The sequence below is a fragment of the Rhododendron vialii genome, chromosome 9a (genome assembly GCF_030253575.1).
Source record: "Rhododendron vialii isolate Sample 1 chromosome 9a, ASM3025357v1".
In the NCBI taxonomy this organism is placed as follows: Eukaryota; Viridiplantae; Streptophyta; class Magnoliopsida; order Ericales; family Ericaceae; genus Rhododendron; species Rhododendron vialii.
The window spans coordinates 23,858,363-24,002,541 of NC_080565.1; the positions used below are offsets into that span (position 1 = coordinate 23,858,363).

Below are 144,179 nucleotides of genomic sequence, written 5' to 3' on the forward strand. Positions count from 1 at the left end.
AAGTTTTTACGCACAAGTCTCGTGCATCGTGCAGGTGAAACACTAGTCAGCTTCTATGCCTTTGGAATGACCTCAAATTTTTTTCCCCGGTAAATAAAATGACGTCAAGTTCTTATAAATTCAGAATACCCAGTGCACGGGACACGCTAAGCAGGTCAGTAGTTGATGAGCATTCAGGGGCAGAGTTCAAAAGAGAGGTGCTTTCCCCACCCCGCGACACAGACCCCTCCCGACCCCACCCCCCTCTTCCAAATACACCCCCAGCCTATCCAACCCCATTTTCTCCTTCATTTACTTAATAATATTTATATCTTTTTTCTCTTTTATCTATTAAATATTATTTAAATGTTTCGATTTTCAATCCGGTTGAATCGGTGCAAAGATCTAGTTTTTTTTATCATTTTATCCTCAATGGTAATAATAAATTTTTTGTTTTAACGCCTTTCAACGAGTATCTTAAGAGAGTCCTAAAATTAAATAAAAAGTCTTAGAGTGCTCGTTAAAAGACCTTAGAGTTTCATTACGAACATTTAGAATGAAAATGAATTGAATACAATATTACAATGTTCAACAAACTCATGTCAGATAAAAAGAAGATTTGCAAACCCAATATCTATTCAAAAAAATCATATTAACATAAACATTCATCTAATACTTCAAACAAAAAATTGGGTTTCCATCTTCTAATCCTATCATGTTCATTAAATAAGATTAATTAAACCCACTTTTGTGAAAGTAGTTAATAAAAATTTCCTTTTTTCCCTCCACTACATTTCGTTTGGCTCCCTTCATATTAGAAGTGTTCGCTTAAATGAAAAAATATTATTAGTTCGTCTTGCTAAGAGGAATTGAAAATTTTAAAATTATGATTGGAACTCAAAATTTTTTGAAAAAACACAAAATAAAGCAAAGAAGACAATTTTTGGCCCTTTTTTTTATATCTTTATTCAAAAAAAATTTGAATATCGATCATAATTTTTTACTTTTCCTAATACTCTCGTCGAGACAAACTAATAATTCTTAAAAATTTTGACATAATTTTTGGGCTTATTTTTGTTTCTATTCAAAAAAAATTTAGTTCCGATCATCATTTTTTACTGTTTCTAAATTTTCGTCGAGACAAACCAAATACTACGTATCTATAAAAATTTGATGCGAAGAATAACAAACGCGAAAGAAATTAAATAAAGACAAAAAAGTCAACTGACTTATTTAAGCCAATCGAGGTCAAAAACTGTGTTTGTTGGTGGGAGAAGAAAGTGGAAGAAGGGCGGAGGGGGAGAGCTTATCCCCTCCAAGGGTGTTAGCTAACACCACCTTCCACCCAAGGATTAACTTATCCGGGTGGGAAAAAAGACCAAATTACCCCTAGAATCATTTTGTATTCGCAATGAAATGATTAAATGAAAGCCAAGTAATTTATCACATTATCCACTCTTATCTACTTATATCAACTACTGCCCAAATCAAATATTAGGTAATTCCCCTCCTTAAATAATCCTGACGTTACATATCCACCCTTCTTCTTTATTTACCCAAAATCAATCTGTCCGACAAACAGGTCGTATGTTTCCATATGTTATGCATTGTTCCCACTAATCTATGAAGTACAAACAATCCTCTCACACATAAATCTGCATGAGCCGAGTTGCTCGCGAGCAATTCGTGGCTCGGCTCAACTCGTTTAGTAATTGAGCTCGAGTTTTGAGCATGTTAACTAAATGAATCGAGCTCGACACTCAAAAGCACGGCTCAGCTCGTTTGTATTGACTAATCTCGTTTAAAAAGGCTTGTTAAGTACAATAAATTAGCTAGCTAGGCTCGGCTCCTTTACAAACGAGCCGAGCTCAACCAATACGAAGCTAAGCTTATTTACACCCTTATTCACACACACATATAAAGAATTAGTTAATTTATACTGTATACTGAAATAAAAATTTGTTTTTTCTTAAACAAAAAGAACATTCCACGTGGTTTCTCTCTCCTACGTGGCTTTTTCTTACTTTTCCCCCCCTCATTTTTATGTCATTTCTCTATCTTTTACGAAATAACAAAACTTGTAAATTTTTAAAAAGGAAACTAGCTATACAAACAGTTCATAAAAAAATTGTAAATTTTTTACCCACAAGTCACGTGCATCGTACAGGTGAAACACTCGTACCTTTGGAATGAGCTCAAATTTTTTTTCCCGGTAAATAAAATGACGTCAAGTTCTTATAAATTCCCGGTAAATAAAATGACTTCAAGTTCTTAAAAAAAAAGGGCAAAGTACGGATTACCTCCCTATGGTTTGGTCGTTTTGCAGATGACCTCCCTGTGATTTATTAATATCCAATTCACCTCCTCATCGTTTGGGACTAAAGTGCTTCCGTTACTTTTTCGTCCAAATTGACAGTTTTTGTGTTGCACGCGCTTGTAGCTCGTTTTTGCCAGAGAAAACAAACTTTTTCTTCAAAATTTGTGTGATAAAAGACAATATTGCCCTCATTGCTCATCTTTCTTTCCAAAACCCCCAAATTCCGGGAAAATGTCAAGCTTGAAACAACACCAAAGGAAATCCATACGGACTAAATTTTATCGATCAATCCCCTCATGCTGCACCTCACCGTCAATTCCGACAACCCCTCCTTTCCTTTTTTCCGATTTCCAGCGGCCCCATCCTCTCTCTCTCTCTCTTTCTCAATCAAACCTCCTAGCTAGAGATCTCATCTCAGAACCGACGAACCTACGATGGTAAAGGTATCCGACGGAAAAGGTCCAACGACAGAGGCATCCGACGGCGGTGATGATGGCAGCGGCGTAGCTCAGTCAGAGGGATTGATGAAACTTTTTTGGCACAACCATTGTTTAACTTCGAAATCCCAATCTTTAATTATGTCTATAATGCAACTAAATCTTAAACTTTTTATTTTAATAGAAGTCAATCTCAAATTGGGATTCTCGGGTTCGTGGAATAATTGGAGTAAAGTTAAGGGCTGTATTAGGTTTCAATTGTGTTAGGTTGATAGTTTTTAAAGATGAGCAAAAAATTGAGTTTTGCTTTGAAATAAATACTTTTTCCCACAAAAGTTTGAAGAAACATTGAAATACAAATATAGAAAACATTAAGCAAAAAATTGTATATGTATGTCTGAAAATTTTTACTAAATTCTTTTCAATAGTGCAATAAAAATATTTAAATCTATTAAATAATGAATATAGAAAATTTTCGGTCAAAATTGAACTAACATCTTAATTCACTTGGATCAAAGAAAAATTGGACTGAAGCTTAGAAATGAATTATTAACTAGTTATATACATACCCTTGTATGTAGATTCACGTGGTCTATGGAGAGAGAGATAAGAGAAGGTAGATTGAATTTTGAAGCAAACGGAGGGAGGAAAAAGGCATACAAGGGCATTAAAGTAATTTGATATTTTCCGTTAACTGAGTTAGAGTTGCAAAAAAACTCCAAAATCATGAGGGGGCAAATTGACCATTAGTAAATTTTAAGGAGGTTATTTGCCAAATAACTAAATAACAGGGAGGTAATCCGTATTTTGCCCTAAAAAAAAAAACTATTTTTTTCTTGACCCTTGGCGCGGCTATCTCGTCCCGCCGACTCGTTGACGGGCCTTCCTCGTCAAACCATCAGTTTTTTTTTTTTTGATTCTTCGGTCCTCTTCCCCTGTTTCAATTACTACTACTAATTCGTGACCCCAACTTTATCTAAATCCATCCGGCGGTGTGATTTTTTATCATTTTCAAACTTCTCCCATCTGGCCTGGGGGTCAATATTCAAATCCCCTTTCTGTTCACTCACACGTACACACGTTGAACGTTTCTCCTTATTTCATTTGAATCCTCTAAAAAAAACCTCGTCTGCAGACTATTGTCCTAAGTTTTGAATGTTTCAACCGCGTAACCCAAACGGCCCTCCCCCCATCCTATATAAACAACCTAACTCCACAATCCTCTTGGCCAAAGCAACTTCACATACCCAAAGCGTTAAAGAAGACAAACAAAACTCATACTTCTTCCTCTCTCTCTCTCTCTCTCTACAACTATGATTCTGTCCTGGCGGAGGCGAAGAGCGGCCCGTGGCGCGGGAAAGACCCGCGACATGGCCGACCGAAACGGCGTCGCGGAGCTGGCCATACCCATCAATTTCAGGTGTCCAATATCGCTGGACTTGATGAAAGATCCGGTGACTCTGTCGACGGGCATAACGTACGACCGGGAGAACATCGAGAGGTGGATCGAGTCCGGCAACAACACGTGTCCGATCACCAACCGGCTGATAACGAACCAAGACCCGACTCCGAACCACGCCATTCGGAAAGTGATTCAGAGTTGGTGCGTGGAGAATAAGTCTTACGGCGTTGACAGAATTCCGACGCCTCGGATTCCCGTGAGCTCGGTTGAGGTGGCGGGGATTCTCGGAGGAGTCGAGGCGGCAGTGCGGCGGGGGGACGGTGGCGGGTGTCTGGAGTTGGTGGGGAAGGTGAAGGCTATGGCGGCGGAGAGTGAGCGGAACAGGCGGCGCGTGGTTGCCAGTGGGGCCGGTCGAGCTCTATCGGAAACATTTGAGGCCTTCTCGGATACGAGCACGGGATCTTCTGCACCAATGCACTGCCAGCAACTCGACGAATTTGTGTTTTTCGAGGAACAGAGGAACTTGGGGACAGAGGAGCTCTGGTTTTCTTCTCCTTCGGAGGGGTGTTTTAGTAAAAAAAGTCCACTACTGGGGGAGATATTGTCAACCTTGACATTGATGCTTCCACTTGATGAGGAGGCCAAGTCTCGTCTAGGGTCATTCTCGTCTTTAAATTCCATGGTTTGGTTTTTGCAAAACGGGGACTTATCGGGACGAAGAACCGCGATTTTGGTGATGAAAGATGTCGTATCGTTGGATCAAGAAAAACTAGATGCATTGATCAAGATTGAAGGAGCAATGGAGGCTCTAGTCAAGCTGGTTAGAGAGCCAATCTGCGTTCAAACTACCAAAGCCTCATTGTCCATCGTTTACAACATGGTTGCATCATCTATGCCATCTCCAAACAACGATGTCGCAAGAAAATTTGTAGACATGGGTCTGGTGTCGTTGCTTCTCGAGACGGTGGTGGGCTCGGAGAGAGGCGTTTCCGAGCTGGCGTTGGTCGTCCTGGACGAACTCTGCGGTTGCGACGAAGGGAGGGAAAAGGCCTACGATAACGCTTTGACCGTACCGGTTTTGGTTAAGAAAATACTGAGGGTTTCGGATTTGGCGACCGAGTTTTCGGTGTCTGTCCTGTGGAAACTGAGCAAGAGTGAGAGGAAGGGTGAGGAGGGAGGAGGAGAAGGAAGCGATGTTTTTGTTGTTGAAGCTCTTCAAGTGGGTGCCTTCCAGAAACTCTTGTTGCTATTGCAGGTTGGGTGTGGTGAGGAGACAAAGGAGAAGGCAAGTGAGTTGCTGAAGCTGTTGAACTTGTTTAGGGATAAGTTGGAGTGCATTGATTCTATGGATTTCAAGCATCTCAAGAGACCTTTTTGATTAACAAGAGGCACTGGAGAATTGGTTCTATCTCAATGGAGAACTATATATGCTCTATTAATTGGATAATCTTAAGAATTAGTATTATTTTGTATTGTCTTGTGATTTACTATTTGTTTATAGTGATTTTTTTTTAGTTTCTAACTAAATTCGTTTATTTTTTCAAGCTCGTCTCAATTGGAGAAATAAAAGAAAACAGAAGATATTGGACTATAGTAATATGATGAAAGTAACTATAAATACGAGATAAAATTCTGTTATGTTTTTTTAAGTGAGCTTTTTTTTAAATATTAGTGTTGATGTTTTTAACTTTGGTTCTTCTTGTGGAAACAAACCATAAAAAATAACAGATAAAGATGAACTTGGCCCAAAAAGGTGGTGCCACTAGGCCGAGTCACGTGATGGGACCGAACTACTCGGTGCTGATGTGTCTCAGACCCAGTCCTTTCGATCCTACGTGTGGACTTGCTCGACCTGCTCTGGACTGCGCAACCCGTTTGTCACCAATGGAGTTTAGCCGTCAAGTTTACTTGGTTTTTTCCAGGCTAGACTTATCGGAATGTCTAGACGGCTGACCCTCTATCCGGTCCACTACAAATTATCACTATTGTTCTAAATCTTTTAAATCGATTTTGTCATATTAAATTCTAAATTTGACATTCTGGCTCCCAATATACGTTACCCCATGAAAATTAATACAGTATTGCCTTGTAAGTTTCATGTGTGGGTCCACCGGGGGCAGGATTTTGGTTAGTGCTGTCAAAAACTTGATCCATAAAAACATCGTACAGCTTAGAAAGAACGGAGCTTCTATAGAGAAGCCCTGGGGTGGGTTCCCCCCCCCCCCCCCCCTTCCTTTTCCTCCGCCTTTCTTCCTTTTCTCCTCTCAATTCCCTATCTACAAACTTCTCCTCTCTTCTTGTTTCTTTCTATGTCTATAGTTGTGAGGTGGTTGAGACTTTCTATTTCGGAAACTAAGACCTCCTATTTTTTTCATCATTTTTGGACTTAGGAGCTAGATCTAGGTTTTTAGGTCTGGTTTCTTGGAACCAGTTCATCGGCGAAAAAGACACCGTTTGCGACGGCTTCTGCCTTTAGTCTGCGGCGGGACAAGTTCGAGTTGGTGCGGCGGGTCATCTAAGAGGGTCTGCTCTGTGTTCATACATGGCCTCTCAACTACGGCCTCTCCAACTCCTCTTCATGAGTGTGTTTGACGAGGCCTGCTCCGGCTTCGTGGTTCTAAGTAGTTTTTTTTTTTGGTTTTTTGGTTTTGTTGTTTTCTTGTTGTTTCTGTATTTTTGAACCGGTAGTATCCGCTTTTATTGTACTATTTTCTTATATATAATATCTGCATTTTTTGGTTGGTAAAAAAAAAAAAAACTAGATCCATATGCAAGTTATTTTTCTATTTGGTAATCCAAAGAAATAACTGGCTTAAGAGGTTTATGACAAGACAAATATATTATGAGAAATGTAATTTTGTTTTACAATTGAATCCAAATACATATATATATTTTGAAAATGATGAATGATAGAGTCATTCGTATTACCCCCAACTCTTGAAAAGAAGACAACGTTTGGGAACATTCTCAGCAAGTTGGAGCAATATAGGAAAAAAAATTGAGGTCAAAATAACGAGTTTTAGCTGCCAACTACGGAGTATCAGATATCATGGTGAGAAATTAGGAAATACTAGGAAGATTGGGTCAATTGACCACACCGCCCCTGCCCATAGGGCCGGGTTGTTTTGTTGTGTACTCTAATGTAGGACTTGACGGGTTGCACGTGACGGACGCCGAGTCCCAGCCGTGAGTAAAGTGTTCCGCTTTCCTCACTTATTTGTTATTTTCATGTTTTAAAATAATAGATTTACTAAAATAAAAAAATATGAAATATAGATCTAATTTGATAAATTTCGATAAGATCTATCAAATCCTGCAAAAAAATTGAAAAATTATTTTTATAAGCCTATTATTTTTAAACTTGAAAAGAAATCCTTATTAAAAAAAACAACGTAGTTTTTTTGGCAAGTCAAGGCTCACTTTTGTAATCCAAGACTCCAAGGCTATATATGATTTTACAGGGCCCACCTAAGGGTCCCGCACAAACTATCTAAACCGTTTCAATAATTTTAAAATAATTATTGGATTCATTTTGAAAAAATTTAGCTCAATTGGATGTTTGTAAATAATTGATCTAATTCGTTCAATTTTTCATTCAGAATTCGGGACCCTAAAGTCCAGAAGAATCTTGAAAAAAAATTAGAGAACTATATGTTCAGTGTCCCCTTGATCTAAACCGTAGAAATCGTAGGGCTTGTTGAGAAGAGAATTTACATAAAAAAAAATTATCATCACTAGACATCGATAGGTACCAAAACAGTTCATATTTTTTGTATAATCTTTGCATTTTAACAGTTATTGATGTCTGATCAAGATATTTTTTTTACTGAATGCTCTTCTCAACAAGCCCTACAATTTCTACAGTTTAGATCAAAGGGACGCTGAACATATAGTTGTCTTACTTTTTTTTCAAGATTCTTTTGGAGTTTAGGGTCCTGAATTCTGAATGAAAAATTGAACAAATTAGATCAATTGTTTACAAACATCCAATTGGGTAAAAAAAAATTCGAGATGAGTTGAATAATTATTTTAAAATTACTGAACGATTCAGATCGTTTATGCGGGACCCCTAAATGGGTCTCATACAACCGCGTATAGTGTTGGCGCATTCGAGCCGTCCAATACACTTTTGGATAGCTCGGATTGAAACTTTCTTTCTCCTCTCACCTCAACACTTTCTCTTGCATGCATTCTCTCCCTCCAAATCTGAATCGTTCAAAAATGAAATGGACGGCTCGGATGCGAGAGCGGGCATCACGTGGTACCCGCTCGGCACTGAAATTTTTTTCCTCACTGCAGGGATTCGGAGTCCGCACGTGACGTAACCAATTTGCTTATTGATATCCATTGTTGCTAACTTTTTTGTTTAAAATACTTTTTTCGGTAGTTTTTTTACTTTTTGTTTAGTTTTTCTTCATAATTTTTTGGATTTATTATTTTTTTCGACGAAAGGAATCAGAAAAATATAAAAATGTGGATTGATGTTGAAAAATGTTCATATAAGACGACACTTATATAAGTGAAATTACTAGGCTCTATTCCGCATTCTCAAATTAGTACGTAAAAAATAATAACCTATTTTCAAGTTTAAAAATAATGGGCTTACAAAAATAATTTTTAATTTTTTTTACAGGGTTTGAGATCTATCAAACAAGATCCATGTTACATATTTTTTATTTCAATAAGCCTATTATTTTTAAGCTTGAAAATTGCAAATAAGTACTTATTTTTTAAGGGAGAATCTGGAACACACCCAAGTTTGTTTTTTCTTGGCGAAAATCAGCGCTAGGATTCTTAGTTGTAGTTAATGAGGGTTGAACTCTTATTAAATGTATGAGAGTACATGATGCCTACTGCTTCACTCGCGTGAATTAAATATCATTAATTACTTCCTAATTCAAGTTTTCATATGTGAATACAAGTATATTAAGGTCAAGAATTCCGATCCTCACAAGAATATTTATTCACAGGATCAACATAAATACAGTATTAAAAGACTCTACACTGTATTGACTAAGAAATTTAATAAGGCATGCATGTAAATTCATAAGGCCATCCACAGTGGTATAATCAAATACCAATTGTTTTTAAAGTTAACAATGTTGGTGCAAAAGATTACTCACAATGGTATAATCAAACTTATCAACATCCTTAGAAATAATCAAATTTTGGGCTTTGGATAACCAAAACTAACAACTTTTTTCAATAATCAAAATTTGTGGATCCTACACCACATAAGTTAACTAGTTCCAAAATTTATATACATACGTGTTTCAACTAGTATTTTCTTCTTTCCTTCTTCGCCCACTCTTTTTTTTTTTTATTAAAAAAATAAAATTGAAGAATAAAAATTTATGTAGCTAAGCTTTTTCGCTACTCTATATCTTTTTCACTTCACCAACAAACTATTTCTCTTTCTTTTCCTCCAAAAGTGAAACTCATATCTCTCGATCATCTATAATTCAATCCATCGTCGCCGGATTAAGGTGTTTTACTCTTCTTTCCTATTTCTACTACCCATCCTCAAAAAAAAAAAAATTTATAATAGGAGGCAAGGAAGTCGCCGATTTTTTTTTTTAAAATTAAGAAAGAGAATCGATATATTTTAACTCATAAAAAACGTAAATATAGGGAAGTAAATGACGGGAAACAGGGAGGGAGAGAGAATGAAATTGTAGTGGACCCCATATTTGATTATGGACTAGAAGTGACCATAGTGAAGCTTAATATTGTTAAGCTTAACAACCTCTTAAGTGAATAATCAAAAGCTGATGTGTCAACTTTTTGTTATCCTTTTTTGATTATACCACTGTGGATGGCCTAATATACATTACAACTATTTTTGCTACAATATTATTGAACTATGGAAAATGTCGAAAATAAAGTAGGTATACAAGTACACTGTCTATTCTTTTGTTTCTTCCACTTTTGAGTTTAGACCTATCTAGAAGCCTTTATTTAGGCTTGGACCGTCTCCTTCATTATCTTGAAGAAAATCTAATCTCCTTCACTAGTTAGTCTGCAAAAGTATTACTCGATTGATACATGCTCTCCTCCGACAAAAATCAGTGATGTCATGGTTTTTGATACTTTAATCTTTTGAAGTGTCAATTGCTTGTCATCAGCGGCGGAGTCGGGAGTTTAAACCTTGAGGGCCGGCTTAATAAACATATAGTATTTTTTATCGGAACATATACTTATTATATTATAGGATTTTTATTTTTCAATAAATTACATTTATACAATGAAATGATTCTAGCCTAATGCAGTTAAAATATATCAATCATTTGATTTTTTTTCTTTAAGTCACTTTAACTGTCACGTGCTTATTTTTTATTTATGAACGAAATTGAGAAATAAGAATGTAAAATATCCGATTTTTTATCAAATCAAACCAAAATTATTAAGATTATAAGTAGTTATGCACAAATAATTATCAATAATATTCAAATTTAGGTATATACAAAATAAAAAAAATTTAAAACTCAAATGCTCGAGGAGCCCCGACCCCCAGACCCCAATATAGCTCTACCCTGGCCTGCTTATTATTCAATACTATTTGTAAACAAGGTGTGCAAGAAGTTCCCGTTCCAACCCAAAACAAGAAACAAGGGAAAAGAATAATACTACAACTCATGATTAAAAAACCTCGTACGATCAAGCTGATTACTAGGTATTCTTCTCAAAACCTCCGCTCAAAATTCAGCTTCGTTAAGAATCCACAGGAAACCCTTCCTCAAGACCTCAATTCCTTAGCGGGCAGGATTACATATCGGCTAATTAAGCAGATTACAATTCTAATTCAACCGCAGATGGAGGGACAGAAACCAAATTCTTTGTGAAAATAAGAGTTTCTTCTTCTCTTATGAATCCGAACTGAACAACAGAGTTGTGTGCCTAATTAGAAACCTATTAAAAACCATGCTTAAGGTTTGTGCCTTGTGGATACAACTGAGAAAGAGAAACCAAGGAGGCAAGGGATGAAAATCCTCCAAAGACCACGATACAAATGATATCTTCTAGCAAGCTCAAGGCCAAACCAACAATAATTAAGGGTCTAAGCGACGGAGAATGAAGCCTATTAGATTCTCACTCTATGCGCACATACTCTGATCTTTTGCAGAATCGGTTATGCACATTACCATACATCTAAACACTTTTGTAGATTCTGATTATAATATTAGAATATATAACTCACATATCAGAATCCATAATCTGAAAAAGGATGCATATAAATTAAAGAATTTCAAATGGCATGCATATCACAATTTTTCGCTTTTTTTTTTTTTTTGACCATTAAACTGTAATATAGTTCAAAAAGCCCTAGGATTGGAATAGCTGTTCTTTCAAAAGGAAAGAACTACGGAGATATTAGACATAGAATAGGTAAGTACTGGCCTTTTTGGGTTGTTCCACTTTTGACCTGTCTAGAACCCTAGGACTGGAATGCACCAACAAAGAAAGCCTAAAGTCTACCTACTGTTGCCTCATTTGATTAGTTAATATTCCAGTCTCGATTGTTTTTCTTTGGTCGCAGGATGTCTCAGGTTCGTTTGAACGCAAATTCCCACAACCACTTCACATGGCTTACGCGTGGGGGGTGGGGATGGGGTGACTTCAAGGTTGTTGGTAGGAAAAATTGCACCTGAGAGCTTAATTAGGAGGGAACAAAAACCCCTTAAGACATTGGCAAAAACCACTTGGTCAATCCCTTTGGATTTCCAGTCTCAAATTTGATAGCCCTCGCTCTCTGATCTTCAAGATCTATATAAGTCAGTGCCATCTAGAAATTGTTCACTCTTAATTTCCACAATCGGCTTTGCAGAATACATTTCGAAACATTAGTAGACGATTTTCATAATCCCCTTTTATCATCCAAGTGCACTCCATTTTTTGTTTTCATTCATGTAAAATTATAAAACTACACTTCATACATTTTTCTCTTCACACATAAAAAGGGTAATCATGTAATTTTATATCACTACAAAAAAAAAAGTGCATTTAAATAAAAGAAAAGTGTGAAAATCAATTTCTTTTTTCAAAAAGTTACGTATTTGTTTGCAAAAGCGATTTTGGATGCTGCGAGATGGGGCCTAGATTTGAATGATCAAACACATTACTATCATGTACCAGCTAGTGTTGTTCAACGTTGATAGAAGTCATCCTTCTAGATTCTCATAATTTTAATTAGCTCAGTACGGAAGCTTTCAATCAAACTATTTTTTGAAAAAAGTGTAGTTGCATTTAGAGAAGACCCTTGACATATAAATATGTGGACACTACATTTGTGTTTACTAATTGTCTTTTTCGTACTACTAGGTTTGAGCAATGTGAAATTGAAAATTGCAGATGATCCAAGAGAATGAAGTGACATGTTTCTAGTATTGGTAGAAACCTTCATCGACGAGTAACAATATTCCATTGGTAGTCAATATATGCGGTAGAAAATACTTATGAAAGCTTTAGTAATTAGTGTGAATAGTTGAATAAGAGACCTGGCTTGTCGATCGTCCACAAATTAGAAATCGGTGAGAAGTATTATTTAAAAAATCGATTTGATTGCATATTCGTTACTCACAAGAATCCATAGCATATAACATATGCATTCAGAAGATCATACTTGTCGTCCAAAAAAATATCGAGGTTGATCCGACAGTAAAATGCATACCCATTGCAACTAAGCCCGTCATTCAATTTGCTGCATGTAGTACCATGTCAGTAAAATGTTATTATTTTCAAAGTGAGATATAACATTATCACTACAAGAAAAAACACCATTCCCGACTAAAGGTTTAGTCGGCAATAGTAGGCATTTTAGTCGGCAAAAGTCTTCCCCGACTAAAAATTTTGGTCGGCACATTAGTCGGTTGAAGAGGGTCGGCAAAGGTTTTTGCCGACTAAAAAAAGGTTAGTCGGTAAAGATTAGTCCATTTGCCGACTAAATTTTTAGTCGGAGAATGTGTTAATATTGGCCGACTAATTATTTAGTCGGGGATGTGTAACATATTTGCCGACTAATAATTTAGTCGGGAAATGTTTATCCTATTGGCCGACTAATTGTTTAGTCGGGGAATGTGATACCTTTTTGCCGACTAATTGTTTAGTCGGGAAATGTGTTTTAATTATCACCGACTAAAAGTTTAGTCGGTAAATGTCATTTTGAATCAACTAATTTGTAGCCTATTGTCGACTAAACTTTAATCGGGAAATGTTCCATACCAATTTGTCATTCCGAAATTCCCTGCAAATTTTTTCCACATTATTATTCCCGCAGGTAAATTTTAGCCAACAATCATTAAATTCACAAAATTAATACAAAATAAAAATTCCAAGAAATAAACAAACTTTCATAAATAAAGAGGTGTCCACCAAATAATTAAAAAATAATTTGTATCCAAATTCCTAGAGTGCAAAATAACAATGCGTCCACCACGGGAGTAAAATAAATAAAAAATCCAAGCTCAGTAACAAAATGTATCCAAACCCCGTGGACACTCAACTTCAACATGCAAACGGATAACAAAAAAAATCCAAGCACGTCCACAACCAAAATCCAACTTCGATCTTCATAGTCAATAACCAACATCCTGCACAATACTCCATTAAAACGTCATCCCTGTAAAAAAAACCAAAAAAAAAAAAAACAATCTATCATTAGTATTTATGAACTAGTGTATCTCATTGCACAAAGCATGAACATGGTAAATATTTACTAATTAGAAGGCAAAACGAAAACTTAAAATTATCTTGACATAATTATGCATACAGAAATAACTATAAGATTAGAATGTGCAACATGGCCCAACCCAACGTGGGAACAGAAAGATCGGGTAATTCAAGACAACTAGAGGAGCATGTTGATGAAAACACAATAGGAAAGATTTGAAGATATAAGCTTAGTTATGGTCAGTGTTCCCAGCATTGAAAGAGATCATTCAATCCGAATTTTCCATCACCTTTACCTACCCAAACAGAGGAAGTGTATCCAGGGATGGCCAGCAAGGTTCCTCTTAGAAGCATTCTCTCATAATTATTTACATGAACATCCTTGATCCCCATGTATATCAACATACTCTCCCCCCAGTCGCCCCACCACCCAAACGAATTTCTATTGACGAAAACCACCCGTCATGGTGGTAAACTAATAGGAGATGAGTAAACTTATCATTCAATTACAGCTGTTACATTCAATTATAGTTGTTACAGGACTTTTTTCCTTGCAACTTCTTAATGAGAACATGGACTAAGGAGAGGAATATACAATGTCAAATAAAGAAGCCAAGTTGATTAGCAAATTAGATCCAACTAATTCCAACTAAAATGCCCAGTAAAAACATTAGACAGAAGAATTGAGAACAAAAAGAGTTCACTATCTATTGTTGAAGCTCGGCTGTGATATGATAAGCGTGTGACCCCTGCCTGTTTGTAAATATATGGTACTTAAGAAACTACTTATTGGCACCGACAAGGGCGGAGCTACATGTGGTAGACCCTACTGACTTGAAGAACTTGTCACACATAGGTATAAGAAGACTCATGAATATTAGTAAAAGGTTTTCCTAAGAACTTCCATTATAATCTTAGCTTCTGCCCTTTTCTAATTCACCACCAAACACGCCTATCTAATTTGTTGTACACTAAAATATGGCTTAGTCGATCCACCCAACTGCCCAATGCCCTGCCTTAGCTCCTCGAATCCTACTATCTAGTAAAGGGAAACTGGAAATATTCCCATTTTGCAAGGCCCAAAGACTGTTATTTGAAAAACTAGTGTTAATACATGGGTCATGTTTTCATTTGGTTTACAGATCAGAAATCTATCCACTAGCTTTACTAATCATTCAAACCTCTTATGAGGTTCCATACTAAGTATTCTTTACTCTTAATCGGACAGAAGAGTACAATTGCAAAAACTTAGTGTACATACTACATACTACAAGTCATTTACAAATCACCGACAAGTATAATCATTCATGCAGATAAGATAAAGTATAATCACTCATGCAGATAAGGTACAACCTTTTAACTCAATGAAACTTTCTGCCCCATGTGGGTTGTCTAGCCTATTCTTCATGTGAATCCAAGACTTATCCATTAGAACTATACGTATGACCACCTGAGTAGAGAAAACCTTAATCACTGTTTAATACAAATCAAAACAAGAAACATTATAGAGTAGAGAAACAAAAAAACTGTATATTGACCAAAGTCTGTACAAATTAAAACCCACAACAAACAAAGCACAAAAAACCTTAATCAGTGTTGATTTGAATCTTATCCTTGCTTCTCTTATATTAAGCAAGCACATTAAAATATAATCCTCCTGAAAGTTATATAGATGAGACAATACCTTAATATAGCTTAATCACCTCAGCAAAAATGCAATGCTTGAGATCATCAATCTGCATTTTCAAAAAGGTCAACACACGCCCACACAAGCTGGCAGAGAGGGAGATAGGGCTAAAGATTGATTTTTTTAACGCATGCGGAAGAAAAAACTGAACGATGACAAAAAAAAAAAAAACCAAGCTTTTTTATATTTTTTGGGAAACTAGGCCTAAACAATTTAAGAAGAACCAAACGAGGCCTTAGATCCTAAAAGTTGTCCTATTAATCTCCACCACCACCAAACCCTCGTTTTTCTACAAAAAAAAAAAAAAAACAAGGGTTACATTGCAGGGAGTTCGAGCTGACTCAAATCAATTCTATGGCGTCTAAGGTGATTACACTGAAGGCAAAAGGCAAGGCGGCGAAGGGCTCCCCGAGGCCGTCGGAGGACCTGTCGCCGGCCGAGTCCATCAAGGAATGGACGAACTGGATCATGAAGAAAGCCAAGGTTTACCCACTACGGCTTCATCCCACTCGTCATCATCATCGGCATGAACTCCGACCCCGAGCCCCAATTGGTAGGTCTGTTGGGAGCCCAAAGGAAAGCCCCTCGGAGGCCGTTCGTCGACACCCTCTACAGGAGATCTTATTACGCACTGTGCATATATCGTGTGTGTGCACGTGTATATGCGAGGATAAAGCAAGCAATCGACAGCAACGAGATTTTGAGGATACCTCGGGGACGCTTGATTTGGGGCAGCTCGATATGGGGAAGATTGATTTCTCCGCCACTGGGTCGCTCCCTCTCTCTCCACCGCTGGGTTTGGAAAAGAGGGGAAGTAGTGAACTAGGGATCTGGGAAAAGTACAGAGCAAGAAAAAAGATTAAACAAAAAAAGAAAAAGGCAAAAAACATTGAAACGACGTCGTTTCACCTAAGGGGAAAAATTATTTCCCGCCCTTGAGCCCTTTTTAGCGCGTTCCAAATGCCGCCCAAAATTTGGGGACTAAAAACAGTTGTATTTGAAAGACCACCGTTTTTTTGGTATACTGAAAACACATCATGTGCAACAGTAGCACCATAATTCATATGTAATCAATAGAGAAAAATTCTCGTAAAGTCCTATAATGCATCACTCGAAGGTTGTTCGAGTTGTTTTTTTAAAATCGGAACCGTCTACCTTTTTTATGTGAGAGTGATTATATCATTCGTACAAAAAATAAAGTAAATTGGTTATCGTTCTATACTTGATCGCACATAAACAAAATTTCTATTAATGAATCTACGTCCTGATGAAAAGGCTTCCAAAACCTAATAGACTCGAAAATTTGTAAGAGTAATTGAAACACCAAGAACAACAAAATGAATGGTATGGATCGTCATAGTTGTGTTGCAGTCGTGTGGCTAGCGTACATTAGACTATAGCGAAATATATTGGTTTAGAACTAGATAAGTTGGATATATAGATTTGAAAGGTAGCTGCAGACTCACTTTTTCGAATGTTCGATCTAAACTGTTACGATTTAAGATTTTATCAAATTTATCATTCTCCCCTAAATAGGTGATAATCGGATGTTGGAAACCACATGATCGAATCACATTCAGTGCTTCCAAATGTGTTAAAGTCCTATAATGCATCACTTGAGGGCCGCCTGAGCTGTTTTTTAAAAATTGAAACCGTCTACTTTTTATGTGGGAGTGATTATATCATTCGTACAAAAAATAAAGTAAATTGGTTATCGTTATATAATTGATCGCACATAACAAAAAATTTCATATTAATGAATCTATGTCCCGATGAAAGGGCTTCCAAAACCCGATAGACTCGAAAATTTGCGACAGTGATTAAAACACCAAGAACAACAAAATGAACAACATGGATCGTCATATTTGTGTCGCAATCATGTGGCTAGCGTACGTTGGACTATAGCAGAATACATTGGTTTAGAACCAAATAAATCGGATGTATAGATTTGAAATGTAGCTACAGACTTATTTTTTTGAATATTCGATCTAAACCGTTACGATTTAAAATCTTATCAAATTTATCATTCTCCCCTAAAATAAGTGATAATCAGATGTCGGAAACTATGTGATTGAAAACACATTTGGTGCTTCCAAAGGCGTTAAAGTCCTACAATGCATGACTCGAGGGCCGCCCGAGATATTTTTTTAAAATCGGAACCATCTACCTTTTTTATGTGGGAGTGATTATATGATTCATGCAAAAAATGAAGTAAATTGGTTATCGTTATATACTTAATCGAACATAACAAAAAATTTCATATTAATGAATCTACGTCCCAATGAAAAGGCTTTCAAAACCCTATAGACCCGAAAATATGCGAAAATGATTAAAATACCAAGAACAACAAAATGAACGGTATGGATCGTCATAGTTGTGTCGCAATTGTGTGGCTACCATACAATAGGCCCATTTTTATACAATAGAATTATATAGGAGTAATATATATCATTTGTTCCAATTATAAGCACAAAAAGATTGTTGGCCTTGGTGGTTTGAGATCTGTGTCTCAAGTCCCCAAGGACTTGGGTTTGAACCCTATAGAGATTATTTTTTTAAAACCGATTATTTTTTTAAAACTAGTTTTTTTTCTTATTTTATTTTCAATGTATTTTATTTTAAAAATATTTATTAGATGAAACGCAGTGTATATTAGTATATGTGTAGTAATTGGTATATTATCATGTTTGAATTTTGATTTAAAATTTCTTAATCATATAAAATATTTTAAAAGCTTATTTTACTTAAATAAAAGGAAAAGATTAATAAATTATTGGATTATCAAAAAATACACAGAAATAAAGTAAACTATAATCTGAAATCCGTTGTTTATTTAATAACATTTTTTTTTGGTATTTTCACGTATCGATAAAGGGATATTCTAAACCTGATCGAGCCGCAAATTTACGGGAATGAATAATTCAACAAGTGCAAGAAAATCAACGATCTTGATCGTCAACATTGTTTTGCGATCTTGTGCCTACTGTAATCGGATGATGGAATAAATATTTCCTTTCTTTTAAATTATTAAAAAGGGGTAAAAGTTGATATTCCATGACTAAATCTATTAGTTGGGTAATGTGTTTGATTTTTTAATTTGGATTAAATGAAATTACTCAACTAAAATATATTTGGTCGGAAAATGGAATTTTGTTTTCTATTTTATTAAATTGGAAAAAATGATATTTCCCGACTAACTTGAAATTTAGTCGGCAATTATAAAAATTTCCGACAAAATATAGTTTAGTCGGAATTAATTCTCTATTTCATTAAATTTGAAAAATGGTATTGCCCGACTAAATTTAAATTTAGTCGGCAAATATATAAATTTCCGACAAAATATAGTTTAGTCGGAATTAATTTTCCATTTTATTAAATTGGAAAAGATGATATTTCCCGACTAACGTAAAATTTAGTCGGCAATTACAACAATTAACGACAAAATATAGTTTAGTCGGAATTAATTTTCGATTTCATTAAATTTGAAAAATGGTATTTCCCGACTAAATTTAAATTTAGTCGGCAAATATATAAATTTCTGACAAAATATAGTTTAGTCGGAATTAATTTTCCATTTTATTAAATTGGAAAAAATGATATTTCCCGACTAACTTCAAAATTTAGTCGGCAATTATAAAAAATACCGACAAAAATATAGTTTAGTCGGAATTATATCTATCAATTACCGACTAAAATATATGTTTTGGCCGACCAAATTAATTTAGTCGGCAATTGTTGTATATTTTACCGACTACAAATTTTTAGTCGGTAATTGGCTTATATTTTCCGACTAAACGTTGTTTAGTACGTTGTTTAGTCGGGAAATTTTAGTCGGGAATTGTGTATTTTGTTGTAGTGTATGACTGATTTCAATAAACAAAACTCAAAGTAAACAACAATAGAATAGTATGACCTATATATGAAAAATAGGGCAGATAATTAATATACGTGTAGAGCGCATAAGTTAAGGATTTATCTTGCACGTATGAGAATGAGCCGATAATCAAGATGATTTTATATCACCTATTGACCGCTCCATTTGAAGTACTCTTTATTAGTAAGTCGTCGTGGACGGACAAATATGATAAAGAGGGGGGTAGGGGTGATACCGAAAAAATCGACCGAAGTAATTAGTTCGGTTTGGTTTTTGTTTATAGAAATTTATTTTTTCGGTTCGATTTCGGTTTTACTGAGGTTTCAACCGAAAAAACCGAACCGAATTATAATTTGGATCATAATTTTTTTTCGGTTTGGAATTTACTAGTCCAAATGAAGCTTTAAAAGTATGAAATTTGTTTATGTATTTTGGCCCAAATGATTTTGTAGTGTGTTAATGTCACATCCCATCCCGGAAAACACCACGCTAAACTATTTTTCAAATGGGATGGACCCACACCTTGGCCCTGCTCAAACAGTAAATAAAAACACCAGCCAAGCGTCCAACTCATAAAAAAAAACTTAACTTGCATATATACGGAAATAACTGTCATACAAGACGTGCCCACATATATTTACAACATATACATGCTCCAAAAATAGGCACATAATCAAAAGAGTCAAAAAGCTAGACTTCTATATACACAACTCCTGTCTAGACTCTGCAGTGGACCCGCGTGCCGTCACGCACCTGAAAAGAAAACACTGTGGGGGTGTGAGCTATCAACTTGCTCAGTGAATGTTCTTATCCGTAATAAGAGAAGCAATAAAGACAAGTGCTATCAACAATTTAAATAAGAATATTCAGCCCACAATAACGTTCCATTACGTAATATTCATAACGCCACTAAGGCAATTTCCATATCAACGCCACTAAGGCAATACTCTTTACGCCACTAAGGCAAATAGTCGTCACGCCACTAAGGCAATATTTATTCACGCCACTAAGGCAATATTCAATAACGCCACTAAGGCCATATTATAACGCCACTAAGGCTACGATTATATTCTCGCTTAGGAGCTCAAGCCAAATATTAACCATTTCAATACGAAAAATAACTTTACACCGTGTCTCATCTTCCGCTATTAAAAATAAGAACACCCACCTCGAGGTCCAGCCAAAAAGGTACCAACACGAGCTCACTCCCTACGTGGAGTCGCGGTGCTCGTTGCTGCTTCCGAACCTGGCGTGGAACACACAAATCCACACATGTGAATATGGAGTTCAAATCGAAAGGAAATAACAACAATAACTCAAATACTCCTTCCCACAGTCAAGTGTCGCACATGATTTTCAGCTATAACAACCATAAATGAATATTTCAACACTTATAAGCTGTTTCAGCACTTTTACATTTAATTTTAGCATTCCGTCTCAAAGCTTGACAGTTTAACAGGAAATTCAGCAAGTATCAATTATCTACAGCAGTTACAGAAATAATTTCCAGCATCAAGCACACAATTTCTGCTCCTAAATAGCCATTTTCAGCATTCTAACACAGTTTCAGCAATCTAAAATTCATTTTTCAGCACAGGACATGAATTTCCAGCAACTAATACAAAATTCCAGAACCCAATTCTCACAGTTTTAGCACCCAAAACCAATTTCCAGCAGCTATACACAATTTTAACACCAAAAGTACACATTTTCTGCAGCTAGGTAATAGTTTCCAGCATAAACACATCAGTTCTCAGCAAATTAAGAAAAGGAATACAGTTCCAATTTAAAAAAAAAATCCACATTCCAAGCCGTTAAGACAAGTTCTTATTCACAACCAAATTCGGTGCTGAAGTCTATCCTTAGTACCTAGTTCCAATCTCGAATTTGTGGTTAAGATTCCATCCTCGTTCAACAATAATAGCAGTTAACTACAAAAAAAAAAACAAAATTCATTTCCTTTGTCCAACTAGAGTTAACCTACACCCATGTATAAATTAGCACATCCTGTAAAACCAAAATCCAACCCTTCGACACCACTGGGTCTAAATTGAATCAAATAAATTAGGCCAGAAGAGAAATTTAGATTACCTACTGCAATTAGAAACCCCTTTGTTATCTTTTCCCCTTTTCCACCCCACGGCTTTTTCTTTCAACAGCTTGCGTAAGGTTTTTTTTTTTTTTGCTTTGTATCTCTCTCCTTTCCTATACATATCCACATGCACCCTAGCACTTCTTTCATCATCCACGTGCACACCAGCACAGCAGACTTCTTTTTTTTACAACTACACCCAATAGTTCTAGGAAAACACACTAAGGGTCCACATAAAAAAAAATAGACTAACTTTTCTTTTTTTCTTTTTTTTTTTTTAAAAAGAGAGTCGGGTCTCACAGTTAAGACATATATAAATCTTGTATTTTTAGCCCAAATGGGCCCAATATATGTGTAAATCATTACTTTGTTCCATTTTTTGAGGCCCATAACTTAAACCGAAAACCGAATGAAATCGACCGAAAATCGAAAAAACCGAAACCGAAAAAACCGATATCCCTTTCGATTGGTTTTGATAGGTGAATATGGAAAACCGAACCGATATTTTAGTTGCCAAAATTTCAAAAAATCGAACCGACAGAACCAATATCACCCCCTTAGGGGGGAAATGCAAAATTATTTTGAGTTTGGACCGGCTCTAGCTAGTGTACGTACATTGATGAGTTCAAGCGAACGACAGTCTCTCTCACTCTTCTCTGACTATTGACAGCCTCATTCGAAGGTGTGGAACCCTCTCTTAAGAACGGAACATGAAATTTACGAATCTATTTGCCTTTTTGAGTAGTGTTTATCCAATATCTTACCAAGATATGCTCACAGAGCTACTAACCATGATTTGGCTGTTTTCTGTAGCTTTTTTTTTTTTTACAGTTATTGTGAGATCTCTTGCACTTTCATATTCGGGATGGGTTTTTGTTTTGTGTACCAGTGCTTGTGTTAACGGAAACGGACAAAATTTTGCCATGTTATTTGAGTTGTGGCATTTATGTTTTGATGTAATGAAGAGGCATACTATAGGGATTGAGATTTCTTATCCCAACTCCCAGTGTCACAATATGCTTATGTTTGCCAGTGTGTTACTAGTATTTGTGAGTATCGTCTCTTTCATGGGCAGACTTTGCTATGTAGATGAATAATGAGGATCTGTTTTAGTCTTTTTTGGCATACTTCCTGTGCATAGAGTTTGTGCCCTGTTTGGCACCTTTTAAGTGAATTAAGTCAATCAAAAAATACCAACTAAGCTTAATCCGATTTTTTAAGGTGGTTCCATATGGGTATTATATAGGTTGAGTTGTTTAGTTTCCTTCAAGTGGTGCGTGTGAATTTCAAGTATCTCAAAGGACTCGACATTTTAAGTTTGCTTTTCAAGTACCTAAAAAGACTCGTCATTTTAAATTTGCTAAGTCGACTAATATCGGTAATTCCTATTTTTATGCAGAATGTACTATATTGACACATTTTAGATTCACAGTCTTTCCCTCTAGAGATACCTTCATATCCCAAACTATGGAATGGAGCTTATTCTATTTTAGAAAGATATACAACAATGGTTGATACTGCTGAGGTTGTGAGGCAAGTGATTTCCACCTTCTTTTGTGGGCTAAATGGATATATGATCCCTAACTTGTGCTTTATTGACTTTTTGTCTTCTAAGATCATACCTGATCTTTCCTCCAATAAATTTTCTTTTCTGCAATTATGCTCAGAGATGAGGGATTAATGTATTGGCTAAACTTCATGTCCCAGGACATGCTCAATCTGGGTAGTTTGATCGATACTATTCTCATCATTTATTCGACATATTTTCACTCTACTATTAAAGGAAACATCTGTCCAAGATGGACCTAAACCTATATTAAACTTTTGATGTTGATGGCACGATGGCATCACTTTTACAAAGAGATTACCTTACAAATCTTTCTTTATCTTCTGTTTGTTTGCTTTCGGTTTGTTATTTGTCTGTTTTCAGTTATTTTTGTTGTTGTTGTTAGTACCTTTCTTTTTCTTATTTATGGGGATCAGAGGTTGCGGGAGACCATTACTTAGACCTATTTGCATGTTGTGTACTTTATACGAATTTGACATCTGTGGGCTATTATTGTTTTCGTCTGCACTCTTATACGTTAAAACCAATGGGATGCTAATAAAAAAACCGATAAGCTTCTTAAGAAGCTTTGTATGTGATATAGAAGGCCATGATGATATATTGAAGTTTTTTCATCAACATCGGCAAAGAGAGAAAAAATCTATCCTTTTTGACATGCATATTGCACATTATCCTTGCTTATTTATTGTATTTATGTGGCTTCTAAAACTGTGAAGGTATCTTCTTGTGCTATGCACTTTGGAAAGAACCTCAGATATGTTGCTACCAAGATATGTTCTGTTTTACTTTTGTTTCCCAAAAAATCTTTCGAAAAGTTAATTTTCTTGTCTGATGATGACAATTCTTTTTCTGGTCTGCTGGATGAGCTTAGAAAATGGTTTACGTACTCTTGGAAAAGGTTTGTTACCCTAAGAGTTTATGTGATGAAATTCATAGGACCATGAAAACTGATTACAGATGTCTATCATGTCAAATTTTTTGTGTAAATGGTAGACCATAATAAGGATTGTAAATTTTTTTGCCTTGTGATTGGTATGAATTACAAGATTTTTCAAGTTCAGTAAGTAGTTTTGGGTGATATTTGTTTGTTTTAGTTTTATCGGTGATGTGTAAATGGTAGACCATAATAAGGATTGTAAAATTTTTTGCCTTGTGATATTTGATAGTCTTGGAGGGACTGTTTTAGTAATTCCTGATTCTTTTCCTGCTTCTTATTTCGTTCTTGTAGGACTGTTGAGTCGTGTTTGCTTGTTGGAGCTCCAACAATAAGTAAGGAAATGCTTCTCATAGTTATAGAGTTCATTACTTTTCCTATTTTGTGTTTTGAATAGTTTTGGAGCTTTTGGGTGTTTTAAACTCCTAAAAAATATGGATGAGCTATACTTTCGCGTGTGGTTTTTCCTGGATGTTCTTTTGGAAACTGTTTGTAGTTAGTATGCTAAATTTTCAGTGATTAAGGTATTGAAACCCTGAAATACGACATCCTCTGTTTAATTAGGAGTTAGGAGTGAATGAGTTCTTTGCTTCTGATTAGGTTTGTATTAGCTTACACCCAACATAAGTCTTGAAATGGACGCTTTTGAGCTATGGATACGGGAATAAAATATGCAACTGAAGTCTTCGACCAGCCCATAGGAAAAGAGAAAAAGGTTTGCAAAAGCATAAAAAAATTACAGTGCTTGATTCCCAAGGAAAAGAATCATATGCTGGATTGCTCATTTAAAGAAATCGCCATTTGAATTTTCTTTTCCCCTTTTTGCCTCAACAATTCTGTGATCCAAACATCATATAGCAATCTACTGAACAACCAATTTTTGGGCTGTGAGAAAGAAGCATGATTGCAAATGGCAGAACTGCTCAGTACTTTGCTCAAATTTTCCAACATTAAAACATGACTCCATGGGCTAAGCTTTGAAATCTGAAAGGACTCAACATGCCAGTAAAATTAGCAGTGTATCTCCTATAATCTATGTTGTTGTCTTCTGGACCTTGATTTTTACGGTTCAGTGTTCAACATTTTCGATGTTGAAGATATATTTCGCTCAATTGAAAATGAGGATCCAGGCCATCAAGTTCAGAAAAAGTTGATTGGGAAGGCTAATGCAAGGTACCATTCTTCATTTTTAGCAGCCTTCACTGCACTTGAACCTGCTACAGTTTGAAATTTCTTGTGCCTGCTGGAATTAGCAGGGTTGCATGCATGACATGGATGAGAGATTTGAAGACCTCTGGATATAAGTTTTTATCAGGATATCAACATAAGGATTTAGGATGTCATGTCTCACTTTTGTTGGCTACGATTTTGGATTTGTATTTTCTAGCATGTCTAGAAATTCGGCAAAGTGTAGAAAGTAAATTGTGAACTCAGAGTTGGAATTGAGTTTTGGAATTGCTTTGTTAGCAAAGCAGAATCCTCCTATGTGATCTTTGTGTAAAGAGAAAGGAGCCCGCCACGGTCTCATTTTGACGATACTAGCTATTTTGATTTTATGTCTTGATTTGTAAATTATTCCGGCATAAAATCAGGTTAATTGAATGTGGTTAATAGGCACGACATTCTACGTGCTGGCACGCGCAGATAACCTAATAATTATATATTGTAATAGAATATTTCAAAACACTCTTTGTGTCTTAATTCTCTTGGGCCTGATATTTTATTTGAGCTTTGGTTAAATATGTGTTCTTAAAATTAGGTCCAAGTGAGAGTGTTTTATACTCAAACCCACTATAAATTGTTTGTTTTTATTTTATTACCCACTATAATAAATGTTTCTTATTTCTTGCCGTTTCTAGTTTGGCAATTTGGCCGTTGGGTTTCCGTAGCAAATTTGCCCGTTGAGGGCCAGTTGTTTTCCAGCAAATATTCACTCCATTCTTGTAAACTTTTTTTTTTGAGTGTGTGTTTTGTTCGTCTTTTTTGAATTTTTGTTCAATTCGCATTATATTTTTTAGATTAATCATCCGTCTCGACGAGAGGAGTCTAAAAAGTACAAAATTATGACAGAAAGCAAAAAAAAGCTCATCAAAGACGAAAAAAGTATCAAACGGTAATTTTTCAACATTGGTCCATATTTTTATACTTTTCTTATTTGTCTTGTTGAGACGAACGATTAACCCCAAAAATTACGACAAAAAGCTCAGCAAAAAATTACAAAAAAAATAAAAAATATCAAAATAAATTTTGAACTTATAAATTTACAAGAACGCAGTCTCAGCTCATTCACGTACCAAAATTAAATCTCTCCATATATATCTTTCTCCTCCACTGCTAGTTTTACTTTTACACTCTCTCACCCTCCGGAAAAACAGATTGCTCTCAAATACTTTTCCATTCTTTTTTTGCTTCCAAGCTCCCGTGATTTGTCTAAATTACAAGCACCATCAAAGAGAGGTTGTTGAATCCTCTTCGGACTAGTGTGAGTTAGGAGGAGAAGGCTATAGTTAAATCTTGGGAGGTTGCGTGAAGCCCTATGCACCGAGTCATTGGCTAGAAATTGTGCATTATACTACTAATTTTTTCAACAATCTTAAAGGTTGATTTAAATGGATGCACAAATTCTAGCCGCTACTAAGATACTTCCCGATGCTTCCAAAATTGAGCCTTTTGATGGAAATAATTTTAAGAGGCGGAAACAAAAGATTTTGGCCATTTTACATTTTCCCAAAATCTCTTATGCTCTTACCGATTTATCTCCGGATGAAGATAGCAAAAATTGTGCTCAAGTTTTCGAAGTCTAGAAAAGTGCAAATAAGCTATGCTTGAATACTATTTTTAATGCACTTTCTAATGACTTGTTTGATGTTTATGCACATTATGATGTTGCTAAAGATTTATGGAATGATTTGATTTCTAAGAATGTTTTTTAGGATGATGGTACTAAAAAGTTTATGGCCTTTAATTTTTCACGATTTCAAATGAGCGAGGAAAAAAGTGTTTCTTCTCAAGTTTGTGAATATCAAAATATTGTGAATGGTTTGGCTAAAGAAGGTGATGTTTTACCCATAGAATTTAAGACCCGATGTCTTGTTGAAAAATTGTCCGATCCTAAAAAGTGTATAAATTGGAATATAAAAGAAAAGAAAAGAGAAGCCATGACTTTTCAAGAGATCACTATTCATATTAAAATTGAAGAGAGAATTATGATTTTTACAAATGTCTTTAAATGACAAGGAACTTGCTTCCAAGTCGAATGTGGTGGAGAATGGGCCCTCTAGACCACGAAATCAAAATAAAAAGTTTGGACATAGGTCCAGTGAAAGCCTAACCATAATCACAATAAAAATAAAGGCCATGTATCTAATCCTTAAATATAAAAGAAAAATGGTGAATGTTTTATGTATGGCTAAATAGGGCATTATGCGGTGGCTTGTAAAAATCAAAAAGGAGGCAACAACAACCAGCTGAACTCGTTCAAGCCGAAAGCCAATGTGGTGGAAACCAAGAATGCCATTGCGGCGGTAATTTCCGAGGTGAATTTGGTGACGGGAGTGAAAAGTTGGGTGCAAATTTATTCGGGTGCTACCAAGCACATTTATGCCAATCAATATGAGTTTTCCTCATACACTAGTAATGGGGAAAGTACCAAATGTGTATATATTGGAGACAATAGAGCCATGTCGGTTATGGGCAAAGGGAAAGTGTCTTAAGCTTACTTCTGGAAAAGTCCTTTCACTCTTCGAGGTGCTTCATGTTTCCTTGATGAAACACAATTTTGTGTCGGTCCAACTACTTGAAAAAATCGGAGTCAATACCTCGTTTGATGGTGGTATTGTGACATTATTTAAACATGACGCCTATATTGGAAAGGGGTATCTTGATTAAGATTTGTATGTATTAAATTTAGTTGATAATGAGAATGCATCTTCTTTTTGCTTTACTTGGTTGATTCTTTTGATGTGTGGAAAGAAAGGCTTAGACATGTTAGCTTTGGTTATATAAAAAAAATGAAGGAAATGACCCTAATACCAACCGTAAGTGAAAAACATGTAGACAAATGTGAAGTTTGTGGCGAGATCAAAATTACTGAGACACCATGTAAATCGGTTACTAGAGAAAGTGAACTTCTACTTTTAATTCATAGTAACTTGGGTGATTTGAAAATGATTATGACTAGAGTCTAGAGGTGGCAAGAGGTCATATGTAATTTTTGTGGATGACTACTCTAGATTCACTGAACTTTACTTGTTAAAGACTAAGATGGTTGTCAAATACAAAATGGAAGTAGGAAAATTAACTTGATAAGAAGATTAAGAGGTTAAGAAGCAATAGAGGTGGAGAATATGAATCTAATTCCTTGTGGGGGGAAGTGATTCTTTTGGCTTGTCACATATAAAATAGAGTACCTCATGAGAAAATCGGTTCAACTCCTTGAACTTAAGTAAGGCCGTTCGCCTAACTTAGAGTACTTATTAAAAGTGCGGGGTACTTGGTAAAGGTTATGTTACCCAAACCTAAAAAGAGGAAAATTAGTTTTAGAACATGTGATTGTGTGTTTATTAGTTATATTTTTAATAGTGCAAAGTTATAAATTTTTTGTTTATAAAAGTAACATATTGGAAGCAAATACTTTAATTGAATCTAACAATGCTAATTTCTTTGAGAACATACTAGTAGTGATATGATGAATTAAGAAGAGTAAAAGAATAAGAAAATAAACCAACTTTTGATGATGATTTTTATGTTGATCTTGTTAGTGATGTCATTACTTCTATAGATGCACCATTTTAGAAAGAAGCTATTAATAATAAGTTAGATTATATATTAGCTAATCACACAAGACAAAATCTTTTTTATTCATGTACTTATCGATGTTTGATCAAGTGGAATTTTAATCTGAAAGGTCAACTCGACAAACACTGCTAAATAACGGTTCCAATCATTGTTGTGGGTACCGGACCGGACATTGGCTGGCCCATAATAAACCGGACCGGAGATAGGTCCGAAGCAATGTCCCTAGCCTCAATTGACCCGACCAAAACCCCAAAGCCAAAACCAAATCGTCAAAAGCAGGAGCGAGAAGAACTTGAAACAGTAACACAACCCCCGTCCCAAACCCCTACTTCGATCACCTGAAACCCTAAAACAATAACGCTCCCTCTCTCCCTCTCTCTCCCCGCCTATGAATTTCCCCGTTCCATCACTACTCCCTCTCTTCTCTCTCTCTTATCCAATCCAAAACCGTTTCTGAAAACCCCTAGGGTTTGCTCTTCATCCAATCCACGCAACATGTCTGTTCCCCCTGTAGAGAGTGTGTACGTTACAGAAGAGTGTATTCGGGAATGGAAGAACGGAAACCCTAGCTTCAAAGCTTCCAAACCGGTCCCGCTGCTTCGTTTTCTGTACGAGCTTTGCTGGGCCATGGTACGGGTTTAGAGCAATCGGTTTAGCTTGTTCCCTGACTTATGGTTTTAAATTGTTAAATTTTTTCATGGGTGTTTCTGTTGTTAGGTTCGTGGTGAATTACCGTTCCAGAAGTGTAAAGCGGCGTTGGAATCGGTTGAGTTTTTGGATGAAGGGTTGGATGAAGATGCGGGTTCGTGTTTCGCAGATATCGTGACTCAAATGGCTCAAGATGTGAGTTATTTTCATTTGTTGGACGACTGATTTTTATTTGGTGTCAGTACTATTTAAGGAAATTGCTCTATTTTTTGACCTAATATGTATCGAGTAAAATGTTTCGTGTTGTGCGTTACGAGTTGTGATTCGTGGTTTGGCATTCAAGTCTCTGTATCACTTGTTTGGAATGGGAACCTTAATGCATTGCCTTCTAGTTAGGCACTTTATGTTATTAGAGTTATGGAAAGCGTGGTAGTTTGTTTCTTGAAGTCAATAGATGAGTAGAATGGTTCGATGGAATCATCCAACTTTTTTTGGGAAATTGATGTGGAGGTTTTCATGGGAGCGCAAGCTGTGAAGGAAGGTCATGATTGGATCATGGCGTCGAAGAAAACTAGCTGTATGAGAATTGCTTATGGGTAATTACGTTAGTTGTTAATATGTCTTCATGCCATGCATATCTTAATATCTTGAAATCAAGGGTTTGGGGAGTTCCAATGACTAGACAGCGGACACTCACCTAGACCTCGTACTCATACCTGGGTAACAGAGAGTGCCAAAGGTGTGACCCGTGGTATACAAGTACACAAAAGAAAATAGTAGACCTGATTATGAAATCTTCGAACTAGTTGTCGAAATACAGAAAATATGAGCAAAGATGCACTCTTTTTGCGACCATTTGTGCAGTAGGATCATAAATTGACCATTCACTTCATGCATTGGTGCATCACTACCCTCAAAGGAATATAGGTTAATTCCATGTTATGAAATTCTCTCTCTTCCAAATAGGTTGTCTATGACCACATTTTCCTATGAGATGTATTTACTAAGAATGTTTATCTCGTCCGATGTCAACCAACAAGTGTGTCAAGAATTTTTCCCTTTTGAACCCATGCATTATCTGCTTCAAAGTTGATGGTCTCTTAATTTATGCTATGCCCTCATTGGTGTCAAAGACTCAAAGCAGATGGGACTGATACCATAAAACTTTCTAAATCCCTAGTGTGACTCAACCAAATCTGAACACAAATTTAGGATAAAAAAAATCCATCGTTTAGACGCTGGTTTTGATTGTTAAGCACTTTAATACTTGTAATGCCAAATAAAATTATCGAAAACATACTGAACTTGTTCTCCCTTCTTGGTGTTACTGATTTGTTGATTTGCAAAGATTTTATTGATGAAACTGGGTATATATTAGGCTTTCTAGTGCTATGCTTTTTAATTCACCTTTGCATAGGGATTTTTTTTTGCTTCCCTGTCAATGCGGAGGAATCTCAGTCACCTTTGTGACTTGATTGAACTCAAATTTGTTTTAGTCGGCTAGTCATGTTTTGGTGTGTGCGATCATGCTAGACTTGCTAGTTCATAATTAGCATTTGTATGAATGCTTTGAAGTGTGAACCTAACCATGGCGCTTTTGTTGAGCAGCCAACTGTTATTTGGTATATTCCATTATTGCCCACAAGTTACTAATAACAAATTGTAATTGTGATGTGTTCATTCCCTTTTTTGCAGCTCACGATGACTGGAGAGTATCGCGCTCGACTCCTTAAATTGGTTAGTGAAAAGGCCAAGAAAAGAGGAAGAGAACTCTTGTGCTTAATCGATGATATGCGTTGTCTGTCTACTAAAATTATTGCATTGAAATTATGTTACATAGTTCTGTCAACGAAGATGTCTCCATGTATTTTCTGCTCGTTATTTACTCTTGTACCTTTGTACCTTAGGATGCTTTGGTTGTAGTGTTGAGGCTTTAAACCTTAAAGTTTTGTATGTGACCTTATCCATGGCATTCTAAGTGCAAAGCATCAATTAAAATGAAGGAAGTTATTACTCCTATGCCAAGTTGCAGTTCAGCAATTCGTCGTTTCAAGTACCCAATTGAACGTGGCTTTGTGTCCGACAAGGGTAAAAAGGAGGGGGTGGGGGAATGAAAAAAAGGGAATGTGGAACAAACTAAAAGATAAGTTGATCTTTTGATATCCTTATCTTAACTGAATGAGTTTTTTTTTTGGTGAGAACAAGCTGCTTCTTTTTTTTCCTTTTTCTTTCTCCATATTGGTTTGAGATAAAGTAGTGGCCGTTTTACTTGCAATGAAGTTAGAAAAAGTAGCATCAATATTTTAGTGGAAATGCACTGGAATGTGTATAACAGGGAAAACTTAATGTTCTGCTGTATTAGCTTTAGACCGTACAGACCTTTTTGGTTGTAATCCTTTTCACATGGCTTTGTATTTGTTTTTCATTTGCTGATTTATAGGCAAAATGGCTGGTGGAATCTGCGTTGGTTCCGCTGAGGCTTTTTCAGGAGCGTTGCGAGGTAAATGACGCAGCCTCTAAATTTTACCGTTCTTTATGTATATTCAAAAGAAAAGAAAAAATTGAAATGATGCTTACATCTATGATTCGTTCGTTTTAGGAAGAATTTTTATGGGAGAGTGAAATGATCAAGATTAGGGCGGCAGATTTAAAGTCTAAAGAGGTATGCGGATCATGGTTCTCTGAGTTATTATAATTAGTAATATTTTTGTGTTTTATGTGTTATGATGGCACATGTTGTGGGGTTTTTGAATGTTGTGTCTTGTGCGACTCTGTCACGTAATGGAAGGTTTTGCCTTTGTTTACATTTTGATAAGACGAATATGTGGTGCTGCAAATGTCTTGAGTTTTTAACGATCAGTTCAGATTCAGCTTGTTCATGGCTAGTTTATGCTACTTTATGTTTGTGAATATGTTGCCAACCAATGTTACGGTTGAACCATGATACGTGGTGATCTGTTTTGGGTACTCTTATCACAAAACCTGACATTCTGTCGCTGGAGTAAGATTAACATAAACACCAAAGATGCTAGACTTGTGGACATAGGATCTGTGTTATGTGTCCTGCTCAAGGTCTTCCTGTTCCCATTCATATTTGGTCTGCAGCAAGTCAAAGTGAAAGGATGGGCCCGGGCATGTGGTCAACCTGAGGAGTGGGTAGTTCTAGGTATGTAATTCAATTTGATGTATTTAATTACAAAAAAAAAACTATAAGAATTTGGGACAGTGATTTCTAACCTAAAATCCGTAGCTCTAAGGTAGCCCCCCTGAGCACATGAAAGGTGTTTTCAAGGTGACAGTGCGACAAGTGTTATGCAAGGTGATTGGTGGGTCAAGAGATTATTCTTGGTGCCTATTCTGTATGAACAATTAGCTAAAAAGAGCGTAAAATCCTTATATTAGAAGGTATTTTCCAAGCCCACTTACAGTCGCTAACTTTTTGGTTTGACTTTTTCTTTTCTTGTTTTTGTGTGTGTGTGTGTTGTTTGGGGGGGGGGGGGGGGGGGGGGGGGGATGGAAATTCCATGGAAAGAGTAGTGGTGCTACTGGTGAATTCACTCACAGAGGAAACCCACACAGTCACATCTGGTTTATCCATTTAAGGGGCAGCGAGCAGCTGATGGAGAACTGGAGATCCAAAGATGGCAACGTGGAATTCCATGCGTCAATAACCGTAAGCTTGTTCTCTATCAAAGTAGAAGGGCCCTCAATCAACTTGGAAAGTGGCCAAGGGAGCCTGTCCAATTCTCCAACCAGGGGATTGTTCCTACCATCCGTCAGGGCTTGTGTTTGCCGTAATATCAGTATTCCATACTCGGTAATTCTTCTCCAAACAGAGGAGTATGTAGAAGGAAATCAATTTATAGTTGAATAAAGTTGTCATACTTGCCTTTCAAAACCCAAGCGCACACGTGTCTTCCTGGTGAACCCTCCAGTTGACCTTAATCACATTACACTCCGTAATCAGCGGAGGAGATCAATTTCTAGGTTTTGTTTCCATTAGCCCAGCCCTCCACATCAAAGTTTCTTGTGATCATGAGTGGTAGTCTACAAAAAATCACTGTTGATCTTATCCAGGTGGTCATGGATTCACGGAGAGCATTCCATTTCATCACATAGGAGCTTTGATCAAGGTTCCCAACATTTGCTCTTCCACCTTTATAAACTATTTCAAACTTTGAAAATGATCTAGTCAAAGGTTTAGTCTCTAGTGATGAATAGGACAAAGTAGGTTAATAGCTAAATCTCAGGGACAGGAATTTGTAAAGCATTTGCAATCTGGATTTTGTGTTTGAACCTGTCTTTTCTGGAAGAAAGATTGTTTCACTTAATCAGGATAATCTTTTAGCTAGACAATGCAAAAGGTTTATAAATTCTAGATATCGAGTGAAATTTTTGATAGAGGCATTACCGAAAAGGATTTTGTCATATGTGAAAATTGTTTTGGGTTTCTGCAGAACATTCGTGAAACCATCCTTTTGGATCCGACGTAATCTACAAATCAGAGATAGGTGGGAGAGGGGTACATCTTGATATAACATTCTACTTGGGTGTTTCTGAGAAAATTTGGACGTGGACATGGTTGGAAGAATTTATATTTCTATGCTGCTGCTCGTATGTTGGAAATGGTAGAGCATTGAGTTCTGTGTTCATTTCCTTGCATGGATGCCTAGTGGAAATTCACAGCATTTTTAAAAAGCCTAGAAGAGGCCCAAGGACTCTGTTTTATTCAAGGAAGCATGTATGGTCGGGTACATGTTTGATACGGCAAAACCAAGAGAAAGTAGGATACTCTGGAAAATTCCATAAAAAATACTCCCACCGTCCTGCAATGTTGATTCCTTTTGGGAATTCCAACTTGTTAAGGGACCATTCAGTTAATGCTCTCCGATCTGAATTGAAAAGAAATTATTCCCATTGTGACCTTTGATTTTCAATTTTTTGTATATTCATAAGTTAGGAAACAGTTAGGAAACTATATGACAGTCTAAACAGTTAGGGTATTATTTTTATAATTGGAAGAAATGTATTGCATTATATGCAACAGTTAGGAAACTATATTACAATGGTACTCAAATGACTTAGTTGATTATGTGAGCACGGGTTCATTCAGTCCTAGGTGAGTTGCACATAATTAGTTGTTAACAACTTAACACTCTTTAATCTTTAAACAAAAAATAAAGAGCAGGCGTTGTTTTGATTCTACATGCTGTTCCTTCTTACACTGAACAGCCTATTCAAATAAACTTGTACGTTGACATCCATAATTATAGCTAATGTGATCTGCAGAATAATTTCTAAAGAAGATCAGTTGTTTTTTGTTGTTGGACTCAATGTGGTTGTGTTCTTTATTTCAGGTCAGAGTGAATACTCGTTTGCTTTATCAGCAAACCAAATTTAACCTTCTTCGGGAAGAGAGCGAGGGCTATGCAAAGCTGGTATGATCATTCCATCTGATTTTCTGAAAACTAAATTTGTTTAACGTTCTACTTATTGATTTTTTCTTGTTTTCCTTAACATTGGAGAATTTCACTCTTACGGGATGCTTTGCCAGCCTTTTTTATAGTGTCTTTTTTCTCCCGAACAAAACATGGTTGTTCGCGCTGAATAACCAATTCTTTATATTCTTGTTATCTTTATATTTTTATTTTTATATGCTTGTCATCTTTTGGTCGTTGTTTGTTGCAATGATATATGCAATGGCGAAGGAAAACTAGTGTGGGTTTAACGATGGATCATCTGTCCTGCCATTTCTACTGCCACATAACTAAGAAGCACGGAGACACGATACGACATGGACACGCCATTTCTTTAAAATTAGGACACGGACACGTGGAATGTAAAGTTTATTGTATTGTAGAGGTACGTTATGAATTCACATAAAAGTTGGAAACATTATTTCTAGCAAATTAAGAACGATACTATGATGATACAAATCAGCGGTCCGCATATAAGTATAATACGTGAATTATACAGGGCCAAGTTCTCAAAATTAGATTTTAACCTTTTAAAATGTCCTTAGCATGTTCCAACAGTGTCACCAAAGTGTCCTAGAGTATCCACAATGTGTCTTAAGAAAAAGAGAGAGATGATAAAAAAAATTGGACAAGTATTTCGGCGTGACCGACACGTTTTGGTCATGGATACGTGAGGCCTGTAGACGTGTCCGTGCTTCTTAGTCACATAATGCTGGAGAACCTTTTTTGGCAGTGATGAATCAGGTTGGCTTTGAATTGTATAAATTGAGAGAAAAAAAATAGGGTTGTTGACAGTCATGTAAATTAGCTGCCCCATAATGTTGGTTTTTTGTATGCTTGTAAATTAGGTTTGCTTCTTTTGGGAAGTTCTAAATGCCTAGTGGTCTCTTAGACTCCTACATAACTAGAAAACTGACCATTTTGGCCTCCACTGGTACTTCATTCTGTTGTAGGTACTGAACAACCATTAGTGTTTTTGGATTCTTTATGCTATCTTTGGTAGAAATGGTAAATAGAGTTGGGCATACGATTTTGGAAGAAATTTAATTGAAACTCTTATGTCAAAATTGCTACAAAAAATGGTCTTTTTACTTTTTACTTTTTACATCGATGAAAAGTGAAATTTGGAAAAATATGCTTACTTTGAGAAGGGCAAAGTATTTCATGAACACATGCAAGACAATGGTTAGGGTTGAAGGTGGAAATTATTGATAATCCTGAAGGCTTATGGTTGTCATGTTTGATGCATGTTAGCCCACAGGAGGTCTGGGCTGCCTTGGCCTTATTGATACTTGATATGGTTTTTGGATCTTCCGGATGTTATATATGTTCTCGGAGTTTCAGAATCTTTACATGATTTCCCTTTAGTATCAGTTAGAACTGTCTTGGCATGTCAACTTCTTTAGTTAAGTCATGTTGTTTCCTTGCACATCTTCTTTAACCTTCCCCAACCCAACCTGCTTATTTTATTTAGTTCTGAATATGCAGGTTACCCTGCTTTGTCAAGGTTGTGAAGAATCAACTCAGAATGCATCAGCAGCAACAGTTGGCATAATTAAGGTTTACATTGAGACTGGTTTGTTCTGTTAGATAAATTCTTGGACATACTCTCTAAGCAATATAATTTTTACAGTCGCTCATCGGACATTTTGATCTGGATCCAAATCGGGTTTTTGATATTGTAAGTTGAGCTTTTCTATTATATTAATTAACCACCTCATGCGCAGTTTTTCCTCGAAAGTATCTTCTATTTATAGTGCATTCTTCGGGCTTACTAGTGTTTGATATCCTAGGTATTGGAGTGTTTTGAGCTTCAGCCTGATAATTGCGTGTTCTTGGATCTGATTCCCATATTTCCTAAGGTATAGTCATACTATAGTTGTGCACATTTCCATTGTTCTGTCTTACTGTTAAGGTTTCTTTCTCTATGATTGAATCTGTTCAGCTTTGCTTATTATTTCCACTGTGTTGCAGTCTCATGCTTCCCAGATTCTTGGTTTCAAGTTCCAATACTATCAGCGTATGGAAGTGAATCGCCATGTATCATTAGGGCTCTATCAGCTCACAGCTTTACTGGTGAAGGAAGACTTCATTGATCTTGATAGCATGTTAGTTCTGTGCATAATCTGTCTCGTAATGGGGTGTTTTCAATTTATTTTCCTTATTATTGTATCAATCTTCAACTTAGATTCCCGTTTTAAAGTAGTTATTGATGTTTCATTGTTACATTTTGGTTAGATTGTGTTTATTTTCTTTGTTTAGCTCATTATCTTTCCGTATATTAACTTATCAGGAAAAATTGTTCTTTGGTATGGTTTGGCATGATAAATCACTATGAAGTGTGAATGTTTAGTAGGTTTCAATACGCTGATAAGAAAAAACAGATGTCCATTTTGAATAAGTAATCTCTCAATTGGGTTGGATATCTGGTGTGTAGGATGGGTGTGCTTGGGTCTCTTTGTTGTACCGCATCTTGGATGGTTTAACTAGGTTATATGGCTTGATCCACTACATGTAGGTGATATCAGAAAACTTTTGCTATCGGTGCTAACCTAAATGGAGCACTTATAGGGCTTGCGCCCCTTGACTGAACCAACTGGTGTTTAGGCATGAATGCCCAAGTCCTTTTGAGGCACAGAGATTTTGTTGACCATCCCTTGACATGGGGGCACACCACATGCATGATGACGCTTTCAAGTATCAAAGGGCTGCCTTAGTTAAACTGCGAAGCACCTAAGCTTAGAGGCATGGCTTAGAGACAACAAAGATTTTGGTGTACTCTGTGGAATCTTGGTGATTTGTGGCTTGGAGGCTAGAGGACGTGACACCTGGCGGTTTGTCCCGACAACACAATTGCCTTAGGCTAGTAACCCTAATAAAGGAATTCCGAATTCGCACCATTGGATAAAACCTTAACAGTCGAAACAAAATCTGGAATATCCAAGACCACGACTAGGACCACATGACGTACCTTCTATAAACTGATGGCCAAAACCATCTTTCATCATAAGTTGTCTCCTCCTTCCCCAAGAAGTTCAGCTGGGTTGCTTCCCCCTCTTCCCTTGGATACCTCAAGGTGTGATGTGTCTTGCATTTTTTGGAATATTCGCCTGCATTTTATTGTTGTGTCACGTGTCCACCTCTGCACTACTCGATGCTGGAGGATTGGTTTTGTTTTTTCCCAAGTCCCAGCCTGCGTATTTTTTTGTTTCACTTAATTGCTAGTTCTGTTGTCTTATGTTTTGTATCTGTTTCAGATATCCACATCTACTTCCCAAGGATGACGAGGCGTTTGAGCTATATAATTCCTTTTCTTCTAAGCGGCTTAATGAGGTAATCTTTATTAATTTACAGGGTTGTATTCTTTGTTTGACTTGGTTGGCTTTTTTATTTTTAGTACTAGTACTAGTAATAGTATTATTGTTGTTTTCTTAATTCTTCTCCTCTTTTTTCGTTATCTCTTCATTAAATCTTGCCCTACATAATGGGTTGGCTTGGTCCTTCAGTGCCCTGCCCATTTGAGCAAATCTCTTTAGTTAGTTTTAAGTGAGGATGTGAGTAAAACATGGTATCCTCCTATTATGCTTATATGTACACAACTAAGGAGTGCATAAACTTATGAGGAGGAGGTGTGTTGTTTGGATGCCCATACCTGACACCATTACTCCTCTAAAATGAATAAAGTCGTGTCTGACATGACTTCAACGTATACTAATTGAAAAGTTATTCATGATGTTGACACTTGAAATTTCCTGATACTTCCGCTTCACTTTTTGAATTCTCCTAACATGATGTGATGAATCTTTTTTTACAAACAATTTTCTTCATTCTCCGGGACAAAACTTTACCTGCTTTGAAACATTGAAATACTTGTTTGATGAACACATAAGTTGTATTCCATTGGTTTACAATTGTTTTGCATCCTTTAGACTGTAGTTGTTATGTGGATAGTATCTTGATGTTTACTGAATATATGGGATTTCCTTTTTTTAGTTTGTGTTTTCTTATTTTATCATTAACTTTATTTAAATATTCCATGATATGACGTGTTACAAACTTGTAAATTATTACTTTTAAACGTTTCTTATGCATGCTGTGTCCTTCATTTGTGAAAATCATTGTGTTGGTGTTTGTGCTACTTCGGTTTGGTGCACATATCACTTGGTATTTTATAATCTATCAGAAGCTATGGGTTGGGTGTTTAGGACACTCTTCAATCTCAATGTAGATGGCATCCGGTTTTCTTCCTCAGATAGTTTGCAATTTTGAATCTGGCTACCTGATATGTTGGTGTTGTCTTCTTATTTAGTTTTTCTGTGACATGGCTTACAGGCTAATAAAATTGGTAAAATAAACCTCGCTGCTACTGGAAAGGATCTAATGGAAGATGAGAAGCAAGGAGATGTGACCATAGATCTTTTTACTGCTATAGACTTGGAAAGTGAGGCAGTCACTGAACGAGCTTCAGAGCTTGAAAACAATCAAACTTTGGGCTTGCTTACTGGATTTCTTTCAGTGAATGACTGGTAAGCTTGATGTGTTAAAATCTGGTATTCAAATATCTACAAAGTTTGCTTGTCCTTTTTGGCTTATGAGCGTCAGAATTATCTAGCTTCCTGTTCCCTCAAAGAAAAAATATACGAAGTTGTAACGGCTTGAACTTATTTGTTAGGATTGCATTTGTACTGGCTTAACTATGCAACTTTGTTAATGATTGTTAGGATTTGTGTACTTGAGACAGAGTAATGAGTATCTCCATGATAAGCTAGTTACTGTTGAATTAGTGCTTTTATCTGTTCAATGTATCATTGTTTGGTGAAGTGAAACTTTCCTGCTGCCCCAGTGTGCGTTATTTCTCCAACCATTTTTTCACCCGTGTTATCATGGACGGTGCTTTTTGTTCATTGGGGGTTTATGTTTGCAATTATGTTGATAATTACACCCATCTTTCTGGATGCCATGATTAGTTTTGTACGAGATACTGTTTCAGCAGCAATGATGAAAACTGCATGTATGACAATTCTCATATTACATTTTGCTGGTCAAAAGTTTTTCTAGGTTTGTGTGACATGTCTTTGGGTTTTCTTGACTCAACAGTTACTTTCATCTTTCTACGTAGGCTACACATGTATTGTCCCTTACGGAAGGTTCTTTCCCTTGGGTGTGTTTGAGCTTCACTTAATGGTCGTTTTGGTAATAGAATGCAGGCTTACCACGAAAAGCCTGTTATTAGTTTTTTAATTGAAAATCGCAATTTTTTAAGAAAAATTTTGTTCTCTCTCTCTCTCTCTCTCTCTCTCTCTCTCTCTCTCTCTCTCTCTCCGCGTGTAGGTCTGTTCGTCCTTTATTGGGGGTATATTGCTTCACAAATTATGTGTGGCTTGGTTATTGCATGAATGAGGTTTCAAAATGGGGAAATTACCAAAGTCGAATGGGTTGGACAACTCTTTGTGATTTTTCATTTTAAAAATGGGTATTCTGACACCAAGGCAGTTCCAAAATGGTAAATGGTCAAGACTATATTAGGTTGGCCACCTCTATGTGATTTGTCATACAACAAATGGGGCTTTCCATCTTTGTCATTTACGTGTGGTATACTTCATGGATCATTATTAACATTATTAAGCTTGTCTTTGTCAAAGAATTATGTTTTTTTCCATCTGATTTGTGTGTGAGTAATTAATCCAACTTTCAGTTTGGCTGTATAAAGTATTAAACTTTTTGGAGTCTGCAAAATCATTCTTATGTTGACTCTGGGTTTTTCAGGTATCATGCCCATATTCTTTTTGATCGTCTTTCACCACTTAATCCGGCCGAACATATTCAAATTTGTAACCAATTATTCAGGTATATCTCAATTTGAATCATTAGTTAGACTGATTGAATATCATTAGTTTCTGTCTATGTTTTTCAATCTGATTGGATATTTGACTTGCTGTATTTGTCTGTCTGCAACCTTATTCTTTCACTAAAGTTCCGTCTTCCCACGCCTATTTTTCTTATTGAAAGTCTGCGAGTGTTTCATTTTCACCTTGTGTTGCACTTGTCCAGGCTCATTGAAAAGTCTCTCTCTTCAGCATATGAACTTGTCCGGCAAACTTATCTTCGGAACTTGGTGTTGCCTTCTGCAGCTGTTAGTGATTCAATGGAAACAAACTCATCTGTAAAGAGATTTTTTGTTGACCTTCCGAAAGAGCTTTTTGAGATGCTTTCATGTGCTGGACCTTATCTCTACCGCGATACATTACTGCTACAGAAGGTGCATTATTTTGTAGTTCCATGAGCTGTATTATGGTTTATAGAAGTTATAGCCCTTTGTGCTAAAAATTGTCTCTCTTTGATTTTTTGATATGCAGGTATGTAGGGTATTGAAAGGCTATTACCTCTCTGCAATTGAGCGTGTCAGGTGTAGTGATGGATCTTTTGATCCTGAAAGTGGTTCTGGTGTAAACGGAACTCCTCGTCTGCATCTAAAGGAAGCTAGGTTAAGGATTGAGGAGGCCCTGGGAACATGTCTGCTTCCTTCTTTGCAATTGACACCTGCAAATCCGGCGGTTGGGCAGGAGATATGGGAAGTTATGAATCTACTTCCGTATGAGGTAGGCATTCCGTCATCGCGCTCTAAAACTTATATTTGAGTCTCCATTGGGTATACATTGCTCAGTGGCATTTGTCCTTTTAGGTGCGTTATCGCTTGTATGGCGAGTGGGAAAAAGATGATGAGCGTATTCCAATGGTTTTGGCTGCAAGGCAAACTGCGAAGGTAAATTATTTGTTTTTAGGAATTGATTAGTCTGGTCACTTATTTTGGCGTTGTGGTTGAGAAGTATTGGTTGCTTTGCTCGGCTCTTTCAACAGTTAGACACGAGAAGGATCTTGAAACGGCTTGCAAAGGAAAACCTAAAGCAGCTGGGTCGAATGGTTGCTAAACTAGCTCATGCCAATCCAATGACAGTGCTACGAACAATTGTCCATCAGGTACTGTGTCAACATTTGATTAGCAGGCATCTATGATTTTTTTTTTCTAAGACTCCGTATTGTTATTCTTGTTTTTGTTATTTACTCCTATTGTTCTCATTGCTATGTATTCTCGGGCTAGGGTACAATGATGGTCCCAACACTTGTTTCCTAGCGTCCATTTGCTTCCTGTACATCAAATTGCGCTAATAGTGCCCTCAGATTTAACACATTGAGTCAATTTAGTAAATCCGTAGCAGCTGTTCCAATTGAACAGAATCAAGGGTTTTAGAATTCAACCATTTAAAGAGGACATAATGATCCACTCATTAGTTGCTTCCTCCACCGCCCAAAACCACTATATCCTTCCCCTTCCACAATGCTTTTCCGCTGCTACATGCCATCTCTCTCTCTCACGAGACTCCCCATACACAACACCCCCCCCCAAACCACCACCACAAAGACACAAAGAGTGAAATCAAACCCAGAATTAGAGAAGAGAGTGGTGGATAGACGAGGGTGGTGGGGGAGAGAACAGACTTTGCCAAGTGAGGGTGGATTTGCTTGTGTGGTGGTGGGAGGAGGATTTTGTGGTGTTGGGTGGTGGTGCGAGGTAGTTTTGTGGTGATGGGATGCTGAAGCTGTCTGCACTCAGAAAGGGGAAGAAGATGAAGGGGAGAGAGGAATGGACTAATTTTCCCTTAAAATATGGGACTGTGCAAGACACGTGGCCATTTCCCGCCATTGATTGTAACAGATGCTAAATTTACCAAATGGACAAAATTTAAGGGTGCCAAATTTAGACGAGGAGAAAACTAGAAGAACCTATGGTGTGTTCTTTCCTTTTTTTGTGAGAACATTCATGTTCGTTAATTGTGATGTGTACAGATAGAGGCATACCGGGATATGATTGCTCCTGTTGTTGACGCATTCAAGTACTTGACGCAGGTTGGATTTATTATACCCTCTCTCTCTCTCTCTCCCTCTCTCTCTCTCGCGCGCGCGCGCGTGTTTGCAAGGCTTCCTTTTTTCTCTGCATAAAATGTGGTTGCTTTTGAAAAAGTATTGTGGTCATGCACTCGACCTTTTGTTCTTGTCTGTGGTATGGACTCTTCCTTTTTTAAGAGAGGGGGGTTGGTTATGCAGTCTGCAGGCACAACTCTTGCTCATCATTGGTTTTGGATTTGGGTTCTGACCTGAGGCTCACAAGTTTTAGCATGCATCTTGACCAATTGTTTAGGAAATAAATGAACTCATTTGTATCCATTCTTGCCTTAAACATGGTCATTCTGTGAACATATTCATGAATTTCTTAATTGGTGAAATGAGATATATTGCACAACTGACTGGATGAGAATGTTTCCCTTTCCAGAGTTTGTAAGTTTCAGTTTACTCTCTTTACTGTACTCTACTTTTGAGGGGTACTTATTTGAGTGGGTTAGGTTTGTTATTTGAATCTCTACAATTACTGCACCTTACAAGTTAAAACGTCACAGAAATCATGAAATCAGGAAAGAGTGCATAAATTTCTCTGGAAAATGTTGCAAGCTTACTGCACTGCAACTATTTTGCTTTCCACAATCAATATGCTCTAAAAAGTAGAAAGAGTTACAACTAACAATTCACGATTTGAGTGTGGACACAATGGTAATTTATAAAACTGCATATGGAAAAGGGTTCTGCAATCCTTGGGTGTCTTCTTTTCAAGATGGACAAAAACTAAGAAAAGCAGCACGTAAGCTAAAGTAAATGGAGGACTGGCAAAAAGTGCATGCGAGAGTGTTACATGTTTGCTCCTAATTGCTGTAAAATCCCCATCATCTAATTGTTTGACAAGCTAATAGATCAATTGAAAGGAGTACTTCAGCAAGTTACCCTTTTTACGTGCATGAAAGAATATGATTTGTCTGCTTGATGACTCTTCATTGAGATTTTCTTGCAAATGCTAAGTGACCTTAAGTGGAAGGCACCCATCAATTGGAAAGCTGAGGTCCAACTTAATATCCTTGAGTGGTCTGACAGAAGCAGTTAGGATATGGCAAATGTCATTTTTATCTTGGGCCAAAGTGAAATTGGTGGCACTGGGTGTGTGGTTGCCACTAATAATTGGCTTTGAATTTAGATGGGTGTCTCTGCGTTATAGTCGCAGTTTACTGAAAGTTTTTGTTGTCATGATTTTGTTGTGGTTTGCAGTGATGTAAGTAACTGATTGTCTGATATTTCCTATGAAGCAAACAGTATGGATTCGGTAAGACACTACAGGAAGACGACACGATATACATCTAGGAATTTAAATATGGAAACAACACATACATGATACATGTACATCTTAAGAGTACGAATAGATTTTCAAAGTTGTAAAAAATTCATTACCCACTTTCTACATTCTAAAAAGGTAATGTAACATATTTTAAATTTGAACGCCTAACTTCTTTTTAACAAAAAATATTTTTGTTTACGTGTGAAAGGGATTTGTAGATGTAAATCTTCCTTTTGGGATTACGCTATGGGTTCCCAAGATTTTTTCCTTATTGCAATGAGTTTCACTTGTCTTTAAGTGATGGAGACGTGTGTCCTTGAGTGTCCAAATTGTGCCTGATTCTAAAAGACAAGATACTAGTGGACACTTTTTGATGAGTCCCGACACAGGTTGGCTCATGTCAGCAGGTGCCCAATGAACCTCTATTTGGGTCGGCCATGAATACATCACCTTCTTGGAATTGTATGTCTTTCTTAGGCTAGTTCAAACGTTAGTCATAGGATTTGTTGGGCATAGGAAGCTTTAATGAAGCAGATTTTCTTGGGAAAACACTGAAAACACTATTTTTTAAGGAAAACTATATGAACTGGTATTTAGTTCCCTAGTGAAGCTTAATGCGCTCTGCACAGAATGGACTTTGGTTTTACTCTGTGAAGAGCATTGAATTGACTCAACTAGTGATTTTCACTCGCTCCATCCATTTTGTTTGCTCACTATTCCATTTTAGGATGTCCCAAATTGTTTGCTTCCTTTGAAAAGTCACAAGTAAAAAGTGTGGATTTCCATAAACTAACCATCATAGATGACTGAAAGTAGTTTTAGACGTTGAGAATAAAGGACAATATTGGAAATCTAGTCAAATTGTTTAAGCAGAGAAGCATTAATTGTGTTTCCAATTAAAAAGTGGAATTCTCCGTACAAAGCAAGCAAAATGGGACAGAGAGAAAGAAAGAGTAGTTTTTTAGCACTCTGTAATGCAGTACCTTCCAGCTTTATTACACATATATATGTCATTCTATTTGGATGTCATTTATTTTGGGATCATCTATGGTGTGATTCTCCTTGTGGAATTTTCTTTATATTCCTATGTTGATTCAGTTGCATTGAGCTGTTTGCGTAGACCTTCAGTAGATATTTGATGCATTGCAAGTTTGCAACACTAATTGGATAGATGCTTTGGGTGGTTGTTTTTCTTTGGCTAATTGAATTTTCAGTGCAGCTTGAGTATGATATTTTGGAGTACGTTGTGATTGAGCGATTGGCACAAGTTGGACGTGAGAAGCTTAAAGATGATGGCCTTAATTTGTCAGACTGGCTCCAATCTCTTGCTTCATTTTGGGGACACTTGTATGTACTCTTTCTTTTTGGGTACAGTGTACCTTCATGATGCTTGCAAGTAGTATTGCATTCTGAGCATATGTACATCGCTTGTCCTTTGGCTGTAAGATCATTGGTGATCATGTGGAAAATTACTTAAAGGTTTATATACCAATATGTTAATCGTTAGTAGTTTCAATCATAGACTTATTATACTTTTTGCTATTTACAAGGGAACCTTAAAACAAAGCTTATTCACTTGATTTTTAGTCTTTTCCATTTCCTTATAACTTCTGTTTGTCGAGAAATTATCTGGCTGTGGGTTTGTGCAAGTGCAATATGACATTCTTGGTAATTTTAACATACTTCAACTGACCTCTACTTCGAAAATGTGGGTCATTTTTTCTTGAATATAGTAATTAGGATGCTCCCAATTCGCAGCAGATTAACCTCAAGAAAAAGCAGGTTGGCTGGAGCTGGGGATGTTGTGGACATTGCAGATTTTCCTGTGCTCCTTTGATGCGTGATATAGCTACAGCTTTCTTGCATTTGCTTTTCACGTGACACTAGATCGAGTACCAATGATTTCATATCCGGTGAAAATGTTGGCTCATTGATTGAAGTGGGTAGATCCAGTAGGGCCATAGACCATGGAACAAATGAAGTGGGTCGGCCCTACCACCCTGGACTCTTTTCCCTTATGCCCCTTTTCCCTTATGCCCTACAATACAACTTGCTGCAAACCCTTTATTTCTATAGAACTAGGTATCCAAATCAAACTTGGGCTGGCGCTATTCTGGTAGATGAGGTTCAGTTACATAGATCGTCGGATTGCTTTTGAGAACAGGAATGGAGGGGGGAAAAGAGCAGATGTCTACAGGAGTACACAAGATTTTAGATTTGTGGGGTAAGGGAGGTGCAAGGGCTCAGTTGAGAAGTACTCCCCTTGAAGCCTTTCTTCGTACGCTTGTGTCTTTTTCCTATTTGAAGTTCCAAAAATGAGATTTCTTCTATTTCAAAGGGTTAAATTTACATGTTTGAGCTTCATCTCCCTAGTTGGAAGTTTTCCTCTAGATCAAAAGTAGGTGGTTCATCGGAGCTTGCTCTTCCTCTGTATGAAGACGAATACTTGGTTCATTTTCCTAGATTACAGCTTATTCAGGGGTGGTGGAGTGCCGATGTGTTTAACTGCTGAGGGAATAAGTCTGACAGTTCTTTAGCTTCTTCTTGGATGGAGGGGTTGTAAGAGGCAGAAGATAAGTTTGTAAAGATGGGTTGGTTCGTAAGTGGAGAAGGGGTTGGAATCTCAAAGTGATTGGCATACAAGTACTTACAGTCTTACACTATTCCTGTTGGACTGCATGGCTGCTCATTTGGATGTCCTTATTGTGCTGAGTTCTATCTAATTAGGAATTTCTTTCCAAGTCAATTTGCCCAACCATAAAGCTTAGACTTAGTTGCAAATTTGAAGATAGAATGTGCTTCATCCTGGATAGTTTACGTTGTTGTTGAAGTTGTTTTTCTTCTCGCTGCACCTACCATTCTGTGATTCTGCACTTCCTTGGGCATGTGATGGGAGATTCCGCCAAAGTTGTGTCTTGCGCTTTAACTTCCTGCAGATTTGCAGTTCAATCTTTGATAATTATGCTCAGAAGGGCATGCCTTTGTATCGAGGAGATGTTCTATTTTGACAAGTGGGAGAGTTGACGGAGTACTAGTTTCTTGAAAATAGCTTCATGGGGGTTATTTGTTTAATGGGTCTTTGGTAGATCCAGATGTCTTGGCGGACAACTACTGCAGTTTATTAAGATGTGGATTCCATATTCGTTGCTTCATCTTTTACCTTAAATGGATGGTATGCAAAGAATGGAACTATGAACTTTTGAAGCAAAATTCACTTTCTCTCGAGGCGGTGGTTGAATTGAGAGTTGTATTGTTGCTTGAGCTTCATCAACCAAGCTCTCAAGAATATCAGTGCTGCTCAATTGTTCAAGAACTGGGAGGTTTTTATTACATAGTTTTATTGTCCTTACAATATTATCCATAATATCAGTCATGTATATTTCACGCTAATGCTTTTCAGTCTTAATCGTGGAACCACTAATTTGAAATCATAGTGAAAAGGGGAAACATTTTCGAATCAGCGATTGATGTTAACATTTTACTAGTGCTGAAGTGGCTTTCCCTTGTAACTTGTAAGATTACGCTGTCTAATATGCATTTTTTTGTTTTTTTTGTTTTTTTTTTTTTAAATTTAAAGTGAGGATGTGGAAGTCGGGGAAAAAATTTGTTGGCTTGATAAATATGTTTTACAAAAATTACGTCATGCAAGGCATGAAGACTTGCCTAAGATTTATTTTACCAAATTTCTGAATATTAAGTTTGACTTGTTTCTAAGAAAAACAAAACACGCAAACATCAATAAACACACAAGAATATAGGAGAAAAGGAAAGGAACATCAAATGAATTAAGTGGAAATTTTTATTTGTTTATGTTCCTTTCCTTTTCTCCTATATTCTTGTGTGTTTATTGATGTTTGTTTCTAAGAGAAACAAATGAATTAAGTGAAATTTTTTATTTGTTTATGTTCCTTTCCTTTTCTCCTATATTCTTGTGTGTTTATTGATGTGTGCGTGTTTTTTTTTTCTTTTATGCTTGAAGTCAATGCTTATGGGCCTTGCACCTGGTCAGAAATATGTGAACACAATGTGCAGCCTAACAAAAAGTTATAATACTTCAATTTTGAACTTCATATGTCCTGTTTCCGTAAATGCTACACTTCAAAATATGTGTTATTAGTTGATTACCTCTGTTTATCTCTCTAATCCTATCATTTAACCGCCGAGCTATGTGTTATAATGCTACACTTCGAAGTATATGTTATTAGTTGATTGCCTTGGTTTATTTCTATAATCCTATCGTTTAACTGCTGAGCTATGTGGAAAATTTTATTTTCCTAGTCGATTAAGTCACATCGCGCCCCCCCCCCCCCCCCCCCCCCCCCGACCCTACACACACACAAGTGCATGTCCTTGTTCGGCACCCCGTCATTAGAGAGTTAGTTTCATAATTGACTCTCGGATTGGTGCAGTAATTTAGTTTTCCAAATGTACCAACAATCACTGTAAGAAGAATTTGATGTAACAACAATCGGCCCCTTTGATTGTTGCCGTATTGATTGATGACATACGCTATGATTACATTCTTGAAATTTGCTGTAGCCGTTGCCATTATTTGTAGGTGCAAGAAATATCCATCAATGGAACTGAGAGGTCTTTTCCAGTATCTCGTGAATCAGTTGAAGAAAGGGAACGGAATTGAGCTAGTTCTGCTACAGGTATTTTCAGACATGTTAAGTTATGCCTTTGGGATGTGTCTTCCAGTTCCATTCTTAACACTTTGATCTCTGTGATTGGAATAGGAACTTATCCAGCAAATGGCTAATGTCCAATACACAGAGAACATGACGGAGGAACAGCTAGATGCCATGGCAGGGAGTGACACTCTCCGATATCAGGCTACTTCTTTTGGGATAACTCGAAACAACAAGGTGCATTGAAAAGCTTTGAGTGTCAACTCTCTGCTTTAAAATCTCAAGAAATTTTGCAATTCACTAGCTATTCGAGTTATTATGTTTGGAGAAATTAATCAGCTCCTACAATTTTACAATTCAAATGGTGTAATGCATACTGGTGCTTAATCTGAACACTTTTGACTTACCACATGAACCATCTTTGAAGGAAAGCGTGCTTGTTCATTCATGTCATCAGATCATAGCAATCCTACTTTGCACCTATACGCAAGATTATGCAATTTTATTAAGATCTAGCTACTTTTTAGGGCGATATATGAACTTTGTCTGAAGTTGTATGCTTTTAGTACTCCCTTTAGACATTTTACATTTCGTATATATATAGAGGTTTTTCTTCTAATTCTATAGGGAGGGCAGATATTAAAAATTTAGAGCTCATAGGTGGGAATCTTATTCAGTAATATGTTCTTTTTTACCACTTTCGACATTGATTGCTTTCTGTATGCTGAAAAGTTGTTTCTTCTGCGTTAGGAAACAAATATTTGAAATTTTTATCTATTTGACACCCTTACCTTTTGTTGTTCAAGATTTTTTTCCAGCTAAATCCACTGCTGTCTGAGTGGGACTTTTAATTGGTCTTGAGATGTTAACATTGTCGTTACAGGCATTGATCAAATCCACTAACAGACTGAGGGACTCGTTGCTTCCAAAGGAGGATCCAAAAATAGCTATTCCACTGCTGTTGCTTATTGCCCAACATCGTTCTGTGTAAGTTGCACATCATCTTGGTAGTCCTAAGTTTCTGAGAAAGTTCCTTGAGCTTACACTGCTAATCACTAGAAGTTGTAGAAATGAAAGTATGCATCTGCCTAAATTTGAGTATGGGATGAGGAGTCTTTATCTTGGCAACCAGTGTGTAGTTACTTCTATGGCCATTTGTGGATTAGATAGACGTGCCTAATTTCGGGTCAAATCTTCTCCTAAATCTGGACCCTTATTAGTTACATATAGGTTGATCAGGTAATGTGGTATCAGATACCCTTTGCGTGATCTTGTTGGCTGCCACGTAACTGATATTACATGAATGCTGTGAGCTTTCGGTAACATTTTCTGATTACTATTGTCTACAGGGTTGTCATAAATGCAGATGCTCCATACATTAAGATGGTTAGTGAGGAATTTGATAGATGCCATGGAACCCTTCTTCAATTTGTGGACTTCCTGTGTAGTGCAGTTACGCCAGCAACAGCATATGCTCAGCTGGTTCCGCCTCTTAATGATCTTGTACACCTTTACCACCTCGATCCTGAGGTTCGTCTCTCTCTCTCTCTGTGGAGTATTTTCTATGAACTTTTCATGTCAGGATTTTGAATATATACGATGGTCTCACTATTTTTTTTGGACCTGAGTTATATTCTTATAACGTCTAGGGTCGTCTGTGTTTGCTATGAGCTTCCATTGGGAGTTATCTTAAATTAGATAGGATTTTGTAACGTGCTCGCTTTCGTATAATTTTTTCTCTCTGCTCCAGGTGGCTTTCTTAATCTACCGGCCTGTAATGAGGCTCTTCAAATGCCAGAGTAGTTCTGATGTCTTCTGGCCTTTGGACAACATTGAAGCTCCAAAAGAGTCCGAGTCATGTGGCAAATTGGTTCTGGATCTTGGTCCTTCTCGAAAGCCTATAACGTAATTACCTGAGCTTATTCATTTTCAACTTTGTATATTGGTACATTTTGAGCTTGATAGGTCATAGGAGAACTTACACTCATATTTGTTGATAACAATGCTTTTATATATAGATGATCGTATCTGTGTGTATAAGTATGGCTGAGGCTCTGGCTTACAGTGAGTTTTTAACTTAGTTAACGGTATTATAGTATTCTTTGTCGTCCTGATTTCCAGCATTTTAGTATCCAATTTTGCGTGCTTTTAACATTTATATCTACTATGCAGGTGGTCGGATCTTCTTGATACTGTTAGTACAATGTTGCCTTTGAAAGCATGGAACAGCCTCTCTCCAGACCTGTATGCCACCTTTTGGGGTCTCACACTTTACGATCTTTATGTCCCCAGAAGCCGTTATGAGTCTGAAATTTCCAAGCAGCATGCAGCACTTAAAGCTCTGGAAGAACTCTCTGATAATTCGAGCTCAGCAATCGCAAAAAGGAAGAAAGACAAGGAAAGGATTCAAGAATCTTTGGATCGTCTTACTTTTGAACTCCAAAAGCATGAAGAAAATGTTGCATCTGTTCGCAGGCGGCTTTCTCATGAGAAGGATAAATGGTTGAGCTCTTGTCCAGATACCTTGAAGATTAACATGGAGTTCCTTCAGCGATGTATCTTTCCGCGCTGTACTTTCAGTATGCCTGATGCGGTTTACTGTGCCATGTTTGTGCATACTCTTCATTCTCTTGGCACGCCGTTTTTCAACACGGTCAACCACATTGATGTTCTGATTTGTAAAACCTTGCAACCTATGATATGCTGCTGCACTGAGTATGAAGTGGGTCGACTTGGGCGGTTTTTACATGAGACATTGAAGATTGCTTACTACTGGAAGGTGAATGACCATTTTTTTAAATTGCCCGTCCTTTATGTTAGTTCGTTAATAGTTTATTTTGTGTTGTCCCACTATATTTGATAATAAATGGACAGATTTTGCCATTAGTACCATTTTACCATGATCATTTGAATTTCAATCTGAAATTTTGAGCTCACAACGGTGACTGAAGGGTAAAATTGCGACTTTTAATGTGCAATCATTTTGCCGGCTATGAATATTTGAATGCCCCAAAATGGACTACCATTATTGGATGGAGTATTATTTTCCAATGGTGTTTCAGTCGCTGTAAGTGTTTGCCTGCTTGAGTGTTTTTTTGGAAGGACAGCTTATGTTGACTGATGTCTGATGCATTGCTTTGCAGAGTGATGAATCTGTATATGAACGGGAGTGTGGAAACATGCCTGGGTTTGCGGTCTACTATCGATATCCGAACAGCCAGCGCGTTACTTACAGTCAGTTCATTAAGGTGAGTTCACTGACATATTTAGGGCCGAATACTTTGCTGGGTTATCGTGAAGGTTTCAAATGGAAAATAGTCCACATCGTTGGTTAATTCTGTCTTTGGAGTTTCGAGTACATCTACTGCTTTTTTGTGCTGTTTGTGGGATTTAAAATACATATCCATCACTGCTCTTGTTATTTGCATTTCATCTTTGTAAATACTCTGCCTCTTACACTATCACCTGTTTATCGTTCGGAAGTCAAGGACCCAGTTTCTTTCTAGTCTCACTTGTCATATTATCTTTGCCTTTTGGGGTGTAAACACACTACAAGCATAGACCTAACATACTTCCAGCCTCTCACATTCTTCATTATCAATCCAGTCATTTGGGGAGGTGCTTTATGAAGGATACAGATATTACTTTTGAGCGAGGTGGCTTCATGAGCAATAAAATCTGAACATGAATTAGGTCAAATCCCTAATCATGCGAATCAGATTGAGCTGGGGTTGATACCTTCGAATTTTTGTGATAAGATCCTTCTCTTCTTCCCAACCTTATTCTAGATTTATTCTATTGGTCCCCTCAGCCAAGGCCACAGCGTGCTTTCCAAATAGTCCAGAGCTCTGCTACCAAGGACGAAGCCCATCCAATAGTCATTCGAAAACCCAAAATCCAGACACTGTCCAAGTTCCTAAATACATCACCAACCTCTCTGGATCCGGCTTACCTCTTGAAGTGCCAGCTGCATGAATTTTAATCACATCAACTTGAGGAGGATTCTACTTGATAACTGCACTTTGATAGATCAGTTTGAGAGTCTGTTCTTCTACCACTTCATTAACTCGAGAGGAGATAATGGCAATCGAGTTTGTTGGGCACAAAAAATTTTGGTCTGTGGAGTTGTTGATTTCGCCATTGCCAGAACAAAAATATAGTGGCCAAGTACAAATTTTCCCACTGAGCATCAAACAAATTTTCCCAAGTACAAACCCTCAGCTTCCAATTGATTCAGTCCTCTAGCTATCTTTAGTTGCAGGAATTGCCTATTTGGAAAGCACTCTGGGCCGAGAAACGCGATTCCGAAACGCGACAGTAGCACGTTCCCCTTGAGACGGGATCGCGCTCCTACGGGAGATGTGAGCTTATGCGGAGAGACCTAATTGGTATAAAATACATATTTTTCTGTATAACATAAATAAAAAATATGGGAAGTACCAAAAATAAAAATATGGTATTATTTTTAAAAATATATATAAAATAATATATACGTAGGCGCTCCCAATCTTAGGAGCTTCTGGGTACCTCCGCTTCCCCGTCCCCTCTCTGCTTCGTGCAACTAAGAGAAAAACCCTTGCCAATAAATCTGCTTTACAAGGCTTCTCCAAATATTTGCTATTCAAGGGAGCCTTTTTGCCTTAGGGTAGGGGGGGTGTGTATTTTATATAAGCATGGCAACTATTAGAAGACGCATCTCTTGCCACTCACCTTGAAAAGGTTAGTCATCTGATGGTCATGGTTTTTTAGCCAAAAGAGGATATCCATCTTGGCAGACTATGTTTTCTCTGTTAAACGAGAACAATGCTCATTGCTAGATTTTTTGAACTTCAGTCATGCACATTGTGTACTTACGTGCTGATTGAAGGATGTTCAAATTGTCTTTTTGCTGGGGTTTTTTTTTTTAAATTTGGTCTTTGGCATTCCCGAACTATGAATAATTTAGGGCTAGAAGTTGGAGAAAATGTGTGTACGATTCTATTAGAAATGTGGTGCAAAATCAATGAACGATTGTGGTGACGATTTTAGTTGTACAAGTGCACCTTCCCTTCGAAGGTGACAACCAATGATGCTGTTCCCTTTGACCTGCATCAATGATTAACTGTGTTAATGATGATTCCAATCACATCATTCCTTCCTCGTTCCTTTCAATTTGTTTAAGATTCTTTTAAGTTTTTTTTTTTGGTTCCAAAAAGGTACATTGGAAATGGAGTCAACGGATCACAAAGTTGCTGATTCAATGTTTGGAATCCACTGAGTACATGGAAATCCGGAATGCTCTTATACTCTTGACAAAAATTGCTGGTGTTTTTCCAGTCACTCGAAAGAGTGGGATAAACCTTGAAAAACGGGTAGGAAAAGGTGACAGTGTTACTAGTTGGTTTGTATTCTTCTTGAGCTGTATATTCACTTTTATTTCTCGACTCTTCCTCTCCCCATCTGTCCCCATGTACAGGTGGCTAAAATCAAAAGCGACCAAAGGGAGGATCTCAAAGTGTTGGCTACAGGTGTTGCTGCAGCTTTGGCTGCAAGAAAGGTATGATGAAAATGTAACTGTTTAAACTTTGTAGCTAAATAAGCTCTTCTTTTTTGGGGGGAGATGGAAAATATTTGCTCGAAATTGACTTTTTATCTGGTATTTGGTTGTTGCACGAAAATATTTTCTGCTATTTGGTTCACGCAGAAATAAAAAATGTGACAAAAGGACTAAAATATCCTTGCCAAAACATTGTCCTAGATACAGTTTTTGTATTATAGACTTCAATGACCAAGATTCTGTGTTTTGGAAAATACTTTTCATTGTTTTGTCTGTTGGAAGTTGACACAACTGGAGTGTAAAACTCTTTAAAATACTTTTGTCCTGTTTTGGAATACGTCGTCATCGTATGCTGGTTGTCTAGTTGCTTACTTTTTTTACTCTGTTTTCCTTGATAGCCTTCATGGGTTACAGAAGAAGAATTTAGCATGGGCTATGTTGAACTAAAGCCGCCCCCTACACTCGCTTCAAAATCTTTAGCTGGTAATTTAGTTTCTGTACAAAATGGTTATGGCCTTAATGTCCAAAGTGAACCTGCTGGGGGAAGAGTTGTTGACGCAGGAACTCAACATTCAGATCCTGGGAATGCTGTCAAAGACCAGATATCGAGGGCAAAACCAGTAGATGGAAGACTTGAGAGAACAGAAAGTGCTTCACTAAAATCTGATTCTGGACATGCAAAACTGAAACCTGTCCCGTTAGTAAATGGGTCAGATGGTCAGGCTTCCATGCCCTCTGCTTCTGTTCATGCCGGAACGTTTAAGTCGATAGAAAGTCAGAAACAGATGGACGAGTCTACAAACCGGATATTGGATGAGAATGTCACCAAAGTTGGATCGAAGACATCTGCAGAATCTGAGGTAAATCTGAGGTCTTATTTATCTATCGAGCCATGGACTTGGAGAGATTATATTGGTCAATTAGGCTCGGTTTGGTTTTAAGGCTAGTTTTGGGTTTGGTTTGGTTTTTAGACCCACTTATATGAAAGGTGGGAATTTTTGACATGACATGTTTAGAAGACTCGAACCGTACACAGAAAAATGACATGACCTGGTAACATGATTATGGCTGTATTAGAGCTGATCTCACATTGGTTAATTACAACCTCCAAAACTGGTATATTGGTTTGGGGGGCCTCTCCACTCATTGCCAATTGGTTTTGGGTTGGATGCTTGAACCTGGTATCAGAGCTAGGCTTTCGGAGGCTTTTGGACAAGACTCTTGACTGTTTGCCCCGTTGTTTGTGCCCCTTAAGAGCACCTTATTTCGTTGTGGTCCCTACGTTTGTTGAAGGTGTTAGTCATCCAGAATTATAACATAGGCGAACATAGAATTTTGGGCTAATGTTGTCTTTTTGTTGCCGTTGGAGGTTAATCTTTGTTTATTATTTATTATTTATCATGTTGGGGTCAATCTCGTAAGCGAAAATACATACAAATTAGGATTTATGTTTTTGAAATTCTGGCAATCAAATTGAGTTCAAATTACAGACTCTTATGTATAATTTCATGACTAATTTGTGCATTCCAAAAGGGGTGAATTTTGACGAGACTAATTAACACGATGTGAACTGGGTATGAGCCGAAAATGACAAGTTAAATACATGAAAAAAGAATCAGTTTCGTTTAGGGTTGCGGGAATGTTGGCATGAACCCATGACGTTGGGATGCAACAAATAGTCTGTGACATTATACCCAGCCCTGCTTACATGTTACTTTTGTCCATTTTAATAATGAATTGACAGCTTGGGAGATCTGCCGAGTTCTACTCTTGACCGATTCTATAACGTAGAAGACTCAAAAAAAAAAAAAAAAAAACCTCGCAACGTGATTTAATTGCCAAGCATGATGGACGACGCAAACAATATTTCATTAGGTCAATTCCACTCTTACATAAATATGCTCTTGTAAGAAATGTTGTGCGGAAAAGTTCAAGATGAACTAGTAACTATGCCATTATTGGAGGAGTAGCTTCAACTGTTGCTTTCAAGTTTGTGTGACTCGAGACAAACTAAACAAACCGCAATGGGCTATGCCGTCGCTTTTTTGTACTTCTGTTGCATCTTCCCCTGAAGTGTATCTATGTAGCATTGTTTGTCATAGCTTTTGAAGCTAAAATTTGAATATATGTGAATTCTCGCTTGTTTGCATTGCTAAATTGTTGTTTGCTGGTTGTCTAAGTTGCACCAACGCAGATATTTGACACAATAAAGACACTGCACTGACACTTTGAATCCCAAATGTCCAATAAATAGAGGACACAGCATGTTGGGGAGAGGTAAACAATTATAATATAGTTTCCATTTATACATGATGCTCGACTAAAATTACTGGAGAATACAAAAATAGGAGCCTAATTATAATAAAATACCATATCTGCCTTCATTGAAAGATGTCATTACAGTTATTAATTTACATCATTCACAAACTGACAAAAGTGGTCAGGCAAGTATTTCATCATCCGCTTAGAATTGCTATAATCTTTTCACCATCAATAATTTCACAAAAAGAAGATTTCCTAAATTTTTATACCCTCCTAACGTGTCGTGTCACGTGAGTGTCCCAAAAGTATCCTAGTATGCCGCAAGCAGGTTCTAGAGTATCTGTGGATGTGGGTGTTGGATGCATGTTCATTAAGTGTTGGTATCCGACAAGTGTCTAACACTGGTAGGTGACCTTCTGCAAAGTGCCCAACTGTCCGCGCTTCATAGCTAGCTGTCTTCTTTAATGAGCCATCTATTGCAGTTATGGTTGAGGGTAAATATTTGTAATGGGATACTGATTATTTGGGAAAGCGATCGGCTAATAACTTCCCTCTCTAGTGTTGGAGATTTTTTTCATTTGATGTGTCCATTTTCTGCTGAATTTTCTTTGTATTGTGCTCAGTTTTCTCTTCATGTTGGCAGGTGAGAGCCCCAGTAAAAAGGTCATTGCCTTCTGGATCTCTTTCAAAGCAATCCCGACCTGATATAGGAAAAGATGATAGTAAAGCTGGAAAATCTACTGTTCCTTCTCCCGCTCTGGCTTCTGGAAATAGTCTTCCAACTTCAGTTAAAGGTTCTAATCCATTTGCAAAACCATTAGATACCCATGGCAGTGAACCAAAGATAGAGAGTGGAGCTGCAAAGTCTTCTGATTTGAGGGTTTCTACTATGAAGGATGATAACATTGGAAATGCTGATGTTCAAAGACCCCCTTCTTCGAGACCTGTTCATTCTCCTAGGCATGATAACTCAATAACAGCTTCAAAATCTGGTGATAAACCACAAAAGAGAGCCAGCCCCGCTGAAGACCTGGACCGACTAAATAAGCGTCGGAAAGGGGAAACTGATTCGAGAGATTTAGAGGCTGATGTTCGATTCCCTGATAGAGAGAGGTCAGTAGATGCTAGATTAGCTGATAAACATGCTCCAATAGATATTATTGACAAAGTCGATGAGCAAATTATCAATAGGGCCATAGATAAACACCTGGACAGGTCCAAAGACAAGGGAAGTGAGAGACATGAGAGGGACTACAGGGAAAGGTTGGAAAAATCCCGTGGAGATGACAACATGATGGAAAAATCGAGAGATAGGTCTTTGGAAAGATATGGGAGAGAGCGTTCTCTGGAAAGAGGTTCTGATCGGGGCTCTGATAAGCTTACTGAAAAAACGAAGGATGAAAGGAACAGAGATGATAGAACGAAATTGCGTTATAACGAAACATCCACAGAGAAATCACACGTCGATGATCGATTTCACGGGCAAAACTTGCCTCCACCACCTCCATTACCTCCTCACGTAGTCCCTCAATCAGTTACGGGTAGAAGAGATGAGGATGCTGACAGAAGGTTTGGAAATGCTAGACATTCTCAAAGGCTTTCGCCGAGACATGAGGAGAGAGAACGGAGGAGATCCGAGGAGAATAACTTCGTTACACTGGAGGATGCAAAACGTAGAAGAGAAGAAGATTTTAGAGAGAGAAAGCGGGAAGAACGAGAGGGCCTATCGATGAAGGTATGTCTTATTCCATTTGTCTGTAACCCTATCTAGTTTTGATTTGCACATTTTTATGGAGCAAATGATTGAGATAATAGTTATAGGGATGGCACATGCTAAATCCTAATAATCGATTGAGTTCAAAGCCCGAAATGTTTTAGTTTATTTGTGTGGGGGCATCTACATAATTTTGGATGCAAAGAGCAAAAACCGCCCGGGGGGGGGGGGGGGGGGTGTTGTGGGGGGAATGGAGTTTTCCTTAGACCAATTGCCTTGCAACCACTTCCTTGTCTGGTCCGGTCATATGATTCTGATGTTACATTAGTACCAATGGAAAAGAAATTTAGACCAATTGCCTTGCAACCACTTCCTTGTCTGGTCCGGTCATATGATTCTGATGTTACATTAGTACCAATGGAAAAGAAATTCTGTTTTCGCATTAATATGGCATTTAGACTATGAAGCATGATGCATGTAGAAGGGTGTATTATTCGTATCATATCCTTCTGGTGTCTGGATGCTCTTCTGATACTCACAAATAAGTATCTTTGATACTTTAATTTCCAGGTATCTTCAATGTATCTCATACTCTTTCGATATTTCAGGCAACATAGCCGAATTTTTACTATTGGAAATTGCAGGATTTCTTTCAATAATTTCTTACTTAGAGGAGGTGAAAATAGTAGCTTGTGAAGATTAAACTAGTGTCCTAGTTTTTCATAAGTTAATTGTTGATGTTTCCTCATTGTGCCATATATGTGTTCCATCATCGTTTCATTTATTTCTGGAACTGTTGCTGAGTTAACTTCATTTATGGATGTTAGCTTTGTTTCTTATTTAATTTGTTCGTAAACTGTTAATTAAAGCCGGTTCACATTGCTTCATTGTGGATTCTGCGACATATTAGTGTTTCTATGGGTAAATTCTTGTGACGACTAGTACCTTGGTTGTACTTACGCAGGTCTAAATTTGTTTCTTATATTTTTGGCCTGCTGCATATAGGTGGAGGAGAGGGAAAGGGAAAGAGAGAAACCAATCCTTTTGAAGGAGGATATGGATGCAAATGCAGCCTCTAAGAGACGAAAACTCAAAAGAGACCATCTTCCCGAGGCAGGTGAGTTTTCACCGGCTGGCCCACCGCCTCCTCCCTTAAATAATGTTGGTTTGGCACAACCCTATGACGGAAGAGGGGACAGAAAGGGGGCCATGGTCCAGCGTCCAGGTTACTTGGAGGAACAACCATCTCTAAGGATTCATGGAAAGGAAGCAACCAGCAAGATTGCACGTCGTGAACCCGAACCGTATCCTTGAAAATTTCATCTTCAAGTGTACATTATTCATGTGGGCGTTGCTTTTAATTTTCAAAACAAATTATAAATTTTGATGAAATGATAAACCTTGAATCGTACATGATTCACTTTACGGGGTATAACTATGACATATAGTTCGATGTGTGTATACCTATGAATTTATACATACTGTTTATTGGAAAGTGATATCAGTATGTATATAGAGGTAATATGCTAGTAATCGATATAACTAAGCAATTTCCTTTTCTTGTCTCGATAGAGAGGTGAAAACTGAACCGTAGTAAAGCGTAGTGAACCACAAATCGAATTGCAAAAGTTCTGTTATTTCTGATTTAAACGGCAAGATTGGAACTGAATTGGTTTCTTTTGTATAGATTTATAGATTCAAATTGGGAATCGTACGATTCTATCATCTACGCATGTGGGTTACCTTTTACATATGTTGTATGTGCCTTCATTGGCCAATTGCTTTTGATTCACCCTATGGCCTACACAAATGTGTTGTACTCCTCCATGTACCATGCCTGATCCTCATTTTATCGTCATTTCTGTGTCGTTGTGGAGGGTGATGTGTAGGTTTTAGCCAAGTAGTTCTGTCGCTGAATTGCGTGCTTTCCACTGAAATTACATATGCATCGTCAAATATCGCTTTCTGCACTGTAGTGTTTGGTGAAATAATGAACCATAATGGCGAAGCCTCAGAAGAGCTATTTGTTTACGGAATCTAAAATTATTTTCCCAATTTGTTTGGGTGCTGGGTTAGGGCCCTCAGTACCTTAACCCCAGCAGCTTGCAAAGAATAGTGGCATTTGCCAAGAGTTGAACCTGGGACTTCTGGAATACCAAATTCTGTGGGTCTTGCAAAGAGTAATCCTTTTAAGTGGCATGCATGTTGCCTGAGTGTTTTCTTTCGCTTTAACTGTTGATTACATTTCAGAGGTTTTTCCTTGATTTTTGTGGTTTAGGATGTATGACAGAGAGTGGGATGATGAGAAAAGGCAGAGAGCTGAACCAAAGAGGCGGCACCGGAAGTAATACTTGAATGATGACATTAAGATTTTCTCTTTAACTGCTGGCTGGGTTGTGATATGCATTGGGTTGATCCACAAGCTCATTCTTTCGTGGTTGCTATTGTATTGTTGAGCAAGTGATTGGTGAGTTTCCGACTTTCTTCTTGCTTGATGCATATGATAAAGCAAGGGGTTTCCATTGGGTATGAATACAATGAACTCAGCAAGTTATTGACACATGATTTCAGGCCTGCTGTGTAACATTAAGAGGTTGAATGTTTGAAGTGGTCAGTAATTTATGCATTGTATTCAATATCAGACTCTTCTGTGAAAATACATACCAAATTTGAGCAGAAATTTTGAGTAAAAACGTTTGAAGTGGCTTCAACTTGTATACTAGCACCAAAATGCACATGTCTACAGCCTCGTAACTGGAAGTAGGGCTAGAAATTTGGGTATTTGTCGTACTTCGTTTTGCAGTTGGAAGGACAGTATCCATGCTCCAAGTTTTAAGTCCCGACAATGCCTCCAAAAAAAAAAAATCACACTGTACACTCGACCATAGATAGTAGTGAGAAAGTATTTGCTTTGTTAGATGTATCTATTTTTGTTATGTGTAAAGCTTCTTATTTGTTTGTAAGGATTGATATTAGGGTACGTTTGATTATCAATCTAAATAGTGAAGGGATATATAAACTCGTAGGATGTGCAAATTTTTAGACTGTAAATGATTGCTTTTGTAATACAAAATGCCCCGAGGTATTGTGTATTCCAGGTTGTGGTTTGTCAACCAATGAATATTTAATCTCTACACTAACTACAGTGTTCAGGCACCGGTTTTATGGTTCTGTCGCTAGCATGGTGGGGTTGGGGGTGCGACTTAGGGTTTTGTTTCGACTTGTGAGGCACATAACTAAGTATAAGTTGGTGTTTGTTAGAATGTTTAAGTTTCCGCCTTGTGACCATTTGGATCATTGAAATGGATCCAGGAGAAGTTGCTTGGTAACTTTTACAATATTATGATCTGGAAAAGAACCGTTCTATATATTGTATTTGATCTAACAATATGGATTTTTTTTTTTTTTTTTTTTGGTGCTAAAAATCGAAGTGCGGGTATGGTATTCCATCACATTCATCCGGGAGTTTTACCCCATAAACAATATGGATTGATCACACACGCTTGGACTTGGTTAGCTTTGATTCCTTGGGTAGATTCTATGTGGGTTGGGCTCCTCTACCAGAAATGCAATGTGTTTTTTCTCGTCCTACATATGTGGAAAAACAAATCGGGATGGAGGGAGTAATTGTTTATTTCCGTTGATGAGACTATAGACTGTATAGTGGTATTTTTATTTTTTTTTTGAACCAGAAAGAAACATATCGTATATAAATAAAAAGTGTTGAAATTTACAAAATAATGACTACCTGCAAGTCTTTTGCAATCACAAACAATTACATAAATATGCTTACATTCACATGGGAACTCACACGCTATACATATCCAGTGTATGGAGCCCATAAATAAATGTGAATTTGTGTGTATTTATTTGTGTGATGAGTTTGTGGTTGTAGACCTTTTGCTCTACCTGTATTGGATGGTTTAGTCACATTTGTGAACAAAGTCTACTGCCTAGTGTTTGCTAATCCAAAAATGGCCGAATGATGTGACCAGCTCAATGCTTGGGGATAAATTATTCAGTGATGTCACCATTCATCTCCTAATAAGTTTGTGGCTCCGTTGAGCATGCCCAATGAATAGTCCTAGGGAGGCATCCGAACCGAGTTTGCTCGAGGCTAGGCTTGGTTAGTTTACTAATCTAGCCGAGCTTGATCTTGAATTTTAGGCTCAGAGCAAGTCCAATGGTGGGATAAAAAATAAGGGGATGGATAGTTATTCTAGTGTGAAAAAGTTATTAAAAGTTAATTGTAAAATATGATTCATCCCTCTCCAATGGTGAGTTTTAAAATTGGACCAATGGATGAAAAATATAATTGTTCACCTATGTGTCACATTGGATAAAATTTTCAATGATTATATGTTGGCGCGCGCGCGGCCGCGCTCTCTCTCTTCGAACTCTTGGGCTAAGTAAAAAACGTCCAAAGTCCAAACCCCTCTTTCTCGCCGATCAAAAAAAAAAAAAAAAACCCCTCTTTCTCCGGCAGATCTCTCTCTCTCTCTCTCTCTCTCTCTCTCTCTATATATATATATATATATATATATATATATATGTGTGTGTGTGTGTAAAGTTTTCATTGTCTCTCTCTCTCTCTCTGGATTAGAGCAGACCCCTCTTTCTCCAAACCCTAGAAATCACCAAGGCAGAAAACTAGTCGATCTCTCTCTCTCACCGGCAAGATCTCTCCCTTTCTCAGCTCTATATATCTCTCTCTCCGGCGGCAGATTTCAGAAACCACCAACATTTGTAGATTTGGGCAATAGATTGTAGAAACCGGCGACATTTGCAAATTCCGACCAGCTTTCCAATGAATAGATGTAACTCCGGTTGTCCATTTTCTAGTAATTCAGTTGGATTTGATGATGTGGCATTTATAACTATAGTCATTTGGGGATGGATATCCATCCCCATATCCATCAAAGTCATTTTGCATCTCCTCTTCCTTCCTCCATTGGAGACTAGGTTTTAGCATTTGGGGATGGAAAATGACTATCCATCTCCCATTGGATTTGCTCTCATGTAGTAAAAAAATTGAGCTCAATATTCTATAGCTCAAATCAATTTGTACAAGCTTGATTCTTTTAGAGAGACTCATTTGGTAAATGAATCGAATTCGGCTCATGTAAAAACAAGCCAAACTAAATGAGCTTCAAACTTGAGTACTACAAAACTCAGATCAACTCGTTTGCACCCCTAAATACGCCAGTAAGTCTACTGGTATAGGAAAATCGTACAGATTTTCCGTATAGATTTGTTGTGGGGCCCACTACGGGTCGCACACAAATGATCCAAGCCGTTTATTAAATGTAAAGCAAATTTTCAAGGGCCACCACAAAATATCAGTTCAATTCGATACTTATAGATGCTCAATCCAATCATATAATGTTTCATTATCCTGGAATCTAAATCAAAAGTTAAATGTTTAGATCGAGTATCTATAAGTATCGGATTGGAATGATTTTTTGCAGGGGTCTTTGAAAAAATATTTTACATTTAATAAACGGCTTGAATAATTTGTGTGAGATCCATAATGGACCCCACAATAAATCTGTATGATTTTGCTGTACCAGTAGACTTTCTGTAAATACACCCAAATGAAGTTTCCGTGAAGGTCGGGGAAATTGATGTGTAGCCCCATTCCAATTACCTGTTGGACGGAACTCTACTGTAATTGACAATACAATAGTACTACTACACATCAATATGGTCAAGAGTCAACCAAAATGCTCCATTCAAAGCCAGCCCCAAACCAACCATTCACCCCATCCAAACTCTACTCAACCCACCACCACCATGTCTCTCTCTCCTCCTCCTCTCTCCTTTTCCCTCTCTCTCCTCCTCTTCCTCACCTCCCTCCTCCTCCTCCTCACCACCGCCACCACCACCTCCACCACCATCTCCTCCTTCTCCATTTCCCTCTCCCCTTGGCTCCCCTCCCAAAACCGAACCCTCCTCTCCCCAAACTCCACCTTCGCCGCCGGCTTCCACCCCGTATCCCCAATCCTCTTCACCTTCTCCATTTGGTACTACAACCACAACACCACCACCCTAATCTGGTCCGCCAACCAAAAATCCCCCGTCGCCGCCTCTGCCATCCTCGAGGTCACCCCCGCCGGCGCCCTCCGCCTCGCCGGAAACTCCTCCGGGCCAAACCTGTGGCCGAGAAGCCCCGCTTCGAACTCCAACTCCACCCAGCTCACCCTGAGCGACGCTGGAGAACTAGTTTTCGGAGAATGGTCGAGCTTCGATTTTCCGACGGACACGGTTGTGGCCACCCAGAACACGAATGGAACTAATTTGAGAAATGGGAATTTCAAGTTCGTGGATGGGACCCATCTCGTTTTCAACGAATCTGAGGATTATTATTGGAGTTGGTCCAGTTGGGCAGGCGCGTTCCAGAGACTTGAAGAGGACGGCAAAGTGATATGCAAAAAAGGTAATTAATTAAAGTTATTAATACCTCATGAGTTCTTTCCTTTCTTACTTACTTACTTACTTAGCGATACGGATGGTTTTAAACACAATTTTAAAAACACTACTATGGATACAATTGTATTCGATCAGTGTCATTTATTGATGTACTTTGGCCTACGTGTATCGATCGGATGGCTTTAAACACAATTATTTTTGAAATTGTGTCCGAAAGTTGCATTCCTTCACTTTTTCTTAGACGAGAGAGTTTGGGAGTGGGTCGGGAATTAAGTTTGGTAAGTGGGATATCACCTTAATTAACTGGAATCATATATAGACAACATGTTCGTACGTTGTATGTTTTATTCTATTATACTACTAGCAGTATTGATTTTATAATCGAATATATGTTTTCTTAATTAAAAAATTGTTGGGAAGTCCACTATAGCATATTTGTAACCCATTAAATCCACTTCTAAATTTCATAACCCCTCTAGTCCACTAATTAGGTTTTGATGAGGCCTTAAGTTCAATTCAATTAAAAAAGGAATTAGTTCAGGACCAAAATACCCTTACCTTTAAAAACTGTTAATCTGATATATCTCACTCCTATAAAATCTCCCATATTCCATTCCTATAAAATCTCTCATATTCACGTTGTTCCCATATCCAAAAGGGAAACAGAGTCCAAACGAGAGAGAGAGAGAGAGAGAGAGAGAGAGAGAGAGAAGATTACCCTTTCCATGCAAATCCCATATTTTTAGCCCATTATCCGTTATACGTTTGAAATCACAGTAGTTACGTTGGAATAAAGCGACAGAAGATTCTCCTTTTCTGATACACTGTATATAATGTAATTGTACATATATAACGTTATATACTCGTTTATCAGTTCTCATTTAACGTGCGATACTTACATTTTACGTTATATACTCATTCATCGGCTCGCATTTAACGTTATATGAGTTTTTGAAATCTTTTTTTATTATAATACAAGAACATATAACATTCCACGTTTACATCTGAACGTACATATATTAACATAAAATGGTATATGTTCTATAATTTTTTTGGAGTTTCGCTGCACAAAAACTCCCATATAACATTATATTTTTACTTTATTGAATTGGTCCGCGCAGCGGCCTCAATGACTTGCTTCGAGTAACAATATATGTTCTTTTTTTGTTGGGAGGTACACAAGTCAGCAGCTTTCATATAATGTTATATGTTCTATTTTTTTGGAGTTTCACAGCATAGAAACTCACATCTAACGTTATATGTTTTACTTTATTGAATTGGTCCGCGCAGCGGCTTCATTGACTAACTTCTGATAACCGTATATAAATAATCTTATATATGTTTACAATGCAAAAATAAACAAAGAACTTTATATGTGTATTATTTTGCCACATAAATAAATACACACAAAAAAACGTAATAAGTGTGACAAAAAATAAACATATAGCCTTATAACATTATATATGAGATTCTAACTCTAAAAAAAATGGGAAAAAAAAGAAGAGGAGATCTTGTAATTTCTTTCCCTTTGTCGCCGTCGCCTTCTTCACGGTCGATTTCACATGTAACTTAATACTCTTCACTCCTTGAACAACTGCACAAATAATAAGTCAGTAAGGCCGCTGCGTGAACCAATTCAATAAAGTAGAACATATAATGATCAGAGTTTGATATAATCATACCTACTCGCAATCAAAACCCTAACTTATATATTATTAACTGTTCAATTGTGCTTTGCTAATGAGTTCCTATATATACCTTGAACTGGACTCAGTTACCAACATTGATATAACCATATATAACCCTATATATTTGTTGAACAGAACATCATATATAATGTCTCACGAGATAGTAGATCGTATATAACGTTATATAAATCAGAAACTATATATACATATATGCAAAAGTGACAGAACATCATATATAATGTCTCACGAGACAATATATTGTATATAACGTTATATAAATTAGAAACTATATATACATATATGTAAAAGCAACAGAACATCATATAAAATGTCTTACGAGACAGTAGATCATATATAATGTTATATAAATCAGAAACTATATATACATATATGCAAAAGTGACGAAGGGCGACGATCGACGACGAAGGACGACGGCGAGGAGGAGTGCGATCGACGACGAAGGAAGTCTGGGGCGTGGGTTGATCTCTGTTTTTCGTTCGTTGATCTCGTTGTTGGAGTGACGACGGCAATCGAGTGCTTGACGACGGCGACGGAGACAATGCCGGTATTCGAGTGCTTCTCGCCGATCGAGGACGACGAAGAAGGGCTGACGCCGAAGAAGCCCGACGAGGACCAAGATTGCCGACTACCAAGAAAGCGACGACAAAGAAATTCGTCTGTGGTTTCTAATGGAAAATCGTCTGGATTTTGTTAGTCTGGGTTTTGTTCTTCTGGAAAAGGGGGGAGGGGGGGAGGGGGGATGGGTTTTATAATTGAGGAATCTGAGAAAAAAAAGGGGAAGGGAGGAAAAAAGGGAGAAAAAAAGGGGAATGGAGGAAAAAGGGGAGAAAAAAACGGGAATGGAGGAAAAAAGGGAGAAAAAAACGGGAATGGAGGAAAAAATGGGATAAAAGATTTTTTGAAAGCAGGGGTATATTAGACTAACCAGGGTTATTATATCTTTACTAATAGGTTAGTGGACTTAGGGGGTTATAGAATTTAGAAATGGACTTAGTGGGTTTGGAAAGTGGTATAGTGGACCTGGGAAAAATTCTCCCTTCTTTAATTGAGGGTGAGGGTCGAAACTTACAAAATTGGGGTGATTTGTTCAATATCCTATTAATCTGGTAATTTATTATTTCATTTAATTACCATATAACATTAATTTAAAGTAGATCGACAATATACACGCACCACACATTAATATATATATATATATATATATATATATATATATATATATATATATATATAGAGTCCCCTTCTCCTAAGGACCACCTTAACTTAATAAAATAAGGACCTCTCTTTTCCGATCGAATTTCGATGATCTGAGCCGCTCAATGTGTTCAGAACATGATTTTAAGGGTACCTGCGAGAAATCAGCAAAAAAAATGACCGGGAAGGGCTTCATGTGAGCAGTTTTTGTTTGTTTTTTATCGAACGGTTCAAACAAAAACTGCTCGGATGAAGCCCTTCCCGGTCTTTTTTTTTGTTGATTTCTTACAAGTACCCTTAAAATCACGTTCTGAACGCATTGAGCGGCTCGGATCATCAAAATTCGATCGGGAAATTGGAGAAATGGGGAGGTCCTTATTTTAGTTAAAATAAGGACCTCCTTATTTGAAAATGACTGTATATATATATATATATATATATATATATATATATATATATATATAGACACACACACACTAGGGTTTGCCCGTGCCTACGGCACTACCTATCCGATTGGAATTACTTTTTTTTGGTGACACGAAAGGGAATTAGTGTGCGTATGTGATCCACTTCTTGGTGGCATAAAAAAAAATTACTTGAGAGAACTACCCCAACGATAATTTTTAGGTACCTACATATTACTTATGGAGTATGAATTTTCTTATGGAACCCAAGTAAATACCAAGTAATAAGTTAACCTGGTACAAAAAACTCAGAGTCATCAAAACCATTGTTTTCAATTTCCATAAAAAAGGTAATAACAAAGTACAAAACCTTCCCAATTCTTCACTTTCCCCTACGTACTACTACACTAATTGCTAAAAAGCTAACCTGGCACTAAACACAACTACATAATCAAACTCCAACAAAGAATTTACTCATCTCCAGGTTAAAAACAGAAAATGAGACCAAGTTATCAATCTGACACCACTTGTATTCTTGAAGCCAACAATCTACTATAGAAAGTGCAAAGTTTTCCCTGTTACAAAAAAATATGTGCAAAGAGCCAGAGACACATGTTAGAGAAACTTTTTAAAGGAATGGAGGAAAAAACCGAGAACATTCTATGAATAAAAGGTCACCCATTTTGATGAAAAAGTTGTACAAAAGAATATTACAAATGTAATAACAAAATGCTCTTAATAAAAAATTCTCTTCTTCAATATTACAGCATCATAAAGTCACTTGCTTATCTCCGCACATGTTTAGATTATACTATTATTATGGTTCTCCCAACACCCAACAAATGAAAAGGAAGTACAATGAAATCAGGAAAAAAATCTGCATACAAAAGAAAGAGAGCTTCTGATAACCCATCCCAATTGTGGAAAATCAATTCATTTCTGCATAGTATTCATTACGGTGTCCAAACACGCAGAACCATAGAGGTCACAACCTGGAAAACAAAAGAAAAAAAGAAAGTTTTTCAAATTTTGATACCCGACTCTTATAGTAAAATGCCAATCGCTCAACCACAAACTGACAAAGTAAAAGAAATAGTTTGGCTTTACTCTTCACTTGAATGCATCTTATCTCCAACAAACATGAAGACCTGACATATTGCAAAAGGGCATCACCCTACCAGACTACCCTTTTAAGCTAGCTTAACATCTCTTTGTGGCAGTACAAAATGATTCATGTGATCTTGAAGCATCACTGTGTAAGTTTACAATTTCATTTTGAGGGCTTGAAATTTTTTTTGAAAAAACGACATTGAAATAGAACGATTCATCCACTTGGATGACTCCACAATTTCATTTTGAGGGCTTGACAATATATAAGCCTCGTGTTATTATATCTATCTATCTTCATATCTAGTGAATTACTCGTGCCCACAGCACTCCCCAAATATTTTTTTTCTAAACTATTTTTGAGAGTTCATTCGATTGATCAAATCAAATACCTATGGCAAACCCAGAGTTTCTGTATTGGAGCAAAAAAAGCAATCAAGTCATGATATTTTTTGTAATACTACCACACTGATCAACCAAACCGAACAAAGCGCAATAATAATAGCAAGTCATTCCTAGCATTTGTTCACCACCAAATCATACCATCATGGTTAACTCTCACAAAATACTATCAGAACAGTTGACCAAAAAATAATTTTTTGTAGCACTCTTGTAGCTCCGTATGTGAAACTGTCATGCCTTTAATGTCTCTTATTTTTGCTTATAGCTACGTACCTAATTTAATTGCAAGATTCAATCTAACTCTTAACACTTCCCATAATTTGTGGCAATAGTTAGATGAGACAACAAAATAGAGGTGCACCACTGGTAATACCATGCCAACCAAATAGACTTTTAATGGGCAAGAAATATATTGCTCACTGTAGTCTTTTGGATTCCATCAAACAACATGACTCGGACATGATATAAGCAATATTTGACACAAATATTTCACTAAAAATTGACACATATACCTCTCTGTACCCTATTGTCATTTTGTAAAACACGTTACTGGCGAATAAATGTTTATGACCACCATCAAAAACCACACATATCAGCCACCACCATGTCGCCAGAGTCCAACCATTACGTTTCTCCCTTGCCTGCACCTGCGTCTTTCGTAAAGAGTAAGTGTTCGGAATAGTATTTGATTTGGTTGCGTTGCTTGGTAAGGTGTTCGGAATAGTATTTGATTTGGTTGCGTTGCTTGGTAAGGTGGAGGATGTGTTGGTTTACATGTCAAATTTCCCTTCTCCAATCGTCACTGCTTCCATCCTCTCATTGCCACCAAAATCCACCCGTCCCTTCTGCCCCAAGCCATCCCTCCCCGGATCCGACCCCACCTCTCCGCCTCCCTATATAAAACCACTGACACAAAACCCCTTTCTTTCTAATTCCCCACCACCTCCTTCTCTCTCCAAATGGAGCGGGACCTTGGGGGAGACGAAGCCCTAGGATTACTCGGTGGATGTTCAGCAGCAATGGGGACTGGTGATGTGAAATTTTAATGTACTCGCAAGCGCACAAATCGTACCGAAGTATAGTAATGCAAGAGCGAGGTCGAACCCACAGGGACTTGTGATTTTTTTAGGAAAAATAAATAACTTAAACCGATTAAATCCTAACCTAGTTGACAAAAGTTGTGATTGATTTTTAAACTAAAAGTGAAAAGTAAAAACAATAAACCAAATTATCAAAGATGAGGAAACTGAAATTTCTTTTTAATCAAAGGAGAAAATACTAGGGTTTCGGAATCCACACCCATTAACTAGTATCATTATATATTCACGATCATTAACTTTACCCAAAATTTCTTCATGATAATCTGAAAGCTAATTCTATTACCATGGAAAATATTATAAAACCAAATCATTAATTGTATCCGCTTTTAACAAATCACAATAAATATCCAGTTTTATAGTTAACGGTAACCAGCATTCAATATTGCAAAAGACAATTCCAAATCATGAGAAAAACATGATTGAACTCATATCCAGAATCTATCCCTAACAATTAAGTTGGAGTAAGAACAATTTAATCAAAATCAAACCACATATTTAGGTAAAATCAAATCTCATGAATATATAAATCATAATCGTTAATGGAGCTTCATCCTCAACCCTAGTTAAAGAGTTTAGTCGCTCATGGAGTCAAAACACATAAACACGTAAAGATAAATTCCATTAAAACAGCTTACGAAAGAAAACGAATAATGATTTCTCCTAATTTTTCTTCTCTGCGCCGGGATGGTGCTCTGCTTCGTGATCTCCAAGCCATATTCTCTGATCCGTGGTGTCTCCCCTGTGAATCATATTGCCTTGATTATTTATAATGCCGAAAATTGCCGTAAGGAATTCAATTCCTTTTTGAACTCAATCTCCACGTTATTTATTTTGCCTAATTGGCTACAACTAATAGGGCTCTTTCCTTTAGTAGTCTAGATCACGTGCAAGCCATGGGTTGTAGTGCTGCCTTCTCCAAGGAATTAACTTTGATGCAATTGCTTGATCAAAATAATAGATGACCAACCACTAAGACTAATTCTTAATCCAACGGCCAAAACATTAAGTAGTTATCATCTTTTTCCTGCAAATTAATAATTCAGAGTAAAATGATCAAAAAGATAATAACTAGTATAATTAAACACAATATAAAGAACTAACAATATACAATATAGGTATCTAAACATGTCAATATTTTGTGCTCATCAACTGGAGCGACGTCAGAGTGGTCGAGCTTCGGGTAGAGGGCAACGTTGTGGTGGTGGAATATGAGAGAGAGGCAGAGAGAGAGAAATTCTGGCGCAGGGAGTTTCAAAATTTGAAAGAAGAATATGTTTTGGGATGTGGTGGCTGGCGGATTTGATGGCAGCTTTGTAATTTAGGCGGAAACGGTGGGCACTTCAATAGAATTGGAAGAATGTCTCTCAGCCCTTGGATCAAACAAATCCTAGCCATTCCAACTTGTCCCCACACCCTTCTGTTTTATAATAGATATATATATATATATATATATAGAGAGAGAGAGAGAGAGAGAGAGAGAGAGAGAGAGAGAGAGAGAGAGAGAGAGAGAGAGAGAGAGAGAGAGAGAGAGAGAGAGAGAGAGAGACAGAGAGAGAGAGAAGTGTAGGGAGAGGTGGGAAAATTCTGAAAAGTTGCAAATAGTAAATTAGAGAGAGAGAAATGCAAGGGGCCGGTCATTAAAATGAATATGATTTCGTCTTTTAATTTCTGTATATATGTATGACATGTCACTAACAATTTGAAATAATTAACCCGGCGCGGCCAGAATATATATGATTGGGATAGACGAATTAAACTAGTATATTAATTAATTAGATTATTTAATGGCACAAATGTAGTGTAGAATTTATTTAATTGCTTATAAGTTGTGTTAAAGGGGCCGGGCCGGGTAAGGTAACGAATGAGAAGTCAACCGTCACACAATTTTACACTCAGATTTTTATTCTCGTTCTTCATCCTAGCTTGCTCAATTTTCACTTTTTGTAAATTTTAACCGCTTAAGATATTTTTTAACAAGTCGCTTCAGCGTTCCAACTCTCGCTCTTGCTTCCACCTGCTGCAAAATTATGGGACTTAAGTTTTCACTTTCAAACTCTCTCTCTCTCTCTCTCTCTCTCTCTCTCTCTCTCTCTCGCTTAAGATACATACGATAAAACCGCTGATATTTACTAACATTTTTCTCAACCAGGTACGTTGTTAACATCGGATTCCGGGGCCAATCGGTCCCGGAGATTAACTCTCGACGACGATGGGAATCTCAGAATCTACAGCTACGATCCGGATTTGGGCCTGTGGGAAATCGTATGGGAAGCAGTCCAAGAGCTTTGTAAAATACACGGAACCTGTGGGCCTAACTCTATATGTATAACCGACGGCGTCAACAAACCTACCTGTGATTGCCCGCCGGGATTCCGGCTGATACCTGGCATCACCGCAAAGCAGGGCGGATGCGAGAGGAAGGTTCCGTGGACGGGAAGCAGTAGCACCAAGTTTCTACGGCTGGATTTCGTCAACTTTTCCGGCGGGTCAAACCAAACGGTCCTTTTCCGTAACTTCACGGCGTGTCAAGGCTTGTGCTTGTCCGACCCGACGTGTCTCGGGTTCGAAATCAAGTACGATGGGAGTGGTTCCTGTGTGCTACAACTTGAGAGGCTACTGTACGGGTACTGGTCTCCGGGTACCGAAACTGCCATGTTCCTTCGGGTGGATATATCCGAACCCGAAGACTTTAGTTTCACAGGCATGACGTCTGTGATGGAGACGACCTGCCCAGTTAGGATCATTCTACCGTTACCGCCCAAAGAATCCCATACCACGACCCGGAATATAGTGATTGTGTGTACTCTCTTTGCTGCGGAGCTTGTTTCTGGGGTTCTTTTCTTTTGGGCTTTTGTCAAGAAGTACATCAAGTATAGGGACATGGCTCGAACCCTCGGACTTGAATTTTTGCCCGCGGGTGGGCCCAAGAGGTTTAGCTACGCAGAGCTTAAAGATGCCACCAAAAACTTCTCTAACATTATCGGTAGAGGTGGGTTTGGGGATGTTTATAAAGGAGAGTTGAGCGATCACCGGGTTGTTGCGGTTAAATGCTTGAAAAATGTTACGGGCGGTGACGCGGATTTCTGGGCCGAGGTCACTACTATCGCCCGAATGCACCATCTAAATTTGGTCCGATTGTGGGGCTTTTGTGCTGAGAAAGGCCAGAGAATACTTGTCCACGAGTACGTACCCAATGGTTCACTGGACAAGGTTTTATTTCCTCATGCTCGTGAGAGAATCAATAATACAGGATCCGAAGTGGAAATGCGTGCCATTGGCGACAAGCCCATACTTGATTGGAACATTAGGTACCGTATTGCGCTAGGAGTGGCAAGAGCAATCGCTTACCTGCACGAAGAGTGTCTAGAGTGGGTCCTACACTGCGACATCAAGCCAGAGAATATACTTTTAGGGGATGATTTTTGCCCGAAAATATCGGATTTCGGGTTAGCCAAGTTAAAGAAGAAGGAAGCCATGGTTAGCAAGTCTAAGATGCGAGGGACGCGTGGGTACATGGCACCCGAATGGCTCAAGATGGATCCGATCACTCCGAAAGCCGATGTTTATAGTTTCGGAATGGTGTTGTTGGAGATTGTTGGCGGGGTTAGGAACCACGAGATTCAAGGATCAAAATTGGATAGTGATGATTGGTATTTTCCTAGGTGGGCATTCGATAAGGTATTCAAAGAGATGAGGGTGGAGGATATTTTAGACCGTCATATCAAGCACTGCTACGATAGCCGGGCCCACTTCCATATGGTAGATCGGATGGTGAAGACGGCGATGTGGTGCCTCCAAGATCGGGTGGAGATGAGGCCGTCGATGGGGAAGGTGGCTAAGATGTTGGAAGGGTCGATTGAGATCGAAGAGCCTAAAAAGCCTACAATTTACTACTTGGGTGATGAATAAATAATGATGATCAGCCAAGGAAAATGCTCTAAGAATGGTATTAACTACTAGTATATAATAATTGTTAAGCACTGTTTGTAGTTTGTATAATTGATATGTACTGTTTGTTTGTATTAGGTGTGATGTAATAAAGTAAATGTCCTTCCTTTTAGGAAAGAGTAAGTTGTATGTATGTAGGTATTGAAGTGTCATAGTCAATAATTGGTGAAATAAGTGTAATCGTCTTATAGTCAAGAAATGTTGTCAATAGAAGACTAAGAACAGTAATGTTCAATTATATGTGTATTGTTTATATTCTCCTCTTTACTCCTATAAAAGGGGGAGACCTCCACCGATGTAAGGGCAAACTTAAGCAATATATCGGTAGGGTTTATATCCCTTGTGTTGAGTACTCTCTTGATCCTAACCTACTTTGTGTTTGTACTCACTTAGTGTCTGAAAACCTGATATCAGAGCCATGTCTTGCATTCTAGTTTAAACCCCCTTCTGGGAACTTCTTTTCCAAAACTACTTCAAATCTTTTCTAAAAGAAAAATTGAAAAGGAAGCTCTGTAGTTGTCTTCTAAGGATCCTCCACATCAAAAACTTCACTAACTATTTTGGTTAAAGAATTTTGTATCAGTGGGTTAAAAGTACCTTGAGACTTTTGGCTTTTTAACGGTGTGTCTCGGTTTATCTACCCTAGTATACAGAATTTTATTAATCAAAATTGGTTAAGAATTTTATATTGAAACAGAAAAAATTTGTTGTATGAGGAAACGAAAAACCCAGATTTTTATCTAAAAATGAATCATCTGTTTTCTACTTATTCTTCCGCCACCTCTTCTCTTGATCCTAACCTACTTTGTGTTTGTACCCATTTAGTGTCTGAAAACCTGGTAAAATAAAGCATATGAAGGGCAGGTGAAGGAGCACACCATGTAATTTTCCAATTTGTTGTTTTGGTGGATTAGATATGTACGTCATTATAATAATTTGGATCGGAGAAACCCCCAGCTTTATTAATTATTTGCTTTTACTCAAGAGTCTGGTGGTGACATTGTTGTACCATATTTGTGGAATGAACTTACTAAGTTAATATCGATTTGATCCAACAATAACAATCAGCTTTCTTTCTGTCACACACACACTACATGGATGGAGAGAGAGAGAGAGAGAGAGAGAGAGAGAGAGAGAGAGAGAGAGAGAGAGAGAGAGAGAGAGAGAGAGAGAGAGAGAATATATATATGGTTTGGTTTTGGACAAGATTTATGTGTTTTCCTCTTAACTCAATCCTATATAATGACAATTATTCTACTCCCTTCTCAAAGAAATAAGTAGAGCTAGCTTGAATGTTGCACGAATTAAAGATAAACTCAATAGAGATTACAAGTGACAGACAAACAAGTGGGGAAGGTGTTGGAAAATCTCGCATGAAAATAGGTCATGGTTATATATATTATATAACGTTCGATCGATATCTCCTATGAAAAAGCTTAATTAAGTTGTGCTTAAATATATACAAAATGCTTAATTAAGCAAAACAATCAAATAGGAGTATCTTCTTAACGCATGCAAGAGTATCTTCTATGATGGGGCCCAAAGTAATTTGTTAGCTCAATTTCATAATCGCACGTAAATTGTTTAATTGTCCACCATTGCTATATAGCTTAGTTTAGAATATCAATTCACCAAGTTAATTTTTGAGTCAAATTAATTTGGCTCACTCTAACATTTGGTAAAATCAATTTGTGCCAAGTACTCATGTAGAATTGATGTGATCCAAATGGCAGTTGTGCTGATCGAAGAAAGACTTGCATGGTACCTTTGGAACAAACAAAGTAGGAGTATGTCAACAAATGGATCCGAGTAAAACATACATACTGTAATTTGAAAACAGCGACTTTAACTTTTCTTTAATTTTCTGCTGAAATTGTTGGCGATGATATATCAGAAAAACAAGAAGAAAAGTAAGAGCCAAAATTCAAGCAAATTGGAGTACTTTTTTTCTTACCTTTTATTTTTTGCATTTCAGTACTACTAGGCTAATTAAGGCTCCGTTTGATTCAACTGAAAATATTTTCGTGTAAATTATTTTTCTGTTTTCCTGTGTTTGGTTGAACAAAATGTGGGTAAAACATTTTCTCTCATAAAACGTTTTTCATCGAAACCCCAAAAATGACTTACCGGTGTTATGGGCGTAGTAGTAGTTCATTTTACAAACTTGTCAGTATGCCTTCTGCTTAGTCCATATAGCAATTGGAATTTTCTTGATCTGAACCAATTATGCAAGGCTTATCATTTGTAGGTCAGATGCAAAATTTCAATCAGGTCCCTCGCATACGTTGTCGGTGCAGCTACCTGGTTTATCAGGGCCAGCAATTTTGATAGACGCGATTGATCGTAGCTTATTTTGGCTTAATTTTTTTTGTCTTTATTTAAATTTTTTTTTCGCATTTGTTAGTTCGCATCGAATTTTTGTGCAATATTGGTTCTTCTCGACCAGAGGTATCAAAAAAGTAAAAAATTATGGTTCAAACTTAAAATTATTTTTTTAAAAAAACAAAAATCAGCAAAAAAAAACCCAGATTTTTCGGCTATGTTAAAAAAAAATTGAGTTTGGATAATAAATTTTTATTTTTTCGATTCCTCTCGTATTGAATTCTAGAAATCATAGGCACAATGTTTTGCTCCAGAAGTTGGCGGATCTGTCCGTTGACAATTGGGATCACAAAAGCCTCCAGCTCCTTCCTGACAATCAAGAACAATTGCAAGAAATTAAAGCGAAAGGGTAGTGAAATTTTCACAGAACAAAAAAAATTCTAGCTACAATTTTCAGAAATTATGTAAAACGGCAAAACCCTGATCAGTTCTCGTTTCATTTTCCAGTTGTAGCTTAGCAGCGCATAGAATTCCACGAGAAGCATATGAAAGAGAAGAGAGAGCTTCGAACAGAACTTGCAATAATTAATCCAAACAAAACCGCATAGAGAAAAGTTGACCAAATTTTATGAATTCTAACGACAGTGCAGGTGGCAGTTTTATTCTATTTCTGAGTAACAGGATATTTGGTGGTTGGAATCGGATAACTGAGGGGCTGTTTGATAAAACTGAAAACTGAAAAATTAAGTACTGAATGCCGAATACTGAAATTTTTAAGCTGAAAAGCTGTTTGATAAATATATTAAATATTGAATTAAAAAAACGATGAATTAACTTTGTTCCAATTTTCTTTTAATTTACTAACAGTCATAATATACTTATCGTAATGGTGGCGGTGGCGGTGGCGATGGTGGTGGTGATGGTGGCGGAGGTGGTGGAGTGGTGAAGGTGGTAGAGTGGTGGTGGTGGAGTGGTGTGGTGTGATGGAGTGGTACGTGGGAGTGGTGGTGGTGGTGGTGGTGTAGTGATGGTAGTGGTGGTGGAGTGGCGGAGGTGGTAGAGTGGTGGTGATGGTGGTGGTGGAGTGGTGGTAGGAGCGGTGGTGGTGTAGTGATAGTAGTGGCGGTAGTGGTGGTGTAGTGATGGTGGTGGGGTGGTGGTGGTGGTGGTGGTGGTGGTGGTGGTGGAGTGGTGGAGTTGGTGGTGGTGGAGGCGGAGGCGTGGTGGTGGTGGAGTGGTGTAGTTGGTGGAAGTGGTGCAGTGGTGGTAATGGTGATGGTGGTAAGAGCGGTGGTGGCGGTGTAGTGATGGTAATGGTGGTGGTGGTGGTGGTGGTATGATGGTTGAATATAAATACACAAAAATTCAGTCAGAATTAAGTAGCTTAAAGCTACTTAATTTTTTTTAAAACTTTTTAGCTTATATTCTAAGTGGTATTTAATTTGTTAAACAATGTAAAATGTAGTTATCATACCTACTGAATCATTAATTATTTAATTAATTCAGTTTTAAGTGCTGAATTTAGGTTTTCAAACAAACCCTGAATATACCTCCAATGGCAAATCACTGAATCGGATCATTGGAGGGACACCATATAAAGATTCGTTAAGAAAAACGCGGAAGAAAATTAAAAAAGAAAAACAAAACAAAAATAAACTGAGCGCGCCAAAGCTCAGGCCAACACCCCTTTTGTAATTATCCTCTCTATAAAACCTTATCCTCTCCTTCTCTCTCTCTGGCTTCTGCGAGTAGTTTTCAGCCGGGGAGGGGGTGCCCCCTCCCTTCGTCTTCCCTCATCCTCCTTTCCTTTCCACCCGTGGCTTACTTCCAGCCTCCGATTGGTCAAAGCAAGGGTTTGATTGAGCTCCGGGGAAGGCAGCTTCCAGCGGTGCGGCGCTCACAGTCGGCGTTTGTAGGGCATGCTATTTTCCGTCTCTCCACCTTGTCTCCACCAGATCTAGTTTGCTAGGGCGGCAACGTGGTTCAATAAGTTGAGGTAGGAGGGCAGAGGTTTTTTGGTTAGTTTTTTTGGGTCTGTTGTGCCCTTTTCCCTCGGCTAGGTCTCCCCTAGTCCAGGTTTGTACCGGTCTAGCCTTCCAGATCCGGTGGGTGGTGGTGGTGGGCAAATAATACTAGGTTTGCTTGGTTAGGTCTGGTTTAGATCTGCCTCATAAGGGCCGGGGCTTGGCCCTGGAGCCGGTGTTCCAGCTTTCAACTTTGGGCAATTTCCACGCATGGGGGATTCTCAGTCATCAGCGCCGTGGCCCGACGTTACGGAGTTTTAGCCCAGGCGGATTTCTTCTTCGTTTCCCTGTGTCCGGAGCCTGCTCGTGTCAGCGGGGGCTTGCCAGAGATGTCTCTCCACTGCTCTAGTTTAGGATCCAGTCGGTGCCTCCATCTATGGCGACGGGTGGTTTTTCCTCGGCTAGGGTTTAGCCGGCGTACATCAGTAGTAGTTTTCCATGGTGGCTGTGATTTTTCCTTGTTTGTTGTGTATTCCTGTTTCCATTGGTTCAGTTTAGTTTGTCTCTGACTGGGTGCGTGCCTTAGGCCGGGACGGCTAGAAGATACGTTGAGGGCCCCTCGTAACTCGACCCTTTGAGGCGGTGAGACGTGCTAAGGCCTATCCTCTAGTTTGCTCGGTTTTGCCGATGTCCCTCTGTCACCTATTTTCATAGCTTTTCTTTTGTGATGGCTTGTTGCACGTTTGCCCTTTCTCTGTTTTCGGATGGATTCGCTGTAATTTGCCATTTTTGGCTTTAATGAAATGTGATTCGGATCAAAAAAAAAAAAAAAAAGAGTTGTGACTATGTTTCTTTTTTTTTTTCTTTTGCTCTACTTGTGTGTGACTTTTTGTGTGTGTGTGTCTTTTTTTTGCTCTACTTGGTGTTAGCTTCTCTACTTGTTTGTATTCCTCAGTTTGTGCTCTTTCTTTCACTAATTTTGCATTCCAACCAAACATCCAAAAATAAGAATCACAAAATTTTTTACGTGTAAAATGTCTCTTAAAAAATAAATTTTCCTGTAAAATCTTTTTTTTACATCAAACATACGGAGCCGAAGTCACAAAATGCGCAAAGCAAGAGTGGGAAAGTGCCTTTTAGAAACCTCCAAAAAACACTAAAATTTGTGAGTGTGAGCATAAAACGAGATTGTGAGCAGAGCAAAGACTATTTTGAATGATTGTATGACTTAAGTACTTTGCTAGGCAGAGGCGGCTCTAGAATTTTAATTTAGTAGTAACAAAAACGTATAACAATTTTTTTTTTATACAAAACTCCACGTATGAAATAAACATATATATTTATGTTCAAAATTAATTGTGCCTAAGTTACTTTGTTCTTAGTTACTCCCTCCGTCCCATAATGTTTGTCCGGTCCGCAAAACAATGACGTAAAAATAATATAATTTTTTAATAATTTACAAGATATCGATGAGTTCTTTTAATTTATGAAAAAAAATTTGAATTTTTTCTTGAGAGAGATGCATTATTTTTGAGTCTCCGTTTTGCGGACCGGACAAACAATTTGGGACGGAGGGAGTATATATTATTGGGTTTTGTTAACATACTAGTGTTTGCCCGTGTCTACGGCACTACGCACTCTGGTTGGAATTTTCTGTGCCAACGGCACTTGCTAGTTAGTGGCTCAAATATTAATGTGTAGTATGTGATCCTCTTCTTAATGGCACGAAAGAGAATTACCCGTGTTTATGGCACTCCCCCAACTATACATTTAAGCTAACTACAAAGAATTATCAATTTGCTTATGGAATTCCATTAAATACCATGTAAAAAGTTAAAACCAAGTAGCTGCATCAAGGAAATCAGAAAAAAATCTAAGCACACCAGCCAGTGCTCTGCATTTAACAATATAAGAGTAGATATAAGCACACCAGCTAGTGCTCTGCATTTAACAACATAAGAGCATATATAAGCACACCAGCTAGTGCTCTGCATAATAAGGGAATTCTTACGAATCTGAAGCATCGAGATTCGACATACTCTTTCCTTCCACTGTGTCCTTCACTTTTCTTCCATTTCACTTCTGTGCACCTCGTTGCCTACAACAAATAAGGTATATGAAAGGATTGAGATCTATATAGAAGACCATGGCGTGTGCCATTTCACTTTTGTGCCAGTGCTCTACATAATAAACATACACGTGGCGTGTCCCCCGCTGTATCCGTGTCCCCATTTTTTACATTAGAATTTTTGTGTCCCCGTATCTGTATCCGTGTCTGTGCATCATAGCATCCAATTAACGTAGATAGCCTCATCATTTCAGTCAAGTAATTCATATGAACTTCCACCAAAATTGAATTAGCAAAGCTCAGCATCAATATATACTAAAGCGATATGTCTACCAACAAATCTTGACAGCAAGAAGTACCTGCGTGCTCTTGATCAGTGATCACACATAAAATTACACTATTGGTTTGGTCTTTCAGTATAACATTCGTGAGTTTGCTCGCATCAACTATGAAGTTTGATATGCAAATTGAAACGTTCAAATTCTGCAGTTGGATAAACAGTCAGTTTATGCACACAGACAACAACTAAAAAGATTGCATTTTTATAACCTGCATACAAAACCGATTATGACAACCGCAAAAAAGCGTACACCAAGGAGCTGTAATTTCAAAACTCGGGTTCTGCTTCTGATAAGCCACCCATGAAGAGAAAGAACTCCTTGGTTTATCCACCATACCAGGCGAAGAACCTCCAAAACAACAACTCCTCAACTCAGTCTCATAAAATTCGAACTCACAACTGACACGCAAACCTATTCCTAAATCAGATAACTACTTCCAAAAAATTGACATACAGAGGAAGTTTAAAATACCCAAATGGAAGTTAAAAATACCCAAATCAGATAACTACTTCACTGCATTTTACGTTTCTCTTGAATGGAACTACTTCACTGCCTTTTACCCAAATCAGTTTAAATACCCAAATTTAAACTTCCATTTGGGTAGCATGGCTATTTTAAGCTTTCCTAGCAGATCACAATCGGGGTAGCATGGCTATTTTAAGCTTTCTTAGCATGGCAAAAAAACACATGGTGGGCAACATGTCGTCTGATTATTCCGTGTTAAGGAGTGGGCTACCTCAAAAAGGGAAAAAAAAACACATGGTGGGCAACATGCATTTTAAAAAACAAATGGCGGGCAACAAAAAATACCTCTCAAGTTCAAGCTGTCCTCCACAGCTGCTGCAGCGTACAGCTCCAATGGCGGCTACAACCTCCTTTTCTGCCTCTCAAAGGTCAAGCCTTTTCCGATCAAAAACCCTCAAGCGGTCTCCATGCCCGCAATTAAACCATTAATAACAACGATCGATTTTGAGACCTCTGTCTCTATGCCCGCAATTGAAAAGAAAACAGATGGCAGTTTTAATTAATTGGGGAGAATGCAAAAAATACATACGAAGCATTTATAAATAAATATACACGTGGCGTGTCCCTCGCCGTGTCCGTGTCCCCATTTTTTTAGATTAGAATTTTCGTGTCCCCGTGTCCATGTCCATGCATCATAGTATCCCATTAACGTAGGTAGCCTGATCATTTCAGTCAAGTAATTCATATGAACTTCCACCAAGAAAAATATGAAAGGTGCCATGATACCGCCCTTCATGCCCACTGTAGTATGATAGCTAGAAGTCTGCACATTCTAATAAGGCCATTCGGATGAAAGGGTCTTGCACATTTATATAAATAAATATACACGTGGCGGGCCGTGTCTGTGTCCCCATTTTTTTATATTAGAATTTCCGTGTCCGTGCATCATAGTATCCCATTAACGTAGGTGGCTTGATTGTTCATCCAATCCCTACAACTCATCGAGCAAAGTTTGCCATAATACCGCCCTTCATGCCCACTGCAGTATGATAGATAGAAGTCTACACATTCTAATAAGGTCATTCGGATGAAAGGGTCTTGCACATTTGGAATGAACACGGCAAGCTCAAAAAAGAGTTAGTAGCATTATTGGTGAGCCATTAATTTGGAAGCAACTCCGTAATTTGTTGCCGAGGACACCAACAGTATCCTCGCATAATTGCCTTCTTAAAAACATAACAAAGTATAGCCAAAGGAAGTTAAAAAAATGGAAAAAGAGTATAGAGACTCAGCTTAAAATCTCCAACAAACTCGATTTAGTCCCATCGCTAACAACAGACTCTTCAAATCCCAGAATAGTATAAAAAAGCAGGAAATAGCGAGAGAGTATGTTGCAAAGGACAGTGGATTCCAACAATTTATCTTATAGTGGAGCCCACGCCATTGTGTTTTATAATAGAGAGTAACAAACTTAATCTCTTTAAAATTGGTTCTTGAATACAGTCAATCTCATAGATTCTGTCATATCACTGTTCCAAATCCAAGGGCAGAAATGCAACAATTGAAGTGCAAGTTATGGTACAATATACTAACGATGATGGACACATTAACAACTGCATTAACCTATGTCCTCGTCATATTAATATGCCAATCTAGCATAGTGTACAAAAGCGAGGACACATAAATACAAAGAACATAGGAATCTTAAAGATGACCATGTTGAAAAATATAAATTGAAGAAAGAATTGAGAGTATTACCTTCATTAAGGCACCCGCTACTCTTCGTGCTCGCGCTTTCTTTTCCACTTCTATTTTTCCTCTTCCTCATTAGTCTACCTTCCTCTTCTGATATCTGCAGAATATCCAAAAAACAAAGAGTCATTCATTAAAGATGGTAAAAGCACAAAAGGTCACACCATAAGAAAAAAATGTAAGCATACTCTATTCTGTATTTTTCCTTGCCACCATTATTGATCTATCAAGATCTCTCCAACCCAGAATTAAAACATGCAATCAACTCATCATAAATCTACTACCTGTATATAGACTCAATAAATGCCCCATCTTCTTAACTTTTGTTCTCATATATCTACTACTTGTAAAAAAAAAGGGCAAGAAAGCCAAGCAACAATGTACAGTTTCATAGCATATCAACCAACTTACAACGCATAAGAAAGGTGTGAAGATTATTACTCAAAATAGCTGACTTGTCAACTTGTATATGCAAATAGGCTTCTTGACCACAATTTAAGGGAATAAAAGGAAAAAGACAATTGGATCAAGTGAATCCTAGCCACTGGGTTCCTACACTGTTAGACCTTGACCACAATTTGAGCATATACCAACTAGCAGAGTTGGTATGGAATTGTATTGCCCAAGAATCCATTGATTTTAGGCCTATGTACGCATTCACTTCCCGTGATATCTTTCCAAAAAAGTGAAGGTACAATAGGAAGGGGAAAAAACAAAATAGAGGTACAAAATGAAGGTGCAGTAGAAATCGAGTCTTCCATCAGAGCTCCTTATACAATCCTTGAGTAAAGAGCGTGTGGAAGGACCCAAATTAAGTTCCTGCAAAGTTTTTCGAGTTAATAGTCTAAAAAGTGAGAACAATGATGAACAATGATCAATGCAAAATAAAAAATGAAGAAACGAAGAACAGTGATCAATAGAAAAGAAGAATGAAGAAACGAAGAACAGTGATCAATTGAAGAATTAAAGTTTATCTTCTTACAGTATTCTCCAAATCACCATCCAACATTGATTTCTTTCCCTTGGCTACACAGATGGCCTTCCCTTTCCATTTAGAAAGTTCCCTTGCTCCTGGAACACACAGCAATAGTTACGATAACATAGTTTCCACTGGAACATAGCCTAAAAACAAACTCATAGAGGTGGGAACCTAAAAACCAGGGAAACAGGTTTCGATGTTAGAAACCATATGCTCTAATGGGCATTCAAGTTGAGTGCTGTTGTACAAAGTTCTCGATTTAATCTTCATTAGTTGAAGCCAAATTTCACAAATCTACTGTAAACAGAAGGAGAAGTCGTATGGTTCATAGTAAGATCACCTCTATCATGATTACAACCCCTTTTTTTAACCCCATCAGGACCAATATTACAATTCTAGTGCTTGCGGCCAAACACCCAAAATTAAATAGCCACATCAAAAACTAACAATGAGAAACTTACACTACGTTGTATACGAATTAACTGGGGGCTCCCAGCTTAGTCAGATGACTCAGATCCAAAATTACAATTTGCCAATTGCCATATCTCGCGATGGGGTGGCATTGCGGCTGCGGCAACCGAAAGCTATAATTGCAGTTTCGTCCACGACACTACATTTCTCACGGGCATTTCATCAAACACTTCGTACGCATACCTTAGCTCACTACATTTACAGTAAAAACTAATCAAAGAACTGCCAACTTGGGGGCATTCTTGTAAGAGATCAAATTTTGCTGGGTAATATGTTGTGTTTGATCGGGATCAGTGGGAGGATATACACTACCAGAACTAACAGCTGGTCGAATCTTCTTGTTTGTGACAGAAAGTAAAGCAAACGAAGCGAACGGACATATTCGACCATTGGCGTATATGAACAGAAAAATATTTCTACAAATATCGTTATTTCTCTCTCTCTCTCTCTCTCTCTCTCTCTCTCTCTCTCTCTCTCTCTCGAAGGGGACAGCCTCACGGCTGCGGCATCCAAAAACTATAACTGCAGTTTCACGAAGATGGCATAAAAAAATCTTTTTTAAAGAAACTAAAAGATCAGCTCCTAATCAATTAACAGTGGAATTAACAAAACACACATTCATATTCACTTTCTAGTTTAAAATCGATAACTCCACAGATTCACCACAACCTATAGCTACAGATCCAATTTTGAATTCCGAACAAACAAACCAAACCTTAGAATCCAAGACAGATTCAAATCGCAACAGGCCTAGATCTGAAACCAAGCCCAAGCCACTTGTAATTCACCGCGGTCTCCGAATTCCAACTGATAGAACACTTGGGTTAGCCCTTCCTCGAGAGAGAGAGAGATACCTCGTGGTGGTGCGCTGGTGGTGGGAGTGGCGCCGCTGGTGGTGCTAAGAGGTGCGGTTCTGCCGCTCGTGGCGGTGGTGGTGTGTCGGAGTGGCTAGGGACGATCGAGAGAGTGAGGGAGGAGAGGGGAGGGGAGGGGAAGAAGAGAGGAGGCGTCTGTCTTCGATTTGAGAGAGAGAGAGTTAGCATGTTATCTTCCCTTCTCAAAAACAATTTTTCAAGTGTTTTTCAAAAAATTTCCCCAAGGTTCCTCCTACTTTCAATATTTCTCTCTATCTCTCTCCACTTATTACTCTTACTATTTTTCAAAAAACTTTTCAAAACACAAACCAAACAAAGCATAATTAGAAATTTGAAACGTGAAAGGGAGAGGCATGGCAATTGTGTAATTTAAGCTAAAATCATGGCCATTTAACTGCGAATCGGCGGATGCATCACAACCTTTGAGAATATTCCATGGTCCCGATTTTCCTACCCTTCGCATACAAGCTAATGGCATGTTTTGTAAATAACGTGCAATCCTGGGGCTTAAAATCATGAGGCTAGTTATTCAATAATGGAAAACAACCATACTGAGCCTATTGATTGAGGCACGAATGGTGGAGATAAAGGAAAACCTTTTTTTTTTCCTTAAAAAAAATTAAGGAAACTTAATTTGATATTTATGATAAAGATCGGTAAATTATTGGAATTAAATTACAAAGAATACAAACTTCAGTTTCTCATTTCCTTAAAGTACACCATATTGATTTACATAGGTTTCCTATCTTAAGAAAGAAGTTATGTTAGATAGTTTAAGACATGTGATTTTGCATCCTATATTGCAATCAAATTTTAGCATACATGAGTTCGACTTAGTTTATTGATTTTTGGCTGAATGAAACAAAAATTATTGAGATTGATTGTTACTCCCTCCGTCCAAAATTCTTTTTTCAGTTCGCAAAACGGAGTGTTAAAAATAATACAATTTGTGCAAGAAAAAATCAAAAGTTTTTCAACAACTTACTAGATATCAATGATTATTTTTAATTTGTGAAAAAAATTTAAATTTTTTCTTGAAAAAATTACATTATTTTTAACACTCCGTTTTGCGGACCGGACAAAAAAATTGGGACAGGAGAGTATTCAACAATGCAAGGGCTGAATAAATTCTTCAGATTGAGATTGAATTGATTTCTGCATATGTTGTCACTCTTCAATTTTCATGAGAAGAGGATCACATACTAAACACTAATGTTTGAGCCACTAACTAGCAAGTGCCTTAGAGTATCCGTAATGGGTATGTTATATTTGTGTATCAAAATGTTTGTTAAAGTATGTGTTAGAATAAAAAATGGGTCTCACAAGTGTGTGTTAACTTAAGAGTGTGTTAGTATATATATGAGTACCTCAATGGGTTAGTTAGGAGTGTGTTAACTCTTTAAAATAATGCATCAAAACAAAAAACTTTTACAATGGCTATATCACCAACGTTATTTTTCTGTAATGAAGGTAAGGCCAATGGCCATGTTCCTCCTACTCCACATCCCATTTAAAAGAATTATTATGTTCAGGGCATGAAATTTCATTGTCTTTTCTATTTTGCCTAAATTCTAACTTTTGGTGTTCAACACATATATAGAAAAACAATAAAAAAGGTAACGGTATATCAAGCTAACGGTAAGTTTTCAAAAAAGAAAGTAGTGTGGGCATTTATGTTTTATGGTTGAAGTTTGAATTTATAGGGATAGGACTCACTTATTGTTTGTTAACTTTTTTGTTAAACTTGATAACCATACTAACACACTACTACATTTAGCATACTCTAGCACACTCTAACACACAAGCATTGTAACACAAAAAATATAATTATTTTGTTTGTTAAGTCTTAACACACACAATTAACACACTAGTTAACAAACCCATTGCGGATGCTCTTAGGCACGGACAATTCCAACCAGAATGCGTACTAGTACTATATATTCTCCTTCATTTATTATTGTTTCCATGGGAAATCTAAATTTGGAACCTCAGTCATAAACTCTTCATTAATTGTTTTTGACAGGATCAACTTTTTTGTTTTGGACAAAAATACCCCCAATCAAACATACACATTTTCCTCCCGAAAATCATTCGGCATATAAAATCAATGACGATAATATCTTCTGAGAGACAAAAACTTGAAAATGAGCCGTGCTACTTTAAGTAGAGGTACCGTAAAACTTCCCCTGATCACTTGGCTTCTCCATTACAAGTGAAATTCAAACAAGCCATGCTACTTGCACCGATGGGGTTTCGACAGGCACGTGGGGCCCATTCTAGGTCCCGCATAGATGATTTTAAACGTTCAATAATTTAAAAAACAAACTTGAGTGGGCCCACGAGAAATCAGCTCAATTCAATATGAGTAGGTACTCGATCCAATCTTTCATTTTTTTGTTCAGATTTTCGAAAATTATTGAACGGCTCGGATTATCCGTGCAGGATCTGGAGTGGATCTCGCGTGCCCGTCGGTATCTTATCGGTATGAATTCCATCGGTCCCCTTAGTGTATATAAAAGATTCAAAACGGGACCTTACTAATATTTTTTTTAGCTTATTGTGGTGTATCTCTAGTTCCATAAATGCACATAAAATGTATATACAGAGATGTACACGTACTGTTTTTCTTGTTTGCTAGTAATTTTTTTTAAAAATCTGATACGGGTTTTGAAATTTTTCAAAGAATTTTTTATACTGCTCACGTGTCCATGGAAGGTGAAAAGGCCGAAAGTTTTTTTGGAGGAAAGGTGTATGTTTGATTAGGGCATTTTTGTCCAAAACAGAAAAAGTTGATCCCTTCAAAAACATTTAATATAGAAGTTATGGCTAGTGTTTCAAACTTAAGTTTCCCATACAAACAACCATAAATGAAAAAAGATATATAGTCTCTATCATATGCATATGGGGCATGCGTTAACAAAACCTTATATTATTTACTTATTCACAAATTTAAATGAATTTTCTTTCATTTTAACTATGTATGAATGGTTCAAATATTGACAATATAAAACACTAATCAATTTGTATATTAAAAATTAAAAAAATTAGTATATATTTTAAGCCGAAAGAATTTGTTTTAACCCCTCAATCCGCTTGGGAGCCGGTCCAGTAAGACTATGTTCTTTTGATCTTAACTTAAATTTAGTAGCTTTGTTCTTATTTGATTTTTTTCGCATTTGTTAGTTTTGCGCTAAATTTTTGTAGGTTATTGACTCGTCCAGACGAAAGTAATCGAAAAAGTAATTTTTTATTTTATTTTTTAAAAATATTTTAAGAAATAACTATACTTTTTAACAGAAGAAGTTAGGTTGTGAGAGTAGAAAATGGAAGGAAATTTAATACCGTAATTATTTACTTATTTTCCTAAAATTCTGTAACCCCGCCGCTCTCTCTCCCTCTCAAAAGAGAATCCCAACGCCGTCCCTACAAGTTCCATAGCAGATTTGGTATTTACCAAAGAGCCTCGTCGGTAGCACTGAATCCAATTCTCAGTGTCTCAATTACTCCATAGTCAATCGTGAAACCCTAGGCCATCTCTCTCTCTCTCTCTCTAAACCCATGGCGTCGAGATCCCGCAGCCGCAAGCTCTCCTTCGACATACTCAACACCGCCACCGCAACCTCCTTATACGACGACGACCTCGAATCAATCCTCTACCGATCCAATTCCGATTCCTTCCCTCGCCAAAATGGCCACCCACCGAAGCCGACTGGCCTAAAGCGCAACAACAGAGGATCCAAGAAGAAGAGGAAGAAGCAGAGCGCGATGATCGACTGCTCCATATCCGAGGATTCAATTTTAGATGATCCACGATCCGCGGTGACCGAGAACGGGTCATGTAGAACTGAACCGGAAGCCAATTGCGACAGTCACAGCGTCGAGAGCGTTAATGTGTGTGAACCGGAGGAGAGTGTCGGTACGGTGTGTCCGGTTAGGGAAGCAGCAGACTTCCTTAGTGTGCGGGATTTTGAGGGGAGAGAGTTGAGGCAGAGGAGTGTGACTGGTGGTGGGAGTGAGGGGGCCGTGTCGCGGATTGACGAGGAGGATACGGAGGAGAGTGGTTGTACGGAGGTGGATTCTGTGTCGGCGAAACAACGGGTGGAACCGAACGGGAATGCGGTTAGGAGGTTGGAGACCGCGGGGTCGTTGGATTGGAAGCGGTTGATGGCACAAGATCCCAATAGTAAGTCATATTGCTTTCTTCCAAACCGTGTGACTCTTATTTCTTTTATTAGGTTTTGGTAGGGCTGTTGTAAAGGAGCCGAGTTGTGCTGTGGTCAAGTTTGTTTGTTAAATTTTTGGCGACGTGAAAACTTAACTGGCCGAGCCAGTCGAAGCATTACTCGAGCAGTCGAGTTTTTTTCATGAGCCTTAACAAGCCAACCATAAACAAATATTTATGCTTGCATAGTAGGGGAAATTTTGATTGAGCATGTGCATGTGTCTTATGTCTATATAAGCTACAAGAAAAAGCCTCTATTCAAAATAGTGATACAATTTATAGTTTTTGAGTATTGCACATCAACATATTACTTGTGAGTTGTGAATTAATAAGAAGGAATGTAATCTCCTTCCGTTAAAAGAAATGAGCCTTATGGAGCAGAGCCGAGCATTCTTATGTTCTGGCTTGTTTTTTAATTTTTTCCTAAGCTCGAGCCGAGCATGCTAATTTTTAGGCTTGTTTATTGATTTTTCCGCGAGCTCGAGCTCAATAACAAACTGAGCTCGAACAAGCACAAAACGAGCCTTGGTTCATTTACAGCCCTAGGTTTTTGTGTTTATGTTTCTGATAATGGTTAGATAAGTGGTAGCTACATGTAGAACTTAAATGGATTGGTCATTGGGTACTTGAATTTACGTAGCGGTGTAAAAAATTATTTGACACACTTAAGAGTGACTTGCTGACGTATTAGCGCAAAAAATAAGAGCAACTCTTAAACTCACTAGCACTTAATTTCGATTTGGAAAATATACTATAAGTTTTGTCTGTAACATATAGTTAATGGAAACGGTTAGATATGCCATGTAGGTTATACAAGATGTAATCACGTGTGCTTGTTGACTATTAGATGCAGTGTATGATATTTTGATTAGTAAAACTACGCAAGGAAAGAAGTTCTTTTATTTTATAGCTCTTCGAAGGTAAATTTTCTTCAATTGAATACATTTCACCTGGAACATGAAAGTCATTTTGCAGTCACACAGCAAAAACATCTCAGCTTTTATGCACAAGGTGATGGGCCAATTTGCATGAACTTGGATACTAGAATTGTTTATAAGCTCCATAGTATTTGATTATCTCGGTCTATCTCTATCGGTTGGGCGTGGTTGGTTCACTTCCTTTTTTTTTTTTTTTGGTTCTTCTTGGTCACAATGGGATTGAAGCCAAAAACTGGAATAAATTACACTTGGCCTGCCAAATTTTAGTTATATCTATGGTGAGAAGTGGATTAATATCTGCAGTTGGGGAAGAAAAATTGCCAACATTGGGCTGTTCTGAAGGCTGAAGTTTTTTTTTGGTAAAAAAGGAAGGCTGAAGTTTTCTATTTAATCTGCCTGAATGTGTGGCGATGTATGTATCCCTGGGAGTGACCTGTGTACGGTTGAGACTTTTCTTCCCTTATCAATCTCTTACATGCACAAGGCTGAGCACACTCTCCGAGTCTGATTTAAAAGCCTATACCTAGGCCACGTTTCGTAATGCCGGAATTGCATACGTTGTTATGGGATGGTTTCTAGAATTGGAATGGAACGTAAAAAGGATGTTGTAATCAGTGGTAATTCTCATTGTAATAGCTAGCTCGGCTAGTAACAGTGCTAGAATAGCTCAATGAACATGCATGTGTACTTTTTTCCCCCTCTTTCTTGTTGAATCAGTTGGATATATAACCATTTAATTCAAAAGCAGTTATCATTTCCATTTCCATTTTTTGAAATTAAAATTTTAAACCATTAGCTAAACTCAGCACTCGATTGAGAGAAAGAGTCACAGAAAATATTCTAAAGGGGAAGACATAAGATAGGTTCATTGGAAATTTTTTGAAACCGTAATCCTTTGAGTTTGCCTTGTTAAGAGTGAATGCAGTTTTGGTAGGAGTCAAGGTGCTTGTAGTTGTCAGCGATGGTTCCAATGTGGAGTAGGCTGTGTTGGTTAGGATGGTCAATGACTCAATTGTACTTGTCAAGATATGTTGGATTGTGTCGCTCATCGCCTAGACAAGTCCCCTCTATGCTGGTTATAAGGCCCTAGCTTCCCTCTCCTTAATACCTGGGTTTTAAGGAGACTGTGGGCTGAGCTTATCTAACTTGGTATCAGAGCTTTGGTTGGGCCTTTCGTTGGTGAACCATTGTCTGATTGCCGCGCTTTGTGGGCCAGGGGGTGTGTTGGATTGTGTCCCACATCGCCTGGACAAGCCCCCTCTACCTTGGTTATAAGGTCCTAGCTTCCCTCTCCTTAATACCTGGGTTTTAAGGAGAATATGTGGGCTGAGCTTATCTAACAAAGATAGTTGGCTGGCTCAAATTAAACATTGGTGGTTAGTGATGGTGCTTGTAGTTGCCAGTTGTGTTGGTGCTTATGGAGGTCGAAGATGTCTGCTTATGCAATTGGACATAAGATTGGGGCAATGGCGGCTTGGCATGGGTGCATCCACTTGAACTGGCAAAGGAATTGACAATCATCATTGTGTTTCCAGTGCACGATGATGAGGTTGAATTTGAGAGAGATTACCCCCATGAGAAAAAAAGAACAACCCCATACACCTACACCCTTTTTTGGGTGCTTGAATGATAAGATGGTATATACATCCGTGGAATTGGCACTTCCTTTGACTTGCCAAACTGGAGAGTGGAAATAACCCCCTAGAATGACCATTCAATTCTGACCTATGTTAAAGGGCTAAAGGCATGATAGGTACACCAGATTTTGGCAGTGTCATGGGTCTACTACTCAGTGTTAAGAAGTATACTCAAATTGGGTTTCATGTATCAATCTGTTGATTTCCTCTTCATTCTCACGGTTAATTTCTTTTCTTGTACTTGCCGTGGCAACTTCTTTCCATCACTTACCACAGTTCCCACCAGAGTGCTATCTGACTTGCAACTTCCTCCATGTTTGACTATTTTTATGCCTCATCATTGTTACTGTTATCAATGAGGATGCAGGTAATTCAACCTCTAGATTCTACTAATCGGAGACGAATTTATGTTTTCTATGTGGATAACTTTTTCCAAGGCCATGTTGCAGTCATCTGTGCCTTGGAGAGCTCCTTGTATTTTTACTGTTTGGCTAGATTCTAGGAATGAAATAAGAAAAGTAAAAGAGAAGAGGAAAAAGAAAAGATACTTGTGGCCAAAAGAGGAGAGAATAAATTAGGGTTCTCTACTTGAGGCCTGATCCACTAGAATTTATTGTAAATGGCTGCAAAATTCTACAATACCCTTAGCTGCATTAGCAGATGTTATGTTTTTTTTTTTTGAAACGGTTAGCAGATAGTAACATGTTACTGGCTGAATGTATCAAACTATTCGAAGAAACCACTTGTGTTTCATGACGTCCTTTTTTGTTTTTCCATGGTAGTTCGGGGGTTAATGTGTTGTCGCTACCACTGAATCACTGATCCCTCTAAAGTTGTGCAATGAGAACCGTAATTCAATTAGGAATGACATTTCCTTTTGCTTCCATAGAAACGGCCGAACCATTTCTTTTTCCTGATAAGCCACTATGAAACACTCAGGAAGGAACACACTTTTAGCGTTTACACCTAAAGTCTGCAAAACATAAATGTTGGAAGCGTATCTTGAGAGAAATGATAGAAGACCTTTTATCAATTACTTTGCCATTTACAGGATTTCTCACATTCATTTGTTGCGTACTTCTAGTTCATCTTTAGTACATGTTTTCATAAGAGTGGCAGGTCAGCACTATGTTTCTTATTGCAAGTTAGTCTTTTGAGGAGATACATGGAGTGCAGTATGGAATCATGCCGATAAAGCTTCTGTGTATAGGTTTGGAATAAGTTATGTCTTGATCTAGCACAGATCATTAACCTGTAAGATACGAATGCACCTTCAGTATAATTTTGAAGTTTTAATCGATTCGGCTGTGTTAGTGGCAGTGTTAATTCATTTGGCTCTCCTCGTGGTTCTTTCTTTTTTGTTTTTAAAATTGAAAACCAAAGGTCTTCTTTATTTTTGTTTTTCCTGCAATTTCAGTTATGGTGCTACAATTTTGCTGCCAGATGTATTGTCTGTGGAGAAGTCTCCGTGGAAGTACTTTATGGAGGAACTGTACAGTGGAAATTCCTTAAGGAACACAACTACTCTTGGCAATGATAAAGAACGGGAAAGAGTATATGATACTATGTTCCGCTTGCCATGGCGATGTGAGCTGGTAATTTTGGTTCTCAGTCTTTTGGGAAATTTGAAGTTTAACCATTTTTGTCTGGAGTTATGAGCACTCTTTTGTCAGTGGGGGCTAGATTGTTCTCATTGACGTCAGGTATGAGCTTTATGAGCACTCTAAAGTTTGGAGTGACTTTTGAGGCAAAATCTGAGGATAATATAAATCTGGAGAAAAGTCTATGGTGACTTCAATTTGTGACACGCACACACGGGCTCTCGATAAAAGAACATTCTAATAAATGATTACACTTTTGCAGCTTATAGATGTTGGCCTCTTTGTCTGCTTGGATTCCTTTTTGTCACTGTTAACAATCATGCCGGCAAGGATTCTCATGACCTTTGGGAAGCTTTTTAAAACAGGGTTAGTTACTGGTTTACTTATGAAATTCTGTTGACGAAAACATAATTAGGTTACCACATGTTGGTTTATTAATGATAGACATTTCGTTCTGCATTTTCTTACTTTAATTGTGTTTGACAGCTGCCTTTCTGCTTTGTACATGTATGCATATATTTGTGTAACCGTTTTCTGGTTTTATTACTGCAATATGGGTACAAAAATTGTGGAAAATGACAATGTTCCACAGAACTGAAAGATTGTTCCTGACATGATTTCTACTTTGTTTTTCTTTTCCACCTCATACCCCAATGAATAGTAAGTTTTGTTCGATGATCGGACAACCAACGAAAGCCTTTTCCACCTTATGCTGGAAGAGTTATAGTTATTGAATCAGGATGCTAAATATCGGTTGTTACGTGTCGACCGGTACATATGGGGCCGATAAGAATTCAAGGTACTAGTACGTTACTTAAGAAAAACAAGTGCTAAGTATTCACTGGTGCTTTTTTAGTTACTGCTGGTACTATCCGGTATCAGTACAATATTTGTGCATATCTGCCAGTACTCCTGATACATGCACTATTCCACAAGAGTGCACCTGCAACTTTGTTCGACAATTCTACATTTTCTGCGATATGCTGTCAGGCAACTTTCTGGTTACTTTTTGATGACAATCCAATCTCTTTTTATCTTGAGGATTGAAGCGTGTAGATTGATTCTTTGATAGGAGGCTTCAACTTGGGAGTGGAGTCCTCAATTATGGTTTGGCTTGGCATATGGGGGCCTGTTCTGGATTCGATTTTGGTTATTAAAATAGCGATGGTTTGAGTACTAATAGAGTTCGATTGTGCAATTGGGGGTTCAATTTTACATATGGGGTTTGATTCCAGTTGACATACCATTACCGTGAATTATAGATACTTGAAAACAATTTGGGATGACCTAAGTTGAAAGGGGATGAAGTAGGAAACACCAATATGACTCTGTTTATCTTGGACTGAGCATGTTGCCATATAGCTCTTGATGGAGCCGAATGGTGGAAATTACTCATATAGGCAACCCCGTTTGATTGGGTCGTTAGGGTTACTTTCGTTAAGCACAAAGAGGGATTTGTTTCTGTACTTAAGGCTATTCTTGGTGTCTCGTACACTGATAACAGGATTAAGCTTTCCTTTTTCTGCTTTTGTTTTGCCTTGGTGCCATTACTATTATTCCCCTTGCTGCTGTGTGGCGAAAAATCAGTCAGATTCATCCTTGATGAGTGCCTCATTATTTGGCTTGTAACTGAGTTGCAAGAGGAACATGGTCAGGTGTTGTGGCGGACTAGTTTTTAAATGAAGGTTGCTAATTTACTGGACTACTGGGTGTTCAGATGATCAGTGGTCGTGGGCGACAGTGTGGTGGGGTTTTTGGATCCGGTTTGCTTGGGTGGAGGCGTAGGGCTGTGATGCGGTGGAGGTGGAGGTGGAGGTGTAGATAGGGCTTTCTAACTTTTGTTGTTGTAGGTGTTATTCAAAATCGATTGGCAAAGATGGCGGTCAGATCTGGTTCGGTGTCTCTCCGGCGGCGGCGAGTTGGTTGCGGTCCTCATGATTGGTTTGCTCTTGGTCGTCTTTGTGTGCCGAATTCCGGCCGGCGGCCTTTCTGAGATATCTTTCGGGCAAGGGGCCGGCAGTTCGTTTTCTTCTGTCGGTTGCTGCTGCTTGTGTTGATCGTGAAACCTGGGGATTTTTTTGTGTTTTCTGTTGTGTCTTGGTGGTCGGTTTTGGTTCCCTAGCCGTGGCTGCATCGGTGGTCTCCCTCGTAGGCCGGTGTCCAGCCGCCAGTTGCTACTTCTGGGAGTAGCCGGATCGGCTAAACTGCGAGGCTGGTTTCTCCGGTGGTTTGTACGGTAGTGGCCACCGTTGTGGTTAGGGTTTTGGGAGTTGGCTTGGGTGGGCCGGTCCAGGGTTGGGCCGGGATTTGGGTGTTTGGCTGTATTGTTTTATTTGGGTGTTGGGTTGAGCTCTATTGTTTCTATTTTGTGATCCCTTGTAGACCCTTAGGTGGTTGGGCTTTTGCCCATTTCAGGTGTATGGTTGTTCCAACTCTTTGTTGGATTCCCTTTCCCCATTTTTAATAAAATTTAATGTTTGCCGATCAAAAAAAAATAAAAAAATTTACTGGACTACTCATTGCCTCGTATCTAGTTGGAATGAACATGGTTGGGGTTGTGTGGCTGACTATTTTCTTCATGGAGTGAGCTACTCAAGTGGGCTACTTTTTATTATCTTAAAGAAATGCATTGGCTGTCGATGTCATCTGGGCTATAATTGGATTAAACTTTTGGGTGAACCAAGGCCGTGCTACTCTTATGAAAAATAGCAGAATGAATGCCATGCCCTTCGCAGCCCCATTATGAGGAAAAAATCTCTTTCTCTCTCACTTTGAAGGCCCGCACCAAGGAAACTTTGTCGGAGGAACTATGGCCTTGTTTGTTTTGTAACTTTGGGTATTTTAGTTTTGGTAGTGGGTGGAGAGAGAAATAGGGTAATGATTGGAGAAAGGGGTAATGAGTGGAGAGAGATAGAGAGAGAAATGAAATTAATAATTGGAGAAATAGGGTAATGATTGGAGAAAGATATAGGGTAATGATTGGAAAATAAAGTTAAAACAAAGTAAAACATTAAAACGAACAAGGCCTATATGTTTCTCGGATATTGAATTCTGGTAAGCTTAGGTTGGAGTTGGTTTTTTCATTCTGTTTATTTTGCAGTGGTGTTGCCTTGAGCCCCTGAATCTCTCCGAGGAAAGTTTACGTATATGAAATTTTGCAGTTCAAGCTTTTTCTTACTTAGATTTCGACAGACAAATGAGAGGTAAAAATACAGGAATGTAGTATTTCTTCTTGATGGAGATTTTGAATGTTGTTGTTTGTGTTCTTGTTGCTTTTCTTTCCTTCCTGCTTTTGTATTGTGTTGTTTTTCTTTTGGTTTGTGTGTTTTGCGATCTTTTTTGGTTGATGGTGTTATCTACAAAGTAATTTAACCATACTTGTGCCAGGCAGTTTGAAAAGCCTTCTGCTGCAGAGCTGTCTGACTTTGGCTGTTTCATGGTTCTGGCTTGTGGGGTTGCTCTTCTTGAACAAACAGGTTCAGCGGGGCAATTCGGTCCTTACATTTGATTGTCATATTAATGCTCCGTTTGCTTTGGTTAGAAGTCGTTGTGTTCTAATATTATATTCTTTGTTGCCTCAGATATCAGCCTTATATATCACATGATTCGTGGTCAAGGAACGATCAAACTTTATGTGGTCTACAATGTGCTGGAGGTGAGTGGATTATAGGACTCAAGCATGGAATAATCCTAGTATTGTTACAATGATGTGTATACAGCCAAAAGTTTAATCCTAGTATTTTTTAAAATTTTTTTTTTGTAGCTATAAAGTAAGAGCCCTCTGCCCATACTGCTTCCTCCCTCCCTACAAGGGAAAAGAATGAAGTAATCATGAACAAGGCATTAATGTTTTGTTTGGATGACAACTTTGGAAAATTTGAAAATAATTTTTGGGGTAATGATGGAGAGAGAAATTAGGGTAATAATTGGAGATTGGCGTAATGAGTGGAGAGATAAATAGAGAGAGAAATGAGAGTAATGATTGGAGATAATGAGAGTAATGATTAGAAGTACGAGTAATGAGTATTTTTTGAGTTGGAATTTTTTTTTCAAGTTATGATCCAAACAAGGCATAAGTGATTTCTCTTGGTTCAAATTATCAACCATATATTGAAGTAACAGGAGTAAAAAAATGTAGTTTCACTGAATAAGATGTCTTTAAAAAGTTCTTTTAGTGCTTTGGAAGTAATCTGAGCATTATATGGGGTGAGCATAATTGCTACTCTATGTAGTTAACTGGCCTAGACAATCTTTACGGTTATGATTCTTCATCTACTGCTAATCCCAATGATGTGCAACGTAGAGGTCCAGTGTTCATGCACACACAACTTTCATGGAGAGGCTTAAATGTAACAGCAATTAATTTGCCGTTCCAGAAAGAAATCAACCTACTCCTATTGGAATGTGGAATTTTGAAAATAATGTACCTGGTCCCTGGATATATGCTATACTAAAATTGCTAAGCTTATTTGAAGGCCACTAATCTTGAGGAATATACAGAGATGTGGAAATAAAATAAGGGGTCTGGGAGGGCTTGATTAGGAATCTGGATAGCATTTTGAAACATGCATTTGGAGCTATTATAAAGGTCTTGGACCTCAATACCTAGGATTGTATATATTCCTGATCCAAGTATCTTTAGCCAATTAATTATTTTCAGAATCTTGAAATTGATGGCTTGATGTACCATTACGCCTTAAACTGTATTCACAGTATGTAGTTCACCTATTTGGAAAAGGCTCTGGTGCTGCACTGCTGCTCTCGCATCCTTGTTTACCTGATTTTTGTTGGCTTGATTAATGTTCAAACAGTATATCATTGTTACATACACTTACCTTTCTTCCTTGACGACAGATTTTTGACAAACTATGCCAAAATTTTGGTGGAGATGTGCTGCAAACATTATTCAATACAGCAGAAGGACTTGCTAACTGTTCACCAGAACACACTAGATACTGGATTTGGAGATTCGTTTCAGACGAAGCATTAGCTGCAGTTTCATCAAATATCCTTTTTTGGAAGTGACTTTGTTCTTAATGTGTTACAATATTAATTTTCTTATTTTGGTTCCTTAACTATTCCCACTTGTTCATTCATTCATCTTATTAGCTCAGGCCATTACATTGTCAACTTGTATTGTCGCTCACAATAATGCCTTGTTTGCTTTGTTGGTATCAAACAACTTTGCGGAGATAAAGAGCAATGTATTTAAACGCTTCAGCAAGGATAATATTCAAATTCTGGTGTATCATGGTTAGTTGGCTTCCTCGTTATTCTTCTCTTGCATTGTCCTTTTTTGGAGTTAAGGATACCACTCTTTCAATTTGATCCATGCAGAACATTTGTATAAATATTGCTCACTCACTTTGATGGGGAAAATTAACAGTTGTTGTTGTCAGGTCTGAATTGGCCTTGTTTCTGCAATATATCATGCAATAGATCAAGCATACTCGAGTAGTGTTAATGCATGTTAGTATCTCGTTAGTGTTTTCGTGGATTTCTGTAGTTGTATTAGTTTTACTTTACTTGCTGATGACTGGGATGGACTCGGGTTACATTATATTTGTCTCGTTCCGCATTCTGGTTCTTGTGGGGGAAAATAAGAGGTTACCTTCTTTAACAATAATTTCGGGAGAGGGTAAGCAAGGTAAACAATGAATCTACTTGAGTTATCTGTGGGTTATTAGAGTCTAGACAAACTGATTCTATTAAGCAATAGGTGAAGATAGTGGGCTCATATGATACTTATGTAGGAATACTCATACAATAGATAAACCAAACCAAATCAAGCCTTAAGTCCCAATCAATTGGGGTCGCCTACATGAATCCTTTTTCTCCAATAAGCTCTGTCAAGGTTCACTTGTTCACTCAAACCCATTAGACTCATATCTTTGTGCACAACGGCATCTGATGTCAATTTAGGTCTTCCCCTTCCCGTAGCGTTGCTACCCAAAGCTATCCTATTCACTGTCTTAACTACTGCATCTCCCAATCTACGGTAGACATGCCCAAACCACTTTAGCCTATTTTCTCTCAACTTCTCCTCTATAGGTGCTACACCTACCATCTCACGAACCGTTTCATTTCTAATCATGTCTCGTCTAGTCTTACCGTACATCCACCTCAACATTCTCATTTCCGTTACACTCATATTGCTCACTTGTTATTTCTTAATAGGCCAACATTCTGTCCCATAAAGCATCACTGGTCTTATGGCAGTTCTATAGAATTTTTCCTTCAATTTTGTGGGTACTATCTTGTCACATAGTACACCAGTAGCGCTCCTCCACTCGAGCCACGTCACTTCGATCCTATGGGTCACATCATCGGCAATCTCTCCATCTTTACTAATAATTGAGCCTAAATACCTAAAATGGTCACTCTTTGGTACCACTAAACTTGCACGCCATATACTCAGTTTTACTCCTACATATTCGAAACCCCTACTTTAATGCTTCCCTCCAAATTTCTAATTTCGTATTAACACCTCTAGTGGTTTCATCTACGAGGACAGTATCATCTGTAAACAACATACACCGTGGGATATCCTCCTGAAATAGTCTAGTCAATTCATCCATAACTAAGGCAAAGAGGTACGGGCTCAAGACTGACCCTTTATGCAATCCTACTATGATTGAAAATTCACTCGTTTCCCCCCTACTGGCGATCTAATGGTAGTGATGACACCTTCATGCATGTCTCTAATCACCTCCATATACCCTTTGGTGACTCCCTTTCTCTTGAACCCACCATATAATGTCTTGAGGCACCCTATCATAAGCCTTTTTTAAGTCTATTAAAACCATATGGAGATCCTTTTTCTTTGCTTTGTGTTTTTCTACCAATATCCGTAATAGATAGATAGCTTCCATGGTCTCCCAGGCATGAATCCAAACTGTTTCTCAGATGGTGACACCGTAGTCACCATCCTTAGGCGATGCTCAATAACTCTTTCCCACAACTTCATCGTATGACTCATCAACTTAATATCTCTACAGTTGTTGCAGAGTTTTGAATATCCCCTCTATTCTTATCTTAGTAGTAGGATCCTTCTAAAATAGGTGCGCTCCCAAGACAGGAGCTCGAATCGGCGCTCCCAAGATGGGGAGCTTGATGGGAGCTCGCTCCCCTCGAGACGGGAGCTCGCTCCCAACTAAAATGGGAGCTTATTGGGTGGTTAAGGCAACTATTCTCTTATTTTTAAGGGAGTTATGCCATTGTGGAAATAAAAATATGAAAATCTTATCACTCAAGAAGTTTTGCAAATTGAAAATATCTAACTTCCTATAAGTACCCTTTAAGATCGTAAAAATTATCATCAGTAATCACTTTTCCTTCAATGGTTAAGTATTTAAAGATACTTTATATACATAGTTATATGAAATCTATATACGCTTTTTAGGCACTCCCAACCTTAGGAGCTTCTAGGTGCCTCCACTCCCCCGCACCCACTCCCGCTTCGTGCTACTACGATTCTTATTGCTACTAAGATTCTTATAGATAGGTACTAAGGTGCTTTTTCTCTATTTGTCGGACATCTTTCTAGTCATAATAATCTTGTTGAACAACTTTGGCAACCAAGTCATTTAGACTTTTAGGGATACCATCTGGTCCTAAGGCCATACCCAGTTTCATCCTTTTCAAAGCCTTGACCACTTCGGACTTTTGTATTCTCCGATAGAACTCATATTCTATGTTCTTGCTAAGTACATAAACTTCCTCCCCACCAAAGTCTCCTTCATGTTTCTCGTTGAACTTATTGAAATACAACTTCCATCCATCCATGATCTCGTTGTCTTCCACCAAGACCACCAAATCAATATCTTTTATTCACTTAACTTGAGAAATGTCTCTAGCTTTCCTTTCTCGCAGCTTGACAAGTTTATAAATATTCTTTTCTCCATCTTTACTATTGAGTCTACCGTAGAAATCCTCGTTGGCATCGTCCCTGCCTAAATGCTTTTAATTTATCTTTTAGGAGTCAGGATAAGGTTTTGTTATGTCTACAAACTTGTCACAGTCACTGTGGTCCGGAAAACTCTTTGTTAACTGTTGCTGTACTGTGCTTGGCATTGGGCTAGAACTTGAGGGCTTGCTAATGCCTTTTGGAACGTGGTTCTAAACATTGTTTCATCCGGTTCTTTTGGAATTGCAAGTGTTAAGCCTCTTGCTACTTATTTCTTTAGTTTTTGTTTACTTTTAGCTGAAAGATATCCTATCTTTCTTGCGTTTGCATCTTTTAGTTCTAGTTCGTCTCACCATTTTTGCTACATAGATATCAAAATGCTGTTGATATGGAATTTCTGGATGTATATATCTTCATTACAAGTCATCTTTTGAACGCTTTTCTCACAAAAGTTTGTATTGCCATGACCAGATTCGGTAGAACGGTTCCACATTTCGGCATTTTTATTATTCGTTCTAGCTCAAAATATTTTGGAAGCAGAGGGTCCTTGGTTTGAAAGTTTTGTTTCTGTAAGTTCACTTGGAAATCCTGGGCACTATTCTAGGAAAGTAATAAGTTGGAATAAGCTTAAAGTTTTCTTCTTTTGCTTGCATCTCTGTTGGCTTATATCTTATTTTCTTGACTTTGCAGAATGCTCTCGTGGTTTATATCTGTGAAATGATGATTGACATAATAAAACATTGTTTTATTGCTAAATTTAACGACATAAAGCCAATTGTGTACTCTGAATTTCTCGAAGATCTTTGCAAACAGGTAAGGCTTTACACTTTTGTCCGTTGCATTGTCATCCTCTTTGCAACTTTACTCCTTGCTTCTCTATCAGGTTATCTTGTCTGTGCATATAATGTTCTAAGTTATGACTTCTTGGTTGTCTTCCTTTATTATTAAGTAATTGATTGTTGAAGAATTTCTTCAAGTCTCCATCAATTTTACATACGAGCTATGTAGCACGGACACGGACATGGGACACAGTAATTTTAAAAAAATGGGGATACGGACATGGCGGGGGACACGCCACATGTATAAATAAATAAATAAAATATATTATCATTCATAATTTTTTTTTTAATGAACCATCATTGTATATGAATAATTTCACTAATTGTATAATTTTTTTTTCAAAGGGGGCGACTATTCGCAACCCTTTATTTTCTCCATTAGCCCACTTCTTTTATTTACTCCATATAACCCATTAATTTCCTTTTATTTACTCCATATAACCCATTAATTTCCCCAAATCTTCCTATTATACCCCTCTCCTCCCTTTATTTTCGGCGTTTCAAGTCCGAAAAAATGTAATGTTTTTGACATTTGAATACCGTAATATTTAAATAATTTCGACAGTTAGTTACCGAAATGTTTATATAATTTTGGCAATCAATTACCGAAATGTATATATATAAGACTTTTCTAATTTTCAGTAATATAATATTGTCAAATATATTTTCGGTAACCTAATACCGAAGTATATACCAGAATTTGGCAGTTCATTACCAAATTATATATATATTTTCAACAGTTTGTTACCGATATATCTATATATATATATATATATATATATGAGTCCTCTTCTAATAAGGACCACCTCATTTTAATAAAATGCGGACCTCCCTTTACCGATCGAATTTCGATGATCTGAGCCGTTCATTGTGTTCAGGACGGGATTTTAAGGGTACCCGCGAGAAATCGTCAAAAAAAATGACCGGGAAGGGCTTCATCTGAGCAGTTTTTGTTTGTTTTTTATTGAACGGTTCAAATAAAAACTGCTTGGATGAAGCTCTTCCCGACCTTTTTTTTTTGACGATTTCTCGCGGGTACTCTTAAAATCACGTTCTGATCACATTGAGCGGCTCGGATCATCGAAATTAGATCGGGAAAGGCGAGAAATGGGGAGGTCCGCATGTATGGTCCTTATTTTAAGGTCCTTACTTGAATATATATATATAAACTGCTTGGATGAAGCTCTTCCCGATCTTTTTTTTTTGACGATTTCTCGCGGGTACCCTTAAAATCACGTTCTAATCACATTGAGCGGCTCGGATCATCGAAATTAGATCGGGAAAGGCGAGAAATGGGGAGGTCCGCATGTATGGTCCTTATTTTAAGGTCCTTACTTGAATATATATATATATATATATATATATAAATATAAACTGCTTGGATGAAGCTCTTCCCGATCTTTTTTTTTTGACGATTTCTCGCGGGTACCCTTAAAATCACGTTCTGATCACATTGAGCGGCTCGGATCATCGAAATTAGATCGGGAAAGGCGAGAAATGGGGAGGTCCGCATGTATGGTCCTTATTTTAAGATCCTATATATATATATATATATATATAGAGAGAGAGAGAGAGAGAGAGAGAGAGAGAGAGAGAGAGAGAGAGAGAGAGAGCGGTTCAAGGGACACCCTAAAAAAACACCCATAATCTCAATCTCATAGTTCTCAATCAAATTTTTATGATCCGAACCGTTCAATGTGTGTAGAATGTGATTTTAAGGGTGCCCGCGAGAAATTAGCAAAAAAAATGACCGGGAAATGTTTGATTTGAGCAGTTTTTATTTGAACCGTTCAATAAAAAACTATTTGAAACTGTTCGGATCAAGCCCTTCCCGGTCATTTTTTTTGCTGATTTCTCACTGGTACCTTTAAAATCACGTTCTGATCACATTGAGCGGCTCAGATCATCAAAATTTGATCGGGAACTATGAGGTATTTTTTTAGGTGTTTTTTTAAGTGTCCCCGGAACCGCCCTGTGTATATATATATATATATATATATTCGACAGTTTGTTACCGAAATTGTTTTCATCTAAAAAGTTGGAAGGGCAACTTGGACATTTTGCATTGGGGGCTCATGTTGTAATTATTTGAAAATTTTTAATGGGCTAATGGAGAAAATAAGGGGTTGCGAATAGTCGCCCCCTTTCCAAAGGCATAATTACGGTTGACTCCAATTTTTTTGAATAATTTCATGCTAACCCCCCAAAAATTAAAAATATTACATTTTGACCCCCAGCCGTGTCCCCGGCATGTCCCCATCTGTGTCCCCCGCGTGCCCCCTATCAAAAAGTGATAGATATTATTGGACACACCACATGGCGTGTCCAATACGTGTCCCTGTGTCCCCAAGCTGTGTCCCCGTGTCCAATACGTGGATACGGCACCCTTTTGGAGTGCCGGTGGTTCATAGCATACGAGTAAAAGAAAAGAAAGTGAGCTAGGTAGTGGGCATAGATCTGATCTGTGTACCTTGGAGAGTGAAAGGTTGGATTTAGGCAGCCTTATCTGTATGTATGTGTGGCCGTGAGTTTGTTTCTGTGGGTGCAAGCAACTGCAAGTGCATCTGTTTAATTACATCCCAGGAAGTTAATACTAGTAGCCTGTCCCACCCTGGTTGTTTTACTTACTTGATTGAGGTTGTGGGGTGGCCCGTAATTGTCATGTTCTGCTTAGGTGTTTGCTAATAAGCATGCCAAGTTCTTGTAGCATACTAGCTGGAAGCGGTGTTCGAATATGCCCTGATTGGATGAGTGGTAGGGAATTTGTTTTTCCGTGTTTGTGTAGAACTTGTAGCAAGACATGCTCTGAGTCCAGACATAATCACTTTTACAACTTAAAAACATAGTGCTATTAAAATGGCTTCAATTTTTTTGTGAGCAGCTGGGAATGTTGTGCGGATAGGAAAACAATAGTCCTGTTGGAAATTTTGCTGAAAGAAGACACTTCAGGAGTAAAATATTGCCCAGTAGTGAAGTTAACAAAAAGTGGAGACTTACTTTTTGTTAGTGCATTACTTACGGAGATTATGGAATTCCTGATAAGCAACGTAACAAGATTTTTCCAACGACTACTAAAAGAAATGGCATTTAAAGAATCCAGACGTTAGACATATTGTAATTGCAGCAAACGAAGGATGGTAAAGGCAAAAAAGCCTCTAAAAAATGGAAATGGTAGAAAGGAATACTTAACCATATGAACATATTGATGAGTGCAAACATGTCAAAGGTTTTGGGTTAATGAAGACGCATTGTACTCTCCTAGTGGAGATATAGCTGTAATGGGGAGTATGCGATGTAGTGGAGCACTGTTCGTTTGGGTCATTGTCTGTGTTGTCACTTTGACACGTGATCTTGGATCTTGATTGTCTCTATGTTTTTTAGCTTTTCATATCCTGGTTCAGTTAGAACAAAATTATACTATAACGCACCCAACTGGGAAAAGGTGCACGGAGAAATTTACCTTCTGTTTTACAATTGTGTGATAAAATTTACATCTGCATTCTTCATCTCATTAACGTTGGTAACCTGACGCATCTTTTATTCCCTGTTTCTGTACAATATGTATGCTGCAGAAGCCTCATTTTTGTGGTGTATCATCTTTGACAGACTCTGAATATGGAAACGGAAAATGGGAAGAAAACCCTTACTTTTGTCCCTTTGGCACCAGCATGTGTGGTTAGTATCAGCAATAATTCTTAACTCATTTGCTCTATACTAGTTTTGGCCTGCTTAGCCAGGCAATTCTCCAGTGGTTAATGGGAAGGAGCCCCCCCTCCTAGTCATAGGACTATGGAGTCAAATTTGCTTTTAGGAAGAGTAGTAATTCTTGGGTTTTTCAGGTAATTAGAGTATTGGCTCCAGTTTATGCTGCTCATCTTCCTTATAGTCCACTTCCGTGGAGGCTCTTTTGGATCTTGCTACTGTCTGCCATGACCTTTGTCATGCTTGCGAGCCTCAAAGTGATGATTGGCATGGGCCTTAAGAAGCATGCCAAGTGGTACGTCAATAGGTGCCAGAAGAGAAAACTTCACTCTGACTAAGCGAATAGAAGAGAGATCAAGTTTATACAACGAACCAACTTTTCTTTCTTCAGAGGGTGCTCAAGACTTGCATATTTGATAGTGATGACTGATGAGAGAGGTCCCAGGTAAGTACAGAAAACATGACCGAGGGTACTATAGTCTTTTTCCCAGCGAAGGGGTGGTTCGGTGTCTCAGAGTTGTGTCTCTCAGTAGTTCACTCCCAATTTTGTTACAGAAAAAGCCATCTATTGAGTCCAAAACATAGATTTTTTTTCTGTATTCATCCATGTTGACAAGATTTTTATGCTCCAAAGTCATAATGTATTATGCTCTTAGTTTTTCATGTTTTAAGTGGAAAAAACTGCTCATGACAATACTAGATTATTAGATATTCTTCGTACAATTCTGGAAGTGTTTGCACTATCAGCTCTTTTTTCATTGGTATGGATGTGTGCCTGTGGTTTTGTTACTCTCGTATCCTGGGGCAGGGTTAATACTGTGGTCTTTGAGAATCTTACTGACAGGAGATTTGAATTTGAGAAAGCAGGCCTTACTTATCTGTCAATTTAATTGAACTGTCTCGTTTTATAGGTCAAATAAGCTGAAAAATCCAAATAGCCGGTGTTCGAAAGCTCAAAAAAAAATTCGTTACTACTACATAAGCTACATAAGTTAGTTAGAAGCTGTAACGAACATGGCCATGTATTGCAGTGTCAAAGCCCGGACATTTTACTCTATTTCGATTTATCATAGTTTGTTGGGAACAAAGGGAAGCAAAAAGTGGTAAGGTGCACCCTCTATCAAGATAAGATCTTGGGGTTCGATTCTCACCGTAGGGGTCTGTCCATTCCCTAACCCCCTTAGATTAGGCTAGTGCAAGTTTCTTGAATGTATTAAAAAAAGAAAGAAGAAACCATCGTTTGTTATAGTACATAACCCAATAGATAAGCACAGAATTGATTACTTATAGAACCAACTTGCAATTAGATCAGTTGGCCACGCTTGTGAAAAGCAAAGATAGGTTATTTCTTCTCCTGAATTGGGATTATTTATTTAGTTATTGGAAAAATGGCGGCCAATGATGTGTTTTGATAATTAATACCCCGTCAATGACATTTTCAGCATTAACAAATGTTTTTTGAATGTCCTTGGCGGCTATTAATTATCAAAACACGTCTTGGATCGTCATTTTCCCATCAATATTTGCTCTCTTAAAGGGCTTTTAGTTGGACTTAGGGAGCGTTTCTTGTAAGCTAGAAGTTGTGGACAACTTCTAGTAGCTTTTGTAGTCAGGTTGTTTTCACTAAATTAAGAGTCGAAGAAAATGTGTTGGGATAATCGAAGAAAATGTATTGGATGTTTTAGTTTAATTGAAACAACTTAACTTTTGACAAATTTTTATTTTTATTTTTGGTTTAGTATGAACAACTTAAAACTAAAGCCAAAAAGTTGTAATGAAAAAAGTTTAGTGGACGCGTGACCTTAGTATGATTGTTGACATATGTACCATTTGATATATTTTAGATACTTGTATTCTTCTATCACATGCCTTTAGAAAAATTGATTAGCAACGCCAAGGGGTTTGCCCAAGTGAAAATGAAAAAAACAATAACTACTTGTTCTGCATGAGATTGCATGTTTGAATTTTACGAAAGCCAAACATTTCATACCTTAGGACTACTGGAGAGTTTTTCAGTCTTTACCTTCGAGCCTCAGAAGTAGACATCTGGTTAACAAAAACATTGATTATCATTTACATTTTGGTAATAATAAAAATTTCCTTTGGGATAAACTTGGAGGTCAATATAATCTCAAAGGTGCTTTCAAAATAGAATCAAGTGAAATTTTACTTATAATTTGAGATCTGTACATTGAACATTAAGGATACTGGAGGAAAATTGGTGCTAATTGATGGAGTTATTACTATTTTTCCTAAATTAGAAAAAGAACAAAAAAATTGGTCAGATATTGTCGCTAGCTGTCTCCACATGTGGTGGTAACATGTGTTAAAATATTTAAAGTAGATATCATGTTAACAATAGAAACATGACTCCTTGTAATAAGCAAAAAAGTAGTTTCACACTTCCCCTTTTTAAATAAAGTAAAGAGAAAACGGCGCCTCTTTGCCGCCAAAACAAACCAGCGAAATATCGCGTTGATTGGCGCAAAAGAAATATTAGTGGTTCAAATAATAGTTCTGTAGAGAATTAAAGTCTAATTTCATACACACTCTCGGTCTACGATTTCCACTTTAAAGTAGATCCCACTAGAAAATCAACACCTTATATTCACTAGGGGGCAATTACATTACAGTAGAAAAATAAAAGATAATATCCCAAACATGACATGAAGATTGGAAGCTTTGTTGTCATCGTAAAATGAAAATTATTAGTACAATGACATTTTGTATGTAATGACATTTGAGATGGACAGATTTGCTCACCAAATTCAAACACTACGTCGTTTCTTTCGTGAGAGACTAGCACCTAAGGTTAATAAAGTACCACTTACTTCCTTCACCAAAAGATTTACAGCTTAGTGCGACATCACAAGTGTTCAGTGTTAGATCATGTTCGCCCTAATGTTTCTGTAAGATAGTGAGTGCCTGTAATATTAAGCCAATGAATTTGTTACTCCTAGTTATTGCAGTCGTTTCTTGCACCCCGATGCGACACCAGTAGGACTCTGTTTTTTGTCATGTCACCCTCATTTTTTCTTTTTGAAATTGAGGAAGCCGTAGCACCTAACTGATAAATTTGTTTTCTTAAGTGTTGCACTAGCTTTCTTGAACGAATGACTTAGCACCTAATGGAACGCTATTAGGGCTCAATTTTTGCTCATGTCGCTCTCAATTTATGTTGAAAATAAGTGAGTGTTAATTATTACGATAACATAGGGCCAAATGCTTGATGGGAGACTAGCTAGAATCTTATAGCCAATGACATTGGTCTTCGTAGTTTTGCTAATTGCTATCATGAGCGAACCACTTGTATCCTAATATGATGTGTTTTAGGTTAAAGAATGGTAGTATATCTACATATACCACGAAAATAATACACCTTTCATTAATTTAGAATTTTGATACTCCCTCCGTTCTAAATTCTTGGTCCTCTTTTATTTCTTGAAAGTCTCCGTCCTAAATTCTTGGTCCTCTTTTATTTCTTGAAAGTCTCAAAAGATTGGCTATATCTTCTAATTTATAATGTTTTTTATATCAAATATTGATTTTGTTTGATAGATCTTGATGAGCTCTTCCATACAAAGTTTTAAAAATCACCAAAAATATTATAGATTGTAAGATATAATCAATTGAAAAATGACACGCACTCCCCAACAGGACCAAGATTTGGGGACAGAGGGAGTAATATTTACTCGCTCACATACAATGTACAACTCCCCTCGCAAGAGTCTCTCTCGCAATCGTAGAGAATTCTCCTCTCAATCTATATTACTCCCTCTCGTACAATGTACAACTCCCCTCGCAAGATTCTCTCTCGCAATCGTAGAGAATTCTCCTCTCATCAATCTTTAAGAGTCTGTCTTGGCAAACATGCACGTTCCTCACTACACTCTCCCAAGTGTGCACCCTCTTGAGTTCACCCTTCAAATGAGTTATTCCATTCTGTTTTTATAGCCTTTTATCTCCTCAATGATCGACTAGGATCATTTTCATCCAGTGGCTCTCATTCTCCATCTAGAACCCTCTTATAGAATATTTTTCCTTCACGTATCTACAATATGTTAGAACTCTCTTTACAAGTCTATCACATAGTGGAGTCCTCTCCAAGCTCGTAGAATATTCTAGAATCTTGTAAAACTCTGCAACTGTTTAGGTTCTTTCGTTTTTGGAATATTTGAAAATAATTAATACCGATAACCTTTTTAATCAAATGTCACACACACACTTGAGAGTCCACTAATCTCAATTGAACACCTAGTATTGTAAGTTTGTCAACTTACACCCTAGCTTCATTCTCTGTCAAAAAAGTAACAAAAAAGCTGAAGTGCCCTCCCATCCATTTTTGGGTGGGAATTGTAAGTGTAGAAACTTCTTCTGAGAGCATCAGCAGTGGAATAATCAAAATTAAAAAAGTTGCTAAGGTTAGTAATGTTTATTCAAAAAGAAGCTCACATTGGTATTACCAAATTTAGCAAACCTCTTAGCAGCTCATCAAATTTTGGTATTTAAATAATCAAAACTAGCAACCTTTTATCAATAACCAAATTTAGTGGTTCCAACATTTTCTCAATTAAGTGCACCCATCGTACAAAAACCTTATCTCTCTTCCGTTCTCTCTCTCTCTCTCTCTCTCTCTCTCTCTCTCTCTCTCTCTCTCTCTCTCTCTCAATAATGTTTTTAAAAAAATATTTTAAAAACTATTTTTTCAGAAACTTTTATAAAATAATTGTATTTTCAAATTTTTTTAAACACAAAACAGTGTTTTTTGAAAAACCTTATTTACAAAAAACAACTATTTTTTGTTTCAAAAATCTACTCATTATTTTTACACAAAACTATTTTTTATACAATTGTTTTTAACTTAAACTATTTTTTTCAAAAACTGTTTAATTAAAATTGTTTTTTCAAAAAAAAAAATCACTAAATTGTTTTTTCAAAAAATATGCGTGAAATGAAGGGAAAAAGTTCAGAGGGAAGGAACAACTGGCAATGGACCTATTGGTTTTGATTATCAGTAAAAAATAAACAATGTTCTAAATGGATAATCAAATTCTGATGTGACATGTTTTTATTATTCACTTTTTCTTATTCCACTACGGATGCTCTAAGTCTATAAATAGAATCCTAGTCCTCTAGGTTTGTTCACAACTCAAAATTCACAAAAAAAAAAAATGGTCTTGCTATTGTCAACCCACTGGGCTGACGATAAACACACTAGAAGATAAGGAAAACACATATTTCTATGTACTTTTTATACCCATTAATACATGTCACACCCTCACTATTGTCAGCCAAGTGGGCTGATTTTAGAATTTTCCTTTTACGAACTAAACGTCTAGAGTCTTTAAAACGAGAGTAAGAATAACTTATTCACCTTAGAATTCTATTGTCTATTATTGTTTTAACAAATTAGAATATGCACACACAAAAAAACTTCAAATTGAAGCTTAAAATAATGTAATTTTTTTGGAGTCAAATAAGCTAGAAAAATAAAATTAGTGATTATTCATAATTGTTAACAAACACCCATCATTAGATTTTTTTTAAGAAAAAACAAGCTAAATAAGTTAGAGTATAAGTAGTAGCAAGCAGGGCCATCATCATCGAGAAAAGGTCGGAAAGGCAAGAGATCAGATTGGAGCTCAGAGTTATCCAGTACTAATGACCAACTTAGCCGTAAACCATGTCAAACAAAGACTGATCAATATCCGAAGCGAATGCATTTGAACTTCTTCCAGAAGAGTTTTCGGGTTTTTTTCTGGACGAGTTGTGCTTATTTGCCAAGTTCGCATTTTTGGAGGAATATCAAGGCATTGATCAAGATATCACATATTTTGTGATATTTCGGTAATAATTCTCTCCTTTTAATCAAGCCTCATACATTGTTAATTTTATTTCCTTAATATTATTTCCTTAATATTAAGCCTGAAAACTTTTTAACTTCGTCCCATGTGTAATAAGCTTTAATCTGAACGTTCACTCCATTCCCTCCGCATGGGATGTAAGCGCGACGGGCACAGGAAAAGAGGGGACGTTGAAATTCTGGGCGCGAAAAAATTGTTATGATTTGTCATCGCACTATGGACGTATTTGTGATAGCTATGGATACAAATTTTTGATTTTAGCTTCAGATGTTGCTGCATACTTCAGATTTCAGATTTTAGTAGTAATTGAAAAACATGTTTGTTGCAGCTGCGAGATTATGAGTTTTTTTAGAATTTGTGTTGCAGAATCTCAGAAACTCTTTCAAAATTTGAAATTTTCTTTCTTTTTTAATCTTTTCAGAATATTTTTGACAAATACTCTAAACTGATTTTGAAAAGCTAGAATATCAAAAATTGAAGAGAGAAAAAATTCTCGCAAACCCTCGCTATGAGATTTGAATTCTTAATCTTCGTACCAAGTATGTGATATTATTTGTTTCTTTTTTTTTTTATACTGAAAACAAAATTTCTCCGATTCTGTTATCATCGGAATCATTCACCGTCAATGGTCTCAATCCAACGGTTTAGATCACTTCAATTCCCGCCCATTATAGAGATCTTTGTACTCCCAATAAGTCACAGAGATTTCTCTTTCCATTTCCATTTATTTTATTCAATCTTTCCCTAATTTTCTTCATTCCTTCTCCTTTTTGCACATTCCAAATCTCACCAATCTCTATAAAGCTTTCTTTCTCCTCTCCTCTTCCACTTTCTCTCACATCAATTAGTTTTTTCCTTCAATCTACCGTCCTCTGTTCTCTCTGTACCAATCATTGCATTTCGACCCTCATCCAAATGGTAAGTTAAGCATCAAAATTCTCTCATTTCAATTACTCCGGTTTACTTAAATTTCATTGAATTGATCGAATTAAGTTGCATATTGAAATGGGTTTTGCAAATCCTTTCAATTCTATTACTCTGTTTTGGCATTAGTCCATTGAATTCATCCATTAAAGTCATGAATTGAACTGGGTTTCGCGAGTTCTTTCAATCTTATTACCCTGCTTCGGCTACAGTTCACAGAATTGATTGATTAAAGTGTTGAATTGAATTGGGTTATAAACTTCTCGTAGGTTGGATGCAAGATCCGATTGGTGAAGAGAAAGAATGATTGGGTGAGTAATTTACTTCAGAGCAGATTCTTCGGCTCCTGCGGTTATCATAGAGAACTCAGGAAAAATGAGAAAAACATGTTTTGCATCGATTGTAACCTGTGCTTTTGTAAGCACTGCATCGGTTCTTCGACTCATTGCTTCCATCGCTGGCTTCAAGTATGCAAGTATGTTTATCACGATGTCGTTCGCTTGCAGGACATTCAAAAGTATCTCGATTGTTCCAAAATTCAGGTTTAGCTTCTCTTTAATCTCCTCTTTACTTAATTTAAAGGTTTTGTTTGTTTCTTTCCCAAGCTAATTGTGAGATCAATTTCTGAACTGTAACCTTTTAGTCGATAAGTCAAATAGTTCATCTGTCGGCATGATTTTTGAAGTTGTGATTTCTAATTTGAATTTCAGTCTGTTTGGTAGATTCTTAATCCTCGTGTCTACCATTTTAGTTGATTTTGAAGCTTTGATTGATTTTCATTCTTATTGTAGATCTAAATTCTCTTTTTGGAGGTTTGAATTAAATGACTCACCATTTTCTTAGAAATATTGCTCTTTAAAATTTGTGTTGTAATGTTGCTTCCAAAATTGTGTTGCATAATATTTTAAGCATTAAAAGATAAATTTAAAATCTATTTATACAACAATAGAGTGCAAAAATTATTTCTGTTTTGTTTTTTTCCTTGTTCCATTGATGATATGAATCCAACAAGCCGAACAAAAATCCCAATAATGGGGACAAATAACCAATTAAAGGAAAAAAAAAAGTCATTTCCATTCTGACTCATGAATGCGACAATAATGATATATCATAATTCTCATATTTTATATGAATGTACTTCTCTTAGTATTTCACAAAAAAAAAAAAAAACTTACAAATGCGATAATAATTAATTTCATTTAATATGATTTCGGTGTAATGATAGTGTGTATTTGAATCTATAATTAATCTTTTTGTTAGATTCTTTTCTAACTTTTTCCCACCATTGGTTGTGGAATTGATAAGATATTCATCTTCAAACTAGTTTGAGTTCTTACACTTATCTCATTACCATTTATCACTTCCTCTACATAATCTTAGGTTTTTTTATAGTCTTTCTACTTATAGTTATCCTATACTAACTACCAAATGTTTGGTGGGATTTGATCATAAACAGAGTAATCTTGGATATCATTAGTTACATTCACAGTTGTGTATAACCGATTCACAATATTTATTTTGCTTGTTTTTATATCTTAACTATAATATTCTGCGATAAAAAGAATAAATTTTAAATTACAAAAAGTGAATCATAATTGTATTCAAGTTGACACTGTTGTTGTGATGTTTGGGGATTTTTCAAGGCTATCCCATTGGTCACTTTTTTGGGGTGGTTATAATAATCAACTTTCCCAAAAAAAAGTTTGACACTGTAAAAAAAGTTTGACACTGTTACAATATGGTAAAAAAAAAGTCCAATTGCATATATTTAAAATTTAACATTTTGCTCCACGAACTTGTTCTCAATAAGTTGAAGTCAATATAGCAGCAGTCTTACTCATTATTACTATATCACAATCCTCAATGTCATTTTTGAAAGTATGTGGTGAAAATCATTCACATTTTTTCCCCACGTTCAAGTTGATTTACTAATGAATAGGTTAATTAATATTTGGACTTGTAATTTACCAGACATATAAGATAAATGGAGAAAAGGCAATCCATCTAAATCCGCGGCCACAATCAAGGGATCAAAAGTTATCAAAATCAAAAAGTGGTGCGGCGTGTGAAGCTTGTGGGAGGCACATTCAAGACTTTCCTAATCGCTTTTGCTCCATTGCATGCAAGGTACTATTAAACCTATGACTAAACTTTCACACTCTTTATGGTGATTGGATGTTTGGGTAAATTTGCACACATCTCTACTAATTTTGGGGTCTTGAAGTTACCACCGGGGAAATCCTACATGCATGGCCCCTAGAGTTGGATTGTTGGCCTCCGTGGGATTCAATCATGCGACATCATGGAGGACAAAAACTTATTACTTTCTCATGTTCATTTGACTAAACCCCTTGGGGTTCTAAACTCTCACACTCTTAAGGCTACAATTGGTTGACCGTAAAAATATACTAAAGTGAGAGTATGAATTTCATTATTAGGAACCTTAGTATCTAGTAATCTCATCCCTAATGTTAATATTATATTCACCTGTTTGGATATCCAACAATGTTATCTAAATACAAGTTCTTAAGAGAATATTTTGGCATGTATTCATATCATGAATTCGGGTAATGATTTTTGGAGTAAAAAAAATATATTAAAGAGAATATGAGAAAATGATGGCAAATTAAAAAAGGCAAGTACATTTGTTTTTCCATCTTTTCTTTTTAAACATTCACAAATTCTTGATCAAAGTACACACAGCCTTTGAGTTGGCAATTTTCTTCTTTTGTGGACTGTGCGGAATTGATGTGAGACTATTATAGAAGTGCTTGATGACCTGGATAGGAGGTTATGAATTATTGTCCATTTCCAATGTTTAAATCTTGAGTGACTAGAATTACATTCTCATTCTTTTTGAGGTTTCTAATATCCAAACAAGGCCAAACTTTATACATCACTTGATATTGAGCTTGAATTCAAAGCAATGCTCAAAAATGATTTAATTTACAGGTATCAGTAGGAGCAAAGTTTTCCAATGGCAACACCGATAAGTTGATTTCCTTTCCAATACCAGAATTCGGTTCCCTGTCCTTGAAGGAAAACTATGCCCTAGAAGAAAATACGAAAGAAAATGACTATTTTTCTTTCTCAAGTTTCAAGGATTCATCACGCTCATGGAGTAGTACTACTGAATCCTCTGAAGAAATTCAAGCTTGGATGAATTCAACATTGAAGCCGAAAAAGAAACAACACAAGCGGAAAGGTGTCCCCCGTAGGGCTCCCCTTGGCTAATGCATGCCTAAAGCATAAAGGAAAATAAGTTCCTAAGTTCCGTCATTTTAATTTCTTAATACTTGCTGTGCATTTTTTTTCTTGTTTCCATTGTGGTTTTTCCACAATAAGACCACAGTTAATAGATAACAATTTGTCCATGATAAATAACTCCCAAACAGCCCCGATTTTGGGTTGTGGTAGTAATAAAAGTCTTGTGGTTGTACAGCACAAGAGTACTGTTCCTGATTTTGGCTTTGGTATTGTATTTGGGTGGTATTATTATTTACTTCTTAACCGTAATTAAAACTACATATTTCTCCTACCTTGAATCACAACTCGTCATTCGGCATTGTGTGCTCTAGGCCCACGAACATGTGAATTGTTTTTGAATTGTAGTTCAACATCCCAAGCAATATTTGACGTAGCACACAATTTCATCAGCTGGTTTCATCTTCTTGATGCGTTACGTTTGAATTCTTCTTTCGCTCTTTACATTCTTCAACACAAAAAATGCTTGCGTAGTTAGTTGGAGAATTCGTTGCCATGCTATTCAAGTTCACAACCAATTAGGCTTCTCTTTTCGCATATAATAATTTCACGATACTGGTCGAGAATTAATTCTCGTCACATGATGATCATAACAAAAATTCTCGTTACCTATGATCTATTGGTGCTACCAATACTACACCACAATGGGCGCCAATTTATCCGTCGCGGCAATGTATATATTTAAGACCATATTTAGACTTCTTCCAACTCATTCTCTTAATTTCTATTTTGGCATGGAAGCATGCTTTTCTTTCTGAGCAGCGCTACAGCCACCACACTAAAAATGCAGTGGCCGGCCACCGGACGCTGTGTGGGGCCCACTTCGGGTCCCGCATGATTGATTTAAGCCGTTCAATAATTTTAAAAAAAAAACTAAGTGGGCATTGCGAAACATCAGCTCGATCCGATATGTGTAGGTGCTCGGATCGAGCTTTTTATTTTTCTTTACACCAGAAAACCAATCTTTCAATTTTTTTCCCGATTTTCCAAAGATGAGAAGCTTGATCTGAGTACCTACACATAACGGATCGAGCTGATGTTTAGCGACGATCACTCAGTTTTGTTTTGTTTTTTTTAATTATTGAATGGCTCAAATCATCCATACGGAATTCGGAATGGACCCCACCCGGCGTGCCATTTTGGTGCGGTGGCTGTAGACTTTCTGTTTCTTTTTAGATTGTGACCGGGCCGCCAAGGATTGAGAGAGTTCTGTCAGTCTTTGTCAGATGGGGTGGTGGCGTCTCATTTTGTCTGGCTTTTTTAATGGTAGAGTTGGTTAAGGTTGGGCCCTTTTCAAGTCTAATCCCACATATCATGGCAAAAATAGCATTTTTTGGTTCATGTTCCCCCTGGTGGATGTGGCAGACCAAAAGGGACCGCCAAAAGAAAGATGTACACGAATGAATAGGCCCATCTGTTTTTTTTCCTGGATTGGCTTGCTGCCTTGCTGGAGAGGGGTATGGAGAATATGTTTGATGGACAGAACAGAATCCGATGAGCAACAATGGGAACATCATTTGCATGCTGCACATGGATGAATAGCCCCTCCTAGGGGTGAGCATGGATCGGATTGGTTTGGTTTTATAGTAATCCAATAACCAAACCACTACTTACGGATTATGAATTTAGAGAACCAAACCAATCCATAAAATTCATAAAACCAAACCAATCCAAACCATTCAAAGGCGGTTTGGTTTCGGTTTTAAACCACGGTTCGTTTAAAATTGAGATATCATTACTATAAACTATTTTAAGTACTTAAAATTGCATAGATAACTTAAACTAAAAGTTATATTGAAATTAATATATTAAAATCATCAAAACTCACTAACATCAATCAACTAAATAAGAATAGAATACATTAGAAAGTAAGTTACCGAGATAAAAGAGTAGGAAATCACTTTACTAAGCCCAAACCATGTATGTTTAGCGTAATGAAATTGTAGGACTAGGAAGTTTAGGAAATTAATATTGAAAGTGAAAGAAAAGAATAGGGTGGTGGAATAGAGTATTAGATAAGGAAATTAAGTTTATTAAGTATATCTAAATAAATTATATACTATATGTGTGTGTGCCTATCACACGGTTCGGATTGGTTTGGAACCAGAACCATTAACGTAAATCCATAAACCAAACCATTTAACACGGTTTTTATTTTTTTTAAACCAAGACCTAACCACATCATTAAAAAACCAAACCAAATTATTCGGTTTGGATTGGTTTGGACTGGATTCACGGTTTCATGGTTATTTTGCTCACCCCTAGCCCCTCCTAATTGGGAGGATTCAAGACGGCAACAATCAAATTCTGAGTGTAATGAATTAATGATGATTTGAAAAGAAGGTCTTAAGACGATTGTGAGGATTCAAATCGTAAAATACGACTGCTTATAACTTACACAATGATATTTATAGTGTGTGATTTTTTCCTGTAACTTTTCTCCATGTAGGATTTTTTCACGTATATCATTTGTTCATCGTTTATTCTTCATTCATGTTATTTCTTGATTATTGGGTCGGTAGAAAAATAGAAATTTCAATTGATATCAGAGCGGGTCACTTGTAATCTGAAGGAAGTTTTTCTAAGCGGATCTTTATTCACGATGAACATGGATACGAATATGAACCACTCTTCCAATCACATACCGATACTGGATAGTGAGAACTTCGACTATTGGAAGTCTCAAATAAAGACGACAAGGAGGTCCGTTGATGAGGAAATCGGGAACTCATGTAATAAGGGTTAAAAGCATCCTACAAATATTAAAAAAAAAAAAAAAAAAGCATCCTACAAAGGCTGTAGATGAGGAAGTGGTTCCCAAACTCAGTTCTGAGTTGTCACGTGCAAAAAAGGCTGAGTTGCTATTAGGAGCGGACGGAGGCGGTGCAAGCGGGGGATCCCACTTACTATACTATATATTCAAATTAATTTGAAATTTTTTTATAGGATTGGCCTCTGCAAGTCTCTTGAGTGAAAAAAAGTTAAAATTTCTATATATACTTGAAAAAACCCTCTAAAAATTCAAGTGATCGACAATTTTTGGATTGTGGTTATAAAATTAGATGCAATTATGTATATGTAGACAATCTCATCTTCTTTTCAGAACTAGCAAGAAGTAATATTTCTATTATAGACTATAATTTTTGTTCTCAATATAAAAATACATTTGATTCCGGCTCTTAGCTTTGTACAAATCATGCATCTGCCACTTCATTTATGATAATAAAAAATCAAAAAACTATAAACTCTCACTTATTCTAATCTAATTGACTTTGTACTCGTTAAAAGAACTAGGTAAGAAATAACACAAAAAGTATTATTAAAAGGTAATTTATTTTCAAACTCCCCATTTTAGATCGAACCCCAACTCTTTGAGGCTCTCTCTCAATGCTGTAATAAAAGAAATTTTTTAATTCATATAAGAAGCACACTCCCTTTTTTGTCCATTAGTGATGTGAATTTACAAAATTAACCTTTCATTGTTATATCGACAAAAGAAATTTTACTAAAACTCGACAAAGGTACATCAAGATGAGAAAAAGACATTCAAGTTGAATGACAAAAGAAAACAAGAAACATGACAAAGAAAGAAAGAAAGAAACAACCGGGCAAATATAGTCCAGAATTCTCTTTCTTTAATGTATATACTCCTAAGAATATCTCATAATTTTAATTTCCTAATCCCTCCCAATTAAACACCTCACAAGATCTGCAACCGTGTAATGATGGATGTTGAGCTTCCCTTTGGTCCAGATTGCTATTCTTGCTTTGATGAGATCCACACATATATTCCTCATGTTCAGAAGCCTTCTTGTTGAAATCATTCTTTTTATTCGATTTTTAAGAAACTTGACAGTATGATACATAGAATTTTTTCGTTTTGAATACTTTGTTATTGTTTTTTGAATATTTGATTATCTACTTCATATCTTTTCATAAAAATTCATACAATGCCTTAGTTTATTATATATGTCTCATACAATGCCCCATTTATTATGTTCGCTTTAAAGACATTTGAAAAGTAACGTGCGGCCAATACTCCGTTGTCGCCTAGCAAATAAGGCCTATTTTGCCTAATAGTTTTGTCACCTTTGCTAATATATGGGTGCATATAAGCCAGGTAGCCCGCCAACTCAACTCATTTTCACAAGGATTTGGAATTGGTATTTTTTATCAAAACACGTCGTAGGCCGTCATTTTCCCTATTTAAATGCATGGGATTTGATTGGGTAGAGTTTCTAAGCCCATTTAATAAGGGGGTGTATTTGAGAATATTTCTTAAAACCCGAATTGGCCTAGCCCGGCCCACATAAGACTTAGTGTATTTATTTGTATTTAACATACAAGTAAGTTAGAACTTAAGAAACCAAAAAAATCTACGGCTATTCTTCTAGTTTCGAGACTTTTGCTAATTCAAAGTAAATGTTGCGCTAAATGAGTGAGGTTGAGATTTTTAAATACTTACTTTACAAGAAATTTCCTAAAATTAATAGGGATTTTACGGATAAATGTCTATGGGATAATTAGACAAGGCTAGGTAAAATAGAACTTTAATACTCCCTCCGTCCCAAATTGCCCACTCCTTACGAAAAGTCGTGCAATTTTCGGTCTGAAAAATAAAATACTTCCAAGCATCATTTTTCAAGTTTCTTTACACCAAATTAAAGTGCTTCAAGAGCTCTTTAATATGGTGCAAAGAAATTTAAAAAATGATGCGCGGAAGTATTATATTTTTTACAACAATGCTACTTGAACATACTTTTGTGCACATATCATGCACATATATTTTTGTGGGGCCCATAACGGGGCCCCACAAAATGATTTGAACTGCTCATCTTTTTTAAAATATTTTTGGGAGGGTTCCCATAAAAAATCAGCTCCAACGGATATCGGTAAGAGTTTTATCAGAAATCGTAGGTAAAAACAGAATGATTCACCCTACGATTTCTGAGAAAGCCCTTACCAATATCCGTTGGAGCTGATTTTTTACAGGAACCCTCCAAAAAATATTTTAAAAAAGATGAGCAGTTTGAATTATTTTGTGGGACCCCGATATGGACCCTACAAAAATGTATGTGCATGATATGTGCACAAAAGTATATGTGAGAATCATTACCATATTTTTTATCTCAAAATTACACATCTTTTCGTAGGTGTCCAGTAATTTAGGACAGAGGAAGTGGTTTGGAAATATCATGCCGCAGTTCATTTATCAAATGGACAGGCCTTGTGTACATATGTTTCCTTACAATGTGGTGCGAGCCCGGCCCAACATGTTGCGTGTGCATCCCTGTCCTACCTTTGTTTAGAGAAGAGACTTTACGAAATGCAACTCCTGAATATTAGCCGTACCAACACAAGAAAATTACACTTTAATTTATCTGTTTAAATTCTTGATTTTAGGATTTTAACTGGTCGTCCGGTTCGTAATAGTACACGTTTGGGCACCCGGTAAAGCCACCCATCGTCTAGACACCGTTTTCACTTAAGCCGCCTCGCGTAGGTTCCCAGTAATTCCCGTTGGTAAGTCCCAGGGTAGGGCAGTGGAGGGTTTGGATTAGACCGAAATGGCATGTGTGTATGTGGCGGTATGTGCTAGGTCGGAATTGGGTATGTGTGTATAAGGGTATGTTCCAAAAAGTACCAATTACGAATTAGAATACTAGTTCGAAGTTTCTAAAATTAGAGAATAATGAATAGATTATTTAGGTGTAATTCTTCAGCCAGCTCTTCCTCTATGGCTTCGTTGTCAGATATCCCGGATACAGTGCACGAAGAAGAATATGAATACAAAAATTTAGATAGTGAATTAGGATACTGGAATATACCTAAGGTTTCCATTAACGAAATATACAAAACTAGTTTTCTGAATGATACTTTTAAAACTGATCAAGTTGTAAAAACTTCGGAGCAAGTCTATGCTCTAACTAAAAAACAAGAAAAATGCATTCTTCTTAGTAAAGAGTCCATCAGAAGACACTTAGAACGAGAATACAATTATATCCACATAGGATTAGTACAAGTCGCTGTCAAACCCCTCACTAGGACAGGATTAAATTCTGCTGTACTATTATCATTAAGAGATAGTAGATTCACCAATTTTAGTGATAGTCTGTTAGGATTAATGGAGTCAAGTTTACATAATAGACCAGTTTATTTTAACTGCTACCCAGACTTACCTTTAAGCCTGAAAGACAAAAACCTGTTAAAATCATTAACTTTAAATATTCAAACTTCTGGAGCAATTACCAATATGCTAGAAGGAAGTCATTCAATTGCATTAATTTACAGATTATATTATAAATGTATGAAAACAAATTTAAATATCCATGCCTTGGTCAAAAGCCCAAAAGATAAGACTGTCTTAATTCAGAGTAGTTCAGAAGCTAACATACAAGTCCCCAGAACAATTTCTTGGAACGATATCCAGTTACCCACAAGTTGGATTACAGAAAATGAAAGTTTTCCACAAGTAATTCAAAATGACACAGTCAACCTTGATTATATTCAACAATATTTAGATGGAACTGTTAAAATCAGTTTTGATCAACAAAGACTCAACCCTCTTCGCATTAGAGAATTAAGTAGAACAAACAGTACTACTAGTATACCCAGGCATAGTACATCTAGTATTCCTAGGCAAGATTCAGAGTTATTAAATCCCTATGTTACGCTTAGAGGAATAGATTCCAGTTCCCAAATCAGTAAACCATGTTATTCAACACAGTCAAAACTAGATGATGAGGATACTCATCAAGGATCACCTACACAGTCTGATTTTGAGTCAGCCATTCCACAATCAATCACACATCACCATTCTCTTGATGTCCTGCATAAACCTTTCTCTATTGATTTTAAAAAATTATATAAAAATTATAAGTCACCCAAAAATGAACAAAAAAGACAAGAATTTAGTAATAAATATAATAAAGAACAACGAGCAGAAATTCGTAGTCAATGGAAAGAATTCATGAATGATACAAGAAGTCAGATCAAAATCTTCAAATATATAAAAAATCATTATGAGAAAAATAATAAAGCAAAAAGGAAAAAAGAAAAGCATGATAGTACTACTAGTACTAGTACTAGCAATGTTTCATTGTCCGTTCTCACCAAAGATGAGATTCCCATCCAAACTTTTCAACAAAAAGTAAAAGAAGTCAAAAAAGAAATTATTTCATTAAGAAATACCCCACCTGGAGATTCTAACTCAGTAAACTGTTCAATCAACACCCACAAGTGGTACATCCAACCCAAGTTAGTAATCCAAGATTATACCATAGAAATTCCTACACTAATTGATTCAGGAGCAGATTTAAACTGTATTAAAGAAGAATTAGTACCAGTTAAATATTACCAAAAAACCACTGAACGATTAAGCTCTGCTAATAGTAGTCAAATGCAGATTAGCTATAAGCTACCCAAGGTACATGTCTGCCAGGATAATGTTTGCTTTAAGACATCCTTTTTGTTAGTCAAAAACCTTACTGAAAATATCATCCTAGGAACCCCTTTTCTTACATTGCTATACCCATTTACAATTAGTAACTCTGGTATAACCACTCAACCTTATGGTAAACAAATATCCTTTCCCTTTTTAGAAAAACAGCAACAAAGACAACTAAATCAACTAGAAATTAAAAAAAATCAACTAGTACAACTCCAAAAAGAAATTAGACATAAAAAAATTGAGCAACAATTGCAAGATCCAATAGTTACCCAACATATTGACATTTTCAAAGAAAAATTAGAAACACAAGTGTGCTCTAATCTCCCAAGTACTTTTTGGTATAGGAAAAAACACATAGTCACTCTTCCATACATTAAAACCTTTAGTGAAAAACAGATACCCACTAAGGCTAGACCGATTCAAATGAATTTTGAGTTAATGGAAATTTGCAAACAAGAAATTAACAACCTATTAGCAAATAACATTATTAAGAAAAGTAAATCTCCTTGGTCATGCTCAGCCTTTTATGTAAATAAAAATGCCGAAATAGAAAGAGGAGTACCAAGATTAGTAATTAATTACAAACCATTAAATGATGTATTAGAATGGATTAGATACCCGATTCCTAATAAAAAAGATTTAATTAACAGAATTCATACAGCCGTCATATTTTCTAAATTTGATTTGAAAAGCGGATTTTGGCAAATTCAACTACACCCCAATGATACTTATAAAACAGCTTTTGTAACACCATTCGGTCATTATGAATGGAACGTAATGCCTTTTGGATTAAAAAATGCCCCAAGTGAATTTCAGAATATAATGAATGAAATTTTCAACCCATTTAGTCACTTCATTATAGTTTATATTGATGATGTACTTGTATTTTCAAATTCTTTAGAAGAACACTGGAAACATTTAAAATCATTCCTAGAAATAATTAAGAAAAATGGATTAGTCATTTCTGCCCCAAAAATCAAATTATTTCAGACTAAAATAAGATTTTTAGGATATGACATTTACCACTCAACTATTACACCAATTAGTAGAGCCATTCAATTTGCTGATAAATTTTCAGATATAATTATTGATAAAAACCAACTACAAAGATTTTTAGGATCATTAAATTATGTAGCTGAATTTTACAAAGATCTTAGAACAATTTGTCAACCATTATTTGAAAAATTAAAAGATAATCCTCCTCCTTGGACAGATAATCACACTTCGATTGTCCAAAAAGTTAAAAAATATATTAAAATCTTACCTTGTCTTGGCATTCCTACTAGCCACAGTTTCAAAATTATCCAGACTGACGCTTCTAATGCAGGTTATGGAGGAATTCTTCTACAACAGACAGATTCCTCTTCCCCAGAACAGCTTGTCCGATTTCATTCTGGAGTTTGGAATAAAACCCAGAAAAATTACAGTACAATTAAGAAAGAAATTTCAGCAATAGTTTTATGTGTTTCAAAGTTCCAAAATGATATATTAAATCAAAAGTTTTTAATTAGAGTAGACTGTAAAAGCGCAAAATATGTTTTAGAACAAGATGTTCAAAACATTGCTAGTAAACAAATTTTTGCTAGATGGCAAGCTATTTTAAGTATTTTTGATTTTGATATTACATATATTAAAGGAAATCAAAATTCAATCCCAGATTTTCTTACTCGAGAATTTCTCCTCAATAGTAAATAATTATCATTTGCATAAGGGAGCAGTGAGCTTTGAGGGAGATAGTCATTTATTGAGGGAGCAGTGAGCTTTGAGGGAGATACATCCTAATCTATTTTTTTTACAGGAATGGCGGATCAGAAAAAGCAGCTTGCCCTTCCACCAGCAAAATTAACTAATCGATACCAACCACTCAACCAAGTTACCAGCTACAAGTCAGCATTAGCCACAGCCTCCTCCTCCTCAGAACAGAAACAAATCTCTGACCCATTTGATTCACAAATTCAACTCAGTCAACCTAAAATTCCCTATCCAGCCAGAAAAACTGAATATATTTTAAAACCCCAATCCTCCAACCTATTTCATATTGAACCTAGTCACGTCTCAATCACAGACCCTATCCAACTTGCCAAAGCTTATTTCCCACCTGATTGGCACTTTATTACAGCTCACCCACAAAAAACCCTAGCTTATTATAAGGATATTCTATTCCACCACCACTCAATAGCTATCAAGCCAATCACTGATAGGAATAACCCAAGTATCACCATTTACCACTCATTCTATATTCACAATATCATCAGTCTAAAAGAATGGGGACACCCATCTCAACTCAAAGAACTCCCAAATCACCCAGTACCATATAGTTACTACGACTATATTGATGCATTCTCCAAAGTACTCTATTATGAAAATAGTAATTTCAGTCATTCCTGGTTTTTGTGTTTTGACCATAAATTCAAATCACAAATCCCATCTTGGTTCATCAGATGGTGGTCACAGCACGGAGCAACTCCAGAATTACTACCGTCTGAATTAATTGACCAACTCAACTACTTCAAATCAGTATATCCCCTTGACCAATATACCAGTAAATTACCACCATTACTACTTTTTATGGCCAAATACAAGATCCCTTGGATTTTCAAATGGAGATACCACATTCAGTCAGACATACTTTCTCGCCAAATGCTAGTCAAATGGTGGGATGCGTATAAACATCAAAGAATAATTGATCAAGTTCAGCAAGAATTCCCAGTCAAAGCCATGGCAACCAAGAGCAATCAATTGCAGTCAAGCCCTACACCCAGCATGCAGGGGACATCCAAATCCAAATCCAGTAAATCCAGGAGCACCAAGTTACTTGAGCTAGCACAGAAGCTGATTGCACAAGCCAGTCAGGATTCTGACTCATCAACTGATGAATCAGTCACTAGCAAAACCCAGTACGATTCAGTATTCCAGGATGCTCAAGATCCTTTTGCATAAAGAACAAAATGGTCATCATAACCAGTCAGCATTATCAACTTTCAGTCATAGTAAAATGAATCATTGGCTTTTTCTATTCATGGAGGACAAAAGCATCATCAGTTACCCACGCAATGAGGAAACATTTTCCTACTCAGTCAGCTTTACTAAAAGAAAAGGCATCACTGGTCATTCGAGAAGACCAAGGGCATCTCCCAACAGTAATCCAGTCACTTTCCCACCGAAAGAAGTCACATGGTCACAGTAAAAGCAAGTCACCGAAAGGAGTCACATGGTCACAGTAAAAGCAAGTCACATGGCCACAGTAAATCCACTCATTATTTGTAAACAGTTTCTGGTTCCTTATTCTATAAAAGGAACCACAGACTCCAGTAAGAGGCAGGCTCAATTTTCAGTTTTCTAGTTTCGTTACTCTCTTCTTCCCCTCTCTCTAAGTTTCAGGATACGAAGACCCTGATCTTCATCCTCTTTTAGTAAGTTTTCTTTATGTTGTTTCTAAAGAAAACTTACTATAGCCAGCTAAATATGAATTAGAAAATTTCTGTCAACAATATGGTTTACCCCCTATAGCCCCTTCTAGAAGTAAAAAGAAATCAAGTGTTGAAAAACAAAAAATTCAAAAATACTCCAGAAATAAACCTCAATTCTCCAAAGATAAATATTATGAAAAATCAAGAGGTCACCAATCAAAAAACAAAAAGAAAATTACTACAAATGACAAAAGTCAAGTTACATGTTATAATTGCGGAAAAAAGGGACATTATAAAACAGAATGCAAAGTCAAAGAAAAAATCAATCAACTAAATATCTCAGAAACCGAAAAGAAACATATTTTAGAAATTTTTAGATTAGCAAATACAACTGATTTAGAAGACAGTTTAGAAGAATCATCCGAATCATCTGAATATCACTCTCTAAATGACAGTTCTAATGATGATCCAATACAAATAGGATGCACTAATAATTGCTGTAATAAAAGTATAAGTACACTCAACAGAGAAATACCTGAAGAAGAATTACTAATTGATCTAATTAGTAAAATAGATGATTTTGAGTTAAAAAGACAATATATTGACAAACTCAAAAGGGTAATGATTCAGCAAAATAAAACACAACCACAATACACTAAACCAATAATAAATCTCAATGCAACCATAGAAAGATTTAATAAAACCCACAAAGAAATCACTGTCACAGATCTGGCACAAGAAATAAATCTCATTAAAACAGAAATAACCAAATTAAAAGTAATAACCCAAAAATTAGAATTAGAATTCCAACCAAGAAAATTAAAAACTTCTAAAAGCAACTCATCTACTCCTGATGACCAAACTTTATCTGAATCGTCCAGTTCTAGTAATTCTAGATCCAACCATAGTAAAAATACAGAATATTTTATGGAAGGATTAGAAAACGAAAATGAAAATACCAGATTAAAAATAATAAATAGCATAAATATCCAGAAATGGCATGCAAAAGTCAAGCTCATAATAAATGATTTTGTTATAGAAATAACAGCTCTAATTGACACTGGAGCAGATCTCAATTGTATTCAAGAAAATTTAATACCTGTCAAATATTATCAGTCAACAACAGAAATGCTAAGCTCAGCAAATGGTAGTAACATGAAAATAACATATAAGCTGCCCAAAGTAATTGTTCAACAAAACAAAACAGATTTTATCACTTCTTTTGTTTTAGTAAAGGATTTATCTGATAAAGTAATATTAGGAGTACCTTTTATTTATCTACTTTATCCATTTACGGTGTCTAGTAACAAGATTACTACTACTTTGAATAAACAAAAAATTCAGTTTGAATTCCTTACTAAGCCAAGACAAAATGAATTACAACAACTCAAGACTTATTCAATTTATCCCACTAATGATTTCTTGGATTGTTCTACAGATGATGACTCAAAAAGGAATAGCCTTCGGAGCATTCACACTACTAGTCATTCCTGAGGGAGCTAGTATTAAATTTAGGAAACTCAGTTATTTAGAAAATATTGACGAAACCCAACAATGTCTCCTAGATGCTCTCTGGAACTTGTGTGGGGATTATCGTTATAATCCTAGTTATATAAATACATTAAATAGTTTAAATTATTACTTTTGTGAGCAAAATAAAATTCGACATAATAATGATAAATCTTTTGTCTCAGTAGTCAATGAATTACAACATTCAACTACTAAACTTTCAAAAATCTCACGACAAAATATTCAATTTAAAGCAAAAAATTATATTTTACAACATGAAATCAAAACTATTCAGCAACAATTTTCTCAACATTTGCATAGAGGGAGCAGTGAGATTGTAGAAAGAAACATCAGTAAACATTTGCATAAAGGGAGTAGTGAGATTGTAGAAAGCAATGAGCTTAGAGGGAGCAGTGAGATTGTAGAAAGAAACATCAGTAACATAATATTCCAGCTACCAGAGGCACTTAGCCATTTGCCTGTTCTTATGCAAAATATTTCAACCAACCACCTGTCTCCCAAAAACCGATTATATTTTCCAAACAATTTCCCTATTGATATAATTAGCCATATTCAACATCTGGGTAGACAAAGTGGTTATCATTTTCAAGAATTTCTATTTCAAACTCTTACTAAATTATCTACAAAAATAATTCCTGGCTTACAAATCACTTGGGAAACTCTTTATAGAGAAAACCAAGATCGAGTCAATTGTCCCAGAACCAACCCTCTTTGTAAAAATATACTTTTAGAAAGAATTGATTGCCCTTGTCAACTAACTTTTAGCATTCCTAAAGCCTGCATTGATATGCAGTACTTTAAAAATATTTATACTACTTACAAAAATAAAAATATTGAAATTACTCCCATGACTCTTTTAGATCATGGATTTCTTAGACAAATCATTTTTACTGATCCGGAGCAAATAGACCAAGTCACCAGAAAACTGGCATATTCAATTATTCCAGTAGGTTGACTTAAGACATCCCTAATCTTATGAGCAAATAGGTTAGGAAGGCCATTAATAAATTTTTCTTTCCAAAACGACTTTGTGCAGTCGTCACGGAGCATTACTCTGGACATAAAAACATCTTTGTACCATCTAAAGTCACTCAATGTTGGACAGTACAAATTACTTAACTGGTCATGGATTCTAGAGGTAATGTTACTAGGTTGACCAACAAAATGCTTAATTATAGTATAAATTATTGTATTTATTCCATCAGGTATTCCTAATCCTATTTCATTATCAAAAATTGGGAGGCCATCTTCTCCTATTTGGGTGGCATGTATTATTTCTTGTCTTGACTCATGGGAGAGGTACTTATCCCACCATGCCTTTAGCATTCCAGTGAAACCGGAGGTTAACAGTTCTACTATTTGTGGTTGACCATGGTCAAGGTTACTTAGGTAACTATTTGCTACCATGGACATATGATTTAATTTTTCTAAAATTTGATTTTCACTGAGTCCATCAATACCAGCCCAGCATATTATGTATCTCTCAGCCAACTGGCCATTCAGCAGAATTCATCTCCCAATTCAACTTATTGAAGATGAGGTCCCATGGCCTTGTTCACAATCAACCAGAAGTCAAATCCGACATCATAGAGCTTGGTCAATTGCTTGCAAACTGGGAGATATTGATCATTACTCTGAAGATAATTACAGATTAATTTGTGAAGATTCAATCCAGAAGATCAGATCTATTGAACCTATTGAAGAAGTTCCATTTCTTTTCCATACTCATTTTGGAGAATTAGTGGCCAAATACCAGAGTCAACAAACCAGCAACAACTCTTCAACAGCATCAGATTTTTCTGCCAGTGAAGATAATGGTCAAGATTATTGGGATAATTTGACATTGGAAGAAATGCACAACTTAGATAATTTGATGGAATTCTGAAAAGAATTTTGATTTCACCATAAGCAAAAGTCATCAAGAACCGACAGCATCTCTTAACAGTCACTCATGAAGGACAAAAGCATCACCAGCTTACCCACGCAATGAGGAAACATTTTCCTATTCAGTCAGTTTTACCAAAAGAAAAGGCATCATTGGTCATTCAAAGAGGACCAAGGGCATCTCCCAACAGTAATCCAGTCACTTTCCCACCGAAAGAAGTCACATGGTCACAGTAAAAGCAAGTCACATGGCCACAGTAAATCCACTCATTATTTGTAAACAGTTTCTGGTTCCTTATTCTATAAAAGGAACCACAGACTCCAGTAAGAAGCAGGCTCAATTTTCAGTTTTCTAGTTTCATTACTCTCTTCTTCCCCCTCTCTCTAAGTTTCAGGATACGAAGACCCTGATCTTCATCCTCTTTTAGTAAGTTTTCTTTATGTTGTACTTGAGCCTCCTTTCTGTGAATAAATTTCATATTTGATTATCTCTTTCTTTTCTTAACTATATCTTTGTATCTGTGCTTCCGCCCCTCTTGGTATCAGGACCTTAAAATGAGGACCTTATATGTGGACCTCTCCATTTCTCGCATTTCCTGATCGGATTTCAATAATCCGAGCCGCTCAATGTGTTCAGAACGTGATTTTAAGGGTACCCGCGAGGAATCAACAAAAAAAATGACTGGGAAGGGTTTCATCCGAGTAGTTTTTATTTGAACCGTTCGATAAAAAAAAAAACAAAAATTGCTCGAATGAAGCCTTTCCGGTCTTTTTTTTTTTTGCCGATTCCTAACGAGTACCCTTCAAATCACGTTCTGAACACATTGAACGGCTCGGATCATCGAAATTTGATCGGGAAAGGGAGGTCCTTATTTTATTAAGTTAAAGTGATCCTTAAGAGAAGAGGACTATATATATATATGCTACTCCTAAATATTAGCCGTACAAACACAAGAAAAATTAAATCTGCTACTCCTGAATATTAGCCGTACAAACACAAGAAAAATTAAATCTGTATGGCCGTACAAACACAAGAAAAATTAAATCTGCTACTCCTGAATATTAGCCGTACAAACACAAGAAAAATTAAATCTGTATGGCCGTACAAACACAAGAAAAATTAAATCTGCTACTCCTGAATATTAGCCGTACAAACACAAGAAAAATTAAATCTGTATGTGTGTGTGTGTATATATATATATATATATATATATATATATATATGAAGGAGTAAACTCTAAGTAATCTGTAAATTGTTTTTATTTCTATTGAATTTTCAATTAGTATTTTAATTAGTCATACTCTGATTCTCTTGTTCTTCCATACTCTGTCTGTGCTTCTGCCCCATCTTGGTATCAGAGCCAAGTAGGATATAGTTGAAGGAGTAAACACTAAGTAATCTGTAAGTTGCTTTTATTCCTATTGAATTTTCAATTAGTATTTTAATTCTGCTATCATCGTTTGAGCATTCTGTCAATGGCCACCCAAGTTGTTATCTATCCGTTTTTGTAAGTCCTAGTGTGAGGCAGTCGTGAAGGATATGATTAACACTTGGGTATGCGTGTATACAGGATAGGTCTTAAACATGGTAATTTAGAATTAAAATATTGAAAGATGAATCTCTAGGATTAAACACAATGAATAGATTATTCAAGTGTAATTCTTCAGCCAGCTCCTCAATGGCTTTGTTATCTGAATTTTCAGACATAGTCAATCAAGAAGAACATGAGTACCACGATTTAGATGCAGAATTAGGAAATTGGAATATACCCAAAATCCCAGTAAAAGAAATTTACAAATCAAGTTTTTTAGAAGATAATTTTAGAACTGATCAAGTAACAAAAACTGTAGAACAGGTTTATGTTATTACTAAACAAGAAGAAAGATACACACTTCTTAGTAAAGAATCAGTTAAACGACACCTCGGAAGAGGATATAGCTATATTCATGTAGGATTAGTACAAGTAGCTATTAAACCCCTTATAAGAAAATGACTAAACTCTTCAGTCTTATTATCCCTAAGAGATAGTAGATTCACAGTCTACAGTGATAGTCTGTTAGGATAAATGGAGTCAAGCTTATATAATGATCCAGTTTATTTTAACTGTTACCCTGATTTACCTCTTAGTCTAAAAGATAAGAATATTTTGAAAGTCTTAACTTTAAATATTTAAACTGCCGGAGCAATTACTCAAATGCTTGAAGGAAGTCAATCAATTGCTTTAATTTACCATATTTATTATAAATGTATGAAAACTAATTTGAATATTCATGCCTTAGTCAAAAGTTCAAAGGATAAAACTGTACTCATACAAAGTAGCACTAATGCTAATATATAAGTATCCAAAACCATCTCTTGGAGTGATATCCAGTTACCAGTTAGTTGGCTAAGTGAAAATGAAAGTTACCCACAAAAAATACAAAATGATACTATTGATCTAGATTATATTCAACAATACCTATGTCACGACCCAAGTCTAGCGGTTTGAATATCGTGACCGGCCAATAAGTCTATCTCAGCAAAGGCCTCTATCTCCATATTTTTTTAAAATAGAAATACACAAACTTAACAATTGCGGAAGCCATTTCAAGTGATAGAACCACTAACTCTTTATTCATTATGCTAACGATGACGTAAGTCACATTAGTACTTCTTCTTCTTTTTCTTATTCATTACATGTCATAAGCTTAATAACACTATTACTCGGCCCGCCCTTCTAATCTTGATTACCTGAAAAGGAAAGATTTCAACAACATAAGTCACTGCTTGTGTAAGTTTATGAATTATCAAAGTTACATGACCTACCATGGAATCTTTTTATGATTACAAGAAACATAACTTCAGTTTTTCAAGGCTTGAACTGTAACCCAAAATCATGCTTCAGCTTTTCATGGTTTTAACTGTAACCAATATCATAAATAAAACCATACATACGATATACCATCCAACGATTACCGCCAATACTGAGGGAGCGACCCCCAACGCGTATATAGTGAATTGATCAATTCAATTGGACACCCGGCTATGCCCCTTTCCATTCTGCCCTTATTACACCGTTCCCACTAGTATCTTTAACGTCCCCTAAATGCAGGGATATCGTTCGGATGTATCGGTAATACTTTTTCCATAATATGTTCAAAATATCATAATTCCATGGTATATTTGCTACAAAAGAATTCGAGTGTTAAATAACCATACTTTAGTAAGCCAAAAATATAACTTTTACGAAAATTTCATGTAACAGGGATAATTCACCACTCACCTTTCGTTCTGTCCAACTTGGCTTATGATCAATCTACTTTGAAGGGCTCGTAGCTAATTCTTTTCCTCTTCTTTCCTCTCTCTCTCTATTCTCTCTCTCCCCCTTTCTTTTCTATTTAGTTGGTGGTGTGTGTGGTGTGTGGAGGGGAGGGGAAGAGACTTGCCTATTTATGCTAATGAAAGAAGATTCTAGATCATATCTAAAATCAAATCAAATCAAATCTTAGATCATAATCTTATCATATCTAAACATAATCTTATATTATCTAATAATATCTAAATCAAATCTTATATAATCTAAGAATATCTTGTAATATCTTTCCAAATCTTTTCAAAATTCAACGAGAATCTTATCATATTTTGCAATATCTTGTAATATCTAAATAGAATCTTATCATATCTTGTAATATCTAATAAAATCTAAATAGAATCTTATCATATCTTTTAATATCTAATAAAATCCAATTAGAATCTTATCATATCTAACAAGATTTAGTGTATCTAGAAGGATCTTGCATAATCTTTCATTATCTAAAATCTAGGGATATTCTAATACGATTTGATCCGATTCGCCCTATAATGAGATGTCGTCTCTTTTCGGATTAATTATTCGTTTCGCGGGGACATTTTATAAATTGAGACATATGCAGCAAATAAGTCACAAACAATTTACTTCCTAAATCCTAACGGTAAGTGGCCCGTTAAATGATCATCCCCTCACTTTCTCGTTTTAAGAAGTCGGGGTGTTACATCCTCCCCACCTTAAGAAGTTTGGTCTTCCAAACTTGGTGAAACTTAGAGTTGAATATAGTGTAATCATACCTTATTCAAAAAGCTCCGGGTATCGTGCTCTCATGTCATCCTCTTTTTCCCACGTGGCTTCTCCTCCGGAATGGTTATCCCACCATACTTTAACAAGTGGAATTATTTTATTTCTTAGTTGTTTTTCTTGACGATCCATGATCCTAACTGGTCGCTCTTCATAAGTGAGGTCCTGCTTTAGTTCTATTGGCGGCAAGGCTAATACGTGCGTTGGGTCTGACACATAGGGCTTTAGCATTGATACGTGGAAAATGTCGTGGATGTTGGCAAGCTCGGGAGTCAAGGCTAATCGATAAGCTACAGATCCTACCTTTTCTAGGATCTCAAATGGTCCAACGTATCTGGGGTTTAATTTTCCTTTCTTTCCGAAGCGCAATACCCCTTTCATGGGTGAAATTTTTAGAAACACCCATTCTCCTTCTTGAAATTCTACCTCTCTTTTTCCGGCATCCGCATAATTCTTCTGACGACTTTGTGCAGCTTCTAATCTTTCTCGAATGAGTTTAATCTTTTCCATCATCTCCTGGACGATATCAGGTCCAGGTAATTGTGTCTCTCCTACCTTTGTCTAGCAAGCTGGAGACCTACATGGCTTGCCATACAAAGCTTCATAAAGAGCCATGCCAATGCTTGCTTGATAACTGTTATTGTAGGTGAACTCAGCTAACGGTAAATGTTCCTCCCAACTCCCTTGGTAATCCATCACGCAAGCCCGCAATAGATCTTCCAAAGTTTGAATTGTCCGCTTCGATTGCCCGCCAGTCTGCGAATGGAATGCTGTACTGAATCGTAACTCTGTGCCTAAGGCCTTTTGGAAGCTTTTCCAAAATCTAGATACAAATCTCGGGTCTCGGTCTGAAATTATAGTGACTGGTACTCCATGCAATCGAACAATCTCCCGAATATAAAGAGTAGCCAACTTATCCATTGAATGAGTTGTTCGTACTGGTAGGAAGTGTGCCGTCTTAGTAAGTTGATCCACGATCACCCAGATTGAATTATTACCTTTCTGTGAGCGGGGCAATCCAACTACAAAATCCATTGTGAGGTGCTCCTATTTCCATTCTGGTATAGGCAGAGGTTGCAACAATCTTGCAGGTTTTTGGCGTACAGCCTTAATCTGTTGACACAAAAGGCACCGACTTACAAAGTCAGCAACATCTCTCTTCATGCCCATCCACCAAAAGACTTTCTTTAAATCCTGATACATCTTCATGCCTCCAGGATGGATGGAAAGCTTTGAGTTATGACTTTCTTCCAAAAGCCGTTGTTTGATATCTAAAACATTAGGAACACAGATTCGACTTTGAAATTTCAGCATATTATCTACTATCTCGAAGTCAGGATGCGGTGCTGCTTCGAGTTATTCGCGGATTTTCTGCAATTTTGGATCGTCTTCCTGCTTTAATTTTATTTCCTCCAATATTGTCGGTCGGGCAATGATAGCCGTACAAATGGCATTGTACCCTTGAATTACCATTTCGAGACCCATTCGATCCATTTCTCCCAATAAAAGTGGTTGCCTTGTGATAACATAGTTTAGGGCTCCTGTTGTCTTACGGCTCAAGGCATCTGCAATGACGTTGGCTTTTCCTAGATGATACTGAATGGCAATGTCGTAGTCTTTAAGCAACTCCAACCAACGGCGTTGTCTCAAATTTAGCTCCTTCTGTGTAAAGATATACTTCAAGCTCTTATGATCGGTAAAAATCTCACATGAAACTCCATATAAGTAATGCCGCCAAATCTTTAAGGCAAAAATTATTGTAGCTAACTCCACGTCGTGTGTAGGGTAGCTCTTTTCGTGAGGCTTTAATTGTCGAGAAGCGTACGCTATGACCTTTTCGCGTTGCATTAACACGCATCCCAATCCTTGCCGAGATGCATCGCTGTAGATTGCAAATCCTTCGGTTCCTTCTGGCAGTGTAAGAACGGGTGCTGTTGTTAGTCTCCGCTTCAGCTCCTGAAAACTATGTTCACGCTTTTCTGACCACATGAAAGGCTTCCCTTTTCGAGTCAGCTCTGTTAACGGAGTGGCAATTTTAGAAAAATCTTGAACAAATCTTCGATAATATCCGGCCAAGCCCAAGAAACTACGAACTTCTGTCACCGTAGTTGGTCTTGGCCAACTTACAATTGCTTCCACCTTTTGAGGATCTACTGCAATTCCCTCACCGCTGATGACGTGTCCAAGGAATACCACTTTTTTCAGCCAAAATTCACATTTCTTGAATTTGGCATACAACATTTGATCTTTCAGCGTTTGGAGAACAATTCGTAAGTGTTCTGCATGTTCTTCTTCATTTTTGGAGTAGATGAGGATATCATCGATAAAGACTATTACAAATTCATCCAGGTATTGCTTAAATATCCGGTTCATCAGGTCCATAAAAGCTGCTGGTGCGTTAGTTACCCCAAAGGGCATGACCAAAAACTCGTAATGTCCATATCAAGTTCGGAACGCTGTCTTTTCTACGTCATCTGCTTTCACTTTTAGCTGATGGTACCCCGAACGTAAATTAATCTTCGAGAACGCGCGAGCTCCTTGTAATTGATCAAATAGATCATCTATCCTTGACAAGGGATATTTGTTCTTAAGTGTTACCTTATTTAGCTCCCTATAGTCGATACATAGCCTCAGTGTGCCATCTTTCTTTTTAACGAAGAGCACAGGTGCTCCCCATGGCAATGTACTTGGCCTGATAAACCCTTTGTCCAACAGTTCCTGCAGTTGGGTCTTTAACTCCTTAAGCTCAGCTGGAGCCATACGATATGGGGCCTTCGATATTGGATGGGTGCCTAATATGACCTCTATCTTGAACTTGATCTCCCGGTCTATTGGAGTCCCTGGCAAGTCATTTGGAAAAACTTCCGGAAACTCTCGGACTACTGGAATATCTGCCACCTCCTGGCTTGTTGGGGTTGATATGATGCTACAGAAGAATCCCCAGCATCCTTTCCTTAGTAGTCGTCAAGCATGAGTTGCGGATACTAGGTATGGAGGCGAAAATACTCCGACTCCTACAAATCGGATCTTCTCTCGTTCTGGACTACGGAGCTCGACACATTTGTTAGTACAGTCGATTGTGGCATGGTTGGCAGCGAGCCAATCCATACCAAAAATTGCATCAAATTGATTCATCTCAAGGGGTATCAGATTAGCATGCAAACATATATCGTCAAAACACACATCGCAGTTCCTATAAACTATCGTGCAAACTACACCTTTACTCATTAGCTGTGAGACTAACAAGTCGTAATCGAGGGGTTCTGCTATCTTGAACATTTTTGTGGCAAATCGTGGTGATATAAATGAGTGTGTTGAACCAGAGTCAATTAGAGCATAGGCGGGTATCGAACAAATTGATACTTTACCTGCCACAACTTCTTCGGTGTTTCGTGGGTCTCCTGGCATAAGAGCGAATGCCTTCCCTTGCCTTTGTCTGCCATCGTTTCGTTGCTCGGGAGCTGCTTGTCCTTGCCTCTGCCCCATAGTCTGTCCCAAGTTTTGCACATTGAACATTGTCGGCCTGGGATTAGGGCAGTCTTTTCTTAGATGTCCTGCTTTACCACAGTTGAAACATCCACCTGTTGTCCTCATACAAATGCCTGAGTGGGGTTTCCCGCATGTTGCACATAATGGCAGGTTGTTGGTTGGTTTCCCAACTTCACTTCCTGTATTTTGCTTCTTAAAGCTTCCATCTCTAGATTTCTTCCCGCTATCAAAACTTTGGCGCTTTCGATTCTTGAAAAACCTTTTGGACTCCTCATTCTCTTGCTCAACTAATAAGGCTCGATCAACAACTTCAGCATAGGTTGGAAGCCTCATCGGGCGTACCACCTTTCGAATTTCAGGCTTCAAGCCATCCTCAAATTTGCGGGCTTTTTGATTTTCCGTTGCTACCATGTGAGGAGCATACTCGGCCAAATTAGTAAATTCGGCTTCATATTCTGACACAGTTGTCTGGCCCTTCTGCTTGAGTTGCTGAAACTCAGTGCATCTTGTAGTGACTGCGAAACATACTTTTCTCGAAACACCACTAAAAATCGAGTCCAGACCATTCTCGATTCCACTTCTTCTTTCATTGTCCACTAACGGTGTGCTTCGTCCTCCAATTGATAACTGGCTAAACCCACCTTTTGGGTCTTGCTACAACGCATCACTTTGAAAATCTTTTTGATGGACTCTATCCAAGCGTTAGCTCGAGTAGGGTCCATACCACCAACGAATGTTGGCGGCTTCAATTTTAAGAATTCTCTTATATTTAGCTCCTCCACGGGCGTAACTAGGATGAATCCATTTTGCTGATTGTGATTCGGATTCTCTGCTGACTCTTCGGGTGATTGGCGTGAAACTCCTCCTACTAATTGGTTTAGCGGCAGTGGAGGGGTTTGTTGTTGTCGCTGATTCTGTAGTACCTCAATGATTAATCACTCGAGGCGATCTAAACGGGTATTTTCTGTCTCAGGTTGCTCAACGTCTGCCATAGTTTACTCTACAATTTATTTTAAAAGTCGTCCTTTTTAGTGATAAACTAAATCAATGCAACTTATAGCCTTTCCCAAGTGTCGCCACCGACAACTACTTTCCTTTTAAAGGAAACAGCAAGAAACAAACATATATGAGTTAACACTGAAGTCAATTCAACTATTAAGAGTACGTAAGGTAATATTTTCTCGAATTGCATACAATTATTTATCTTTATTCCAAGAAACCCTAAGTCAGGAATCTAGTCTATCGCTATAAAGCTAAAAATCGTATTTTCCCCTTTCTTTCTTTTTTTTTTCCTCACCAATTATAAATTAACCATTGCTCTGATACCAACTCTGTCACAACCCAAATTTAGCGGTTTGAATATCGTAGCCGGCCAGTGAGTCTATCTCACCAAAGGCCTCTATCTCCATATTTTTTTAAAATAGAAATACACAAACTTAACAATTGCGGAAGCCATTTCAAGTGATAGAACCACTAACTCTTTATTCATTATGCTAACGATGACGTAAGTCACATTAGTACTTCTTCTTCTTTTTCTTATTCATTACATGTCATAAGCTTAATAACACTATTACTCGGCCCGCCCTTCTAATCTTGATTACCTGAAAAGGAAAGATTTCAACAACATAAGCCACTGCTTGTGTAAGTTTATGAATTATCAAAGTTACATGACCTACCATGGAATCTTTTTATGATTACAAGAAACATAACTTCAGTTTTTCAAGGCTTGAACTGTAACCCAAAATCATAGCTTCAGTTTTTCATGGTTTTAACTGTAACCAATATCATAAATAAAACCATACATACGATATACCATCCAACGATTACCGCCGGTACTGAGGGAGCGACCCCCAACACGTATATAGTGAATTGATCAATTCAATTGGACACCCGGCTGTGCCCCTTTCCATTCCGCCCTTATTACACCGTTCCCACTAGTATCTTTAACGTCCCCTAGATTCAGGGATATCGTTCGGATGTATCGGTAATACTTTTTCCATAATATGTGCAAAATATCATAATTTCATGGTATATTTGCTACAAAAGAATTCGAGTGTTAAATAACCATACTTTAGTAAGCCAAAAATATAACTTTTACGAAAATTTCATGTAACAGGGATAATTCACCACTCACCTTTCGTTCTGTCCAACTTGGCTTATGATTAATCTACTTTGAAGGGCTCGTAGCTAATTCTTTTCCTCTTCTTTCCTCTCTCTCTCTATTCTCTCTCTCCCCCTTTCTTTTCTATTTAGTTGGTGGTGTGTGTGGTGTGTGGAGGGGAGGGGAAGAGACTTGCCTATTTATACTAATGAAAGAAGATTCTAGATCATATCTAAAATCAAATCAAATCAAATCTTAGATCATAATCTTATCATATCTAAACATAATCTTATATTATCTAATAATATCTAAATCAAATCTTATATAATCTAAGAATATCTTGTAATATCTTTCCAAATCTTTTCAAAATCCAATGAGAATCTTATCATATCGTGCAATATCTTGTAATATCTAAATAGAATCTTATCATATCTTGTAATATCTAATATCTAATAAAATCTAAATAGAATCTTATCATATCTTTTAATATCTAATAAAATCCAATTAGAATCTTATCATATCTAACAAGATTTAGTGTATCTAGAAAGATATTGCATAATCTTTCATTATCTAAAATCTAGGGATATTCTAATACGATTTGATCCGATTCGCCCTATAATGAGATGTCGTCTCTTTTCGGATTAATTATTTCGTTTCGCGGGGACATATTATAAATTGAGACATATGCAGCAAATAAGTCACAAACAATTTACTTCCTAAATCCTAACGGTAAGCGGCCCGTTAAATGATCATCCCCTCACTTTCTCGTTTTAAGAAGTCGGGGTGTTACAACCTAGATGGTACAGTTAGGATAAGTTTTGATCAACAAAGAGTAAATCCTCCTCTTAGAATTAAAGAACTAAGCAGGTCAAATAGTTCAATAGCTATGTCTAGGCAAGATAGCAATTTACTTGATCCAAGAGTTAAGCTAAAAGGTGTTGAATCAAGTTCACAAATCAATAAACCTTGTTATTCTACACAGTCAAAATTTGAAGATGAAGACACCTCCCAAGGGTTCCCAACTCAAATTGATTTTGAAGAATGAACGCCAACCCCTATTGATCCATCTTTATTTGTCATGAATAAAGAATTTAATATTTATATTGACAAATTATTCGTAGAATTTAAGTCAAAAGAAAATAAGCAAAAAAGAAAAGAATATGATAATAAATATACACCTTGTTAACAAGAAAATATAATAGCTCATTGAGAAATATTTATGGAAGACACAAGAGCTGAAGTTTATTTTTTCGATTACCTAGAAAAATATTATAAAAATGCCAGCACTAGTATAAAAGTAAAACGGGAAAAGAATTCTTGTCCTATTTCTCAAGATAGTATCACATCCCCCACTAATGAAAACCTTTGCAAACTAGAAATAGAAGAATTTAAAAGAATAAATGTAATTACTAAAGACTCACCAGAAGAAGAATTGTTAATTGATTTAATTAGTAAAATAGACGATTCTGAATTAAAACAAAAATATATTGTAAGACTCAAGCAACTCTTGTTGCAAAAATCACAGTACATTAAACCAGTAGTAAAACTTAATGATACTATAGATCGAATAAATAAAAAAGTTACTTTACAAGACCTAAAACAATAAATGAATCAAATTAAAAGAATCTGATAAAAAATTAGAATTAGATAAAAGTCTTGACAAAATTCATAAAATTAATCAGCTGTCAGATCATCAAGATGAAGATATTGACTATTTATATTACCAAAAATGGTATGCTAAAGTCAGATTAATAATAAATGATTATGAAATAGAAGTCAGTGCTTTTATTGACACTGGTGCAGACTTAAATTGTATCCAAGAATGTTTGGTACCTACTAAATATTATCACAAAACAACTGAACAACTAAGCTCTGCAAATGGCAGCAAGATGTGAATTAGATATAAGTTACCCAAAGTACATATCTGTCAAGATAAAGTTTGTTTCAGAACTTCTTTTGTTTTAGTTCAAGATCTCACTGATAGAGTAATTTTAGGAACACCTTTTATCTGTTTACTTTACCCTTTTACAACTAATGAAGAAGGAATTATTACTAAGCCCTTTGGCCAACAAGTAATATTTAAATTCTTAACAAAATCGGAACAAAGAGAACTAAAACAATTGAAAAATCACTCTATATTTCCATTTATTAACATATTAAGTCAAAAAAGAAACCAATTAAAATTCCTACAAGAAGAAATTAGATATAAAAAAATTGAGGAGCAACTTACCAATAAATTTCTTAGTCAAAAAATTGAAAATTTTAAAAATAAACTAGAAAAAAAAGTTTGTTCTAACTATCCCAGTGCTTTTTGGCACCGGAAAAAACATATAGTGACTTTACCATATATAAAAGAATTTAATGAACAAAATATTCCTACAAAATCTAGACGTATTCAAATGAATCCCGAAGTAATGGAAACTTGTAAAAAAGAAATTGATAATTTACTTGATAATAACATTATTCGAAAAAGTAAATCACCATGATCATGTCCAGCTTTTTATGTCAACAAAAATGCAGAAAAAGAAAGAGGTGTACCACGATTAGTCATAAATTACAAACCATTGAACATGGTATTTGAATGGATCAAATACCCAATTCCTAATAAAAAAGATTTAATCAATAGATTAAGCAAAGCAGTAATCTTTTCAAAATTTGATTTGAAAAGTGGATTTTAGCAAATTCAACTACACCCCAATGATAAGTATAAAACAGCTTTCACTACTCCCTTTGGACATTACGAATGGAACGTAATGCCCTTTGGATTAAAAAATGCCCCAAGCGAATTCCAAAATATAATGAATGAAATATTTAACCCATTTAGTCATTTCATTATAGTCTACATAGATGATGTTCTCATCTTTTCAAATTCAATTGATGAACATTGGAAACATTTAAATTCATTCATGGATATTATTAAGTATAATAGATTAGTCATCTCTGCTCCCAAGATTAAATTATTTCAAACCAAAATAAGATTTTTAGGGTATGATATTCACCAGTCAACCATAATACCAATCAGTAGAGCGATTCAATTTGCTGATAAATTTCCTAATGAAAGTACTGATAAAAATCAATTACAAAGATTTTTAGGATCCTTAAATTATATAGCAGAATTTTATAAAGACCTTAGGAAAATATGTCAACCCTTATTTGAGAGATTAAGAGATAATCCTTCTCCTTGGTCATCCATACATACTTCTGTAGTTCAGAAAGTCAAAAAATATGTCAAGATATTACCATGTCTAGGTATTCTTATAGTCAATTCCTTTTAGATTATTCAAACTGATGCCTCCGATATTGGATATGGTGGCATTCTTCTTCAAAAAGTCCATCCTACTTCTCCTGAACAGATTGTTCGTTTCCATTCTGGTCTTTGGAATAAAACACAAAACAATTATAGTACTATTAAAAAAGAAATTTTAGCAATGGTGTTATGTATTTCTAAATTTCAAGATGATATATTAAATCAAAAGTTTTTAGTCAGAGTTGATTTCAAAAGTGCAAAAATATGTTTTAGAAAAAGATATTAAGAATATAGTCAGTAAACAAATCTTTGC

The 144,179-nt window shown here is 37.0% G+C and overlaps 6 protein-coding genes and 4 long non-coding RNA genes across 24 annotated transcripts; 6 read left to right on the forward strand and 4 right to left on the reverse strand.

Moving 5' to 3' along the window:
- The first annotated feature begins 3,965 nt into the window (after positions 1–3,965).
- LOC131300806 (U-box domain-containing protein 21-like) lies at positions 3,966–5,675 on the forward strand. The gene has a single exon (XM_058326793.1). It carries the CDS (start codon positions 4,047–4,049, stop codon positions 5,511–5,513), a length of 1,467 nt encoding a protein of 488 aa, XP_058182776.1. The 5' UTR covers positions 3,966–4,046; the 3' UTR covers positions 5,514–5,675.
- A 14,262-nt stretch (positions 5,676–19,937) lies between these two features.
- On the reverse strand, positions 19,938–20,750 carry LOC131300807 (uncharacterized). The gene is made up of 2 exons (XR_009191073.1): positions 20,531–20,750; positions 19,938–20,129 (listed from the first exon to the last, which is right to left on the reverse strand). It is a non-coding gene; the product is annotated as an uncharacterized LOC131300807 (long non-coding RNA).
- Positions 20,751–22,093: 1,343 nt separating this feature from the next.
- LOC131300808 (uncharacterized) lies at positions 22,094–24,367 on the forward strand. Its single transcript, XR_009191074.1, has 2 exons — positions 22,094–23,177; positions 24,250–24,367. It is a non-coding gene; the product is annotated as an uncharacterized LOC131300808 (long non-coding RNA).
- A 4,629-nt stretch (positions 24,368–28,996) lies between these two features.
- LOC131300809 (THO complex subunit 2) lies at positions 28,997–60,948 on the forward strand. Of its 15 annotated transcripts, none has more exons than XM_058326798.1 (33): positions 28,998–29,382; positions 29,470–29,595; positions 31,096–31,137; positions 31,841–31,900; positions 32,000–32,062; positions 34,758–34,838; positions 36,366–36,437; positions 36,511–36,558; positions 36,671–36,739; positions 36,852–36,985; positions 38,135–38,210; positions 39,210–39,403; positions 40,644–40,724; positions 40,929–41,136; positions 41,234–41,476; positions 41,560–41,640; positions 41,736–41,855; positions 42,723–42,782; positions 45,314–45,441; positions 48,653–48,749; positions 48,834–48,962; positions 49,609–49,712; positions 50,075–50,255; positions 50,476–50,630; positions 50,898–51,504; positions 51,869–51,973; positions 53,921–54,076; positions 54,181–54,261; positions 54,660–54,744; positions 54,823–55,121; positions 57,167–58,258; positions 59,243–59,541; positions 60,516–60,948. In XM_058326798.1, exons 1-33 carry the CDS (start codon positions 29,248–29,250, stop codon positions 60,583–60,585), a joined length of 5,481 nt encoding a protein of 1,826 aa, XP_058182781.1. In that variant the 5' UTR covers positions 28,998–29,247; the 3' UTR covers positions 60,586–60,948. The 15 variants fall into 15 exon arrangements, with proteins under 15 accessions (XP_058182780.1, XP_058182781.1, XP_058182783.1 ...); XM_058326800.1 differs by having other exon boundaries at positions 54,838–55,121; XM_058326794.1 differs by having other exon boundaries at positions 54,660–55,121.
- Positions 60,949–63,921: 2,973 nt separating this feature from the next.
- Positions 63,922–74,882, forward strand: LOC131300896 (G-type lectin S-receptor-like serine/threonine-protein kinase At1g34300). Its single transcript, XM_058326914.1, has 2 exons — positions 63,922–64,673; positions 72,732–74,882. Exons 1-2 carry the CDS (start codon positions 63,941–63,943, stop codon positions 74,489–74,491), a joined length of 2,493 nt encoding a protein of 830 aa, XP_058182897.1. The 5' UTR covers positions 63,922–63,940; the 3' UTR covers positions 74,492–74,882.
- Positions 74,883–80,605: 5,723 nt separating this feature from the next.
- Positions 80,606–85,945, reverse strand: LOC131301719 (uncharacterized). The gene is made up of 5 exons (XR_009191406.1): positions 85,608–85,945; positions 84,425–84,513; positions 83,449–83,542; positions 82,036–82,203; positions 80,606–80,914 (listed from the first exon to the last, which is right to left on the reverse strand). It is a non-coding gene; the product is annotated as an uncharacterized LOC131301719 (long non-coding RNA).
- Positions 85,946–89,139: 3,194 nt separating this feature from the next.
- Positions 89,140–107,335, forward strand: LOC131300727 (protein POLLEN DEFECTIVE IN GUIDANCE 1). The gene is made up of 11 exons (XM_058326694.1): positions 89,140–89,950; positions 94,008–94,159; positions 94,428–94,531; positions 97,553–97,641; positions 97,747–97,820; positions 99,020–99,170; positions 99,251–99,418; positions 102,543–102,640; positions 102,762–102,884; positions 106,517–106,585; positions 106,750–107,335. Exons 1-11 carry the CDS (start codon positions 89,326–89,328, stop codon positions 106,948–106,950), a joined length of 1,854 nt encoding a protein of 617 aa, XP_058182677.1. The 5' UTR covers positions 89,140–89,325; the 3' UTR covers positions 106,951–107,335.
- On the reverse strand, positions 89,994–93,975 carry LOC131300729 (uncharacterized). The gene is made up of 2 exons (XR_009191044.1): positions 92,269–93,975; positions 89,994–92,072 (listed from the first exon to the last, which is right to left on the reverse strand). It is a non-coding gene; the product is annotated as an uncharacterized LOC131300729 (long non-coding RNA).
- Positions 107,336–113,204: 5,869 nt separating the features above from the next.
- On the forward strand, positions 113,205–116,898 carry LOC131300995 (protein RGF1 INDUCIBLE TRANSCRIPTION FACTOR 1). Its single transcript, XM_058327085.1, has 4 exons — positions 113,205–113,394; positions 113,670–113,942; positions 115,372–115,527; positions 116,353–116,898. The coding sequence occupies exons 1-4, from the start codon at positions 113,392–113,394 to the stop codon at positions 116,632–116,634; spliced, it is 714 nt and encodes a 237-aa protein (XP_058183068.1). The 5' UTR covers positions 113,205–113,391; the 3' UTR covers positions 116,635–116,898.
- Positions 116,899–135,023: 18,125 nt separating this feature from the next.
- LOC131299723 (uncharacterized) lies at positions 135,024–135,542 on the reverse strand. The gene has a single exon (XM_058325301.1). It carries the CDS (start codon positions 135,540–135,542, stop codon positions 135,024–135,026), a length of 519 nt encoding a protein of 172 aa, XP_058181284.1.
- Between the last annotated feature and the right edge of the window lie 8,637 nt (positions 135,543–144,179).

Bases quoted from the DNA above. Each gene is read 5' to 3' on its own strand.
- LOC131300727 (XM_058326694.1), top strand. From the start codon at position 89,326: ATGGCGTCGAGATCCCGCAGCCGCAAGCTCTCCTTCGACATACTCAAC. The intron at 94,160-94,427 runs GTAATTTTGGTT...ACACTTTTGCAG, and splicing joins TGCCATGGCGATGTGAGCTG to CTTATAGATGTTGGCCTCTT. The intron at 99,171-99,250 runs ATATCCTTTTTT...AACTATTCCCAC, and splicing joins ATTAGCTGCAGTTTCATCAA to TTGTTCATTCATTCATCTTA.
- LOC131299723 (XM_058325301.1), bottom strand. From the start codon at position 135,542: ATGATGGAAAAGATTAAACTCATTCGAGAAAGATTAGAAGCTGCACAA.
- LOC131300806 (XM_058326793.1), top strand. From the start codon at position 4,047: ATGATTCTGTCCTGGCGGAGGCGAAGAGCGGCCCGTGGCGCGGGAAAG.
- LOC131300809 (XM_058326794.1), top strand. From the start codon at position 29,248: ATGTCTGTTCCCCCTGTAGAGAGTGTGTACGTTACAGAAGAGTGTATT. The intron at 58,259-59,242 runs GTATGTCTTATT...TGCTGCATATAG, and splicing joins GAGAGGGCCTATCGATGAAG to GTGGAGGAGAGGGAAAGGGA. The intron at 59,542-60,515 runs GTATCCTTGAAA...TTTGTGGTTTAG, and splicing joins GCACGTCGTGAACCCGAACC to GATGTATGACAGAGAGTGGG.
- LOC131300995 (XM_058327085.1), top strand. The intron at 113,943-115,371 runs GTTTAGCTTCTC...GTAATTTACCAG, and splicing joins TCGATTGTTCCAAAATTCAG to ACATATAAGATAAATGGAGA. The intron at 115,528-116,352 runs GTACTATTAAAC...TTTAATTTACAG, and splicing joins TTTGCTCCATTGCATGCAAG to GTATCAGTAGGAGCAAAGTT.
- LOC131300896 (XM_058326914.1), top strand. From the start codon at position 63,941: ATGGTCAAGAGTCAACCAAAATGCTCCATTCAAAGCCAGCCCCAAACC. The intron at 64,674-72,731 runs GTAATTAATTAA...TTTCTCAACCAG, and splicing joins CAAAGTGATATGCAAAAAAG to GTACGTTGTTAACATCGGAT.